At 40.3% G+C, this 144,179-nt stretch overlaps 2 protein-coding genes across 2 annotated transcripts; one reads left to right on the top strand and one right to left on the bottom strand.

Moving 5' to 3' along the window:
* Positions 1 to 56,714: 56,714 nt before the first annotated feature.
* LOC121867233 lies at positions 56,715 to 142,831 on the top strand. The gene is made up of 5 exons (XM_042367084.1): positions 56,715 to 56,880; positions 96,207 to 96,342; positions 110,784 to 110,945; positions 123,996 to 124,181; positions 142,653 to 142,831. The coding sequence occupies exons 2-5, from the start codon at positions 96,207 to 96,209 to the stop codon at positions 142,814 to 142,816; spliced, it is 648 nt and encodes a 215-aa protein (XP_042223018.1). The 5' UTR covers positions 56,715 to 56,880; the 3' UTR covers positions 142,817 to 142,831.
* On the bottom strand, positions 86,953 to 87,855 carry LOC121867080 (tigger transposable element-derived protein 1-like). The gene is made up of 3 exons (XM_042366835.1): positions 87,675 to 87,855; positions 87,274 to 87,536; positions 86,953 to 87,147 (listed from the first exon to the last, which is right to left on the bottom strand). Exons 1-3 carry the CDS (start codon positions 87,853 to 87,855, stop codon positions 86,953 to 86,955), a joined length of 639 nt encoding a protein of 212 aa, XP_042222769.1.
* Positions 142,832 to 144,179: the final 1,348 nt, after the last annotated feature.

The raw sequence follows: 144,179 nt of genomic DNA, 5'->3' as shown, positions 1-144,179 counted from the left end.
GAAAAGAATCCTGACACCGTGAAGTCCAACAAAAAATATTACCCTTCTTCAACAAATCAGTAAGGGGTAGTGCCAACTCGGCAAAATTACAAATATATCTCCGGTAATAACCCACACAACCCAAAAATCGGCGGACTTGTCGTTTGTTACATGGAACAGGCATCTGAGAAATAGTGTCACACCTTGCTGTGGGGGGAGCAAGTTTCCCCAACCCAATTACATGTTCCAGATACAAAAGTTGAGCACAAACAAATACTGACTTAGCAAAGTTTATAACAAGTCCTACATTTTCTAACTCAGTGAAGAGAGCGTCTAGCTGACATAAATGGTCTGACCAAGTGTCAGAAAAAATTACAACATCATCTAAATATACTACACAACCAGGCAAATTGGCCGTGACCTTTGACATCAGCCTTTGAAAGGTGGCAGGGGCATTGCAAAGCCCGAAAGGCATAACATTAAATTTATAGGTCTTACCTAATGTCACAAAACTGGAGATGTCTTTAACACGACGGGTCAATGGTACTTGCCAAAACCCTCGAAGGCAATCAATCTTAGAGAGGAACTTGGCGTTCCCGATTGCTTCGATGCAGTCGTCGACTCTTGGTAGAGGGAAGCTGTCCTTGCTGGTGACGGCGTTGACCTTGCGGGTGCCGTCCTTCTTCGGTACTAGAGTGACTGGTGAGCACCACTCGCTGGTCGCTGGTTCAATGATGCCCATGGACTCCATGTTGGCCAACTCCTGCTTCACTTCCTCCACCTGGCTCGGATGGATACGGTAGGGAGCCTGCTTGATAGGCTTAGCAGAACCAACATCAGTATCATGCACCACGGCAGTGGTACAGCCAGGCCTGTCTTGGAAGACAAGAGGATGTTGTTGGATGGCGGCCAGCACGCCAGCTCTCTGGTGTTCCGGTAGATGCTGTAGCTTCTCCTGCAACTCCACGGAGTTGGACTGCCAAACCCTGACTGATGACAGGGTGAGTGGACTTGCCCCTTCTTCTTCCTCTTCTTTCTCACCGTCTACCAAGAAAGTGTCAACGGCACACAAGGGAACTGGATCATCAGCAACAGATGGGGATGCTGGGCGTGTGTGGTACAGCTTGATGGTGTTGACGTGACATAAGCGCTGTAGTCGGCGCCTGTGAGGGGTAGAGATAATATAATTTGTGGGACTTGCCTTCTTCACCACTCTATATGGCCCACTGAACTTCGCATGGAGCGGCTGTCCATGTCTCGGCAAGAGAATGAGAACTTGATCTCCTATCTGGAACTCTCTGTGTCTGGCACGCTTGTCGTACCATGTCTTGGTCTTGGACTGCGACTGCTGTAAGTGGTCTGCGGCAAGGCTTCAACATCTTAGAAGCTTCTCTCTAACATCTCCTACTAAATTTAATACGCTAATGCTCTCTTCACTACTACCTAACAATCTATCTCTAACTATGTGCAAAGGGCCTCTTACTTGATGAGCGAAAACAAGCTCATAAGGGGTGAAACCTGTGGTTTCATTCGGGGCATCTCGAAGAACAAACAAAATATAAGGTAAATCTATATCCCAAGAAGACTCATACTGCAAAGCATACTTGCGCAAATTAGTTTTTAAGGTTTGGTGTAAACGTTCTCCTGCACCCTGAGATTAGGGGTGGTAAGGAGAAGATACACAATGAACTATTCCCAACTCTGTTAGGGTTTCCTTGAAAACTTTTCCTACAAAATATGAAGCACCGTCTGTTTGAACGCGGTACGGCAACCCAAAGTGGCTAAACAGGTCAAGCAAACATTTAACAAAGGCCTTTGCAGTAACTTTCCTAAGAGGTACAGCATGCAAGTACCTAGTGGAGGTATCAATGACTGTAAATAAATTCAAACCCACTAGAAGTTTTAGGCAGAGGGCCTACAATGTCACACTGTACTGTTGTAAAGGGCTCAGGTATGTGAGGTACTTTTACAAGTGGAAAACGTATAGCCTGATTGGCTTTGCCTACCTTTTGACAAAAATGACAGTACTTACAATATTTAGTGACATCTCTCTTCATACCTGGCCAATAGAACTTTCTGGCCAGCCTGTTGAACGTCTTTCGGACACCTTGATGTCCAGAAAAGCGACCGTCATGGGCCAGAGCTAGAACATGTTGTCTGTAAGTGTGTGGGAGAACTATTTGAGTGACAGACGCCCAGTCCGAGTCTTCCTCTGACATAGTTGGTGGGAGCCAGCGGCGGCACAAAACACCGTCTTGACTGAAATATCTCGTGGTAGGGCCTGAATCATTGGCAGAATCGGACACCTGGTCAAACAAGAGCTGTAATGAATCGTCTTGCTCTTGCGCAGCTATGAAAGCAACTCTCCCGGTCACAGCATTAACTGCGGAAGAAATGTCTTGGGAAGCAATTGGGTTAGCAAAAAGTCCTTCTAAGGAAAGTGAATCATCTACATCAGGAGTTACATAATGATCATTAGTCATTGACATAGAACGAGTCACAGCACACAAAGGGAAAACATCGGGCATATCATCTTCAAGTTGTTGCAGCTCTGCGGCAGACTCTGGTCTTTCCCGCAGCACAGGAGGTGGGGTTACGTTCCCCATTTGACCTCCCGCCAAATCGTTACCGAGTATGAGGTCCACTCCAGCAACAGGCAGCTCGTGCACACAGGCTACGTTAGTTATCCCTGAAAAACAAGAAGACTTCACACGTACTAAAACCAAAGAAGCTACACCTTGACCCCAAAGGGAGCCCAAAACGACGTATTTGTCAGTCTTCCTCGCCGCAACAACGCCCTCTTTGATGAGAGTTTGGAGACAACCCGAGTCTCTCAAAATAGTGACTGGTGTTTCGGCACCATCAACTTCTACCGTGCCTTGTGACAAAAAGGGACGAAAGGTACCAACGTCTGGGTCCTTCGCAAAACCCTCCTGGAAAAGATCAAAGTCTCGTGAAGTGAGAACCGAAACTGCACTCTCTCGTGGTTCACCTTTTGTGGAAACCAACGCTATTGGCATGCTGTCAGCCTTGCTCAAACCAGCCATAACTCCGACTGGTGACGTATTAGCCTCCTCAGTAACAATCATAGCTGGTTTGCCCGTATTTAGCTGCAGCCTTGTCCAACAAAACTCTGCCTTATGACCTGGCTTTCCACAGAAACTACAAGTGTATGTAGAAAATTTGGACACCCCATTAAGTGGCGAACGCGTCCAGCTCCTCCTGTCACGCACAAAATTACCATTGTTAGTATTCCCTTGTCTCGCTCTGTGGAGAGAGGGATTAAATGTCCTTTGAACCTGTGGGGGCATAACATCATTGTTAGTCCTACCATGTCTCAAAACAAATCCATCAGCATGCCTAGCAGCCTCTTCAATAGTACTAAATTCCCTATCTAACAAGTATACTGCAACCTCTTCGTTGATGGTTCTCAAAAATTCCTCTGTGAGCATTAACTCAATCAGGGAGTCAAACTCACTCACTTCCTTGGAGTGTAATCACGTTGAGAATACCTCTCTTTTACTCCTAGAAAATTCAAGGTGGGTCTGCTCTGCCTTCTTACGGAGGCTACGAAAGCGGTGTCTGTACGCTTCAGGAACAAGGGCATAAGCCTTTAAAACTTCCTCCTTAATACATAAATAAACATTAGCGTCACTGTCCGTAAGAGACGAAAAAACACACAGAGCCTTACCTGCAAATGCTTGTTGAAGCAAAATGGGCCAAAACTCTATAGGCCACTTTAAAGTGGTAGCAAGTCTCACGAAAGCAATGAAAAACTCATCAACTGTTTCCTCTGAAAACATGGGCATTAGCCTAGCAGCACGTGCTGGATCAAAATAAAATAAAAATAGATCTGGGGGTGAGGCCATCGGTGTTAGAAGGGTTACTCTGACCGAGCTGTATACGCAGTCGCAAGTTTTCTGAATCTGCTTCTTTCGCTTTAGCTTCAGCTTCTTTTGCTTTAGCTTCAGCTTCATTCGCTTTAGCTTCAGCTTCTTTCGCTTTAGCCTCAGCTTCCGCCTGACGTATCCCAACTTCTTTCAATTTTATTTGCGGCTCGAGAAGGAGTAATTCATCAATCACTGAACGTGACTCAGCTACGTTAACTTGACTAGCTTCACCGTGGTCTTCTCTTAAACCAACATCAACACTATCTCCAAACAACAGACTTCTTACCACGTTAAACAACTTTACTTTACTGGCGCTGCTAGAAATTACCACATCATAATACTCGCAAATTAATCTTAACTCATGTGCATTTAACTTTGAAACTTCCTCAATGGAGGGATTACTTGATCCAAATGCAGCCACATCATCTTGGCTAATGATAACCATGATGGCTAGTTAATAAAAAATAAATAAAACACAAAAAGAATATCACAAGTGTCAAAAGGTCGTTAGTGAATCCTGGCAAGGTCGCCAAAACTGTTACGCCATCTCTTAATTTACTTTAATATCCAGGTTCTAGGCGTAACCAAACAAAAAATAAGTGAAGTAAATCAAAAGGGAATAAAAATAAATAAAGTAAACCTTTAGGAATTTAATTAAATTAAATACTAACACAATAAAAAGCCTCGTAGGCTGTCACAACAAATTGATTCATTATCGAAACTTTTAAGACACAAATGATACTAAAACATCGAAACATCAAAAATTACCTTAACACTGCATAAACATATAAAATATCTAACACTGAAATTAACTATAGTGAAGCAACACTGAATTACTTAAATATAACTAAGCAAGCACTGATGGACACATAAGAGACATGAATAGGTACTCACATAGATATACCACATTGGTGGGGACAGGAACAACACAGAAATAAAATAAAGTATAAGTAACAGGTGACGGGTGTCACTCAAAAGAACGTGAACTGAATGACAAGAGGACTGGACTGAACTCCGTCTGCTGGTGGGGTACTATATATAGGGTCGGCTCCCGCCAGTGAGACACGCAGGTGAAACATGGGTCGTTTAACGATGCAGATGGTCTTTAGAGAAACAAAGAATGCTTGTTACAATACTAAATGAAGAAATAAGATGGGCTTGAACGAATAATAACAGTTAAAACCCTAACAGTACAGGGTAAGGTGACTAGAATATATAATAGTAAATATAACACATCAGTACATGAATAATATGGAACAACATGGAACAACATTAAAAAAAAGTAGGCTAAGAAAAAACGTGGGGGAGGAGAAGGGAGCTTTAAGATAACTGCAATCGTGGGCTGACAGCGATACAGCGAATGAGGGTGCGCCAAGTCCGTAGACTTGCATCGTTTTCCAGCGTAAATAAAATGGTTATGTAATGGCTTCCTAAAGAAACCATCGATATAGGACCAGGTTTGTTCCACTACGATTTTTTTGCGATTTTTCCACCAAGTTAAATGAAAAACGATTGTGCCGTTTCGGCTGCCCAGAACAGACACACACACAAACAAACAGAAAGACAGATAGACAGACACACACCTAGTTTTATAGTATATTAGATTCTTCAATACTTATATACTTATTTTCTTCTTTCTTAAATTCTCATTTACTTACTCATGTCTATCTTTTATATTAATTTTTTCTGGTGTGCATAGTTTAATAATTTCATATTCTATGTCTTTCTCTCAAGAAGTATATATCTTGTTCTGGTTATATTCTAAACCATGGATTAGTCTGGGAAACCATGTTATTCTTATTACAACACTTATTATACTTACCACGGTAGCCTGCCACCACCCAGACTTTTATTAGAACATAACATATCTCATGGAACAGTTAGGTAGCGTGTTAGCGAGTTTCTAGGCATGTGAGTTACATGTGTTGTTTTCTGAGAACCAATGTATAGAGGGAATAGAGTGGTGATACTCGTAGTTTACTAATTTAATATTTATTAACACAAGGAGTGAATAAGATGTTAATTAAGTTCACTCAGACAAGACTGGACCACTTAAGTCTGACTTTACATTAACAGCAAAATAAACCATTTCTTGATTACAACATTACACTCTCAGGATATTACTTCATTGTCAATACAGATGAACACAACACATTTGACAAAATCCAAAATTAAAATAATATCAAACACATCCTGTTATTTCGGAAGGAACAACATGGCCCGATAACAACAGTACCACTGGTAACACCAACATTCATGGGTTCAATACTTAACCTGGGATAACTATATTTCTGCTAGTTAATCCCCAAACATAGATACCAATACTGCTCAATACATATAGCCAAGATCTATGGACCGGACAACATTCACAAGACTGAGTCTTCCACTGTTCGCAGGAGTTGTTTACACCAACAGCCAGCTCACTTGCAAGGAGCGCACGGTGTTCCCTGGGTAATCTTGTCCTCAGATTCTTATCTCGTTATATTAAAGACATCCTTCTAGAACCATCTTGCCCATAGGCGGCTACCGCACCTCGGTAGTGGTGACAACACAAACAGTGCTTAGAGATGCGTTGAGGAAGAATCACGAATGTGTGACTTTTCCTTGTGCTGTAAGAGCGCGCAACACAAGCTGCCACCCTTTAAGGGCTTGGCACTCATCCAACAACTTACGTTAATACTCTGTCCTGGTAGCGTGACGCGAGAGGAAGGCCCGTGGGTACATGTAATTATAGTATCGAGCATTAGGGAAAGAACGACGGTGAATACTATAGGTGAATCCTAGACCCAACATACAAATACAATGTTTATTAAAACATAAAAATGTTTACAGAAAAGACGTTGTATGCACCCACAATAGGAACTCCTGGTACCATGCCCTCAGGCTCAATTTATTTGCACCATTACTGGGTGTACACACACCAAAACACGCATAAACTCTCACAGCACCTTATCACCATTAAAACCAGTGGCACTTGCCAGTACAACACTGAATACCCCAGGGGCAATACTCAAGCAGCCGCCATGGGAGTCTCATCACCAAGTGACGCCTTCCAACAAACTCCGATAATTCCTATTATCCGGTGGAATAACACCACCACACAAATAGCCCTACTGAGTTATGTACTGTACTCATCCACCAATGATGGGGGCTGGCAGTTGTTTGTGGGGCTTGACGATCTGGGTTTACCACGTGGGCATAGCGTTAGGGGAATACTGGCCAGCTATGGGGCCCATAGGTGGTAGTGGAGCTTCTGACGGTCGGGGTTCACGGGGATAGCCGATTCTACTGGACCTCAGACATTTCCCCAGACTAGTGGATGCGTCATCCACGCTACAGACACGGCCTAGGCTGCGATAAGGACCTGTGGGTGGGAAGCGTGGCGGTTTACTGACTGTTGATAACGAACCTCAATGCTTCAAAGGGACATTAAGGACATAAAATATTTCACTCAGAGCACATTAATTACGTTACTGTAACACTTGCACAATCAAACTATTAATTAGGTCAAATCACTTAAAAATGGAGAATTACAACACAGAGAAGGTGGAATGACCTACCTGTGGGTGGGAAGCATGGCAGCTTACTGATTTGAAAACAAACCGCCGCCCTCCACCCACGCCAAAGTCACGGATTCCACTTACTTAACCATTTCACTGAATTATGTTACTGTACACCCTGACGTTTGAAACTGAGACTACGAACTCAGTTTCATTCCCTACTATTATCTTCACAAACAATGCTCTGACTGAGCTATCAAAAGCAAGAATTTAATTGATCACAATAGGTTAGATAGCAATCCCGGCAAACAGATCCCAACACGCAGCGCCTTACTACAAACACGGGGAGCAGATTTAAAAGTTCCCTTCAGGAACTTTAACTAATTCCTTAGTTAACCTCCCTACCACAATTTCACTATGATTATCAGGGTCTCTGATATTCATAGGTGAAAAAAGGGTTTATAGGTCTCGGTTGATGCAAAAGGGTTTACAAATTCGGTCAACATGAATACAACATCTCGATGATGTCATCAAGGAAACGGAGATAACGGAGGACATTTCCACTGGGAGACTCAGAAGGTTTTTTGGACGTGTAAGAGTAATATGAATCATTAGGTTTTAACAGGCTAGCCGTCATTACGGTCATGACAGTGCATCCATATATATGTGAGCCTGGGCGCAGTTCCGGCCCACGCATACTGTAAGGGCGCATGTTTTCCAACACCTACAACACCCTTATCTTACTTACGTCTCTTGTTCTTTTCTTATTCAGTTCCTTCATATGTTCTTTTTACTTACTTCACTGGTTACTGCATAACCTTAATTCTTTTGGTAGCATGGACATTCTTTTGGTAGCATGGACAAGGGTCTAGGCACATGGGCATGGTAATTCTGGTATCAAGTCACTTGGACGGAAATAAAGGTAACTACTGTGTGATAAATGAATACTCCTAAAATACTCTAAGAACAAATTTATTAATATGAAATCAAAGGGAAAAAGAGATATTATTAACATATAACTACCAGGCTCAACTCCTGGGCTTATTTCAGACTCAGTACTTTCTTCTTTACTTATTTTTTTATTTTTACTCAACAGCAATTATTCAGATCTTACACTCTCACTGCACACAACCTTACTGGTGTTACATTACATTACCTAGCAGGATCGATTCCTTGGCCCTACTCACAATACATAGTACATGGCACTCCTTGTAGATTACTTTACTTCTCACACCTACTGGTGGTACATGGCATTACAGTACAGTTACAAGACCTTACTCATAGTCCCAAGTGGACAACTTTACACCACTTACTGACTGTTGGTAGTGCATATGAAATGAAATCACAACATACACGTTAATACTGAAACCAGCAGATACATGGGTCCACTACCCAACATGGGATAATTATTTCCAACTAATTATCCCCAACATACATATTACAATACACTCTGTGGACTTATAACTTCCAGGGAGTGTCCCAAGGTGGAACACTGGGCTCACGACCGTTACTGTGGGCGGTGGTAGCCAGACACATGGCGAGTCTGGGGTTTGGCAGCATCGGTGCCATCGTCTCATATATTGATCCCTGCTGAGTATCTACTACATCCGGGGCAGTTGTTGAGTGATCCAAGAGTCACAATTGGATCTGGAGGCAAATGGGAGAGACGTCAGGGGACTGGGAAGCATGAACACAAACAACAAATCTCTTGTCTAGGAATGACAGACATATTTACGTTATATTACTCTTACACTGGGTGAATGACAATTCAACTGTTGAAGCATGAACACTGACATTCACTACAATTGACTGAATCAAACTGAATGGCCAGGGAACACAGAAACATACCTGGAGGCAAATGGGAGAGAGGGCGTCAGGGGACGCCAGCAATACATACATACATAAAATGCTAGTGACGGGGGGAAGGAAGTTCAGGGGAAGGATAAAGGGAGGATTGAAGTGAATTTTAGGTGGAGAGAAGAGGTGCAGTGGCTAAACACCGCTTGCGTGAGGGAGTTTAAGTTGGAGGCAGCAGCAACTCGCCTGGACACAACTAGGAGGCGGCAGGATAGAGTCAGGTTAGCTTCAGGTCAAGCTTCAGGTGCGTGTTGGGTTGGGCCATGGTTTCTCAGTGCTTGGTCAGCTTGATTGTGTGTGTTGTTTTCTTGTTTAGAGGAAATGTCTTGGTCTTCTGTCTTGGTATTGTTACGAGTTGGGGATTTAGAATATAGTTATACGTCTACCCAGATCCCAACAGGTAACAACAATAAAAAAATCAAAGACAATCGGACTATAAAAGGGTAGACAAAGGATGCGAGTTTTCGTTGTATATAATAGAGTACCATAAATCCCTTAACAAAATATTCAGCTTATAAATTACCCTTAACCAAACTTAACCTAAACATTAACAGTATATACATATTAATAAAACATAAAACAATCTTGAAGCAAGTGGACGTGGGGTAGTTAATACAAAATACAAGTACTTAAGTGAGGAGCTGAGATGGCTGACGAGTAAGGCTGAGTATTGTAGAAGACGGTAGGTAGTCACTGCCGTAGGTTTAGAGGATAGATGATCCTGTGGTCACTTCCCAGAGCCAAGTGCTCTCTCCTCGAATTGGAGCTGACAAAGAAGACTTTGAGGAGGTGACGCAACAACCAGGATAGGGAGAAGGGAAACCTCGGAGTGGTAACTAAGACGAGTCATACTCGTGTCTCGTCCCTAGATGGCGTTGCTCGTGGTGCTGGGTAGGTAGATCAGGACAATAGATGGCGTGCTTCGTAGTGCTGGGTGGAGGGGTTCGTAACAGTATTCTTCTTAGCTTGAAGTTGATTTTCTTCTAACTCTCCTCCTCTTCTTGCTCTCTTGAAGTGTCCATTGATTCGTGTTTGGGTCTTCCTGTTCGTCTTCCTCGTGTCTTATGTCCTCATAGGTGTGGAAGAAGTCGGAGACGGTGAGGTTGACCACGTGGGCTTCAGCTCCACGGGCCTCGTGGTGTTCTTGATTCTGTGTGGCGGGTGTCTTTTCTTGAGTTTTCTTTTCTTGGGTTTTCTTTTCTTGGTTTTTCTTTTCTACTGGTTTTTTCTTGTCTTGGGAGCGTACAGCAAGGAGGGCCTCTTTGTAGCTCAGTTTCTTGTCAAGTCGAGCTTTGGCTATCCTGCATTCCTCCTTCCATTTCGGGCAGGTCCGGTCGGCGGAGAAATGTGGGCCACCACAGGCAGCGCATTTTTTTACTGTGTTGGGCAGACAGTGTAGCGGTGTCCAGGGCTGCCGCACAGGGAGCAGGTGTCCTCCTGCGCCTCACACTTGTTGACAGTGTGTCCGTAGTGCTGGCATTTGTAACAGCGTTTCGGTCTGCAGTAGGGCTTGACTGGCACAGTTACCCGCGCCAGTTGAACCTCCTTGGGTAAGGTTGTATGGTGTCCGATGAGGGCAGTGGTGTCGGACAGCTTCTTCACAACTTGGAGTTGTCCTTGAGGAGCTCACTCAGCTCTGCTTGGTCCACGTGGGCAATTTCGGCGTGGGAGATTACTCCCAGCTTCAGGTTGTCCCACTTGTAGGCAATCATTTTAAATGGAATGCCGTTGATGTCTGGGATCTCCGCGAGCTGTACGGGCATACCCTTCTCGGCGAAGGTGATCTTGATGTCACCATGGAGCTTCAGTCGTTCCACCTTGGTGACCACCATGATCTCATTAGTTTCAAAGAACTTCTTGAGAACTAGGAGGTTTAATTTCTTGGGGCAGTTCGGCGTATCCAGACGTATCCTTGCCACGTTATCAAACTCGTAACTGTTCATGGTGAGAGAGGGTTAGAGAGTGAGCTCCAGCAAGTTCAAGTTTAGAAGCTCCAAAAGTTGTTGGTAGCGAAAGTCAGAGCGGGGAAGATGACAGAGGAAGGAGCAGGAGGTTAGGAAGGGAATTGTAGTGGGAGAGATAGTGCCGTGGCTTTACACGACTGCGTTTATTTGGTTAGCGCATAGCACACGTATTTGGTTTTGTCTGTGTTGGGTGTTTGATCCTCGGGTCACCACTCCTCCGGATTGTGTCAGTTCAAGTTTAGAAGCTCCAACAACTTTCCCTGAATACGAATTCGCATTCTTTCGATTTACAACAGGTACCTACTTTACTGCTAGGTGAACAGGGACCAAGGGGGCTAGGAAGAGTGTCCAAACAACTTCCGCTTGCCCGGGAATCGAACCCGTGGCATCTTGCTTGCGAGGGAAGAGTGGTACCGCTTCTACCACAAGCGCCCCGCTCCAGCAATGCCTGATCCCTCAGTATATATACCCCTGAGTTGCCAGCGATCGCTACTCATGCAATGACAGAGATTACAAACAACTCAACTGTTACTCATTCAAGGATTACCCCTCAGTTGACAAAGGTCTGGCGAATTACTTGAGTTGATTTACACAGACTAATTGAAGATTGAGCTTCCCAAGAGAAAGTGGAATAAGCAACGCATTAACAACTGTCTTCACAAAGGCGGGCCAAACTGGGAAGGGACACAAGTGTAGCGTCTATGGGGAAAAACACGTCTTCTTCTGAGGGGTTGCTAACCCACTCATGTTTTGCGGTCGTGGAGTTTAATAAGAATCATTAGTTAAAACAGATTAGCAGTCAACGTGACCATGACAATACAATCATACCAGAAAGGTTAATCTCACCAACAACAGAAATTATATTCAACTGGGTCGCTGTACACTCAACTTATGAAAAGCAGTATCGTGGGTCAGGCTAATTTTCCACATCTATCATTATAATCTAATCAGAGATTGAGTTTGGTCAGGAAAAGTGAAATGGACGTTAAATACGCACTAACAACTCTACTTGCCAGAAATCACAAACCACAGCCAACGAATTGTTCCTCAGAAGAGTCATTTGGTTTTGGAGATTTGAGTTTGACAGAATCTTTTCAGTAGATTAATGACTTTCTAAAATAGACAACTGACACTAACTAAACTTCAAACATCCGATTCTCTGGTGTTTGGGCATCAAAATAATCTAACTTCAGAAGCACTTGGAACTCATGGCTATCCCCAAGGACGATATCACGGGCTGTCATTTGTACTGGCAGACTAAACACTCACTTACTTAACACGTTTTACTAACAATAAGGACAGTTGAAGCTTTCAACACCACTCACAATGGATCTTGAATGTTCCAACTGTAAGCAGACATATCTAAGTTGCTTCACCAATTGCAACCACAGTTGCAATTTCAAATTCTGTCATTACCAAGGAATAATGAAGTCTCGGGTGCAAACTAAGATTGAGAGAAAACGGAGGACTCGGCGTCCTGAAGCGATGAGAAAACGGACTCCTTAGACAGGGAACTCAAATACGAAAGCATAGCTACATGTTTTTTGGGGGCTATTGAGAGTAATATGAATCGTCTGATTTTACGTTAACTGACGTGTATGACCGTGGTCATTACAATAAAATCGCGAATAACGCAAAGAATCATACGCTGATTCACACTTCCACATCACTAAGGCGATCTTCATGCGCTTATGCAATCACTGTCCAATTTCCGCCGCTCAGCAACGAAGTCCCGAATGCCAACACGCTCTGTTACAGAGATGCAACACGACCCGAGGGACTTCCCTCACTGATGATGCAAGCGCTTAACTAAAATCCCTATGTGCTATTGATAAGTATTTAGTTACCATCATTCTAGGATCACTGGTGTATGATAATGTAGCATACTGTATGTGGCCAGTTGTCAATTCTCTTTGTATGGGCACACAAACGTACGTACATGTAAGATATCTCACACTCAGGATTGAGGTAGAATAGAAACTCACAATGCGCTTTCTGTATATATATATTGTTGTACAGTGCAGTGCTAAGGAGTTACTAGGAGATGAGTAGTTTGCTCAGAGGTCCTGTTGGGCGAGGAAGTTTGTGGGGGAGCTGGTTGGTGAGGCACTGTAGAGAGGTCTTGCTGGTCCAGTAGGTCAGAGTAGATTGGTCTCTCCGGCCAGCCACGCCCATATTTATACAATTCTGCCAGATCAGGAATCGAGGCGAGCGTAGCGCGGGAGCCAATCACGGAGGAGAACGTGAAAGGTGCCAGACTCCGTGATCCTGGCATGTCGTGGGAAGCTATGGCCTCTCCTGGAGTTGCTATGTGTGCGTCCGCACTGGGGAGTAGGTCTATCGGCATCACTGTCTGTACGCTGATTGGCTGGTCAGCTCACAGCAGGAGCTCAGTCGGCCAGTTGCAGGGGAGAGGATCCACTACAATACTCCCCTCCCCTCCGGGCGTGGCGGGAGACTGGATGTTGGCAGGGTTGCGTCCCACAAGTGATACATACGACTCGGCCGCTGCGGGTGACGACTCCATCTAGTGACACAGAACCTGTGGGCAGTGCCGGATTTAGACCTGTGGAGGCCCATGGGCAGCTTCTTTGTGGAGGCCCCCCTCATTATAACTACCCAAGAGGGTGGGGTGGCGAGTGAAGCGAGCCTAAGCATCTGGGAGTTCCGAGGGTGCTGTAAGTCCCCCGGGAAAATTTTGAAATTTGAACACTTCTTTGGAGAATTTTGAAGCCATATATATTTGTGGAATTCTAAATATATTATTAGCAACACAAACAATAACATTCATTAAAGATAAACGGTTCATAGGAAAACCAGGTATTCATGAATTTCAAGGAGTAGCTAGCCTAATTTGTATCACTCTTCTTGCTGAACATAGTTTTATAAGATGGAATAAATAAACATGAATTTTAAAGAATGAAAATAAAAATAATCCAAATGAATAAACAAATAAATATAATATTGTAATATGTGGAGGCCCCCAGATTGTGGAGGCCCCTGGGCAGCTGCCCACTTTGCCCACTCCTGAATCCGGCCCTGCCTGTGGGAAAATCAGGGGGAGAAGGAGGGTTTTGGATTAGAGGAGGTTGTACAGGCAATGGTTGTTGTGCTTCTGTCGCGGCAGGGGCAGCGTCCTCAGGGTCACTGGCTGGGTTGGCTGGGTCAGGGGCAGGGGCCACGTCAGGAGGAGGGTCCATGACAGCAACAGGGTCCACGAATGCAGCAGGGTTCACGTCACGAGGAGGGTCCACGACAGCAGCAGGGTCCACGACAGCAGCAGGGTGCAGGACAGGAGCAGGGGCTACCTGAGGGTGAAAAGAAGGTGCCCAGAAATATCGTGGGCAGCGTGTTGCTGCAGGTGGTAACTGCGGGTAGACTGGAGCAGGCGTAGTTTGTTGGGGGTGCTGCTGGGCTGGGGACCCAATGGGTAAGGTAGCCGGCTTGACTCGGTCTATGCTGACGGTGTCGTGTCTGCCATTCCGGATAATCGTCAGGAACTTTGCTGAACGGGTAATAACATGGAAGGGTCCATCGTAGGGGCGTTGTAGTGGGTTGCGGTGAGCATCATGCCTGACGAAAACATATTCGGCAGTGAGTAGTGCAGGAGGGATGTGTTCAGTGCGCCGAGGAGGCTGGCGTGGAGCAGTAGCTCTGAATGCAGAAACTGCTTGTCGTAGCTTTTGGAGTAAGTCGTGACGAACTGCAGGAGTGGATTGGTGGAGGTCAGGAGAGAGTGAGAAATCTCCAGGTAGGCGAAGGGGCTCGCCTAGGGTGAGATCTGCTGGGCTACAGTCCATGTCCTCATTGTGTGATGCACGGATGCCGAGGAGCACTAAGGGTAGCGCATCCGTCCAACTGTAAGGTTCGTGCTGAGCCTTGAGCGCGTCCTTCAGCTGCCGGTGAAACCGCTCTACCATGCCGTTGGATTGAGGGTGGTATATGGTAGTGCGGTGCCTAGAAGTGCCGAGGAACTGCAGGAGGCTGTTCCAGAATTGTGACTCAAACTGGGCTCCTCGGTCAGTGATGACGGTTGCAGGGGGGCCGAAACGGGAAACCCAACCGGACATGAAGGCGCGGACGGCAGACTCTGCTGTAGCATTGGGCATGGGGATGGCTTCTGTCCACCTGGTGAAACGGTCGATGCAGGTGAAGATGTAGGTGCTACCACAGGATGATGAAAGAGGTCCCACGATGTCGAGGTGCACTACTTGAAAACATCCTTTGGGTATAGGGAAGGTTTCGAAGGGGGCCCGTGTGTGACGATGTATTTTGGAGGACTGGCAGGCCAGGCACTGGGCAGCCCATTTCTTAGTATCGGTGTTGATGCCGGGCCAGACGACACGTTGTGTGAGGAGGCGCTGGGAGGCCCGCACACCCGGGTGGCTGAGACCATGGATGCGGTCGAAAACAGCGCGGCGGTGGACGTGAGGCACGAACGGTCTAGGCTGCCCACAGGATACGTCGCACAACAACTTGATGTTCGTGTCGGGAACAGGGAGTTCTTGGAGTGTGAGGCATGAGGGAGATGTCTTGTATGCTGCCAGGTCTTAGTCATTCTCTTGAGCCGCGGCGAGCTGCCCGTAATCAATGGGTGGAGATGAGGGAAGAATGTTGGATATACAACGAGAGAGGGCGTCGGCGATCTCGTTGTGGCTGCCTTTAATGTGTTGGACGTCGCTGGAGAACTCCGAGATGTAAGCCAAGTGGCGCAGGACAAGAGGTGTATGTGACTGGGAGGCTGAAGCAAAGGCATAGACGAGGGGCTTGTGATCAGTGAAGATGGTGAACTGACGGGCCTCGAGGAAGTGCTGGAAATGCTTGACAGCCAGGTATATGGCCAGGAGTTCTCGATCGAAGGTGCTGTACTTGAGGTGTGGTGGTTGAAGCCATTGTGAGAAGAATGCAACGGGCATGAGAATTCCGTTGGTCTCCTGCTGTAAGATGGCGCCCACTGCAGTAGAAGAAGTGTCTGTGAGAGTGGTCCGGGCGTTAGGTGCGGGGTGGGCCAGGAGGGTAAGGCGTGTGATGTGCTGTTTGATAGCGGTGAATGCCGTAACAGCTTCTTGAGTCCACGCGAGAGGCTTGTGAGACGTCTTTGGGAGTCCCTTGAGAATGTCATAGAGGGGGACTAGGAAGGTGGCAGCGTTAGCAATGAAAAGGTGGTAGTAGTTGACTAAACCCAGGAATTCTAAGAGTTTCTTCGCCGTTTCAGGTTTGGGGAACTCCCTAATAGCAGTTACCTTCTGTGGAAGGGGTTGGATGCCACTAGGCGAGATTCTGTGGCCGAGGAAGTCGATGGAGGAGCCTCCGAAGACGCATTTAGCAGGATGAACTTTCATGTTGTTGTTCTGCAGGCGTTGGAGAAGGAGTTGTAGGTGGTGATGGTGCTCGGCAGGCGTCGAAGATGCGACAAGGATGTCGTCTATGTAGAAGGTGACAAAATCGAGGTCGCGAAGCATATGGTCCATGTACCTCTGGAAAGTCTGTGCTGCATTGCACATGAAGAGTCCAAACGGAGTGGTGATGGCTGTCTTCTGGGTATCTGCAGGTGCTACTGGGATCTGGTGGAAGGCACACTCCAAGTCGATCTTCGAGAAGATGGTCTTGCCATGAAGTTTGTGGTGGAAGTCCTGGACATGCGGAATAGGGTACCTGTCAGGTTTGGTGACGAAGTTCAGGGCTCTGTAGTCGCCACACACCCTCCAGTCGCCAGATGATGGCTTAGGAACCATGTGAAGAGGTGATGCCCAGGGACTCTTTGAAGGTCGAATGATGACGTCTTGCAGTAGTCTGCTGAATTCCGCCTTGACTGTGTTCAGGAGCTCAGGGCGCAGGCGGCGAGGGCGTGAGAAGCCTGGAGGTCCTTTGGTTTCGATGTGGTGGAAAATTCCCGACGTAGGTGGTGGGGGTGGAGGGACTTGGGGTGAGAAAAGCCCCTTGAATTCTTCGAGCAGGGGGGAGAACTCGTTGGAAGGCGAGAGACAGGTGATAGTGTCGGTGTCTTTGGCACGAGAACCCTGGATCTTGCATGCTGTAAGCTCATGGATGGGGCATAGATGGCTTGGGTCGACGCCGAGCTTGTGGAAGGTGAGGAGGTCGAAGCCAAGGATAGGTTGAGACACGTCTGCGACCACGAATGACCAGCTCAGAGTCTTGGGAAGACCGAGGTCTAAGGCGAGGATGCGTGCGCCGTAGGAGGCGATGGGAGTACCGTTGGCAGCGAACAGGTCATAAGAGGGTTGCTTTGATGTGCCTTGTAGTGAGGGAGGGATGATGCTGACCGATGAACCTGTGTCGACGAGGAATTTCGTGCCGTAGGTGCGGTCGGTGACTTCCAGTAGTGAGACGCCTAAAGGGACAGGGGCTGAGGCGTCTACCAATCCCTGTTGTTGCCGTTTCCCGAGTAGGTGCCGTGGGGCTCACAGTGTTGAGCGTTGGAGCCGAAACGTCTGTGATACCAGCAGAGGGTAGATGTGTTGTGCTGGAGGCTGGCGGCGGTTTCCGGGGCAGGAAGGGCGCGTCCGGGATTGTAGGGCACGGTGCGTGAGTCAGGAACAGGCCCAGCAGCAGGCATGGAGAAGCAGAACTGTTCAATGGTGTCCATCCTGCGGTTCAAAGTTTGCAACAGGTCTTGTGAGGTATTGCTCGGCTGAGGGGTGTTAACCCGGCTTACAAGTTCGGAGGTAAGTACTGGTGTGGTCGTTGGGTTATCCGCAGCGGCAAGGCGCGCAGCAGCACATTCGTTGAATATTCTGTCTGCCGAGGTTGCGTAGAGTTCTGGTGTCATTGAGTAATCTACTGCAGAGAGGGTGATGCGTACTTGTGTGGGAAGCTTTTGTGCGTGAAGCTGGTGCAGGATAGAGTCGGGGAGTCTGTCTGTGTGCCGGGAGTTCAGCCTACACATCTCCTCCCAGAGAAGTCCCTGGGTTGAGTTTCCGAGGAAGATAGAGGATAGGTCTTGCAGGAGACTGGGGCGGGTCCATTGATAACGCGTCTTTAAGGCATCCCGCAGGGTAGCGAATTTGTTGTTATCTGGAGGGTTGGAAAAGGTCTGTGAGACTTGCGTGGCGACTTCAGTGGGCAAGGAACAGAGCAGGGCGCTGTACTTTTGCTCGTCAGTAGCTTGTGAGCCGACGAGGGCTGCTTCCACATGAACTAACCAGTCATCGACGTTGTGGTTGAAGTCGGTAGAGAGATCCGTCCGTCCATTCTTGCGGAAGTGCGTCACACCTGTTAGGGAAGGATGAGGGATGGGTGCTTGTTCCGACCCCCTTCCGTGTTCACAATCTCCTGGGAGGGAGGTGAACAGTTGCAGGGGGGACTTCGGGATGAATACACTTTTTAGGGTGCAGGTCCTTAGGCCAGAACTAAAAAAACAAAAGAAAAATAGGAGAGTAGGCAAAAGAGCTCAAACCACGTTTGGAATATCTCACATTAGTTGCTCTCCGGCTGTAATGTGGGTCACTCACACCGCCAGTGGGGAGAACAGACTAATGTGTTATAAACCTTACGGTCGTGAGACGATGGAGTAGCAGGTGATGTAGGTAGGACGGTTGACCCGGACTGGCAGCAGACAGGGCGATCCTCCCAGCTCCAGGAGTAAGGCAGCAGAGGGAGTGTGGTGTTCACAGCTCCGGGGGTCACCAATTGTAGCGTACTGTATGTGGCCAGTTGTCAATTCTCTTTGGTTGTCTATTATCTCTTTGTATGGGCTCACATACGTACGTACATGAAAAATATCTCACACTCAGGATTGAGGTAGAATAGAAACACACAATATATATATATATATATATATATGTAATATCCAGAAATTCCAGAGTAATTTCAAATGCCCCGCCATGAGTGATACTGAGCGTTCAAGGTCATCTGAGGGGAGGGAGCGCTGCGTGCTCGTAGCGAGAGATTGCGGAACTAGGCCTATATGATATTAAATGTGATTTACCGAATTAATAATGATGCGATTCATGAAGTTAAGGGACTATTATTGAATTTGAAATTATTATAGATCGTTTAGCAGTCTGAATAATGTTACGGGTGTCCCAAGGAGTTATTAGTTAGGCGGTAAATATATCACGTAGGCCCAAGCTAACGCCTTGAGGAGACGCGACGCTGGCTAGGCCCCAGTCCCGGAGAGCATTCACACAGACAAGACGTTCCGCGCGTCCATCACAGAAATAGTCACGTGGCCTAGTCACCTGTGCTGCGCTATTGCAGTATAACAAGTAAGTCTCATTCGATCTCAGACAGGGTTAGATAGGGCAGTGATAAAGTAAACTAGAGCTAACAGTGAGTTCATTTCAGGGTTTCCGTCAGAACCCACTTGACTGGAGTTGACCGGAGTTGACTGCGAGAGATTGACTGCCGTTGATGATTGAGGGTGGCGATTGTCGCCATTGGACCGATCAGTGTAGGCCTGTCACTGTTTAGCGGGGTAGCAAAGGATCTCTTGAGTGAACGAGTGCTCCCGACAACTAACACGACACGGGACCAGCATCAGCAGTGGGTGATCAGTTCTTACCACTCCGGTGCACAACCCCACATGTCCCGAGCAGCTAGTGAAACCCTCTTGCTAACGGGAAGCTAAAGTTTCTCTCAACTGCGCAAGGTCTGATTGGCTCACTCTCTTCCTGCCCATGGACGCACTGGGAGTACACTGAGGCTATCTGAGTATATTAATGGTCACACACTGAGACCGTGAGTCTAGGACTCTAGGAGATACCTAGAGGAACATTTTATCTTCCTTATTACGGGTGTAGTTAACACCATTCCTCAGACTGATATTATCTTGACGTGTGTAGTTTAATATTTCTTAAATAATTTCGATAGTAGTGTTTTTTTTTAATGTTTGTGCCATTAAGTGGAACCAGAGTGATACTGTGATTTGATTCTTTTAATGCCTCTAATTGTTCTTCATAATTCTGATCTCAGGTATAACCTTGTTCCCCAGAGTAGTGGTTAGGTTAGGTTAGGAAGTGTACATCTGTTGAGGTGCTATAATTTTGTTGAGTGCCCTTAAGGCCTATTCAGTGTAGAGTATTTAATTCCTTAAATTTTATTACCATTTCCTCAGTGACTGATATAATTTTGTTGAGTGCCCTTAAGGCCTATTCATTGTAGAGTATTTAATTCCTTAAATTTTATTACCATTTCCTCAGTGACTGATATTATCTTGCTGAAAGCCCTTAAGGCCTATTCATTGTGGAGTATTTAATTTCTTATTTTTTAGTACCATTTCCTAAGTGACTGATATTATTTTGGGAAAGCCTTAAGGCCTGTTCATATGTGCAATTAACATTTCTTAATACTTTAAATTTATTGTTGCCTGTGTTTCTAATAATTTCTATGTCATGTATAACTTTTATTCCCCAGAGTAGTGGTTAAAGTTTAAGTTAAGAGGTGCGCATATTGGTGTACCATCATTTGATTGTGTTTGTAGTGTTGGAGGGAATATAAGTGTCTAAATTTTACAGTGTGTCTCATTCATCCCAGTCACAGACGCTATCCTTCCACGGGTCACGGACAGTTCATTTTGTGTAGTAGATTAAGTGTTCTTGTGCTGGTTCGGGATTTTTCTCAAAGGGGCGCTTCCACTGCCTTTACCATCTATTAAATTTTAATAAACCCCAAGTCAAGTGAGAAATTAAAGTCCAGCAAATTCCGACCGGTTACTGAACGCCATCATGTGTTGGTTAGCAATGGTAGGGATTGAACTCGCACTGATGCTCATCCTTGTGCGCGGACTGAGTTGGTTAGGCTTGACAATAGAGATGTGTATGAGGAGGAAGAGAGACGGCCGCGGGACCTTGGTACAGCTGAGAGAGGAGTTCGGAGACCTAAAGAGGGATTATCAAGCACAGGTAAACAGGTTCAAGTGGGAGTCTCAGGCACACATTCAACGGTTCAGGGAGGAAACAAGGGGTGAATGTCAGGCACACGTCCAGCAGTCAAGGAAGTGTGAGGTCCAAGTGGGAAATATAGGGGTACGTAAGTAGTTCAGAGAGGTTGATCGAGCCCTCCAGCTGAGAGACAAGACGAAGCCGACCGATTGCAGTTTAGGGTGCATGGTAATGAGAAAAGGCAGGTTGTAGGGGGTGAGTTGGAGGAGTTGTGAGTAGGGCAGAGGGGATTGGAGAGATGGTTAGGTCAGAGATGTGCGTTGAGTAGTGGTTGCTGTCATGAGCGGGATTGAGTTGCTGTCATGAGCGGGATTGAGTTGCTGTCATGAGCGGGATTGAGAGTACGGTTGTAATGTCCAGGGCCTCACTAATATGGGCTGGTACATTGTCAGAGGGTTGGTCTGCCGGCATGAGGTTCGGAGACGTGGACTGAGTATTTTTTTGACACTGGTTTCTCTTAGCTCAAGGGCCAGGCAAAAGGAGAGCATGTTTGTTTTGGACTGAGTATTGTTTTGACACTGGTTCCTCTTAGCTCAAGGGCCAGGCAAAAGGAGAGCATGTTGGAGATGGACTGAGTATTTTTTTTTGACACTGGTTCCTCTTAGTTCAAGGGCCAGGCCAAAGGAGAGCATGTTTGTTTTGGGCTGGTATTAATTTTGACATTGGTTCTCTAGTTAAGGGCCAGGCAAAAGGGGAGCGTGATGTTCTGGTTGGATTGAGTTGGGCTAGGAAGAAATGGAGTTGCTAGCTGCGAGTGGAATAGTACAGAGTTGAAGGTGGGTTCTAAGTTGTTCTCTCAGCACATGAGGGCAGTGCTGTCTTTTTTTAGGGGGGTCGAGTGTTAGCGGGAAAGAAAAGGAGAGAAGAGAAGACGGGAATGCTGCATTTAGCAAAAGGGGTGAGGTGCAGTCCTTAGAAAAAAATTTTAGGGGGGTCGTATGCATGTTTTCTCAGCACATGAGGACAGTGCTGTCTTTTTTTAGGGGGGTCGATTGTAATATCCAGACATTTCAGAGTAATTTCAAATGCCCCGCCATGAGTGATACTGAGCGTTCAAGGTCATCTGAGGGGAGGGAGCGCTGCCTGCTCGTAGCGAGAGATTGCGGAACTAGGCCTATATGATATTAAATGTGATTTACCGAATTAATAATGATGCGATTCATGAAGTTAAGGGACTATTATTGAATTTGAAATTATTATAGATCGTTTAGCAGTCTGAATAATGTTACGGGTGTCCCAAGGAGTTATTAGTTAGGCGGTAAATATATCACGTAGGCCCAAGCTAACGCCTTGAGGAGACGCGACGCTGGCTAGGCCCCAGTCCCGGAGAGCATTCACACAGACAAGACGTTCCGCGCGTCCATCAGAAATAGTCACGTGGCCTAGTCACCTGTGCTGCGCTATTGCAGTATAACAAGTAAGTCTCATTCGATCTCAGACAGGGTTAGATAGGGCAGTGATAAAGTAAACTAGAGCTAACAGTGAGTTCATTTCAGGGTTTCCGTCAGAACCCACTTGATTGGAGTTGACCTGGAGTTGACCGGAGTTGACTGCGAGATTGACTGCCGTTTGAGACTGCCGTTGATGATTGAGGGTGGCGATTGTCGCCATTGGACCGATCAGTGTAGGCCTGTCACTGTTTAGCGGGGTAGCAAAGGATCTCTTGAGTGAACGAGTGCTCCCGACAACTAAAACGACACGGGACCAGCATCAGCAGTGGGTGATCAGTTCTTACCACTCCGGTGCACAACCCCACATGTCCCGAGCAGCTAGTGAAACCCTCTTGCTAACGGGAAGCTAAAGTTTCTCTCAACTGCGCAAGGTCTGATTGGCTCACTCTCTTCCTGCCCATGGACGCACTGGGAGTACACTGAGGCTATCTGAGTATATTAATGGTCACACACTGAGACCGTGAGTCTAGGACTCTAGGAGATACCTAGAGGAACATTTTATCTTCCTTATTACGGGTGTAGTTAACACCATTCCTCAGACTGATATTATCTTGACGTGTGTAGTTTAATATTTCTTAAATAATTTCGATAGTAGTGTTTTTTTTAATGTTTGTGCCATTAAGTGGAACCAGAGTGATACTGTGATTTGATTCTTTTAATGCCTCTAATTGTTCTTCATAATTCTGATCTCAGGTATAACCTTGTTCCCCAGAGTAGTGGTTAGGTTAGGTTAGGAAGTGTACATCTGTTGAGGTGCTATAATTTTGTTGAGTGCCCTTAAGGCCTATTCAGTGTAGAGTATTTAATTCCTTAAATTTTATTACCATTTCCTCAGTGACTGATATAATTTTGTTGAGTGCCCTTAAGGCCTATTCATTGTAGAGTATTTAATTCCGTAAATTTTATTACCATTTCCTCAGTGACTGATATTATCTTGCTGAAAGCCCTTAAGGCCTATTCATTGTGGAGTATTTAATTTCTTATTTTTTAGTACCATTTCCTAAGTGACTGATATTATTTTGGGAAAGCCTTAAGGCCTGTTCATATGTGCAATTAACATTTCTTAATACTTTAAATTTATTGTTGCTTGTGTTTCTAATAATTTCTATGTCATGTATAACTTTTATTCCCCAGAGTAGTGGTTAAAGTTTAAGTTAAGAGGTGCGCATATTGGTGTACCATCATTTGATTGTGTTTGTAGTGTTGGAGGGAATATAAGTGTCTAAATTTTACAGTGTGTCTCATTCATCCCAGTCACAGACGCTATCCTTCCACGGGTCACGGACAGTTCATTTTGTGTAGTAGATTTAAGTGTTCTTGTGCTGGTTCGGGATTTTTCTCAAAGGGGCGCTTCCACTGCCTTTACCATCTATTAAATTTTAATAAACCCCAAGTCAAGTGAGAAATTAAAGTCCAGCAAATTCCGACCGGTTATATATATATATATATATATATATATATATATATATATATATATATATATATATATATATATATATATATATATATATATTGTTGTACAGTGCAGTGCTAAGGAGTTACAAGGAGATGAGTAGTTTGCTCAGAGGTCGTGTTGGGAAAGGAGCTTTCTGGGGGAACTGGTTGGTGAGGCGCTGTGGAGAGGTCTTGCTGGTCCAGTACGTCAGTGGTCTCCCTGATGATCACTATCGTAGCTAGGGGGGGGCAGGGGGGGCGGTCCGCCCCGGGCGGCACTTTTGGGTCTGCTCATCACCCATATCTGCAGCTACTGGAGACGTTAATCCATCCCTTTGTATCGGCGGCAAGTTAATCCTTGTCGTGTCTGACCTAACACCTGACCCACATCATCACGGCCACGTCATGAGCTACCCCTTGCTATGCGCCCTCCCCCGCCAACACACAACCTGATAACCTGTTGAGGATTAAGGAAACATTTTCAAACAAGTACGCCAGTGAGCTCATGTGGTGTGGGTGTGTTAGGTCAGACACGACGAGGATTAACTTGCCGCCGACACAAAGGGAAGGATTAACGTCTCCAGTAGCTGCAAAACCATGCAGTTCTGCACAAGTTTCCATCGTGACAAGACGAGGGGAGGCTAGACGACTTTTAAGTTCTCTTGTGTTTTCGATCCAGTTATTTACTTCGTTGGAAGACATAATACTATAAGGTAAGAAATATTAAAGTATTGGTTAAAAAATATTAATGTGACTTTTGCTGCGGTACTGAGATTAAATATTAAGATTAAATATTAAGTTTAAGTATGTTTGGTGTGTATTTAAAGCATACTATATTTGAGTATGTGAAAGTACAGTAATATTATAATGGTACACAAACTATTTAATATATATATATATATATATATATATATATATATATATATATATATATATATATATATATATATATATATATATATATATATATATATATATATATAAGAGTGAGTCACTGTGCAATATGTATTTTTTGTGGGGGCACAGGGGGGCCGGCAAACTCAAGGGCCGCCCCGGGAGGCACACACTCTAGCTACGCCACTGCTGATGATGATGATGATAATGAAGTAAAGTGGCAAATGACTTTGCACTGGGAAAGAAGAGAAGAGAGAGAAGTAAAGCATAGAAACGGGAAGAAAAGTGGGAGGGATAGATAGCAGGTGGGCTGTCCACCTAGCGGAGACGAGTTGAAATGTTTGGGTGGTGGCCACACGCAGCACACGCCCGTCCGCTCAAGGGAGGAAGGTGGAGGGGAGGGAAGCTAAGCTAGCTAGGTATTCATTATTGTAATGGGTGTTAATTTATGCTTGTTGGATGGTGGTGTCATTTGTTCACATACAGTATATGTGTAAAGTGGGTCTTGTTCTACTATGTCAGCATGGAGACTCCTGGGCCACCAGCTGTGCGTTTTAGTAGTTCCTTCTTCTTTTAACTGGGAGAATAATGGGTCCTCCATCTCTTCAAGTTTGCTCCATATTCTCTGTGCTTGGCTGTGTGTACGTATGTTCAGTGGTTCGATATTGTATAATTCGTGAAGTTCTTGTATTTTGGTGGTGTATGGCGGGAGTTGCTTTGATGCTCTACGGATAGCTTTGTTTTGTATTGATTGAAGTTTAAGTTTGGCTGGATTTGCTGCTCGTGTTGAGTGGTATTGGTGGATACTCTAGGTGAGGGCGGACAAGTGCTTTGTATAGATGTAGTTGAATTTTGGTATCCATTTTGCTGAATCTTCGTAGTTTCGTGAGTTGTGATTGGGAAGTTGTGTTCTGACCTCAAGTTGTGTTCTGACCTCACTAGGGGAAAGGTCACGGCAGGGTTAGCTCCGGAGGGATAATTATCAGATATGGCCAGTGCTATGTGCGGTCTTGGGTATGAGAGTTTGTTGACCAAACTGGAGTGGTCCATTGAAGAATTGGCGAGGGCCACGTTGGAGAACCTGAAATTAAGGAAAGAGCTGGCAAAGTTAAAAGGAGAGGCTGGACGCAATAACGCCAGTGTCTGACGAAAAATCAAGCGAGTGGAAAATTGTGAGTAGTGGGAAGACAAAGCTGGTGGTGAAGAAGCACACGAAGGATACGACAACAACGACAACAACAGCTAAGTGTACCAACCCGTTCAGTCCCTTGATAGACGAATTGGACGTTAGTACAGTCAGGGGCAGGGATAACAAGGAAGGTATAAAAACTTTAATTGTTGGTGACTCACAGGTAAGGTACATGGACAGGGCCTTTTGTGGTAAAAACAAAAATAGGATGAGGGTGTGTTTGCCAGGAGCTGGGGTGGGGGATATAATTGACAGGATGGACAATATCTTGTCTGGTAATGGGAACAAACCCATTATCTGCCTCAGTGCAGGAGGCAATGATATTGGCCGGTGTAGGAGCGAGGAACTTCTTGATAAGTTCAAGGCAGCCATAGATCGTATTAGGACTAAGGGAGGGATCCCTATCATATGCGGTGTCCTGCCTAGAAGGGGAGTTGGCAGTGAATGGTTGTCAAGGGCAGTTGGTGTCAACGACCGTCTTGACAGATATTGCAAGTCAATATCAGTCCCATTCATTGACAACTGGGACAACTTCTATGGCAGAAGGGACCTTTATGCTAGGGATGGGGTGCACCTGTCTAGGGATGGAGTAGCAACCCTGGCTGGGGCTCTAGAGGGGGCAGTTCAAAAGATATCGAAGTCTTTAAACTGCTAAGAGAACATATGGGCACGGGGGTGGAGGAGACTGCAGTGGGAGCGGGTAAACAAGGCGAAAGATTACAGGGAAATAGTGTTAGGAATGATGACAAAACTAAATTAGACAGGGAGTTTAAAACTAAACGCGGTAAGGGGAGGACTCAGAACACGACTAACTTAAATGTATACTACGCGAACAGTAGAAGTATGAGAAACAAAATGGATGATATTAGGGCCTTGGTATGTACCGAAGAAATCGATATAATTGCATTCACTGAAACATGGATCAACCTAGACACACGTGAATTACCAGTCGAATACCAAATTACGGGTTACAAACTGTTCCATACCGATAGGCAGACCAGGAAAGGAGGCGGAGTAGCAATCTATGTTAGGGATAATCTGAAGTGTGAAATAAATAAGGAAATAAAAACTGAGAGGAATACAAAAACAATTTGGATAGAATTAAGCGACGGTCGGGAAAAATTAATCACAGGAGTAATATATAGACCCCCCAATCTTGATAGCGTCAATGAGCGACTTATCTGGGATGAAATGCGCAGGGCTTCCATACACAACAAAGTCTGTATAGTAGGCGACTTTAACCTTGGCCAAATAGATTGGACTGACCTACGGGTAACCAGAATCAGAGGATTTTTCGAGATTTATCCAGGACTGTTTCCTAAGTCAATATATAACCCAACCCGCAACGGGTAATATACTGGATTTAGTTCTGTCGAGAACAGAGAAAAACCCCTCATTAGCAAATGTCGAGGTAGGGAAATCTAACTTGCAAACAGCTATCACAAAGAAATTCGATTCCAGTTAGATTTTCAGGGCAGACGTAAGGAAAATTCCACTAAAGTACCAGATTTCAGAAGGGCAAACTTTGACAGTTTAAAGAGGCAGCTGAGTATGGGGGTGTCGCGCTTGGCCATGAACCTGACAGATGACACCGACCTGATAACGAGATCTGAGATTGCCGAGTTCCACGACAATTTAAATAGTGAGTTATTTAATGCACAAAGGCAGAACATACCATACAAAAAACTCAGATCAGACAACAATGACCCTAAATGGATAAATAATTATTTAAAGAACATCATTGGCCAAAGGAAGGCTATAGGTAGAAGGATAAATCGTGGCGAAATTCACCTCCGGGACTATTATAGGGTATTGGCGAGTAGGGTTAAAACCGAGATAAGGAAAGCAAAGAGGAATAATGAGGTAAGGATAGCAAGGGAGGCGAAGACAAACCCCAAAGGATTCTACCAAATGTATCAAACTAAAACACGAGAAAAGATTGGACCAATACGGTCAGACTCCGGCGAGCTCACTGATAACGATGGAGAAATGAGCAATAATTTGAATAAATATTTTTCAACAGTTTTCACCACCGAAAATTTAAACATGATACCCGAGGCACCGACTCTATTCAGAGATAGTGAAGAAAACAAATTAAGTGAGATAGTAGTGACTAGTAACGATGTTAGTAAGCAAATAGACAAATTAAAGCCTAATAAATCACCTGGTCCGGATGAGATATTTGCCAGAGTATTAAAGGAATGTAAGGAAGAGCTTAGTATGCCCTTAGCAAAGTTGTTTAACATGTCCTTAAAAACAGGTGTAGTACCAGAATCCTGGAGGATAGCGAATGTAATACCGATTATCAAGAAGGGGGATAGATCACTATCCTCTAACTACCGCCCAATCAGTCTAACATCAATAGTAGGCAAATTACTGGAAGCAATCATTTCAAACTCTATTCGAAATCACTTGGAGAAGCACCGATTGATCAATGATTCCCAGCATGGCTTCACAAGCAGACGTTCTTGCCTAACTAATCTATTAACATTCTTTTTATCACTTTTCGAATCGGTGGACGAGGGGCACAATTATGATGTGGTATATCTCGACTTTAGTAAAGCCTTCGACAGAGTCCCCCACGAAAGACTAATTAGAAAGGTAGAAGCTCATGGCATCAAAGGTGACATCCTTAAATGGATTAGGGCGTGGTTACAGGACAGGAAACAGCGAGTGAGCATTAACGGCACTAAGTCCCATTGGAGCAACGTCACAAGTGGAGTTCCCCAAGGCTCAGTACTTGGACCATTATTGTTTATTATATACATAAACGACATAGATATCGGCATAGACAGCAACATAAGTAAATTTGCTGATGACACTAAAATAGGACGTGTTATCAAATCTGTCGAGGACTCGGCAAAACTACAGGAAGATCTAAACAAATTTTTCGAATGGTCTGAAAAATGGCAGATGAAATTCAACGTTGACAAATGTAAAGTACTCAGTATAGGAGATGTAAACAGGGAAACCAGATACCAGATGAACAACGATGCCATAGAGAAATCCGACTGCGAGAGAGATTTAGGAGTAATGATAAGTAGGAACCTTAAGCCAAGTAAACAATGTGTTTTTGCTCGTAACAAGGCTAATAAAGTACTTGGGTTCATACAAAGGAGTGTTAGTTACAAGACTAGCGAGGTCATCCTAAAACTGTATCTTGCTCTTGTGAGACCACACCTGGATTACGCAGTTTAGTTCTGGTCACCGTATTACAGAATGGATATAGAATCCTTGGAAAGAATTCAGAGGAGAATGACAAGACTAATCCCGGGCATTAGGAACCTTGAGTATAGAGACAGGTTAAAGCATCTTAATTTGCACTCCCTTGAGAGACGTAGAGCGAGGGGCGACCTGATAGAGGTGTATAAGTGGAAGGCAGGGCTAAACAAAGGGGACATTACAAAGGTACTCAAATTATCCAACCAGGAGCGAACTCGTAACAATGGTTTTAAATTAGGCAAATTTAGATTTAGGCGTGAAATAGGTAAACACTGGTTTGGAAACAGAGTAGTGGATGAATGGAACAAGTTACCAAATATCATCAATAACTGGAATACGCTGAATTGCTTCAAACATAGGTTGGATGCTCATATGAGCAATAGGGGTTGGGTGTAAACGGGACTGCCCAGTATGGGCCAATAGGCCCGCTGCAGTTTCCTCCAATCTTATGTTCTTATGTTCTTAAGTCTGTTTGCGTTGTTTTACGTGTTTTGCTATGCCTGTTTTTGTTATTCTAAGTCCCATACATACATTAATGCTAGTGACAGGGGTGAAGGAGGTTAAGGGGAAGGATAAAGGGAGGATTGAAGTGAATTTGAGGAGGAGGGAATAGGTGCAGTGGCTAAACACCGCTTGCGTGAGGGAGTTTAAGTTGGAGGCAGCAGCAACTCGCCTGGACGCGGCGAGGAGGCGGCAGGACAGAGCCAGTCTAGCGTCAGGTCAAGCGTCAGGTGCGTGTTGGGTTGGGCCATGGATTGTCAGTGCTTGGTCGGCTTGATTGTGTGTGTTCTTTTCTTGTTTGGAGGAATGTCTTGGTCATCTATCTTGGTATTCTCTTAGCTTGAAGTTGATTTTCATCTAACTCTTCTCCTCTTCTTGCTCTCCTGAAGTGTCCATTCATTCGTGTTTGGGTCTTGTTGTTCGTTTTCCTCGTGTCTTAAGTCCAAATAGGTGTGGAAGAAGTCGGAGACGGTGAGGTTGACCACGTGGGCTTCAGCTCCACGGGCCTCGTGGTGTTCTCGATTTTGTGTGGCGGGTGTCTTTTCTTGAGTTTTCTTTTCTTGGGTTTTCTTTTCTTGATTTTTCTTTTCTACTGTTTTTTTTCTTGTCTTGGGAGCGTACAGCTAGGAGGGCGTCTTTGTAGCTCAGTTTCTTGTCGAGACGTGCCTTCGCTATCCTGCATTCCTACTTCCATTTGGGGCAGGTCCGGTCGGCGGAGGAATGTGGGCCGCCACAGGCAGCGCAATTTCTTACTGTGTTGGGGCAGACACTGTAGCGGTGTCCGGGGCTGCCGCACAGGGAGCAGGTGTCCTCCTGCGCCTCACACTTGTTTACAGTGTAACGGGCCGAGTTTTCTCTTTTCAATAATTTACCATCCAGCTACTGTTTTCTGTTAGTATTCTATTTACTCATATACTTATTTGTTCTGTGTAGCATTCCTCCAATGAGTACCCTGTTTAATATACTTATTCTCCTTCCATTCTTTACATATATATTTATTCTTATATGTTCTTACTTATATTCTTATATGTTCTTTACCTCTATATACCTTATATTCTTATATATTCTTATATAAGTAACTCTTATGCTTCTCTACTATGTTTTCCAAGTCAAGGTTCTTTCTTTTCATTTCCTTTCATATAGATTGTATTCTCAGTTTCAATGTTCTTACCTTTCTGAAGTATACTTTGTTTATGTCTTTCTTATACATGGGTTAGTCTGGGGAACCATGTTATTCTTTGTATAACACATTTTATACTTACAAGGGGTAGCTGCCACCACCCAGACTTTTCATTATATAACAGAACTCATGGAAGGGTTTTGGGTAGTGTGGTAGATGTATAGGCACGTGAGTAAGTATTATTTTCTGGGAACCAATGTTTAGAAGGAGTAGAGTGGTGATACTCAGATTACTAACTCAATATTTATTAATACAGTGAGTGGAGAAGATGCATCTTAGATTCACTCAGGCTAAGCAGAACCGAAATTAACTTATTAAGTCATCCAACACTTCAAGAACTTATTACCTCATTAAACACCTCCAAATATTCATTACTTTGTTGGACACTGTTGTAGTATTTCTGTGACAAGTAAGATTTAGAAATGCTTACACACTGTCAATAACCCTGGACCCGCAGGTCTTACTTTAACAAGGAACAAATTATCTTCTCAGTTCGTGGTTAGAACATCATACTCTCAGGTTATTCTTTCATGATTACTACAGATGAATACATAACACATTGGACTAACTCCACAATTATAGTAACATACAATACCTCCTGTTAGTTTGCAAGGACAACCTGGTACCTTGAACTCTCATTCAGTGGTTCAATACTTAACCTGGGATGACTATATTTCTGCTAGTCATCCCTAAGCATGGATATTAATACGGCTCCATACAGATAACCAAGAACAGTGGGTAGACCATGATCATATGACCGAGTCAGTGGCCAGAGTTGTTTACAGCGACCGCCAAGCTGAAGGCTCGCTCGCTAGGTGCACTCAGGGAGGTTGACTCGTTACACACTGGCAGAGTGGTGGGGGCGCTTCCCGGGGATCGTGTCCTGGGATTCTAAATGCGCCCTTAGAGACAGTCTTCAAGAACCATGGTGCCCATAGGTAGCCCTCGACCTTCAGGAGAGTGGCTAACACATCCGCGTCTGTAGACGTGGGAGAAGAGTCACGAATGCGTGATTCTCCCTCGTGTAGAGGTATATATGTGTCCCCGCTGGGCAGCTTGGGCCTCCATATTCAAGCCAGAAAGGTCAATCTTACCAACAACATACCTTCTCTACCATGTTGGATCACCGTATATTTAATTATGAACTCCGGTGTTCCGGATCAGGGTAATTTCCTATGTCTATTCATATAATCTAACCAGAGGTTGAGCTTGCCAGGAAAAGGTGGAATATACACGTTGATAACAACAATTCTGCAAGCTCAGGCCTACAGCGAACAAGGAACTATTCACAGGGAGACGTTAGATCTTGGAGATTATACCAGTTGACAGAATAGTTCAGGAAATTAATGACTTTCTTAAATAGATAACTGACACTAATTAAACTATAAACATCAGATTCTCTGATGTCAGGGCGACAAAATGATCTAACTTCAGGCGCGATCAGAAACTCATGGATATTCTTAGGAAACGAAACCGATGGGTATCGTTTGTCCTGGCAGACTCAACACTCACTTACTTGACACGTCTTACCAACAATAAGGGCAGTTGAAGCGTTCAACACCACTCACAATGGATCTTGAATGTTTCAACTGTAAACCGACATATCTAAGCTGACTCTAAACCAGGGTGTTCTCTCTCACATTCAAATTCATTTCATAGAGAGGTTGGTTTCAGTAAGTCAGAGAAAATGGGATAACGGAGGACTGAGGCGTCTTGAAGTGACGAGAAAACGGACTCCTCAGATGGAGGACTCAAAATAAAAGCAGAGGTACATGTTTTGTGGGCTATTGAGCGTAATATGAATCATGTGATTTTGGCGTTAACTGACGTGTACGACCGTGGTCGTTACAACAGTGTGTCCATGGTGCTGGCAATTGTAACAGCGTTTTGGTCTGCAGTAGGGCTTGACTGGCACAGTTACCCACGCCAGTTGAGCCTCCTTGGGTAAGGTTGCATGGTGTCCTATGAGGGCAGCGGTGTCGGAGAGCTTCTTCACAACTTGGAGTTAACATAAGAACATAAGAATGGAGGAAACTGCAGCGGGCCTATTGGCCCATACTGGGCAGTCCCGTTTACACCCAACCCCTATTGCTCATATGAGCATCCAACCTATGTTTGAAGCAATTCAGCGTATTCGAGTTAATGATGATATTTGGTAACTTGTTCCATTCATCCACTACTCTGTTTCCAAACCAGTGTTTACCTATATCACGCCTAAATCTAAATTTGTCTCATTTAAAACCATTGTTACGAGTTCGCTCCTGGTTGGATAGTTTGAGTACCTTTGTAATGTCCCCTTTGTTTAGCCCTGCCTTCCACTTATACACCTCTATCAGGTCGCCCCTCGCTCTACGTCTCTCAAGGGAGTGCAAATTAAGATGCTTTAACCTGTCTCTATACTCAAGGTTCCTAATGCCCCGGATAAGTCTTGTCATTCTCCTCTGAATTCTTTCCAAGGATTCTATATCCATTCTGTAATACGGTGACCAGAACTAAACTGCGTAATCCAGGTGTGGTCTCACAAGAGCAAGATACAGTTTTAGGATGACCTCGCTAGTCTTGTAACTAACACTCCTTTGTATGAACCCAAGTACTTTATTAGCCTTGTTACGAGCAAAAACACATTGTTTACTTGGCTTAAGGTTCCTACTTATCATTGAGGAGCTCACTCTGCTCTGCTTGGTCCACGTGGGCAATTTCGGCGTGGGAGATTACTCCCAGCTTCAGGTTGTACCACATGTAGGCTATCATTTTAAATGGAATGCCGTTGATGTCTGGGATCTCCGCGAGCTGTACGGGCATACCCTTCTCGGCGAAGGTGATCTTGATGTCATCATGGAGCTTCAGTCGTTCCACTTTGGTGACCCCCACGGTCCCCTTAGTTTCAAAGAATTTCTTGAGAACTAGGAGGTTTAATTTCTTGGGGCAGGTCGGCGTATCCGGACGTATCCAAGCCACGTTGTCAAACTCATAACCGTTCATGGTGAGAGAGTGTCAGAGAGTGTTGACTTGTGAGTCCCATACATACATAAAATGCTAGTGACAGGAGGGAAGGAGGTTCAGGGGAAGGATAAAGGGAGGATTGAAGTGAATTTTAGGAGGAGAGAAGAGGTGCAGTGGCTAAACACCGCTTGCGTGAGGGAGTTTAAGTTGGAGGCAGCAGCAACTCGCCTGGACGCGGCGAGGAGGCGGCAGGATAGAGTCAGGGTAGCATCGGGTCATGCGTCAGGTGCGTGTTGGGTTGTGCCATGGATTCTCAGTGCTTGGTCGGCTTGATTGCGTGTGTTGTTTTCTTGTGTGGAGGAAATGTCTTGGTCTTGGTATTCTTCTTAGCTTGATGTAGCTCTCTTGAAGTGTCCATTCATTTGTGTTTGGGTCTTGTTGTTCGTCTTCCTCGTGTCTTATGTCCTTATAGGTGTGGAAGAAGTTGGAGACGGTGAGGTTGACCATGTGGGCTTCAGCTCCACGGGCCTCGTGGTGTTCTTGATTCTGTGTGGCGGGTGTCCTTCCTTGAGTTTTCTTTTCTTGGTTTTTCTTTTCTACTGTTTTTTTCTTGTCTTGGGAGCGTACAGCAAGGAGGGCCTCTTTGTAGCTCAGTTTCTTGTCGAGTCGAGCCTTGGCTATCCTGCATTCCTCCTTCCATTCTGGGCAGGTCCGCTCGGCGGAGGAATGTGGGCCGCCACAGGCAGCGCATTTTTTTACGGTGTTGGGGCAGACAGTGTAGCGGTGTCCGGGGCTGCCGCACAGGGAGCAGGTGTCCTCCTGCGCCTCACACTTATTGACAGTGTGTCCATAGTGCTGGCATCTGTAACAGCGTTTCGGTCTGCAGTAGGGCTTGACTGGCACAGTTACCCACGCCAGTTGAGCCTCCTTGGTTGTATGGTGTCCGATGAGGGCAGTGGTGTCGGACAGCTTCTTCACAACTTGGCGTTGCCCCTTGAGGAGCTCTCTCAGCTCTGCTTGGTCCACGTGGGCAATTTCGGCGTGGGAGATTACTCCCAGCTTCAGGTTGTCCCACTTGTAGGTAATCATTTTAAATGGAATGCCGTTGATGTCTGGGACCTCCGCGAGCTGTACGGGCATACCCTTCTCGGCGAAGGTGATCTTGATGTCACCATGGAGCTTCAGTCGTTCCACCTTGGTGACCCCCACGATCTCATTAGTTTCAAAGAACTTCTTGAGAACTAGGAGGTTTAATTTCTTGGGGTAGGTCGGCGTATCCGGACGTATCCGCGCCACGTTATCAAACTCGTAACCGTTCATGGTGAGAGAGGGTTGAGTGAGTCCCAGAATTTTGCCCTTATTTATACAATTCTGCCAGATCAGGAATCGAGGCGAGCGTAGCGCGGAAGCCAATCACGGAGGAGAACGCGAAAGGTGCCAGACTCCATGATCCTGGCATTATCGTGGGAAGCTATGGCCTCTCCTGGAGTTGCTATGTGTGCGTCCGCACTGGGGAGTTGGTCTATTGGCATCGCTGGCTGTACGCTGATTGGCTGGTAAGCGCGCGGCAGGAGCTCAGTCGGCAGTTGTAGGGAGAGGATCCACTACAATAATACCCTTCAAGAGGTATATTTGTTTAATATTGTAATTATAACTGAAGATCTATTTTGTTACTTATACAGTAAAACCTAGTGGTCAGTTTTTGTCTGAATGTTACAGAAACATAATCAGTAATTGAATCTAATTTTTGTTTTTGTGAGTAAAGGTTCAAATTATTCGAGTATTCAGATTTGATTTAAATAAATATTAATTCAGTAGACTGCAAGTATCACCGTTCATTCCTTATAATAATTGACATCTCAGAAAATATACACTGTACGCATGTGCCTAACCAATTGTGTCTACCACGCTACCCCATGTTAATGATAGAAGTTATTTTCTAAAGAAAAGCCTGGGTGGTGGCAGCCTGCTAAGTAAGTATAATAGTTATACTAATGTGTAATGTTAGACAATGGTGTGGTTTTCCCAGGTTAAGCCACTGAAAAGAATATAATTAAGTAAAGCTGAGAATAAAAGTAAGTAGGAGGAAATACTCAAATAAATAAGAAAAATAAAGAAGGACTTAGAAAGTAAGACAAGAAGAGAAAATACCCAAGAAAGTTAAAGTGGATAAGAAAGTTATTCAAATAGAAAATAAAATTTAGTAATCTCCAACAAAATAAAAAGTAAACTTCTTACAAATGTATCAGATGGTGGGATTATTTTCTTGCACTATTACACCTCCACTTCGGCACCTCAGCTATCCAGAGAGATTAGAGCACCTGCAACTGCCAAGCTTATGCTACAGGCGGGTAAGAGGGTCACCTAATTGAGGTGTATAAACATCTCAAAGGGCATTACTCAGTCGAGTGGTCATACCTGGAGCTGGCGGACGCCCGCCCCACAAGGGATCACAGCTCAATATTGAAGAAACCGCAACTCCAGAAAACTGTGAGGGTAAACTCTTTCGGAGTGAAAATTGTGAACTCTTGGAACAATCTGACAGAGAGTGATGTGACGGCACCAAGAGTGCGCTGTTTTAAGACAAGTCTTGACCAACATGGGACCAGGTTCAGTTAGATTCAGGAGCCAATGCATGCCCAGTACTTGCCAACAGTGCGTAACAGAGACGTGACCGACCGCCAAAGCGGCTAACGAGCCCATTAGTGGCGAAGAGGATAAAAGTAAAAGTAAAAAACCACAAGTTCAGAAAATTGTGAGGGCAAACTTTTTTGAAGTGGGAATTACAAACTCTTGGAACAATCTGCCAGAGAGTGTTGTGACGGCACTGAGTGTGTACTCCTTCAAGACCAGACTTGACTAAATTCTGGAGCCAGTACTTGCCATTTGACAACAGTGTGTAACAGAGACGTTTTCCATCCCTTTTGTGAGAGCTGTCCCTTTGTGTTTTGTCAAAAGAGTTGTTAGACATAATGCCCTCAGTTTACTTGGAAAATCGAGATGACTAGTTCTGGAATCATAATCGCTGTGTTACAACTTTTCTTAGGGATGTTAATAGGGGTGTATCCAAGTGGGGGCCCTTGGGTCAGAACCCCCCTTTTTTTCTTCAGATAATGCCAGTACTTTTCTCGAATGCAGTAATGTACTCAGGAATTTTTGTATAATAAAAAGTAATTACTATTGACCTCAGAATACCTTTTAATATCAAGTGCACATGGCTTCAAAATGGTCTCAAAATTCCCATGATATTGGTCAGATTAAAACAAAAATCGGGGGGGGGGGGAAGAAGCTAACAAAGTTGTGCTCGCCATGCTCCCCCACCCACAACTTCGGGTTAATTATTATGACCCGTTGTAAACTCTACTCTGTAATCCTTTTGCGCTACCGCTCACAGGATGGGTGTGGGGTGCACAATAAAGTAGCCGCTGTAAGCGGCAAAATCAAAAAAATCATTGGACTGGACCCCCCCCCCCTTTGAAATTCCTGGATTAGCCTTTGGTTATATCTTTTAGAGGTAGGGTTTGCATGCTTGTATACAGTACAGTATGTGAGAGTTATAAAGTTAAATGAGCATTTTCCAAATGGATAATACAGCTGTATTACTGGATGGCAGCTATTTTATTATGTAACACATAACTGTGTTAGTAAGTGACAATGACACGTAGCTTCGATATTGGGAGACTCATATCGTCAAGATCGTCTTAGTGATGTGAGAGTGTAAATCGATGTAGGACTTTTAATGCTAGACGCGATTGTATTTTTGAAAACTCAATTTCCACCGAGTTGGAGGTACAGCCAAGGTCACGAGGCCTATAACCACAAAATCACTACCACATGACAAAGCTTTTATTTTATTTTTTTTATGGAGTTGTGGTCACGGCTGTGATAAAGGCCAACCAGGGAGTGTAGTACTGTGATTTTAGGTAAACCAGTTCATAGTGTCATCAGTGACCGCAGAATACATATTGGCAATCAAGCTGGTGAGGACAACTGCCAGCCTATTCGTGTCATAGGTGCCACAAAAACTTTAAATTTTATTTTGTTTGTGTGCTTTCTCAAGGACTGAAACTGTGTTTATAATACACCACTCACAGGGAGATACAGTGTACACAGTGATAGTTCATAGTGTCATCAGTGACCGCGGAAGTTGTAAATAACTTAAAGTGAGCGCTAACTAGCAAGCAAGCTGGAAAGGCACCGTGCCAGCTGAAACCAAGTCGTGTCATAGGTCCCACAGAGACTTTAAATTTTATTTTGTTTGTGTGCTTTCTCAAGGACTGAAACTGTGCCTACAATACACCATTCACAGGGAGATACAGTGTATGCAGTCGCAGAAGACAACTCAAATGGAAACAGAGAGTAGCTAAGTAATGTTCTTTTTCTCTCTTTACTTTTTTAAATAGGTGTAGATCTGTAGGGGTATGAGATATTGGTTCACACTCAGGATGGGATGGAGAAAGGAAACTCACAATGTGCTCACTGTATATATATTGTATTGGATGTACAATGCAGCTTGTTGCTGGGTAGGTAGCATGGTAATAAGCGTTGAGTAGAGAGAGCTGGGTGGTGAGGGTGCCCAGAGTGAGGGCACGCGGCTTAAGGGACGCCAAGGTCGCTGGCGGGAGCGGCAGCCGCACGGCTGGCGCGGAGGAGGAGGTGTTGCTTGCTGGTGGCACTGAGTAGAAAGAGACTGGTCACAGCGGTGTCAGACCTTATAAGGCGGGGGTAGGCGTGGGTAGATAGTTGACTCCCGTTCCGTGGGTGGCGCTGGAGGCGTAGGCTGGGGAATTCGAGAAGGTTTGGTGCTTGTAGGGGAGGAATCCACTACAGATCTATACACAGTCTGCACCCCCCCCTTCCACCCCAACACCAACCATGAGTTTGATATGTGAATACTGCAATGACACGTCGCATATGGAGGATACAGGGCTGACTAATGCAACGTTTAGGAAGTTACTAACTGCCGTAAAGCGTGATGGTTATTGCTGGTATTGCCCTGGCTGCATAGTCAAGGTGAATGAAGCGATTGCAAGCCATAAGGGAACGAGTTCTCTAGGGACGAAAATAGATGAAGCTGGAGCCCTGCTGGTTGCCAAACTGGAGCAAGTTGGGAAAGAGATCCTTGCTAAGACTGAGGAAGTAGCCGATAGAATGGAGGTGGTTGCTAAGAGGAGTTATGCTGACATATTAGCAGGGCCACGGGAGGGGTCGGGGAGTACTGCAGGATCAGAACAGGTTCTACAGCAGATTGGGACTTTGAAGAAGTGTGTCGAAGAAATGAAAATTAACGGACCTACTGTTAGGGGAGAGGAGGAACACCAGGAACGTCTCCAGCACAGGAACAATGTAATAGTTTTTGGAGTCCCAGAGAACTAGGCGGAGGGAACTGTGAGTAAGAAAACACACGATAAGGTGCTGTTTCAAAATATTTGTACAGAGGTTCTGAAGATTCCATCAACCCCTCAGGATTTGAGGAGGCTGGGACAAAAGCAGGGGGCTAAGCCTCGCCCCCTTAGGATCACACTAGTGAGTGAGGAGGAGAAATGGCAGGTTATTCGGCAGGCAAAAAACTGAGCAAGGAGCGAGGCATTTCGGGATGTATTCATTCACCCAGATTGCACGGTAATGCAGAAGGAACATCCTTGACCACCGAAGGGTCAAGACGTACCTGGCGCTCCTCTCGGAGCAGCCAGGTCAACTGTTAAGTTGGCCCATACCAACCCCCTCCCCTGAACCCTCCTCCCCACCGGAATATCAACAAGTTCTCGCCAGAAGTTAAAATTTCATCTAGGAAAGGAACGGAACCAGTGTTAAACAGAGGTGAACAGTGGTGAACAGTGCTTAAGTCAGTGAGAACAACTCAACAGTAACAGTCGTACCCAAGTTAACCTTCACACAGTGAGGTCCCAGGTACCCAGTGATAACGGCCCATGAGACCCAACAACAACCAGCGATGTGTTAATCCGTCTACGATAGGAAGGCCTAAGACCAAACCTCACTCATATAACACCATCTGTGAGGGAATTACTACACCACATGTCCCTCATAACACCATATGTGAGGGAATTACTACACCACGTCAAGTCCCTCATCACACCATCTGTGAGGGAATTACTACACCACGTGAGGTCCCTCATAACACCATCTGTGAGGGAATTACTACACCACGTCAGGCCCCTCATAACACCATCTGTGAGGGAATTACTACACCACGTGATGCCCCTCATAACACCATCTGTGAGGGAGTTACTACACCACGTGAGGCCCCTCATAACACCATCTGTGAGGTAATTACTACACCACGTGAGGTCCCTCATAACACCATCTGTGAGGTAATTACTACACCACGTGAGGTCCCTCATAACACCATCTGTGAGGGAATTACTACACCACGTGAGGCCCCTCATAACACCATCTGCGAGGGAATTACTACACCACGCCAGGTCCCTCATAACACCATCTGAGGGAACTACTACACCACGTGAGTTCCTCCTAACACCATCCGGGAGGGAGTTACTACACTACGAGTTTGCTGTTCAACACCTACATTAATCTGTATGTTCACTGTATGTTCCTTTACCTTTCTCTAATGAAGGCTTTTGTTAAACCACCAATGTATGTAATAAGTCATTTATGTCCAATGTATATTTTCAGCCTTCGGGCTGCAGAATTTTTTCAATAAACCGTTAATTATTATTATTATTATTATTATTAAGAAGCTCCTGCAGGACTTGAAGCAGAAGAGGGAGGAGTCGAGGAGGAACGGGGACAGGTGTACATGGGTTATACTCAAGGGGAGGGAAATGTAAACAAGTGTGCCGACACAGGGCCAGGGGGCAGCAGTGCACCCTCCACCCACTCAACCCCCCACCCGGGAGGCGGCACCAGCTCAGCCTACCGGACAGGAGGAGGCGAGCGCCGTGTAAACAATGACATTTCTAACCACACCCTGCAAAATACAGTGTACTTAGCAAATGCTGCAGCTTCTGAGAATGTGGGTGGATCGGGTTTATTACTAAGAGCAGAGACGTTACCGAGAACAAATTCTGGCTTGAATGTCATGTACACTAATACTGACACGTTCCTTGATAAGAGAGAGGAGTTTAAAACACTACTAAGAGTACACCAACCAGATATTGTAGGTGTTGTAGAACTGTTGTACATGAACAGGAGAATCGACCCAGAGGAATGTGAGTTCAGTATTGCTGGATATGACTCATTTACGAACCTAACTCAAGAATCCTGCAGGAGGGGTGTGGTTATCTACGCTAGGCAAGACCTTAGAGCCAGCCAGGCGAGGGTACACGGAGAGGATGTTTTTGAAGAGTCCAAGTGGTGTAAAATTAAATTAAAGGGAGGGGACTTACTTATCGTCGGGTGTATCTAAAGATCCCCAAACTGTGGCCCACTAAATCAAAGGAACTTAAGAACCTTAATAAACAACGAGGCGATGCTCAACCCTAGGCACCTCCTTAACATGGGGGACTTCATCTATGGCGACATCGACTAGAGAAACGAGTCCACCCCGAATGACTTGAATAACCCTGCTACTCTTTTTGTAGAAACTCTGAGAGATAATTTTCTGTTCCAACATGTGAGAGACCCGACACATTACAGAAGGGAGCAAACACCCAAGCCACTTGACCTAATCATAACAAACGAGGAGGGTATGGTGGCCAAACTGGAACACCTTGCCACAGTTGGCACCAGTCACCATATAGTGCTGTCATTTATATTTAACTGTTACCTAGTTCAGGATAAGGCCAGGCCAAGGTGCAAATATTACAAGGGAAATTACAATTGGATGAGGGAAGAGATGAGGGGTATCAACTTTAAATTTTATTTTGATTGTGTGCTTTCTCAAGGACTGAAACTGTGCCTACAATACACCATTCACAGGGAGATACAATGTACGCAGTCGCAGACGACAACTCTATAGGCAACAGAGAGTAGCTAAGTACTTTTTCTCTCTTTATTTTTTTTTGAAATATGTGTAGATTTATACACAGTCTGCCCCCTGACATGGTGCATCCTAGAGTGCTAAGAGAGCTGTGCAACGAGCTTGCAGAGCCCCTGAAGATTCTGTTTTGTAAATGCCTGGATGAACAAATGGTCCCCAGTGAATGGAAAGTGGCTTATGTGAGTCCTATCTTCAAGAAGGGCGATAGTCACTCCACGAACAACTATAGACCGGTGAGCCTGACCAGCATAATATGTAAAGTACTTGAGAGTATTATCAGAGATGCCGCGATGGAACATCTACTACGAAACAACCTTGTAAAAGATTGCCAACACGGTTTTATGCCGGGGCGCTCTTGCTTGACACAATTGCTCAAGGTATTGGATATTTGGACCCATATTCTAGAACGGGGTGGTAATATCGACAATATTTACCTAGATTTTGCCAAGGCTTTCGACAGTGTACCCCACGAAAGGCTGAAAATCAAACTGGAAGGGTACGGAATTCGGGGAAATGTCCTAGCGTGGATAGAAGACTTTCTACATGACCGCAAGCAATGTGTGGTGATTAATGGCACGAAATCGTCATCTGTACCTGTAACAAGTGGGGTACCGCAGGGTAGTGTATTGGGCCCGCTGTTGTTTGTTTGTTTCATAAATGATATGCCTGACGTTGTACACTCCTCCATACAAATGTTTGCCGATGATGGCAAGTTATTTCGGGAAATTAAGAACCAAGCGGACTGTGAAGAGCTGCAGAAGGACCTCTGTGGGCTCCAGGAATGGTCGAAGGAATGGCTGCTGAGATTCAATGTCACGAAGTGTAAGAGGATGCACCTGGGGCGTACCAACGGTAAGGAGGCGTACCATATGTCCCAACGGGATGAAGAAAATGTACTAGTTGAGACTGTGTGTGAGAAGGACCTAGGTGTGTATGTTGACAATGAGCTGAAGTTCTCGGGCCATTGTGAGAAGAAGGTAAATCAGGCAAATAAATTATTGGGTCTTATAAGAAGGTCGTTCAGATATCTAGACGGTCCGTCCCTCGTGACGATCTTCAGGAGTGAAGTGCTTCCCCATCTGGAGTACTGTCACCCCATCTGGTCCCCGAGATATGCTAGGGACTGTCAGTTGGTTGAAAATGTTCAAAGGAGGGCCACCAAACTGGTGCCTGCACTTCGGCACCTCAGCTACCCTGAGAGATTGGAGCGCCTGAACTTGCCTAGCTTATACTACAGACGGGCAAGGGGGGACCTAGTTGAGGTTTATAAGCATCTCAGGGGGCACTACTCAGTTGAGTGTCCTTACTTGGAGCTGGCGGACGCTCGCCCCACAAGGGGTCACAGCTCAAGATTGAAGAAGCCGCAAGTCCAGAAAACCGTGAGGGCAAACTTTTTCGGAGTGAGGGTTGTAAACTCTTGGAACAATCTACCAGAGAGTGTTGTGACGGCACCGAGTGTGAGCTCTTTCAAGAGAAGACTTGACCAACACTGGAGCGGGTTCAGGTACATTCAGGAGCCGGTGCATGCCCAGTATTTGCCAACAGTGCGTGACAGAGACGTGACCGATCGCCCGGGCGGCTAGCGAGCCGATCTTTTGGTGAAGAATATAAATGAAAAGAGACGTGACCGATCGCCCAAGCGGCTAACAAGCCGATCAGTGGCGAAGAGGATAAAAGTAACAACAACAACCATGAGTTTGATATGTGATTACTGCAGGGAGACGTCGGATATGGAGGATACAGGCCTAACTAATGCAACGTTTAGGAAGTTACTAACTGCCGTAAAGCATGATGGCTGTTGCTGGTATTGCTCTGGCTGCATAGTCAAGGTGAATGAAGCGATTGCAATCCATAAGGGAACGAGTTCTCTAGGGACGAAAATAGATGAAGCAGGAGCCCTGCTGGTTGACAAACTGGAGCAAGTTGAGAAAGAGATCCTTGCTAAGACTGAGGAAGTAGCTAATAGAATGGAGGTGGTTGCTAAGAGGAGTTATGCTGACGTATTAGGAGGGCCACGGGGGAGGGCGGAGAGTAATGCAGAATCAGTACAGGTTCTACAGCAGATTGGGACTCTGAAAAAGTGTGTCGAAGAAATGAAAATTAACGCACCTACTGTTAGGGGAGAGGAGGAACACCAGGAACGGCTCCAGCGCAGGAACAATGTAATAGTTTTTGGAGTCCCAGAGAGCCAGGCGGAGGGAACTGTGAGTAAGGAAACACACGATAAGGTGCTGTTTCAAAATATTTGCACAGAGGTTCTGAAGATTCCAGCAACCCCTCAGGATGTGAGGAGACTGGGACAAAAGCAGGGGGCTAAGCCTCGCCCCCTCAGGATCACACTAGGGAGTGAGGAGGAGAAATGGCAAGTTATTCGGCAGGCAAAAAACTTAGCAAGGAGCGAGGCATTTCGGGATGTATTTATTCACCCAGACCGCACGGTAATGCAGAGGGAACAGCACAAGAAGCTCCTGCAGGACTTGAAGCAGAAGAGGGAGGAGTCGAGGAGGAACGGGGACAGGTGCACATGGGTTATACTCAGGGGGAGGGTAGTGGAAACAAGTGTGCCGACACAGGGCCAGGGGGCAGCAGTGCACCCTCCACCCACTCAACCCCCCACCCGGGAGGCGGCACCAGCTCAGCCTACCGGACAGGAGGGAACGAGCGCCGTGTAAACAATGACATTTTTAACCACACCCTGCAAAATACAGTGTACTTAGCAAATGCTGCAGCTTCTGAGAATGTGGGTGGAGCGGGTTTATTACTAAGAGCAGAGACGTTACCGAGAACAAATTCTGGCTTGAATGTCATGTACACTAATACTGACACGTTCCTTGATAAGAGAGAGGAGTTTGAAACACTACTAAGAGTACACCAACCAGATATTGTAGGAGTTGTAGAACTGTTGTACATGAACAGGAGAATCGACCCAGAGGAATGTGAGTTCAGTATTGCTGGATATGACTCATTTACGAACCTAACTCAAAAATCCTGCAGGAGGGGTGTGGTTATCTACGCTAGGCAAGACCTTAGAGCCAGCTAGGCGAGGGTACAGGGAGAGGATGTTTTTGAAGAGTCCAAGTGGTGTAAAATTAATTTAAAGGGAGGGGACTTACTTATCGTCGGGTGTATCTACAGATCCCCAAACTGTGGCCCACTAAATCAAAGGAACTTAAGAACCTTAATAAACAATGCGGCGATGCTCAACCCCAGCCACCTCCTTATCATGGGGGACTTTAACTATTGCGACATCGACTGGAGAAACGAGTCCACCCCGAATGACTTGAATAATCCTGCTACTCTTTTTGTAGAAACTCTGAGAGAAAATTTTCTGTTCAAACATGTGAGAGACCCGACACATTACAGAGGGGAGCAAACACCCAAGCCACTTGACCTCATCATAGCAAACGAGGAGGGTATGGTGACCAAACTGGAACACCTTGCCCCAGTTGGCACCAGTCACCATACAGTGTTGTCATTCAGATTTAACTATTACCTAGTTCAAGATAAGGCCAGGCCAAGGTGCAAATATTACAAGGGAAATTACAATGGGATGAGGGAAGAGATGAGGGGTATCAACTGGCCTGACTTATTAAGGTACAAGAACGCAGACACTACGCTGAATATCATAACTAGTAAAATGACCCATTTCATCGATAAATATATACCCAAGACCAAACCCAGTGCTTCTAGGAATACGAGGGGATCCCTACACATGAACCATGCGGCGGTCGACAAAATTAAGAAGAAAACCCAGAAATTCAAGACGTGGGTGGGTCAAACGATGAGCAAGACAGGAGGATGTATGCAAGAGCCAGAAACCAAGCAAAGATAGAGTGTAGGAGGGCTGAAAAGGAGTTCCAAAGGCTGGTTGCACGCGAGGTCAAGTCAAACCCAAAGGCGTTTTACCGCTATGCAAAGTCGAAATTGAAAACGCGAGTAGGAGTATCAGACCTGAGGCTTGAAGATGGTAGTTACGCAGATTCTGACCAGGATAAAGCTGAGGCATTGAACAGCTTCTTTTCCTCAGTGTTCACAAGAGAGGATGCAACTAACCTTCCTGCGTTTGAGGACAGACGGTTCGACACAGCACTGACCCACATTGTGTTCACAGAAGAGGGTATTAGAAATAAACTGTCCAGGCTAAAGGTCCATAAGAGTCCTGGACCTGACATGGTGCATCCTAGAGTGCTAAGAGAGCTGTGCAACGAGCTTGCAGAGCCCCTGAAGATTCTGTTTTGTAAATGCCTGGATGAACAAATGGTCCCCAGTGAATGGAAAGTGGCTTATGTGAGTCCTATCTTCAAGAAGGGCGATAGTCACTCCACGAACAACTATAGACCGGTGAGCCTGACCAGCATAATATGTAAAGTACTTGAGAGTATTATCAGAGATGCCGCGATGGAACATCTACTACGAAACAACCTTGTAAAAGATTGCCAACACGGTTTTATGCCGGGGCGCTCTTGCTTGACACAATTGCTCAAGGTATTGGATATTTGGCCCCATATTCTAGAACGGGGTGGTAATATCGACAATATTTACCTAGATTTTGCCAAGGCTTTCGACAGTGTACCCCACGAAAGGCTGAAAATCAAACTGGAAGGGTACGGAATTCGGGGAAATGTCCTAGCGTGGATAGAAGACTTTCTACATGATCACAAGCAATGTGTGGTGATTAATGGCACGAAATCGTCATCTGTACCTGTAACAAGTGGGGTACCGCAGGGTAGTGTATTGGGCCCGCTGTTGTTTGTTTGTTTCATAAATGATATGCCTGACGTTGTACACTCCTCCATACAAATGTTTGCCGATGATGGCAAGTTATTTCGGGAAATTAAGAACCAAGCGGACTGTGAAGGACTGCAGAAGGACCTCTGTGGGCTCCAGGAATGGTCGAAGAAATGGCTGCTGAGATTCAATGTCACGAAGTGTAAGAGGATGCACCTGGGGCGTACCAACGGTAAGGAGGCGTATCATATGTCCCAACGGGATAAAGAAACTGCACTAGTTGGGACTGTGTGTGAGAAGGACCTAGGTGTGTATGTTGACAATGAGCTGAAGTTCTTGGGCCATTGCGAGAAGAAGGTAAATCAGGCAAATAAATTATTGGGTCTTATAAAAAGGTCGTTCAGATATCTAGACGGTCCGTCCCTCGTGACGATCTTCAGGAGTGAAGTGCTTCCCCATCTGGAGTACTTTCACCCCATCTGGTCCCCGAGATATGCTAGGGACTGTCAGTTGGTTGAAAATGTTCAAAGGAGGGCCACCAAACTGGTGCCTGCACTTCGGCACCTCAGCTACCCTGAGAGATTGGAGCGCCTGAACTTGCCTAGCTTATACTACAGACGGGCAAGGGGGGACCTAGTTGAGGTTTATAAGCATCTCAGGGGGCACTACTCAGTTGAGTGTCCTTACTTGGAGCTGGCGGACGCTCGCCCCACAAGGGGTCACAGCTCAAGATTGAAGAAGCCGCAAGTCCAGAAAACCGTGAGGGCAAACTTTTTCGGAGTGAGGGTTGTAAACTCTTGGAACAATCTACCAGAGAGTGTTGTGACGGCACCGAGTGTGAGCTCTTTCAAGAGAAGACTTGACCAACACTGGAGCGGGTTCAGGTACATTCAGGAGCCGGTGCATGCCCAGTATTTGCCAACAGTGCGTGACAGAGACGTGACCGATCGCCCGGGTGGCTAGCGAGCCGATCTTTTGGTGAAGAATATAAATGAAAAGAGACGTGACAGATCGCCCAAGCGGCTAACAAGCCGATCAGTGGCGAAGAGGATAAAAGTAAAACAGGCCTGACTTATTAAGGTACAAGAACGCAGACAATACGTTGAACATCATAACTAGTAAAATGACCCATTTGATCGATAAATATATACCCAAGATCAAACCCAGTGCTTCTAGGAATACGAGGGGATCCCTACACATGAACCATGAGGCGGTCGACAAAATTAAGAAGAAAACCCAGAAATTCAAGACGTGGGTTGGGTCAAATGATGAGCAAGACAGGAGGATATATGCAAGAGCCAGAAACCAAGCAAAGATAGGAGTTCCAGAGGCTGGTTGCAAGCGAGGTCAGGTCAAACCCAAAGGCGTTTTACCGCTATGCAAAGTCGAAATTTAAAATGCTAGTTGGAGTATCAGACCTGAGGCTAGTGGATGATAGTTATGCAGATTCTGACCAGGATAAAGCTGAGGCATTGAACAGCTTCTTTTCCTCGGTGTTCACAAGAGAGGATGCAACTAACCTTCCTGCGTTTGAGGACAGACGGTTCGACACAGCACTGACCCACATTGTGTTCACAGAAGAGGGTATTAGAAATTAACTGTCCAGGCTAAAGGTCCATAAGAGTCCCGGACCTGACATGGTGCATCCTAGAATGCTAAGAGAGTTGTGCAACGAGCTTGCAGAGCTCCTGAAGATCCTGTTGTGTAAATGCCTGGATGAACAAATGGTCCCAAGTGAATGGAAAGTGGTTTATGTGAGTCCTATCTTCAAGAAGGGCGATCATCACTCCACGAACAACTATAGACCGGTGAGCCTGACCAGCATAATATGTAAAGTACTTGAGAGTATTACCAGAGATGCCGCAATGGAACATCTAATACGAAACAACCTTGTAAAAGATTGCCAACACGGTTTTATGCCGGGGCGCTCCTGCTTAACACAATTGCTCAAGGTATTGGATATTTGGACCCATATTTTGGAACGGGGTGGTAATATCGACAATATTTACCTAGATTTTGCCAAGGCTTTCGACAGTGTACCCCACGAAAGGCTGAAAATCAAACTGGAAGGGTACGGAATTCAGGGAAATGTCCTAGCGTGGATAGAAGACTTTCTACATGACCGCAAGCAGTGTGTGGTGATTAATGGCACGAAATCGTCATCTGTACCTGTCACAAGTGGGGTACCACAGGGCAGTGTATTGGGCCCGCTGTTGTTTGTTTGTTTCATAAATAACATGCCTGACGTTGTACACTCCTCTGTGCGAATGTTTGCCAATGACGCCAAGTTATTTCGGGAAATTAAGAACCAAGCGGACTGTGAAGGACTGCAGAAGGACCTCTGTGGGCTCCAGGAATGGTCGAAGAAATGGCTGCTGAGATTCAATGTCACGAAGTGTAAGAGGATGCACCTGGGGCGTACCAACGGTAAGGAGGCGTATCATATGTCCCAACGGGATAAAGAAACTGCACTAGTTGGGACTGTGTGTGAGAAGGACCTAGGTGTGTATGTTGACAATGAGCTGAAGTTCTTGGGCCATTGCGAGAAGAAGGTAAATCAGGCAAATAAATTATTGGGTCTTATAAAAAGGTCGTTCAGATATCTAGACGGTCCGTCCCTCGTGACGATCTTCAGGAGTGAAGTGCTTCCCCATCTGGAGTACTGTCACCCCATCTGGTCCCCGAGATATGCTAGGGACTGTCAGTTGGTTGAAAATGTTCAAAGGAGGGCCACCAAACTGGTGCCTGCACTTCGGCACCTCAGCTACCCTGAGAGATTGGAGCGCCTGAACTTGCCTAGCTTATACTACAGACGGGCAAGGGGGGACCTAGTTGAGGTTTATAAGCATCTCAGGGGGCACTACTCAGTTGAGTGTCCTTACTTGGAGCTGGCGGACGCTCGCCCCACAAGGGGTCACAGCTCAAGATTGAAGAAGCCGCAAGTCCAGAAAACCGTGAGGGCAAACTTTTTCGGAGTGAGGGTTGTAAACTCTTGGAACAATCTACCAGAGAGTGTTGTGACGGCACCGAGTGTGAGCTCTTTCAAGACAAGACTTGACCAACACTGGAGGGGTTCAGGTACATTCAGGAGCCGGTGCATGCCCAGTATTTGCCAACAGTGCGTGACAGAGACGTGACCGATCGCCCGGGCGGCTAGCATGCCGATCGTTAGGTGAAGAAGATAATGAAAAGGAAAAGTAATCAGAGACGTGACCGATCGCCCAAGCAGCTAACAAGCCGATCAGTGGCGAAGAGGATAAAAGTAAAAGTAAAAGTAATTTCCTCTCTTGTTGTCCTTTTGGTCAAAATTTGATTGCTTCAGTCATGCATTTCTTTCCTTGATATCAACCACTCTTAACATAATTTTAGTCCAGATACTAATCTCCCTGTTATATCCTTTAAATCATTAATTGGCACACTCAAGAAAGATTAACAGTAAAGGTTATATAATATACTGTACATAACACAAGGATGGAGGATCTCAAGCAAGGAAAGTATATTGGAGGAAGCGCTTCTTAAAGCTACGTAATGTAGATCCCTCATAGTGCGCACGCCTGGCCACTAGATGGCACTGACTAAATGGCGGGAAAAGTTGTGTTGGTTGTTTATTTTGACTTGGCCGCTGGGCATGGTGACTGACGAGTGTAGGACAACCATCCTCCCAGGACAACCTCCCCCCCCCTGGTACAAAACCCACTTGGCAAAACCACCTCAAGTAAAGTGCAAGGTAGGACAAAAAACCCTGCACATAGCGTTACAGACAAACCCCCCTAGGACAAATAATTATAATTCATTTTTAAATCTTGTTTTTTTATTTATAGTTTATGAACACTTCTCTGACATGTAAAATATTACATTTATTATATCATGAGACTAACCTAACCTAACCTAACCTTCTCTAAATAAGGTTTTTATTGTCCTACTTTGCACTTTACTTGAGGGGTTTTGTCCAAAGGGGTTTTGTCCCAGGGGGGTTTTCTCCTGCGGGGGTTTTGTCCTGCTGGGATTTTGTCCGGACCCCGATGACTGACATGACATGATGACAGTGACACAAATACGGTGAGAGGGAAAGGGTTTCACTGGCATGTGTGTGGCACAAATAAACATAAGGACCTGAGGTTTCATTACTTCTCAAAGGATAAGAAAAGGTTAGTAGATAAATTTAGGAAGTGTGACGCAAGTTTAAAGCATAATTTGAAAAGCCATCAGAGAAGATGTGAGTAAAGGTGACCGGTAATAAAGTCACAGGAAAAAAAGTCACAGTTTTGGCTAGGAAAAAAAGTCAGGAAAAAAAGTCACATTTAAGGTAATAAAACTAAAAATATTTTAAAACAGTTATTAACTGACAATACATGACTTTTACATATTGACAACACAATTTATATATGATGCACGTAGGTTAGGTTAGGTTAGGTTAGGTTGGGTTGGGTTAGGTGACTTTTTTCTGTGACTTTTTTTCTGACTTTTTTTCTGTGACTTTTTTCTGTGACTTTTTTTCCTGTGACTTTTTTTCTGTGGCTTTTTTTCCTGTGACATTTTTACCTGGATTCGTGATTAAAACTCATCAACTAAGGCTCATTTACAAAAGTACACAATAGGGTAATGTTATAGGAGACAGTTACCACCAGTAGGACTTTATGGAATTCTACCAAATTTTCAAGTGAACTTGTTTGGAAGATATAAAGTAAGAAAATGTTATGACAGTGCATAGTTCTTATTAGAGCCTGACCTAACCTACCTAACCTGTGAAAAAAGTAAACAAACCCAGCATATACTTCGAATGCAATTAAATTCGCAGTAACATTTTCCTATTTGTTTCTGACAATTTTATTTTTGTACTGTATTAGGAAATGAGAAATAAAACTGGGTTAGGTTAGGTTGGTTAGGTAAATTTAGATTAGTTTTTGTTAGGTTAGTTAACTTTTACTTTTTAATTTTATCCTCTTCACCACTGATCGGCTCGTTGGCCGCTTGGGCGATCGGTCACGTCTCTGATTACTTTTCCTTTTCTTTTATCCTCTTCACCAAAAGATCGGCTCGTTAGCCGCTTGGGCGATCGGTCACGTCTCTGTTACGCACTGTTAGCAAGTACTGGGCATGCACCGGCTCCTGAATGTTCCTGAACCCGCTCCAGTGTTGGTTAATGGGACACATTTCTCTGATCATATACATTATTCAGTATCAGCATTGAAACAATTGTGCAAAAATGAACAAAATTAATAAGGCCCTTCAGGTGTAAGCTATATATTACATCTTTACCCATACTTTCATCTGGAGCTTATATTAAAGGTAAAAAGGTAATGTTATAACCTTCTATAATATATCTTGTGAACATCCTAGCACAACTTATTGACAAAGGTATCAGTAATCATTCTCATGTCCAACTTAATTTCTGGAGGTAATTGATGCTAGAAAGTCCATCATTCCAGATGGATAGCTTGGCTGAGAAACCCCAATACTGTATTCATTTCATGTTGTTTGTAGCAACCACTTCAGCTGCTTGTTGCCTTGTTTCAACTGCACTTCCAATAACAAGTTAGATGATGTATTATTTTTCTCTTAACTTTATTGCTATTGTTGGGGTATGTGCCGGTTTGGCAACAGTGTATCGGTCCGCTAGTTTCGGCTGAGACGCCTCGCTGTGAGGACGTGTCTGACCCCCAAGTCACCTTCGCCAATAAATGGACTATGGACGCGGCCTTTAATTATACATGTTGTGTTTGGGGACTAGTCTTTTACCTTTGGGTATAAGCATGGGACCCAAACACAGTTAATCTTAGCCAACCTTGTGCATAATGGGCAATCACTGCTCAGGTATCAGTGTTCCTTAACAGAAGCAATACTAATTATTATTTGATACAGAACCTGAACTATGATGAGTAATCTTTAAAAAAAATTAACAGATGGTCCATCAGATACTTCAAATCCTGTGGGAGGTGTTGATGGTGGTGATGGACATGCTGGTAATGGTAAATGTACTTACAGGTACTCACTTTTTTTTATTCATTTAGCAGGTAATTTGAAGGGATGTGTGCTTGACTATTTGCTTATACAGGTATTAGAATGTACAATGAAGGGCTTAAAACTCCCAGTAAAAATTGTCGCCTTGAATAGATTTTTTCCTGGAATACTTCAGCTATCAAAATTATGAACATGAATTAACCCAATAATTTAGCAATAAATTAACAAATACGTGTTACTTTTACTTACTTTTATCCTCTTCACCACTGATCGGCTCGTTAGCCGCTTGGGCGATCGGTCACGTCTCTGATTACTTTTCCTTTTCTTTTATCCTCTTCACCAATTTATACTGCCCGATCCTGGGGTCACTAATTCCAAGAGGATAACTTAACTCTATTCTTAATTATAAGGTCGCTGCCACTAGACTCCCCTGGACAGTATGTAGCTCGTTAGGTAGCGGGCAGAGTAAGCTCGGCATTTTTCATTGACCAAATCGAGAGTGAAAACTTTAATTTATATAATGCTAAATATTTAAATTTCACTTCATTACACATACCACTCAATATGTACACCGGAGAGAAATCAGCACCAGGTAATGATAAATGTTTCACCGTATAATGTAGAAATTTATGATTTGGACATCCAACAATACTGACCTAATCTCATGCAGCATACAGGGTACTGTTGTATATGATTGTCTTAAGCAATTTTGTTTTGCATGGCTGTTTTTCGCTTTTGCTTATACTATGTACAGTAGTACAGTAGTTGTTTTCGTCAGCATGTTATGCATGAATGCCTCTTTTTATTTGGGGTATTTAAGAATGTGCATTAGTAATTGTTGTGCACTTGTTCATGTTATGCTTTAATTGTTGCTGTTTCTGGTTGTCATGAGTATGCTTATATTTTGCCTGTACGTACTGTACCTTATGCCTTTTTAATTTGATGGTTCTTAATTTAATTTGTAAATGGTTCTTACATTTGCTGTCTTGAACTGACAAAAAATATGTAACAAGTAAATATAATTGTTAGACAGTAAAGATAGCATAGCTATTCAATTTAATATAATTAGTTACTGTAGATTATGTAGCATATTTAAATAAAATAAAGTGTTTTGTAGTCTTAAGACTATTTATAAATATTGAATAAAATACTTATAAGGAACATAAAAGTTCCTCTCCAATTAATCCTTACATGAATAGAATTCCTATGATATATAATGTATATAAAAATCAAATCCACTGGCATGGGTATATTGTGATTGAAGAGGAGAATGACTTTAGACTCTTAGAAATGTGCCCTTGAACATAATCATAACCAAAAAACATATTGTACTTTTATCCTGTAACTGTTTCTGATCACCAATAGGTTGACCTTAACAGAAGATTATGAAGTGTACAGTAGGATGATTATATAGGAAATCCCTCAACTTGATTATAGGGGGAGGCATCCCTCAGGATCTTTTTTTTTTTTTACGGGGAATAGCCTACCCGGGCACAGGTTATCGACCCACACTGGGGCCTAGGGAGCGAAAAGGTAAGAATAAAAAGAAATTCAAAATAGAAAAGGAAAAGGTTACATTAATCTACACCTCGAAGATGCCGGAAAACCAGCTTATTAAAGTGAGACATTGTATGAGTGTGGAAACACAGAAGAAGGCAGATCATTCCACAGTTTGGCTGTGTGAGGAAAGAACGATGTACTATAACAGGTTATTCTAGTGTGACCGACATCCACAGAGAAATGGTGGGCACAGCGGGCAAGACGTGTTACGAGCCCACGGCCTTGCCGGCGGTACACAGGATGCCAAATCCACCGAACATTGCCCGTTAAAGTACCTGAAAAAGAGAAAGAGTGAAGCAACATTGCGGCGAAGAGAAAGGGAAGAAAGATTGTCAACTAAAGGAGGAGAGTTAATAAGACGAAATGCCTTTGATTCCACCCTATCTAACAGCTGGACAGAAGAAGAGCCACCCCAGATATGAGAGCAGTACTCCTTTTACTTTTACTTTTATCCTCTTCACCACTGATCGGCTCGTTAGCCGCTTGGGCGATCGGTCACGTCTCTGTTACGCACTGTTGGCAAGTTCTGGGCATGCACCGGCTCCTGAAAGTACCTGAACCCGCTCCAGTGCTGGTCAAGTTTTGTCTTGAAAGAGCTCACATTCGGTGCCGTCACAACACTTTCTGGCAGATTGTTCCAAGAGTTCACAACCCTCACTCCGAAAAAGTTTGCCCTCACAGTTTTCTGGATTTGCGGCTTCTTCAATCTTGAGCTGTGACCCCTTGTGGGGCGAGCGTCCGCCATCTCCAAGTAAAGACACTCGACTGAGTAGTGCCTTATATACTTGAAGCAACTGCTCAGGAGTGAAGTAGCTACGGCTTCTGTACAGCATTTCCAGTTTCGGGAGGCAGTTTTAGCAACAGTGCGTGACAGAGACGTGACCGATCGCCCGGGCGGCTAGCGAGCCGACCTTTTGGTGAAGAATATAAAGGAAAAGAGACGTGACCGATCGCCCAAGCGGCTAACAAGCCGATCAGTGGCGAAGAGGATAAAAGTAAAATGTTGAGGGTATGTGGCTTCCATGACACATTAGAGGAAATGGTTAGGCCGAGCATATATATTTTAGAATTTGGCAGAATCATTGCGTCCTGAAATGTGATTGGTGGGAGATCATCTAATTTGGAAAGTATAATTGGTAAATACTGTGTTTTATTACGATTGAATTTAACCAAGTTTCTACTACCCTTTGAGGAGATGCTTCACAGATCCGCATTGATAGATGTACAGTAATGATATCAGCTGTAGAAACAGATCTAGTTTGAGAGTTAGGGGGAAGGGGAAGATGTGAAGAAGAGTGAAGCGAAGAATCATCAGCGTAAGAATGAAAAAAATTACTTGTAGTGTGAAGTAAATCATTGATAAAAAGAAGGAAGAGAGTAGGTTCAAGAACAGAGCCCTGTAGGACACCACTGTTGGAAGAGAAAGAGTGAGAGGTCGATCCCTCGACAACAATTTCCATGGATCGGTTCTCAAGGAAGCTAGAGATTGGAGAATAAAGTGGGGGAGAGAAACCATAAGAGGGAAATTTAGAAAGCAAAGACTTGTACCATACCCTGTCGAATGCTTTTGAGATGTCGAAGGCCACGACGAAAGTTTCCTCATAATCCCTAAGAGAGGATGACCAAAGATGGGTGCAGTAGGAGAGCAGATCACCAGTAGATCTCGCCTGGAGAAAGCGATACTGGTGATCCGACAAAAGAAAATGGCGTGCAAGGTGACGGAGAAAACGGGAGTTCAAGATAGTTTCGAAAATCTTAGATAGGGATGAAGTTAGGGCAATGGGGCGATAGTTAGAAGGATTAGAATGGTTACCCTTCTTTGGGATGGGCTGAACCAAGGCATACTTCCAAGAAGAAGGAAAAGTTTGGGTTTTGAGGCAGAGGCGAATGAGGCGAGCAAGCACAGGGGCCAGAGCTTCAGCACACTCCCTCAGAACACGTAGGGGTATTCCGTCCGGTCCATGCGCCTTACATCCAACCTGGATAACACACCAGCAACCCTACGAGTGGAGATTATAGGAAAGTGCATAGGTTCAGTAGGAGGATCAGGGGTAGGAGGGATAGAGTTAGAATCGTCTAAGGTGGAGTTAGAGGAGAATAAGGTGCCAAAGAGATTGGCTTTGTCAGGGGGAGAGTTGGCTATAGAGTTATCAGGTCGGAAGAGAGGAGGAAAAGGGAATGCAGAAGTTATGTTCTTGTATACAATAATAATTAATGTACATGAAATTAATCGAAAGGAAAATTGTGAGTAATAGATATATCGCGGTTTTCGCTAAATATTAATTTTCTATCATAGTTTACTCGTAAAAGATAAAAAAAATCGTTCTCCTTAGTGGCGCCTAGCCACTAGATGGCGGGCCAATCGGAGGCCTCAAAATAAAGTATGAGAGACATGCTTCCTCCTACATACTTTCCTTGATCTCTAGTTAACTGAAAGTAGCACACATACTGTAGAAAACTCATAATACGGCTTTGGAAATGTATTTTTAAAATTTGATAATACTATAGTCTGAGTATGAATATTGTCATCAATCCTAGAGAATACAACACAAAATAACAAAAGCGTATAAACAGTATGAGGAAGGCAGACGCGTGTGGCGGCTCACTTGTCGTTGCTCAGTGGGAGATGCGCACCACTGTAGTTATGGCTGCTCAGACAATGTTTTGATAAACACTTAATGGTTTATACCTTTCTCGTTGTAGGAAAGCCATGATTGACTTTTGATGGAGTCATAAAAGATTTCTTTTAAACCAAGGACAAGAAGGTAAGTGACAGGACATGGCTTGAATAGTTTTTAAGTGGAAAATACGTAATATTGATTGAGGTAAAGGACGCGTGTATATTGTTATTGTACACGGAACCTATTTTGCCCTTTATAACTACTGTAGTTGATGCCCTGGTTATCAGCACTTAACATCACCTCACCTTATACCAGTAATTTCTTCTCACATGTCAGTGAAATGGCTTCAAAATATGGAGCAAGATCGGTGACGCTAAATACTTAACAAGTTATATTATACTGTACCTTACCTTGTTTGAGGACATTACTGTCCCATGGCTCTAGATGGTGGTGGTTACTGGCCCATGGCTCTAGATGGTGGTGGTTACTGGCCCATGGCTCTAGATGGTGGTGGTTACTGGCCCATGGCTCAAGATACCGATAGGTTACTGGCCAATGGCCTTAGATGTTGGTGGTTACTGGCCCATGACCCTTGATGGTAGTGGTTACTGGCCCTAGAAGGTGGTGGTTACTGGCCCATGGCTTCACAGCCACATATTTCATACCAAACGAATTTAAAAACGCCTCAATTTCACTGTTTTATAGTGGACACTTGTAGTTATGGACAATTTGTTAAAATTGGTTATTTCTAAATTAAACTTATACCTAACCATAAGAAAAACAAGTGGCAGAAGCGTTGTTAGAAGACCTCACCAACTGGATACAAGTGAAGTCAGCCCTTGGTGAACTCGGCCCAGTTACAGTTTTGATCTCGGCCTGTTTCGGTAATCTCGGCCTCACATAGGATGGGCTGTTGTCAACAATGGTATTAACTGTCAGGCTTTTTGGGGCTTTTTTATTATAACTTTATTTTAAGCACATGGATTTAAAATCATATACATATACAGTTTACTCTTAATGGGCCATACAGTCTGAATATTGCAGAGAGAAGTTGCAGGGCGCTTCGCCTACCATTTTCATAATCTTCCCATACGGAGAAAACCCTTGTTTGTAGGTTCGGCGTTGGTACCGCTACAGTTTTCCCTCAGACACGAGACGAATCTGAGTACTGTAGTTACTAAAGTTGCTTCTTCATGTAAGAGCCGAATCATCATGTAAAAGGATATCTGTGCCTTTCCTTTCGTCTTCAGACAGTTATGCCACCCCTCACGCCGTTGTTAGTTCTCACACTTAGCTTATATATGCTCCAGTACTTAGGTGGCCAGATAGAACTGTTAATCCATGTTTTCTTGGTGTACCCCGCAAATTCGAGAAGCGGTCCTGAGGTCACAGATGCCATTAATCCCTCGAACATCCCCAGAATATATTGTTCCGGAATAAAACAAAGTGTCATGACCCTCCGAAGCAGCTTGTGAGTTCCCTCATCTGATGAGTAGGGAGTTTGCAATACAGGTTCTTGTATTTTCCGGAAGAGTGCTTGAGTAAAATGGAATGCACACCCTTTTATTTCAACAGTCAGAAGCATAGAACTTGTAGCACACCAGAGAGCTTTCTCAAAGTCCATCACACATGGGCCACTGGGAAGCATATCAATGATGACTTTAATCACAGAAACCTAGTCTTTTTTCCGGTAACGAGATATAATACTATGCATGACTGGGAGCTGTTTTGTTGCTTCTTTATAGCGTACAAACACTTGAATAGTGAATAACTGATAGAAAGGTTTTCTAACTGCGTAAAATGTGGCATCATCTTACCATGTCTTTTCACTGGAGAGCAGTTGAAGTTGGTCATCTGTTGCGAAAAATTAGTGCCGTGCGTCATCAACCCGAATGTCACCCCGTAAGAAATTCTCGGCAATGTGTTGCGACTCCACTTCAAAGCCAGATTCTTTGGATGTTATGGATGGTGCTTATGGCGGTAATAGTTTGGATTGTGAGCAACATATTCAACTGACTTAATTGCACTACCGGGTCATGAGGGAAGACATTCTAGAAAAATTCCAGTGGCAATGTCTGCAGCTGAAGTGAATGGCTGTTGATTTACAGTTAGTTTTGCTTACAAAGCAATGGAGGCAGCAAAATCCAATCCCAAGTTTGTCTGATGAGTGTGGTCTTGGGGTCCAGGAATGAGTTGGTCACCAATCTGACGAACAGTTGCTGCACAGTTATCAGTCTGGATCATTGAGAACATCTCAATGTCGTGGACTTGGCACATTTCCTCTTAACTGTATATGAATAATCGCTGGAATCGAAAAGTTTATCTCCACCACCACTGCAGTCGTTGCATTGGGTTCCGGATCAACCAGCGAAGATTCGTTGAGGGGGTCTGGTTCATCTAGGGTTGCAGTGTACTGAGCTGTGTTGTGCACCTCAGCTTGTCCTTTAACCATTTTTTGATAGAAGTCTCTTGATATCCCTGTATTGCATTTTCCGTGCTGCCATGCATTACAGAAGTCGCACTGTAGTGCTTCTTGTTGGTGTCACACTTCCAATTCACAAGCAATGCAGGTATTGCTTGAAGCCATTGCTAGTGACTTCCGCTTGTGAGCACAGTGGTGGTAGAAATGAGGTGTCAGCCCGATATTAAAAGAAGTAAACTTTGAATTTTGTGAATCGGAAGTTCAAAATCGACAAGAAGCGCTACATAAAGTGTGATTTCTAGAATGAATAACGGCACAGAAAATGCAAAAATGGTATATTAGGGACTTCTATAAAATAGAAATTGATTATCTTTCCTTATAACTGGAAAAAAACCAGCCTCATATTTAAATCCTGACTGTTAAGATCATTGTTGATCTCGGCCCACATCCTATGTGGACCGAGATCACCGCTGTGACTAGGCTGAAGTCACCAAGGGCCAACTTCATATTCAAAAAGGGAGACAGAGCATCAGCGTCAAATTACCGGCCGATCAGTTTGATGTCAGTAGTGGGGAAATTTCTTGTATCAATTATAGCAGATAGCATCCGATCGCATCTAGAGAAAAGCAAATTAATCTACGACTCGCAACATGGGTTTACAAAAGGAAGATCTTGTCTAACAAATCTGCTGACGTTTTTTAGGAAAGTCTTCGAGGTAGTAGATAATGACGAAAATTACGATGTTATTTACTTAGACTTTAGCAAAGCATTTGACAGAGTACCGCATCAGAGGCTTCTGAGAAAAATTAAGGCTCATGGTATCGAGGGGAAAGTTTTAAATTGGATAAAATCATGGTTCACCGATAGAACGCAGAGGGTCAGCGTAGATGGTGTTAAATTTGAGTGGGGCCGTGTAACCAGTGGGGTTCCCCAGGGGTCAGTACTAGGCCCACGCTTGTTCATAATCTACATCAACTATCTACATACTGGGATCAGCAGTGACATAAGCAAGTTTGCGGATGACACCAAAATAGGGCGGCAGATTAATTCAGGGCAGGATGCAAATGCATTACAGGAGGATCTAAATAAACTGCAGGGGTGGTCTGAAAAATGGCAAATGAAATTCAACACCAGCAAGTGCAGCGTACTTAATATTGGAAGAACAAATACTGACAATGTATACAGCCTTAACAACATCAACCTAGAGAAGTCGACTTGTGAAAGAGACCTAGGGGTACTTGTAAGCCCGGACCTACGTCCTAGCAAACAGTGCATTAATGTTCGAAATAAGGCAAACAGAGTATTGGGTTTTATATCTAGAAGTGTAAGTAATAAGAGTGCAGAGGTCTTATTGCAACTATATCTTGCGCTAGTCAGGCCGCACCTCGATTATGCGGTTCAGTTCTGGTGCCCTTATTATAGAATGGATATCAATTCACTAGAATCGGTGCAGCGAAGAATGACGAAAATGATTCCGGGACTTAGAGACCTTCCATGTCAGGATAGGTTAAAGAAACTTAACTTGCATTCCCTAGAAAGACGAAGAGTGCGGGGAGATATGATAGAAGTATTTAAGTGGGTGAAAGGAATCAATAAAGGGGATGTAGATAAAGTTCTTATAATATCCGAACAGGATAGGACTCGGAGGAACGGATCTAAGTTGGATAAGTTTAGGTTTAGGAGGGAGATAGGAAGAAACTGGTTCACAAATAGGTTGGTGGACGAGTGGAACAAGCTTAGCAACTTTGTAGTAATTGCTGGAACTCTGGAAAGTTTCAAAAAGGAGGCTAGATAGATTCATGGATCATAGAGAGTGGTAGTAACTCTCGACTGGAGCTGCCATGCACAGGCCAACCGGCCTATTGCAGACTCCTTATGTTCTTATGTTCACTGGCACCCCACCTTACTAACCAAAGAACCCTGTCTAACCTTATCTAACGTCTTAGCCGTGAGGTTCACCCCCACCCGGATTACTTTGTCTTTTTGGTGGTACTGCGGTGGCAACGTCTCATCCTAGTATGTAAACAGTCAATCATATTGACACATTTCAAAAGACTTCCCTGCTCTGCACTCCGATCGAGGACTGCGCTCAGTGTACTTTATGAGTTGCACGGATCGAGCAGCTCTCGTGTCCACAAAAAATGTAAAATTACACCATATCATAGTGAGCTCTTTTTCTTTAATATGCGGGGGGGTCCGGGGAAGAGCCCCACAGCTAGGAAGTTAGGTAAGGTTAGGCTGGTGAGGTCTTCTATCATGGCTTCTGCTACACCGACTTATACCAGTGCATGCCCAGTCCTTGCCAACATTGCGTAACAGAGACGCGACCGATCGTCTAAGCAGCTAATGAGCCAATCAGTGGCGAAGAGGATAAAAGTAAGAAGTAAAAATATTGAGTTTTTTATAGGAAGAAAGAGAAGAAAAAAATATTCTATAGCTTTTCCGTCAGAAATTTATATTTTTCGAGCATTTGAATTGATAAAATTACCAACACTATTACTTGTTCAATTATGGGTAGGGTTTTTAAGTAGAGGGAAAATGTGGTTAAACTTAAAAAGCAGTAAATTTACAGTTTCAGCAATTTTTTTTTTATATATTCGGGCACAGCTCAACGACTAAAACGGGACCTAGGGGGCGAAAAAATAAGAGTAAAATGAAATTAATAATAGAAGAGAAAAGGACTATTAATCTACACCAAAAAGATGCCAAAAAACCATTTCTTTGAAGTGAGACAGATTGGAAGAGGATGGAAACACAGAAGAAGACAGAGAATTACAGAGTTTGGCTGTGTGAGGAAAGAAGGATGTACTATAATGGGTTATTCTAGTGTGACCGACAGCCACACAGAAACGGTGGGCACCGCGGGCAAGACGAGTGTTACGATCCCATGGCCTTGCCGGTGGTACACAGGATGTCAAATCCACCGAACATTGCCCGTTAAAGTACCTATAAAAGAAAGAGAGTGAAGCAACATTGCGGCAAAGAAAAAGGGAAGAGAAATTGTAGTCTAAAGGAGGAGAGTTAATACGACGAAATGCCTTTGATTCCACCCTATCTAACAGTTGGACAGAAGAAGAGCCACCCCAAATATGAGAGCAGTATTCGAAGTTAGGACGAATAAATCCCTTACAGTGGTCCCTCGGTTAACGAACGGTTCGATTAACAAAATTTCGGTTCACGAATTACCTACCATAAGGATCTTTGATTCGGTTAACAAACAAAACTTCGATTAACGAAATTCTTACTACAGAGCATCAGCTGATGGGCTAGTCTGCCAATTCAGTATTCTGTTCTATGTTCACATTCGTTTCCAGTGGAGTAAATATCAAGAAAGTTGTGCGCTTTAATATTTGTGCATTTTTTTTATTAAATTTATTTGTCATTTTAAAATTTAGTTAACATAATGATAATATATGCAGTACAGAGAACTAGTTTTTTGTGCGCCCATCAGCCGCTTGACTTGCCAACCAGGCGTCAGTTTGGCGTTGTTTACAGTGGAGTGAACATCGATTTTGTTGGTGTCTTGAATATTTTTGCATTTTTACATTAAAATTATTGGTCATTCAGAAATTTAGTTAACATACTGATAATATATAGTGCAGTGCAGTGTTGGATTAAATAAAATAATCTTGAATTACACCTTGTGAACTTCAAATTTTATTGGTGAAATTACTGCAACAAGCATGGGTCCCCTGAAAGGTGATTTTTCCTCCACCCCCACTTCCTTCTCTTCTCCCTTCTCCTCCACCCCCACTTCTAATTCCCATCATCATCAACCAGGAACCTTCTACATATACACCTCAAAGTAAGTATACTTTACTGCTTTTTTTTACTTTGTATGTACTTTTCTGTGAGCTGGAACCAATTACCCAATATCCCATTGAAACAATGGATTCGGTTAACAAATGACTCTGGAACGAATTTTGTTCGTTAACCGAGGGACCACTGTATAGGCGTTCAACCACAAATTTTTGTTTTCACATGGTGTTTAGTATGATTCATTCGAATTTGACCTAACCAACCGAAGAAACCTTCCTAACCTTACCTAACTTCCTAGCCATCCCCACTATATTAAACGGAAAGTTCTTATTTTGATATCTTCTTTTTTCTTTTTACGGGGATTAGCTCACCCGGGCACAGGTCACTGACCCACATCAGGGCCTGGGGGGGCGGGGGGGGAATGTAATAATAATAATAATGTAATAATACTTCAGATAAGTAAAAAAAATTAATAAAAATACAAAAATATAAATAATAAAATAATAATTGAAACAATAATAATAATAGCAACACTGCAATACTAATAATAATAATAACAACAAGGAACCACAAAGAAATACAAAAAAAGAAAAAAAAAGATAATAGTGAGAAGCAATATATGTACAGTATGTTGTGTTGTCAAGGGTAAGAGAAACAATTGAAACCCTGCAATTGTGTGTAAATGAGGCAGAAAGTCAGATCAGCAACCTGGGACTTGGTCACAATTTTTGTGATGCCATATCGCAGCAGGGTTTACCATTAGACAATACATTATGCTTCCACTATCTTCCCAGGCAGTAGTACCTCCCTGTTTGGTAGCTGCCTACTACCTATCTGGTACCAATTAAAGCAACTGTGTTGAAGCATCATGATGTAATTTTACGTTTTTTGTTGATGTGAGCGTATGCTCAGACTGAACGGGTCGGCTGTAACACAGATGACATGCTATGACTGCAGAAAATTTTTAATTTCTTACGTGAATTTTCTTTCTCGGTTAATATCCATTTGTGGCGGAAGTGGTATTAGAAGTTGTTCCTATTAACAAGATATAACTAATGGTAAACACAAAATGGCTTTAACAAAGTTGTGGCTGAAACTGTAATACAGTACAGTCATTTCTGCTACAACGCGATAGCTGCGTTCTTGTGAAACCTAGCATTGTAGAAATTTGTGTAATAAAAATAACAGGGCTTATGGAGAAAATGGGGCTAGGTGCCTATTACTTTGGCCGTGATCACAGATTTGTTAGCACTCAAGCTTGTTCCAGCAATAGTGTTATAGCCTTTCTTTTACATTCACCAGCAGCAATTCGATCACCAGAATGCTTCTTGGAAACATTCTTCTAACCTTGTCTTTCCATATTCATGGTTAACACAACAAAATTGGAGAAAACAGCGAAAATCACAGACACTTCAATGAGCAATCGATAGAAACAACGCGATTCAACTGATCACGATGTAAACAGAGAGCGTTGGTATAAACCATTACTGGTATTAGTCCGCACTGCAAGACATTCTTTTTACTTATTCTTTACATATAGTATTTATGGGTAACAGCTAAATTTGCCCAAAAAGAAAGAAATTTTCAGAGTACCTTTCAAAAAACACTTCAGAAACAAAAGCCACGAATCAATTGAACATGTGATGTCGAACGTGAACTGTAAACGTTGCATAACCCCGCTCCACGCTTAAAACGTTGAGGATGGAATTATGTTATAGCCAACATTCATATGCAAAAGTTCGCGTTTTACAAACGGCGTTTCCCTATTCATCAATCGCGTTACAACCAATTTGCATTGACAAAACACGTGTTGCAGCAGATGTGACTGTACCCCAAATACCAAAAAAAAAAAACTAAACAAATTTTTGGAAGCCTAACCTAATGGTTCCTAACCTTTAAAAATCCTAAAATTATAAAGTTTACCTTATTCATGTTTTCGGTGTCTGGTCTGTGATGGTGTAGTTTTCAGTGCTTAGATGAGGAGGGATCCATAAACTCGAAAGTGATTCTTAACATTTTTACAGGTAAATATTTAGTAGTTGCCAACACCTAATTTACTTTTGAAAATGTTTTTTATTGTGTAAATCATTGTGTTAAATACAAATATGACCTTTGTTGCTGTTGAAAATGAGCCATTGTTGAGATATTGAAAAGAAGTGGAAGGTCAAAAAATTCAAAACCAGAAAAAGCCTAACCTGCCTAACCTAACCCCGAAGTAATAGATGCAGGAGGATACAGTAATCCATACCAACCTGATCTCTTCATTGGTGTCTGTCTCTTACCACAGTACCATGTACAGTATGGTGATCAACATGGTACTGACACTAAATTACATCCTGGACACTTAACAGATGAAACAAGAAGACTGTGAGCCCTATAAATGACAATGGCTGCTGCTTCATTGTCCAAAATGCACTAAATATAGTGCCAGTCAGCCAAAGTACATCCCTCTCACACAGACACCATCTTCCAACTGCCTGTGAATCGAGATGTGCTGATTGGCGCACTAGTATTACGTCACATCAACACTCACGCTGATTGGCCGAATATTATAAAATAAAAGTTAAAATAGCTCAAAACTATTAATTTCCGATGGAAAATTTATAGAATTCATTATTTGTAATTTATATTCTTTTTCTCCCTATATACGACTCATTATTCAGTTAGTGTTGGCAACTGCTAAATATTAACTTTTACTAGTTATGAAAAGTTGTGTAAGGTTTTCAAAGGTTTGTTTGGTGTTCTTTTTAAGTATTTTACCCCATATTTTTCCTCTACTTCAAAGCCCTGCCCACTTTGAACAACTAATATTGTGACTAATTTTGTTAAAATACTTGAAAAATATACATTTCTGTCAGAAACTTTATACAATAAGTTATTTTTATTGTTGTTGTCTCTTTCTCTCTATATGATTCAATATACAGTATAGTCGCGATTTACGCGGATTTCGTTTAAACGTTTGGTCGTTTACGCGGCACCTTGCCAGACCGACAATTTTTATTTACGCGGTATTTTCCATCATTTACGCGGGAAGCGGCGCAGGCAGGGTGCGCACAAGGTCTCCCAGTCAACAAAACATTACCGAGTTCTTCACCCGCCACCCACCACAGCCAGCCCAAGTCAGTGATAGTGAGGATATGGGCTTTGAGGGGTTTGACAAAGAGGCCCTGCAAGCCTCTGTGGTGGATAGTGATACAAGTGATACAGGTGAGGGCCAATAATCTGCCCTCTGCCTCAGAACCAACCCCCCATCCCCGTGTACCCAGCCATCTCTTCTACTAACGTAAGTGTTAAAAAACCTAATATTATTGATATTTCTCTTAATTATTAATTATGTGTGCATACCACCATAAAATTAAGATGTAATTTTTACTACAACGTAGGTATTGTGTCGGAAAAAGTGTAGTTTGGCAGTCGGCCCAGTCTCTATTTCAATTAATCCCATATGTTCTGTTATTTCGTTTACGCGTTCCTCGTTTTACACGGACCTCCACGGGTTTAATTGACCATGTAAATCGAGACTATACTGTATAAGTAGTTGTTGGCAACTTCTAAATATTAACCCTCTTTTTTCTTAGCAACTAAGGTTAGGGTAAAATTATAAATGACCACTTTTTAACATACTTGGACAAACTACAAAGTTTCCATTATAAAACACAATGAAATTGCGGTATTTTTATAATCATTCTCTATGAAAAATCGCCGGCAGGTCAGTCATCAATAATTATTGTATTTTATGGCATATTAGACACTTTTTTGTATGAAAAATTGCTCCAAAATCAGCCTGCGTCCTGAATCCCCAGTTGCTGTCTCCAGTAGGCTAAATTCTACGTAACCCAAACCCAGAATTAAAAATATGTTATTGCTTACTTAAACACATTATTATTTTTAATTAATTAAAGAAATATTTATTATAAAAATAAAAGTTCGATTTACCTGTACAACTGCTGTACTTATAACCCATTACAATCTATTAATGCCATACCTACAACATTTATTTTTAAATCTACAAATACCTGATACAAATGAAGATTTACAGATAACTTTCTTTTCACATTTCCATCTGTTAAAATTGCTGGGAAAAGTCTATACAGTCTCTCCTCGACTTACGACGGGGTTCCGTCTCAATGGCCAGAACGTAAGTCGAAAAGGCAAAAATAATACATGGAAATTCTAAAATAGGTGTCTCTTTTTCTTCTCAGCACCACGAGAACTCTCACTTCTACACTTGCCAGCCATTTTAAAGGGAATTACAAGCAAAAATTTTGTCAGTACACAGCGAGATCACTAACATCGGGACTCGAAAATACGTAATATTTTATACGACTATGGCCGGGCTGTCGTAAGTCGAGGAGAGACTTATAACTAACCCCAGTGGTCAGGATATTATGGCATCAAATGTTGCAGAGTATTTCAAACAAATTCTTTGTTTAATTCTGTACATAGAGAGACTGGTGGTAGAGGAGGGATGGAGACCCTTGGGGAGAGAAACTAATGTCTCACCCCCCAAAAGGTTTGTTTCCCACTCTCCACCTCCACCCTGCCTCTGTCATTCTTACTGTAACTCGACAAAATATATAGTTAATTTGGTCCTGGTATTTATTAATTAATAAAGATAAGTTACTGTAATAATTTGATCTTATTAATACCAGTACCCTTCATATACAGTAAAATACTTATTTCTACCTGATTATTTGGCTTGTCACTTAATTTTTATACAAATTACTGACCACAGGTATATACAGGTGTTGTTTTTAATAGTAGTATTTAATATTTTATATTATCAATGATAAACCATACACCATAAGAGGCTGATCATACGAGAATATATACAGTAATAATAAATGTTGGAGCGTTTGTGCTGGTGGTGTTGGATGGAAGGTGTGTGTTGGTGGTGTTGGAGGGTGTTTAGTGGTGCTGGTGGTCTGTGTGTGTGATGTTGAGGTGTGTTCCTGACATGCACACAGAGGAATTAAGACAACATGCAGTCAGTGAGGGTCTTATTGTGTGATTGCCTGGTGGCGAAATAAACAGCAGCTGTTGAGGAGCGTTTAGCAACACTGGTGCATATTACCACTCCTCTAATTACCCACACCTTTCTGCTTTCTCACTCCATATTTTAAAATGTTGTCACATAATGTTGAAGGGATACAACTTTGCTCATTTATACTTATACGGTAAGTCCTCTCTTAAGGTCAGGGTTACGTTCCTAAAAATGCGAAGTTATACGAAACAACGTTAAGCGGAACAATTTTCCCTGTAAGAAATAAATAAAATATGGGAGTTACGTTCCTGAGCTTCCCTTTGCCCCATGAAATACATTACATATACAGAAAATCATTGCCATTTCTAGTGCATACATATACAACTAAGTTTGTATAGGTACAGTAGAACGTCGATATAAAGCGATTCAATTTAAGATTATTGATTTAAAGCGACACCCTTAATTAAGTACTGTTTTAATTTAAAGCGAATCTTTCCTATTTTGCGTGAGCCAATTTGGCGCCGAATCTTTCCCACCAGATGCATTTCTGGGCACGCTACACAGCTGCCCCACACCCTCAGGCATCCTCAGTCCTCGCACTGACGCTCTAGTGAACGGACATACAGGCATCCCCCACGTTACGGAAGGGTTCCGTTCCCGGAAAATTGACCGTATCGCGAAATTCCGCAACGCGAAACCTATTTTTCCATTGACTTCCATTATAAAACTGGAGATGCGTTCCTAAGGAATTTTTTCGGCTCCAAAAAGGTAATTCAAGCACTTTTGCTAATGAAAATAAACATTTATAAACACATACAATACAGTACATTAAATAATTTATGATATACCTTCTTAAAACACCAATTTAGGGGTTAATATTGCATAATATTGCATTATACAGCTATGTGTATGTTTATTTGAGTGCCCTGTCATAGGGGTCCGTTTTCTCTCACTTCAAGGCCGCCTGAGTCGTCCGTTTTATCTTAATCTTAAGAGTGCACCAGGGACTACTGTATTATTTTTTAGTGGTGACAGAATTTGATATTGCAACTGGGGTTGCAATTGTTGACGCAACTTAGGTATGTCTGATTACAGTTGGAATATTCAAGATCCATTGTGAGTGATGTTTAAAGCTTCAACTGTCTTTATGGTTGGTAAAACTTGTCAAGTCTGTCAGTCTGAATGGCATGTGTGAGGCCTTGTGTTTGTACAACCGCTAAATATATAAATATATAATGTTATGGTAATTATCAGAAACACACATAGGCATGACGAGGTTTATTACAATGTGATGAAAAGGATACTGTATAGTGGGTAGTCCACAAAACATGTGCTAGCCATGTCTCTTTATTTGAGTGCCCCGTCATAGGAGTCCGTTTTCTCTCACTTCAAGGCCGCCTGAGTCGTCTGTTTTCTCTTAATCTTAAGAGTGCACCAGAGACTACTGTTTTATTTTTTAGCGGTGACACAGAATTTGATATTGCAACTGGGGTTGCAATTGTTGACGCAACTTAGGTATGTCTGATTACAGTTGGAATATTCAAGATCCATTGTGAGTGATGTTTAAAGCTTCAACTGTCTTTATGGTTGGTAAAACTTGTCAAGTCTGTCAGTCTGAATGGAATGTGTGAGGCCTTGTGTTTATTAAAATTTACCCCAATTTCCGTAAGGGCGGATTACGGGCCGTAACGCGAAATTATTGGTCATAATTTACAAATTCTGTAACCCGGGCTTCCGTAACACGGGGATGCCTGCATTGTGACAATATATCCTTCTACCACGTGCATCAACCATCGCCACTATGTCCAAGAGGCCAACCACTACATCATTAACTACTTCCAAAGACCAAGAAATCAAGGCAAGCAATTACACTGGAGCAGAAAAACAAGGTGCTGGAAGCACTGCAGCGTGGAAATGGTGTTTCCCGTGTGTCAGATACATCCACAGCCACAGCACTAGACAGTGATGTGGATGATGAGCTGGTCTAGTTGGGCTCTGCATCTTCAGAGGATGAATTGCCTAACTAAAGTTGAGTGAAAATCTATTTTAGATAGCATAAAGTAATTAAAAAATAAGTTGAGAGGAAAGCGAATGCTGGGTGAGTCAGGCGGGTGGTGAGTGGCACCAATGCGACCACCCTCTTACATCAGCTGATTGTTAGTAAACAGACCATTTCGCATCCCTTAATTTTAGCTGTGTCATGGAAATTTCTGGACCATGGAAATTCACCCTGTTCCTGGATAGATGGTGACTTGTCCTTGCGCTTGGAAGCACTAGCACCACTTTCACTGCTTCGTGGTCTCTTTGAAGACATATTGAAGGGTTAAATATTGTACAGTAGGTTCTCAAATTTCACGAGTTTTTAATTCAACATTTATTATTTGGACACAAAAAAACACTACACAATTTAAAATTTCGACGGCAGAAACTAAAATTTCGATGGGTTTGAGCGGCCCACCAACTTTCAGACGTGCACAATCGTGTAAACAGCATCATTTCTCTTATGTACAAAAGATTCATTATTGTTTATTACTGAATGTCTTTTTGATTGAATTAATGTTTGTGTGCAAAATGAACAATACAATTCATTAACCCTTAGGCCCCGGGTGACGTTCCAGAATGTCCGCCTATTTTCCCGCCATTTTTATTATTATTTTTATATTTATTTATTTATTTTTTATTATTTTTGGAAATGTTGATTTTTTCTCGATTTAACCTCGCATGGGGGTACTGCCAGCAGCACCCTAGCCCGGGGCTTAAGGGTTAATAATACGCAGAATAATAAAACACGAGATGAGACGGCATTGTTTTCGTTAATGTTTACAAAACCAGTGACTAATTGGTTCTATGTACATATAAAACTGAAGAAAATAAGACCCTGGTTGTAGCTGTACTAAAATTAACCTAAAAAATTAATATGGTTGTTTTAAGTAATGTTATTTAATGTTAATAAATGGAACAATGTAAGTAGCTAACCATTAATGGTAAAGAAAAAAGTGAGATCGCGTATGTAAGTGCATACATGTGAAAACATATCGTCATTACTCTACATAAGAATATGAAAGCAACACTTACTGTTCATATATATTTTAATTAATGTTTCTGAATTTAAACAAAAATTCTACCCACCAGTGGTGGTAAAGTTGAAAACATAAGCACAGACTTGGCAAACCTGCGCAGTTGCGCCACGTGACCCTCACATCAGCTGATCCCTAGTACACAGACCATTTCACGTCCCCAAATCTTAGCTGTGTTGATTTATGAGTGTTTTTTTAGCATAATACTTCAAAAAACAATGTTTTGTTTGTTCTAGGAGATGGGCTGAGGTGCATCTAGGTAGACTCTCAGTCTTATTAGTATTTTGTGTTTCTCTCAAGTACCAAACTAAATTATTCCATTGAAACAACACTTCGATTTAGTGCGAATTCGGTTTAAAGCGACCTTTCTTTGAACGTATTTCGTGTTATATCGACGTTCTACTGTACTCACCGATGGGCGCAGGTGGTGGAGCGAGTTGTGGTGGGTAGTGAAGCAGAGGAGGCAGATGGCGGGAGGGGAGGAGGGTGGTGAGTCACTGAGAGACTGCGCCATACCGAGAGAGTGTAGCGCGGCCAGATGAGAGAGGGTGATGGCGCAAAACAGCGTAGTATCGGATTACCGGGACGTTAAATGAATTTTAGGTCTCTAAAGTTTAGCGACATTGTACTGAAGCAACGTTAAGAGGGACGACGTTGAGCACTGACTTACTGTACTGATTGACAAGTTGGTTTCAGCAGAGAATATTTAGGAAAAATAATGAAAGCATAAAAAAGCAAAAAAACTAAGTATTCACAATACAGTCGACCCTCGTTAATTCGGACTAATAGGGGGGAAGGGTGTCCGTTTTAGCCCATTGTCCGAATTAACCGATTTAGGGGTTAATATTGCATTATATTTCAAAGTCATTGTTTTCGTCACGATTTTATCCCACTTTCCACTGTAATACGTACGAAATTTCAGCAAAAATATTACATTTCCGTGAATGTATTATATCAAGCACAGCATGAATAGAATATCATTGTGTAATATACAGTATTATCCCGCTTTACACGGTTTCACTTTCCGCGATTTCTCATTTACGCGGTACCTTGTCAGAACCAGACTTTCTCTTTCCGCGGTGCATCTACTCATATGCGCAGTGAAGTATAATTTTTTTTTTTTATTTAGCTCATAAAATTCATACAAATTACTCGGCCAGAATATAATTTACATTGCAGGAATTCTTACAATATGATGATCATTTTGAATATAAACATCATGGATTTTGCATTAGACATACAAATTTTAGATCTAATGTAAGAATTTGGTTTACACAAAGCAAATATTTTATCCTTTGTGCAGAATATATGAAGTTTACATTCAAAATATTCCCTGACCTGCAAGGAATCCAGAAATGTCAATTATATTATCCTAACTTTAGTCTGAGTTATTATTTATTACTAAAGATGTAAATATACTATTTTCTCCCAATGCTTCTCTGGTAGGGAGGGAGGGACCGACCGACCCAGCTAGGGCGGAGTATTTTGATTGACAGATAGTGTCCTTGAAGAATATTTCTTTGTTTATTTACTGAAGATATATGTTTTAGCTCATAAAATTCATACAAATTACCCGGCCAGAATATAATTTACATTGCTGGAATTCTTACAATATGATGATCATTTTGAATATAAACATCATGGATTTTGCATTAGACATACAAATTTTAGATCTAAAGTAATAATTTGGTTTACACTAAGCAAATATTTTATCTTTTGTGCAAAATATATGAAGTTTACATTCAAAATATTCCCTGACCTGCAAGGAATCAGAAATGTCAATTATATTATCCTAACTTTAGTCTGAGGTATTATTTATTACTAAACGTTAAAATCTAGAGTTTTCACCCAAACATTAATCAGAGAGGTAGGAGCTAGTGAGCTGGGAAGAGTGGGGGGAGGGGGGGATTTGAGTCCATTATTTGAATGGACATTAACCTGGCGACTGTATTTCTCTTAAATATTAATTGTGTGAACATACCATCATAAAATTTAGATGTTATTTTTACTACAACATAGGTGTTGTGTCGGAAAAAGTGGAGTTTGGGGGTCGGGCCAGTCTCTATTGGAATTAATCCCATATGTTCTGTTGTTCACTTTACGCGGTTTTCACTTTCCGCCGTACCCTGTGGGTTCAATTGACCGCGTAAATCGGGGTACTACTGTAACAGTATTTTAACCGAAAACTATTAAAAAACGAATAACATTTCAAGAACATCGGAAGCTTAGGTAAAGTCTTTTGTTTTCATCATGTATTTTTTCCTATTTTACATTAAAATACATCACGTTTTAGCAAAACTACTATTTATTTCCGAGAATATATTCATTCAGGTGCAGTTTAGGTAAAATATACGTGTGATGTAACAGTTTTTTAACTGAAAACGATTCAAAAAACACGTACCCTCTAACCCTGTTCAAGAAGAGGACTGGGAGAAGCTGTTTGGTGCTGCAAACGATGACAAGGAAAATGATTTGGATGGATTTTAATGAAAATATTCAGAAATATGGTATTGTAGTATTTATTCAAGTCAATTAGGATAGAATATTATTGTAATACAACAGTTTTTTAACTGAAAACCAATCGAAAAGCGATTACGGTAACATCTTTTGAACGAAAGAAAGCGAAAGTCATTGTTTTCGTCACGATTGTATCCCACTTTCCACTGTAATACGTACGTCATTTCAGCAAAAATATTACATTTCCGTGAATGCATTATATCAAGCACAGTATGAATAGAATACCATTTTAATATAACAGTGTTTTAACCAAAAACTATTAAAAAAACGAGTAACTTCTCTTGAACATCGGAAGGTTAGGTAAAATCCTTTGTTTTCGTCATATATTTTATCCTATTTTACATTAAAATACATCACGTTTTAGCAAAACTACTATTTATTTCCGAGAATATATTCATTCAGGCACAGTTAAGGTAAAATATACATGTGATGTAACAGTTTTTTAACTGAAAAAGATTCGAAAAACACGTGTACCGTCTAGCTGATACTCAACTGCTGGTGGTGCATCATGCGTCGTTGTAAACAATAGGAGGTTGAAGTAGATTACCGGGTATTATATTAAGTGTGAAATATCAAAAAGGTTTTTATTACCGGTATTTTTTGTAGATCAATGAGAACTGTGATACCGTGTATGATATGATAAGTTAGCCTGTGCTAAGAACTTCAACATAGACTACTGAAAACACGTTGTATGGTAATTTAGCTTATTGTAAGTTGGTGAGCTTTATTTGCTGAAGGAACTGCACAACTTTTCATTTCTAATTGGTACATATTTTACGTTTCCATTGTTTACTGGCAGTAAATGGTAAATATTTTTCATGTCTGAAGCTAAAAGTTGCATCCTCCCCCCACACTAGTGGTGGCGATGTTACATTTAACCAAAAAGATGCTGGTGTTTTATCCCAGCAGTGGGTGGACCAGCATTTTAGCTTAAGGTCCGCATAGGTAATATTCCTATAAATCTAAAAAAAAAAATTCAGGTTTTGTCCGAATTATCCGAAATCCGGATTAAAGGGGTCCGAATAAACGAGGGTCGACTGTAATGCAGATACTGTACTGCAGCTCAGCTGGGATATGCTGCTCCTACACTCATTGCATTTTTTTTCTTAGCTAAGCGCGTAAAATTGAATGTGCGTAAGTTAAATGTGCATGGTATGCGACAAGACTGTACAGTACAAATGACAATACAGTGGGGTATGCTATAACGAATCTAATTGGTTCTAGAACCTTGTTCGTTGTAGCTTCGTTCGTTATAGGATTAATCCGTTCCAGGCCCCCAAATACAACCACTTAACACTGAAAAATATAATATTAAATTGTAAAAATTGTAAAAAAGTGCATAAATATGCATTTAAACCCTCTTCATATAAAGAATATCATTAATACTTGTAATACAGAAACAATAAATTAGTAAAAAAAAATTTTATAATGTTCGTTGTAGGAGTTTCGTTCGTTATAGCATTATCAATTTTATAGGTAAAACCGTTCGTTATAGGAATATTCGTTAGTAGGATCCATTCGTTATAGCATACCCCACTGTACTCTAATGTATCTTAGCATATAAATCTATAAAATAAGAAAAATGTGTGGTAGGTGAACGTATGTGTGGAGGCAGTGAGAACTGAGCTGTAGCATGGACCTGGGTGAACCGTACACGTACCACAAAATGACAAACGTTGTCATAACTTTTTAATCTGCAAACCAAAATTGTTCATACTTATATGGTATCATGGCCTACATACAGAGCTGTAATATTTTTGGTTTGCTACATACAACATTCTGGGGCCAATATGGACCATCATATTTATTTGTTAGTTATTAGGGTGTGTCAATTTAGGGGGTGAACTGGCTAAATTGAAAATCGAGTAATTTGGTAGCAATTTATTGTAGTCTTTAAGCATGCAAAACAATATTCTGGCATAAATTTTTTTTTATAATAAGTCCTACCTACATCAAATGGATTTTTAAATGTACATATTTGTGAATTTATAACATAACCAGCGTTTGCACACATGTTACTGTTTCAAGTTTCAAATTATTATATTTTATTATCCGTAGTCTATTTGAAAGTAACCAATGCCTTCATACTCTCTTTGCTTTGGTTTCTTGTCATCAGTAGTCTGCTTGCTATTTGTGCTTTGATGTAACCTTCTCGCCTCTCGTGGCTGTAAACATGGCCCGCTGCTTCTGTGACCATTTTCACACATCTCTCCACACTTTGAGTGTGGGAAGGCCACTTCGGCACCTGCATTGGAGTCTCTTTAAGGTTTCTCAATTCTTGGCTAGTTAGACTTGTTGTCAATGGTGGCTCTAAGACTTCCAAACTCAAGTCAACCAATTCTGACAATTTGGTGGCATTGACGTTTATTGGGGGAACTTTTCTTGAATGAAACGAACAGTCTCCCAACTGGTCGTCATCTATTAGCGTTCCTCTAATCTTTAGAATGACTTCTACAGCCTCGGTTCGGAGATTGGTACATTGACTGCAAAGCATTGCTTGCAAAACTGCTTCTGATCGAGCATACCAAGCGGACCTTCTTGCCACAGGTAACACGATGTCCCTCACTACCTTCCTCTGTGTTCTTACTAGCTGCAATTGAAACAAAAGGTGATTGGGCCCATCCACCCACATAGGATTAAGTTTCACACTAAACCACTGGGGAAGATAAACTCCAATAATAAATTCAACAATTAACCTCAAATTCTTCAGCACTTTGCCCTTCAATTCGTGTTTGGAAATCCAAATCCTGCAGAAACGAAGAGCTGTAGTTAACCAACGGCTGTGACTGACAGGTCCAATCTCCAAGAGAGCCAATGACTGAGGCACTTCTCCTGATCTTATTGCTTGGGCAATACGATAAGCATAGGATTGATCTGTGCTGAGATCTTTGATGACTCCTTCAGACAACGCCGGAAGGGGAGGGCCAACTTCGACCTTTGGAAAGGTTGTATTTATTTCTAGTTGTGTTGCTTCATCCAGCATGATGCCAAGGGGACCTGACCACTTGTTGTTGCTCTTTGTAGGACCATCAAGTTCCTGGATGAGATGACGAAGAGGTAGCTCGCCTGTATGTAAATCACATACAATCCAAACAAGTCTTCTTCCTAGTTTTTTCTCTAAATGCGTCATTACACCCCCCTGCCATCCGGTGTTCACTGCAGTTGAATCTCCACCAACAGCCTGCAGTGAACTGCCAAGTCCTCTCTCCTGAACCCAACATAAAATATGATCAGCAATGACCTCTGCATGTTTCTTCCCTTCTACTTCAGTTTCGGGAGCAAAGTGAAACAAAAACCGACCACCAGGCTCAGAACAGACAGAGTAGTGTTCTTCTTTGATGAGACCTGGAAACTTTCTGTTCACTCCCTCTACTTCTAGCAAAACTTTTGTGTCATCTATTCTTCCATCAAACAAAAGACAGGAGAGCCCTCCCTCGCTTAAATCTTTTTCATGCTGATCAGATATTTCCTTCATTATTTTTTCTTGTGCTCTTCTAATTTTATTATGATCTATCACCAAAGATACATCCTCTCGGCTGATGAGGCCTGCATCTATCCAAGCGGCAGTTGCAATTTCTGCAGCCTCACGAAGTCCAGCATGGTGGCGAATACTAGCTAAAGCAATGTTTGAAATATTTCTTGTGTTGTATTTCATTTTCTTTGGTAAAGGTTCAGATGGCTCTTTGGAACTATCATCTGATGTTGCTTCCTGTTCATCAGAAGAACTATCAAAGAAGTGATAAACATCTTGACACAGCTCTTCCTCTCTTTGGATGGCTTCTTCACTCTTCATTTTCTTCTTTTGTTCCCTCTCTCGGATTTGTTCTCTCTTCTTGGCATTAGCAATCTGCTTCTTTGTTTCTGAATAATCTATTGAACCCATTTGCATACTTCCTTGGCCTTCTGCCTTTGTCCTCTGTGCCTTTATAAATTCAAGCTCTAAAACAGGGATCTTCTTTTCACGAGGACAACCACAATCAATGTGGGAATTATTTTCTCTCTTACCTGAGTGAGAACAGTTGGATTCAGAACATAATTGTATGGAGCACTTGCAGGTCAAAATGTCAAACAGAGTATCAAGTGTGTGCAGAAATTCATTTTTCCTGGCCAAGTTTCCTTTACCAAGTGATGTTTCAACTGCTTTGTGCCATAATTTCGTTAGTTTTAGCTCAATAGTTCGACACTGATTAATCACAGGTGGTTTGAATAGTGCATTAGCTTTTGTCCATTGATGCAGAAGAGGGACTATCATGTCATTTATGAGTTCTTTATCTGTATAGTTCCTTCTGTCCTTTGCATTTTTTTCTCGAAGGAGTAACCCTAATCTTAGCATGTCTCTCACTGTTGGAAGTTCTGATACAGGAAGCTCCTTCCCTTTACCAACTAGCAGGCTCAAGTGGGTTGACAACTGACTTCTTGTCTTCAATTTTGACATCTTCACACTATCTGACAAATAGAAAAATATTTCAATGTTTCATAATTCAATTGTTGTTTCAAAAAATATCAATTTGTTTATCAAAAATGCTGTAACAGAAATAACATAATAATTTCTTAGAACATAATGTTTTATACAATGATATAAGTAACTGCGACAATCAATATGCCCTACTTACAATAATTAAAATGTAGAATTCGTCTGGTAGAGTAGGTGCAAGTGCAATGAGAGCAAACCACCGTCGATGATATCTAGAAGGAGAGTGAGCCGGGCGCCTTATCCTCACGCTTGGTACAAGTCAAAACAAGAATTAAACTGTCCCACACGGAGAGCCTGTTCATGTTCTGACATGCATATTGTACACAAGCTATAGAACCATAAAATACTCCATAATCCATATGCTTACATGAGATTAGTTAATATCAAGTGAATAATTCTAATCAAGTCTCATTAATTTGTTGAAATACTGATATTTGAAACTTTAAGGTATAATTGATGTAGGTGAGGGTTATTTCAATTCATTTTTGTTTGCTAATCTCAAGTTTAGACATAGAGGCACAATATTTTGACTACCAAATTTGATTTTTAACATGTTGACAAAATTGACACACCCTATTAGTTATGCTATTTACCGTACAGGTTGACAATCCCTTATCCGAAATCCTTGGGACCAGATGCATTTCGGTTTTTGGAATTTTTCAGATTTCAGAATGGTTATTTTTTTTTTTTTTTTTATACAGGGATCAGCCCACCCGGGCACAGGTCACTGACCCACATTGGGGCCTGGGGGCTAAAATATAATAATAATAATATTTATAATAATAATAATAATAATTCATAGGTCTAGGTCATGTTTCTCACTTTTGATCTTTTTTCATTCTTGTATTTCTTTATTATTATTATTATTTCATTATTACAGTATTATTGTTGTTATTATTATTATTACTTTATTATCATTATTATTATTTCCTGTATTATTATAATTATTATTACTATTACATTTTCACCCCCCAGGTCCCGATGTGGGTCAGTGACCTGTACCCGGGTGGGCTAAAAAAAAAAAGAAAAAAAAATTGCTCCACAAAAAAAATCGGTTTTCAGAGCTTTTCGGAATTTCGGATAAAGGGTTGTCAACCTGTATATTAAGATTATATAAGTTCATTTTAATTTTATTATGCACATCATATAAGTTTACTGAGGCACTTATATTTTTCTTAACATTAATAACTAATTAGCTAGATAAGAAATAGCTAATGACTGAGCATAGTAGCTCTTTAAACTCCACCACCCTGATTGTGCATAGCTTTCATTGTTTTAATGAATAATTAAAAGTTATTTAAAGAATTTTTGTACCCAATGGAAAGGGAATAGTTCACATTATAGTTATTGGCCCGTGGAATATGTATAGGTTGGACCTCACTAATCCGGGAAGCTTGGGACCAGACTGGTTCTGGGGTAGCGAAGCCAAGGTTAAAGAAGGCAAAATAATGCATAAAATGTACCATTACTGTTTAATTTCTTCAGTATAGACATCTTTTCTAAAATACCCTGTAGTTAATGGTACTTAAGTTTTGCCACATTACAACCACTTCCACTGCTTGCTGGTCTCTTAAGAGGCATATTTATGGGTAAATTATAAGTATTTAATGATAAAATAGTAGCAACAGCCTCTAGAAGTGAGCTGCGACACCGTCCCGAACCATCGAAGCTGCCAGACTATCGGGTGCCGGATTACCGGTGTCCAACGTGTACTGGTAACTATTGGACACTCAATATCCGCCTGTGAGATAATTTCTTCTCTTAGGGGTTCATCTTAATGGAAAAAAAAGATCACAAACTTTCCCACAAATCCTGGCATGTCTACTGAGCATTCTTGCCAAGTATCTTAGTAATTCAATTAGTTTTGGCTGATTTATGGGTATTCCCTACCCTCCCCAATTCTCCGGCGGGAGTGAGTGGATTGAGTCTATGGTTTCATATGTGCTGGTACAGTATGTACTTTAGCTGATTTATTATTTTTTTTTTTTTTTTCGAAACTCTAGAATGATATTAACCTACCTAGTTTGGGGAGTGGTGGCATGGTGCGAATTTTTGCTCTAATGCCATGAGAGGGCTCTGCAAACTGCCTCAGACTCGGTCTCGCCTCACTGCACGTCATTCTCTTACCCTGCTTCACTGCATGTTTTTCACTTACCCCACCTCGCTGCACGTGTTTTTCACTTCGCTTCACTGCATGTGTTTTTCACTTTCCTCGCTTCATGTGATTTTTTTATTTGATTTATTTTTTTTTACGGGATTAGCCCACATCAGGGCCTGGGGGATGAAAATGTAATAATAATAATGATAATTCATAATAAAAATAAATAAATACAAATAATGAAATAATAATAATGATAATAATAATAATAATAATAAAAAAGGCACACACAAAACGAGATCAATTGTGAGAAACAATACGTATATGAATGTTGTGTTGTCAAAGTAAGAGAAACAATTGAGACCCTGCAATTGTGTGTAATTGAGGCAGAAGGTCGGATCAGCAACATGGGACTTGGTCACAATTTTTGTGGTGCCATATGGCAGCAGGGTCTACCATTAGACAACACATTATGCTTCCAGTATCCTCCCATGCAGTAGTACCTTCCTGTTTGGTATCTGCCTACTACAACTAGCCTGCTACAGCTTCCCTTACTGCATGTGTTTTTCGCTTACCTCGTTGTCTCCAGTGATCCTTCCTCTTCTGTTTAACCCATAAACGATGGCTATCATTTTAAGTAGAGTAACTATATATTGTCTTTAATGGGGATAGTGTCCAGTAATATAGTCAGATTTAATATAGGCTTAACAAGAGCTAATAAGTATGAGAGATGTTCTTGTGTAAAAATGCTGGAGGTCTGGGGGGTGGAACTGGCTATTGGCACGTTTACCAGTTTGTTTTTATTTACAGTATTCATCATTATATTCTCATATTTTCAGTCTCTTATGGTGTATGTTTCCTCATAAATATAACATACAATATTAAATAATAGAACAAAATACGATACAGCACAGGTATACTCCATAAACTGATGTCCCATTTACTGATGCTTTGCATAGCTAATGATTACATATTGGGGAAATACCCCGCAACTTTCTTTGACTACCCCATTCACCTTACGATCAGGGGAGGAATAGCAAAGGTCTTTTGAGACTACAGTGTATATGTTGTTCATTTTCATTCTTCTTTCTCTTTTCTTCTTTCTCATCTCTTTTCTCTTCTTTCACTTCTCTGTTTTCTTATTGCTCTTCTCTTCTCCCCAACTTTGTGTGTTATGCAATCATGCCTAAACGTCCCAGTGATACTTCCTCTTCTGTTTAACCCCCAAATAATGGCTAGAGTATTAAGTATAGAACTGTATACAAGACACTATACAGTACAGTGAGTTCTGCTATAACGCGTGTTTTGACAACGCGAATTTGCTCGAACGCGATTTATGAATTGAGGAACGATATTTGTAAAACGCGAACTCGTTTGCTCTAACGCGATTCCACTCGAACGGTTGTTGTGGCTTCAGTTCACGTTCGACATCACATGTTCAATTGAGTTATGTGTTTTGTTTGTGAACAATTGCAGAAATAATGTATGTAATATTTATGTATACAGTATACCTATATATTATAAGTAAATTGTAAAATTTTACATAAAAGAGAAAATCAAATTACATAGCGTTTTACACCCGCGCTCTCTCTACATCACACACAGTGTTTACAGTTCACGTTCGACATCACATATTCAATTGATTTATGTGTTTTGTTTGTGAAGAATTGCAGAAATAATTTATGTAATATTTATGTATACAGTAAACCACTCACAAGGTCCTACAGTACCACTAATTATTTTATACTGAAACTTACGTTTGGTAAGCTGGATTAAAATGAAGATTACCGGTATATTAAAATAATAAAAATGTATTATAAACCAGTCTAACATACCGTAATAAACACAGCTGCTATTATCATCCCCCCACCCCCATTTGCCAGTGACAAGAAAGGGAAAGTGACCTTGACTGTGACCGCCTGTGGCTATTTTTAGCCATCCTTGTGTTCGGAGGTGGTCAGTAATGCATATCTGTATATTTACTGATCATAATACTTATCTCTTATAAATAATTCATTTAAAATTTATTTTTTTGCAAAGAATATTCAGTAAATGACTGCATTAATTCTTGAAACTGCCGACAGTGGTAAATTTAGGATATAAATAATGAACAGAAGTCACGTCATGGATTCGGAGTTTGGTCCTTAACGATCACCATAAATGTAGCCTCCCTTTTTCGCGAAACACGTATATAAATTAAAGAAAATACTTGCAGTATATTTAATATATTACAGTATATTATATATAAATAAATAAACAAATAAATTCAAATTCCCTTATCATCCTGTGTCATATACAGAAATACTTGAGTCCCTGAGCGAGTACACAAAAAGAAAACGGACATCCTGGAGTGGATAGAGAACGGACATCTCTACTGGGGGACTCAAACGTTTCTCATGTTTTGTGGGCGCTCTAGCATAATATGAATAATATGTAAATTACAATTTATATATATATATATATATATATATATATATATATATATATATATATATATATATATATATATATATATATATATATATATATATATATATATATATATATATATATATATATATATATATATATATATATATATATATTATCAGTTTTGAACTGACCATCATAAATTTATTTGTCAGTGGCCCAAGGTTAAAAATGCTTTGAAAACCTTTGATCTTGATGTATGATAGTTATTTTGTGGGTCCCTTTTTTCTGACCTGACCTGTCTAGTCACGTCACCACCCTTCTCTTAAGCTCCTCTACGTGTGTGTTGGTGTGCGGATTAGTGGATGTCATCATTATGACCTGACCTTATATTTTTAGGTCACCCTGTATATTTAAGCCTCTCTCTGTCCATGTAACCCAGTTGCCTCTGAAGATGTCTTGAATAAAGACGAAAGCTAAGGTACTCCGTTGTTTCCATTTTCCCGTGTGATTTTATCAAGATTTATCTTATCCACGTTTTCATTGTGGATTTACATGATATATATATATATATATATATATATATATATATATATATATATATATATATATATATATATGTAAATTGTAAAAATTTAAAGAAAAGAGAAAAACTAAATACGTAGCGTTTAAAGTGTACTGTACAGTGTTGTGGCTTGGCTCAATGTTTACAGTTCACGTTCGACATCACTTGTTCAATTGATTTATGTGTTTTGTTTGTGAAGAAATACCTGTACAGTATATGTAAATTGTAAAATTTTAAATAAGAGAAAAAAACAAAATAAGTAGCGTTTAAAGTGTACTGTACATTGTGGCTTGGTGCGGGGTTATGCAGTGTTTACAGTTCACGTTCGACATCACATGTTCAATTGATTTATGTGTTTTGTTTGTGAAGAATTGCAGAAATAATTTATGTAATATTTGTGTATACAGTATACCTGTACAGTATATGTAAAATGTAAACTTTTAAATAAGAGAAAAACAAAATACATAGCGTTTTAGACCCGAGCGCTCTGTTTACTCCACACTTTGTTTGAAACACGTGTGAAGTTTTTAAGTGTCCTCAGTGAATTCTGATTACTGTTTCTCCAATTTTGTGACTATGGAAAAGAAGAATATCTCTGGGAAGCACTCTGGTGATCGCATTTCCGGTGGTGATCGTAAAAGAAAGGCTATAACACTTGAAGAAAAGCTTGATGTTTCATGACTCCTCAGCCTCAACATCACCCTTATCCCCCATCAAGTTATATTCATATTTTTTCAAGGTAAAGTGTAACATTTACTGTATGATTTCATTATTAGATATGAATGTAACATTTATTTAGACTGTGCTATCCTTTGTGTTAGGCTAACTACGAAATTTTTTTTCGATTTGGAGTAATCTGCACCTAACCCTATTTTCTCCATAAGCCCTGTTATTTCTATTACACGAATTTCTATAACACGATGTTTTACAAGAACACTACTATCGCGTTATAGCAGAACTACCTGTACAGGTACTCTTCGACTTACGACATACTCGACTTACGACAACCCGGACATACGACTGCCGTGGTCGTATAAAATATTTTTCAAATTACATATTTTCGAGTCCTGGCGTTAGTGATTTCGCTGTGTACTAAAAAAATGTTTGTTTGTAATTACCTTTAAAATGGCTGGCAAATGTAGAAGTGAGAGTTCTCATGGTGCTAAGAAGAAAAAGAGACACCCATTTTAGAATTTCTATGTATTATTTTCGACTTACGACCTGGTCGTCGGGACAGAACCCCGTCGTAAGTCGAGGAGAGACTGTACTGTCTTTAATGGGGATAATGTAATCTCAGATTTGACATGGGCCTAAAAAGAGCTAATACAGTGGTCCCTCGGTTAACGAACACAATTCGTTCCAGAAGGTCGTTCGTTAACCAAAAATTTTGTTAACCGAAACCATTGTTTCAATGGGATTTTGGGTAATTGGTTCCAGCTCACCGAAAATTGCATACAAACTAAAAATAAATGCATTAAAGTACACTTACTTTGAGGTGTGCATATAGAAGGCTCCTGGTTGATGATGATGGGAATTAGAATGGGGGTGGAGGAGAAGGGAGAATTGAAGGCATTGGGGTGGAAGAAAAGTCACCCCATGCTTCATGCCTCCATTTCACCAATAAAATTTTAAGTTCACTAGGTGTAATTCAAGATTATTTTCTTTAAATAAACACTGCACTGCACTATATATTGTCAATATGTAAAATAAATTTCAGAATGACCAATAATTGTACTGTAAAAACATAAAAATAGTTTATGTTCAAGAGTGTCTTAAGCAAGATGCTACCTCCACTGAGCAGAGACAAACTGACGCCATTCTGGGTGAGTCAAGTGGCTGTTTGGCACGCTAAAAACTAGTTCCCTGTACTTCAATTATGTTAAATAATTGTTAAAATGATTAAAAAATTTAATATAAGACTTGGAAAATTATTGAATAGTACAACCTTCTTGATATTTACTCAAATGGTAACGAATTTAAGCCTTAGAACCGATTACTGTATTGGCGGACTAATACTACAGCTGGTAAGGAGGCGAAAACATTTTGGGAAAAATTCGTAAGGAATTCGTTAATCGAATTGAATATTCTTATGGAAGGTAATTCGTTGACCGAAATTTTGTTAACCGAGGCGTTCGTTAACCGAGGGATCACTGTACCTGTAGTTACGAGATGATACGATGTGTGCGACTGGCTGTTGCTAAAGTCAAAAGTTTGTTTTTATTTTAATTATTATACAGTATTCTCATGTGATCAGCCTATTATGATATGTTTCATCAAATAATATAACATACAGTATTAAATAGAACAAAATATAAAATAGTATATACAGGGGGTCTTTGTTATAAGTCTCTCCATTTTAAATGGTTTTGCACTAAGTGGTCAAATAATTGTGGACCTCTACGTAAAAAGTTCCCACAGTTAAGAGGATTTTAAGGCTGAAATTTGTCAATTTTTGGGAGCACAAATGTTTGAGCAATTGAAATTCCCACCACCTCTCATTCTCTTAAGGTCATCTTTCTCATCTGCGGTATGCATGCTCAGTACCTTTCGCCTGTGTCCACAGGCATTGTTTGAAGTGTTCCAAACCAAAGCAAGGTGGTGTAGTGGCTAAAAGGAAGTGTAGTAGCTAGGGGTTGGATGTGAAATTAGAAGTTACATGTCATAAGAAAAGTGGTGAGCATGTCTCAATGAACCACTTTCACTGAAATGAGTGTGGTTAGGTAAATTACGCCGCATCAATGCACTGACCCCTTACGACTTAAAGTACAGTACCTTAAATAAGTTGTAAAGTTAAATAATTTCATAAAAATATGTGCAATCAAATGTTTAACAAATGTTTCTAAGGTATATATATAACTGTTAAAAGGAAGTGGGGGTTCATTAGACACACAATACCTGTTCCTGTATAGGTCTGCTTTCCATACAGGCTAGTTGAGCACTGAAACTTGAATTCACTTGCAAGCTCTTCAAACTAGCTGTTAATTGTTGCCAAATGAGTCCTTTCTTAGTGTTATTTGCTCATCATACTATTATGATGGCAACAGAAAACGGGTTACCCAAAACCAACTATGTTCGTACTTGGCAGTAATGTAGCTAAAGGTTTCTAGAGAGGGAAATTTTTCAAAAAACCCAATTTAAAAAATTTTTGGTGTCATTTCAATCTTTTTTTTTTTTTGCACATATCCCAGACTATTTGCAAGAAGGGAGAGAGTTCATAAAAGATAATTATCTGATTGAATGAATACCCTTACACTGGCAGTCCCCATGTTATAGACGTACTGTAAAACTTTAAATTTACAGTACAGGTAGTTCTGCTATAACGCGATAATTTTGTTCTTGTAAAATATCGTGTTATAGAAAATCGCGTAATAGAAATAACAGGGCTTATGGAGAAAATAGGGTTAGGTGCAGATTACTCCAAATCGAAAAAAAAATTCGTAGTTAGCCTAACACAAAGGATAGCACAGTCTAAATAAATGTTACATTCATATCTAATAATGAAATCATATAGTAAATGTTACACTTTACCTTGAAAAAATATGAATTTAACTTGATGGGGGAGAAGGTTAATGTTGAGGTTGAGGAGTCATGCAGACAGGATTTGACAATTGTCATCGTCATCATCATCATCAGTATCATCATCAGTATCATCATCATCAGGTGCAGTTTTGGTTGCATGGGAGGGAAGAAAAAAACGTCTAATTCCAGAAGTGGATGGCTGTGGTTCAGTGTCTTCAGTCTGCTTCTTGGGGGTTGACTTAAAAAAGACGTCTAATGTTTGCTGTTTTGCCGTCTTTCTTCTTTCACAAAGAAGCTGTTCATAAGGTGCCAAAAAAGATTTAACACCACGAACTGCAATCCTGCTCCTTTCTGCATTGTAGTCATTGTCTTCCAAGCGCTGCAACTGCGTATCAACTTCCCTCAGGATAGAAGACAAAACAGAAGTGGGAAGCTCGTGGTTTTGCATCCTGGACTTCTTCATCTTCGGCATCTTCTATTTTCCCAGAATCAACAAGTTGTTGTAGATCTTCTGTAGAGAGGTCTTCACAGTGGGACTCGAGCAGTTCTTCAACATCAGCGCTTTCCACTTCAGCAAAGCCAACTTGCTTTGCAAGAGAAACACAATTTTCTTTAATTTTTGGGAGCTCCTCTGATGCATCAAAGCCTGTAAAATCATGAATTAAATCTGGGAGAAGCTTCCGCCAAACTCCACTCAAGCAGTCCTGACTTACTTCACCCCAGGCCTCCACAATGATGTCAATTGCATGCTTGATGTTGAATTTTTTCCAAAACTGAAGAACACTGGCCTTATCATTTCCTTCCTCAGTAGCTTCAATAAGTTTCTTAAATGTACTCCTCAAATAATAGGCTTTGAAGGCTGCTATTACTCCTTGGTCCATTGGTTGAAGGAGAGATGTTGTATTTGGAGGTAGAAAGAGCACTTTGATATTGTCAGAAAGCTCAGCAACAGTGGGAGGGTGGCTTGGTGCATTATCTAAAATGAGGAGAATCTTAAAATCTATATTCTTCTTCTTGCAATATTTTTTAAACACATTTTCAAAAACATCCACAAGAAGGTCAGAAAAAATTTGTCCTGTCATCCAACCTTTTTTGCTTGACCTAAAGTGAATACCTAGAGTAGACTTTATGTAACCCTTTAAAGCTCGCGGGTTGACAGAGTGATACACCAACACAGGCTTAAGCTTTAAGTCTCCACTAGCATTTGCACCCAACAACACTGTCACACGGTCCTTCGCAGCCTTAAAGCCTGGAGCATGTGCTTCATTCTTGGAAATGTAAGTTCTTGTTGGCATGCGCTTCCAGTATAAACCTGTTTCATCCAAATTAAAAATTTGGTCTAAGGTGTAGCCTTCTTCCTGAATCAATTTCTTTACAGTGGGAGGAAATGCCCGGGCACTTGCGGCTTCACCACATAACTTTACATTATGAAAAGCATAGCGGTTCTTAAAACCAGAAAACCATCCACTACTAGCACTAAAGGCAACCACATCATCAGGATTTTCAGCTTTTTTCTTTAGGTCCTCATATATTGACAAGGCTTTCTCTTTAATGGTGAGGAAGCTGGTCCCAGATCGCTTTTTCGTTTGATCTTCTATCCAAACACTTAGAAGCCATTCCATCTCCTCAAGTTCCTTTGGCCGTGATCTTACACTTTTGCTAGCTCTCTTGGTTTTTCCAGCAACACAGCTTGCTTTAATCTTTGCTGCATTGGCTCTAATGGTGCGCAAAGTAGACTCCTTTATTCCCGTTGCACGCACAATATCACATGTTCTTTCCTTATTTTCAAAACGCTTGACAACATCAAGCTTGCCTTCAAGTGTTAGAGCCTTTCTTTTACGATCACCACCAGAAATGCGATCACCAGAATGCTTCCCGGAGATATTCTTCTTTTCCATAGTCACAAAATTGGAGAAACAGTAAATCAGAAAGCACTGAGGACGCTTAAAAATTTCTCACGTCTTCCAAAGTGAACGTGTGGAGTAAAGAGAGCGCAGGTCTAAAACGCTACGTATTTTGTTTTTCTCTCTTAGTTAAAATTTTAAATTTTACATATACTGTACAGGTATACTGTATACATAAATATTACATAAATTATTTCTGCAATTGTTCACAAACAAAACACATACAGTAAATCAATTGAACATGTGATGTCAAACGTGAACTGTAAACACTGCATAACCCCGCGCCAAGCCACAGCACTGTACATACTGTACAGTACACTTTAAACGCTACGTATTTAGTTTTTCTTTTATTTAAATTTTTAAAATTTACATATATATATATATACCTGTATAAGTAAATTGTAATTTACATATTATTCATATTATGCTAGAGTGCCCACAAAACATGAGAAACGTTTGAGTCCCCCAGTAGAGATGTCCGTTCTCTATCCACTCCAGGATGTCCGTTTTCTTTTTGTGTACTCGCTCAGGGACTCAAGTATTTCTGTATATGACACAGGATGATAAGGGAATTTGAATTTATTTGTTTATTTATTTATATATATAATATACTGTAATATATTAAATATACTGCAAGTATTTTCTTTAATTTATATACGTGTTTCGCGACAAAGGGAGGCTACATTTATGGTGATCGTTAAGGACCAAACTCCGAATCCATGACGTGACTTCTGTTCATTATTTATATCCTAAATTTACCACTGTAGGTAGTTTCAAGAATTAATGCAGTCATTTACTGAATATTCTTTGCAAAAAAATAAATTTTAAATGAATTATTTATAGGAGATAAATATATTGATCAGTAAATATACAGATATGCATTACTGACCACCTCCGAACACAAGGACGGCTAAAAATAGCCACAGGCGGTCACAGTCAAGGTCACTTTCCCTTTCTTGTCACTGGCAAATGGGGGTGGGGGGGTGGATGATAAAAGCAGCTGTGTTTATTACGGTATGTTAGACTGGTTTATAATACATTTTTATTATTTTAATATCCCGGTAATCTTCATTTTAATCCAGCTTCCCAAACGTAAGTTTCAGTATAAAATAATTAGTGGTACTGTAGGACCTTGTGAGTGGTTTACTGTATACATAAATATTACATAAATTATTTCTGCAATTCTTCACAAACAAAACACATAAATCAATTGAATATGTGATGTCGAACATAAACTGTAAACACTGTGTATGATGTAAAGAGAGCGCGGGTGTAAAACGCTATGTAATTTGATTTTCTCTTTTATGTAAAATTTTACAATTTACTTATAATATATAGGTATACTGTATACATAAATATTACATACATTATTTCTGCAATTGTTCACAAACAAAACACATAACTCAATTGAACATGTGATGTCGAACGTGAACTGAAGTCACAACAACCGTTCGAGTGGAATCGCGTTAGAGCAAACGAGTTCGCGTTATACAAATATTGTTCCGAATTCATAAATCGCGTTCGATCAAATTCGCGTTGTCAAAACACGCGTTATAGCAGAACTCACTGTACCAGTATTTAACCCCTACGCCCCGGGCTAGGGTGCCGCCGGTCATACCCACCACGCGGGGTAAATTGAGAAAAATCAACTTTTCCTAAAATAATTTTTACCCTTTTAAATGATAAAAAACAATCAAGAAGAAGTAAAGAAAAATAAAATATTTACCCTCTAGAAAATTCCCTGGGGCCGCAGAGGCAACGCAGAGCGAGGGAGACAAGGGGGCAGCTTGTTCTAAATAATCATAATAATAATAAACGGTTTATTAATAGAGTTGCAGCTGGTGGCTGAAAATATACAAACTTACATGTGATTTAGACATTCAATACATTTACTGGGCTGTACAGTACATAAATCAGGAGCTGTTTATTATTTTAACAATAGATGGGATGGTGCTGTTCTTATATCTATCAGTGCGGGCTCGTATGGGCTGAATTTTGTTGTAGTGGCAGACTGCACAAGGTGGGCCGTGTACTGCTGGCGGCAGTAGGTGGCGATGACAAGGATGGTGCAGTAGTCCACTGCCAAATCCTGCTAGTGCGTGGTGGTGGAGGTCACTGAGGGATGGCATTTCCAGGGTGGAGAGAGCGTTGTTGTAGCCCTAGCAATCTGCGCCGAGCATGATTCTGCTAGTGCAAGCCACCTTCTCTAGCTGACGTTGTTGGGTTGAGTTGAGAGAAGACGACCAGGCTGGTGACGCATACGTTAATTTGGGGAGACTAAATGCGTTGTAGATAGTCCTCAGCTCTGGCATGGGTGCCTCAACTGACCTGAGCCATCGTAGCATGTAGAGTCGATACGAGGCTGCCTTGATTGTGTTGTTTACACTGGCCTTCCAGTCCAGTTTATGGTCTATAGTTACCCCCTGGAGTTTGCAGACTGCACTAACTGGAGAGGATGGGCACCCACTGTAACTGCTGGAGCTTGCACTGAAGTGGTGGCGGTGTTGAAGTACAGTGGTCCCTCGGTTAACGAACACAATTCGTTCCAGAAGGTCGTTCGTTAACCGAAACCATTGTTTCAATGGGATTTTGGGTAATTGGTTTCAGCTCACCAAAAATTACATAAACTAAAAATAAATGCAGTAAACTACACTTACTTTGAGGTGTGCATGTAGAAGGCTCCTGGTTGATGATGATGGGAATTAGAAGTGGGGGTGGAGGAGAAGGCATTGGGGTGGAAGAGAAGACACCCCATGCTACATGTTGCCATTTCACCCATAAAATTTTAGTTCACTTGGTGTAATTCAAGATTATTTTCTTCAAATCAACACTGCACTATATATTGTCAATTTCTAAAATAAACTTCAGAATGACCAATAATTGTACTGTAAAAATAGTTTATGTTCACGAGAGTCTCAAGCAAGATGCTTCCTCCACTGAGCAGGGACACACACTGACGCCATTTTGGGTGAGTCAAGTGGCTGTTTGGCGCACTAAAAACTAGTTCCCTGTGCTTCAATTATGTTAAATAATTGTCGAAGTGACTAAAAAATTTTAATATAAGACTTGGAATATTATTGAATAGTACAACCTTCTTGATATTTACTCAAATGGTAACAAATTTAAGCCCTAGAACCGATTACTGTATTGGCGGACTAATACTACAGCTGGTGAGCAGCCGAAAGCAGGCGAAAACATGTTGGGAAAAATTCGTAAGGAATTCGTTAACCGAAATTTTTTCGTTAACCAAAGTGAAGATTCTTATGGAAGGTAATTTGTTAACCGAGGGACCACTGTATTGAAGTGCGTGATAACGAAAAACGCGATAACGAAAGTACAGAACCTATGGGATTTATTCTAATTGGTTCCAGGCACCCAAGACCCAACCCCAATTTTCCCATTTTACGACCATTTAGACCCACTAAAGATATAGATAATGTTATGATAAGTATCAGAAACACACGTAGGCATGGCTAGGTTTATTACAAAGTGATGAAAAGGGTACCCTTAATACTGTAGTCCACAAAACATGTTGCTATGCTTTCTTTATTTGAGTCCTCCGTTTTCTCATCGCTTCAGGACGCCTGAGTCCTCCGTTTTCTCTCAATCTTAGAGTGCACCCGAGACTTCGTTATTCCTTAGTAATGACACAGAATTGGAAATTGCAACTGGGGTTGCAATTGTTGAGACAAGTTAGATATGTCTGATTACAGCAAATGTGTTACAAGGGTATTGTCAATTTGTAGGTGAAAGATTTTATCCTCAATAGATGTAGGTGAAGCAAATGGGTAAAAGCACCTGGAGGCAACTGCATGATAACGAAATTCTCGGCTTGAAAAATGCGCTATAACAGCAGGTGTGCAGATTTTGATGGAGGCGTGATAACCAAGTGCGCTATAACTAAGGAATGACTGTACTGAACTGTACCTTACTTATATTGATTTATATTTATTTGTACTTTATTAATGAAAGTGATGTCTCCGTTAGCTGGAACAATTGGTTCAGATCACTTCCGGGAATGAGAGATATCCGGTTAACGAGATGACTCTCAAAGCCGGAAAAAATCCCTCATCCCCAGAATTTTCTGGGTAACAGGAAAATGTTCTTGGAAGTTCCAGAAATTGCTCATTACATCATCTCTCAAACCTGGAAAAATACTTCCCATCCCCAAGAATTGTTCGGGTACAGTAAATCCTCAAATAATGATGGTAATATGTCCTCCACTATTGCAGTGTAAGGTAAAGCAGTAATAATGAAATGTGTTCCAAATTCTGACCTTTTCATATCTTTGTTTGTGGCTTTTATACTCGCTTTTCCCCCCAAACAATAAAATTAATGAAAAATGCAAACTACTGTATATTCTTTAAGTAATGTTTACGAATGCACCTTATACAATATAAATCAATAATAATACAGTAGGCTCTCACCAATAACGTCTAATAGGTGCCTGAAAAACACTGTTATTAGAGAAAACGTTATTTGTGTGACATTAAAATACATGTAAAAAGGGTTTATTGGTGCTGCCGCCCCAAGAATTTCACCCATTTTTTCCCCTTTGAAGCCCTCCTAACACTTTTTGTTAGCTGAAATAAAAATAATTGTTATTCAATCATCAAAATAAAGAATTTGAGTAATATAGCACTTAGCTTGGGGAAGTTTTTGAGGTGCTTGGTGTGATGATTGTTCCGTATCTGAGGGCCGCTAACACTTGCACTGTCTTTCATTCTACAAGCTAACCATTTCACAAGAAAATGCTCTGTTATCACTAACAACCTGTTTCTATCGCCTTTATCATTTTTAGCTCGCCTTGTATTTCCATCACTACCGAAATATTTTTAGCCAGCGCAATACTCTTCTTGGTCTCCCCTAAGTTCCTCTTAATATTTCGCACTGTAGACTCAGGACAGTTAAATTTCCTCACAATATCAATGTTCCGTGCACCATTTTCATTGAGCTCAACAAACTGTTCTTTATCCTTGACTGAGTAGGCACGCTTCTTGTGGCTTTGTCTCTTAGCTTTGGGGTCTTTTTTCTCATTTGCTTGAAGAGTTCCCTGGCATTCAGGCGGCAAATCACTCCCTCCACCACCTCCCCTAGTCCCCACTGGTTATAGAGGCGAAAATCTCACACATGGGCGCAGCGCATGTGAGAGTGAGGTGGAGCGGACAACATGGCGGCAAACAAACACTATCATTGATGCGCTCGGACGCTTCCTGCAAAATCTCCGTTATTCAAGAGAATCCAGACGTTATTATTGAAAATGGGTATCTATTGTAACTTACCGTTATTGTCGAAAACTTTATTGTGGAAGTCTTTATTGGTGAGAGCCTACTTTAATATGGTCACACAAGAGGAGATGGGATGCCATTGTTGCTGTCAGTGTTTACACCCATAAAGTCAGTTATCCATTTGAAACTGAAGAAAATAAGACCATGGTTGTTTCTGTATTTAAATTAATGTAAAAAAAAAATATGTATGTTTTTATTAATGTTATTTAATGTACAGTAGAAGTAACCACTGATAGAGGGACACCAACGTATATGTGCGCACTCAAGGAAAGTGTCATTTATCTTATTAAGAATATGTACAAACGCTTCATTATTGTTTATTACTGAATATTTATTTGATTGAATTAATGTTTATACAGTAAATGCGAAATGATCATACAATTCATTAATAATACGTAGAGTATTAAAACACGCAAGAGGAGACAAGACGGCATTGTTTTCGTTTGTGTTTACACCTATGACGATGGTGCTACATAAGAGACTGAAGAAAATAAGACCTTGGTTGTAGCTATAGTAAAATTAGTGTAAAAAAGTGAATATGTATGCTTTAAGTGTCATCTAATGTAAGTAGATGGAACAATGAAAGTAGCTAACCACTACTGGTAAAGAAAAAGTGAGACGGATTGGGAACGTCAACGTATGTAAGTGCATACATGTGAAAACATAACGTAATTTCTCTACATAAGAATATTAAAGCAACATTCAGTATATGTTTTAAATAATACTTACTCATGTAAAACAAAAATTCTACTGACAAATGGTGGTAAAGTCTAAAACATAAGGACAGCTAATGAATGTTGTGTAAGTTTTTACTCAGATGATGACTGGTTCAACGCTGGTGAAGCTGTAGGTTCAACTCTGGCTGAAGCTGTAGCTTTCCATAAAGATGTCATAATTGTTGCTGAAACTGTTACTGAAACTGTAGTTGTTGCTGAATTTGATGGTGTAGCTGAAGTTGATGGTTTAGGCCTTTGAATCATAAAGCTGTTGAAAGAACCTTTCACAGCCGCTTTCATTTTCTCATTATACGTCTTAATGTAGGGGTTATATGCATTTTTCATGTCCCTGTTAATTTAAATGCTTCTTTCTGTTAATGGATTCACTTCAGAAAATATGTTCATTGGTTGCTCCGTATTTTATATATGCAGTATATTTTTTTTAAGGGGATTAGCCCACCCGGGCACAGGTCACTGACCCACATCGGGGCCTGGGGGGCGAAAATGTAATAGTAATAATAATATTTCATAGTAAATAAAATTTATAATAAAAAATACATTTAGTTTCTCGGCTAAGCTTATACACTTTCTTTTAGCTTTTGAACCAGCACTACCATCACTTGCTCTCTTGCTCATGTTGAATCGGGATGCAAAATGCTCCAGAAACCTGAGAAAGTTTTTCTACTTTTCCTCTTCAGATGTATGAAAGCAAAAGGGCCCGCCAGCTGCGATTGTTTATAATAGTGACGCTGGCGTCACCACTAACAAGTCCGGCAGCCTTCGTGCGCAAGGCATATTTTTTTTATTATTTTTTTTTATATATACTGTACTGTAATACCTATCAGGATTTAGTTATTATTTACATGAAAATGTAATTTAATATTATTTTTTATTCTATTTTTGTCATAAATATGAAGAAAATAATGATGTAAATTGAATTGGGTCCTTAATTAACCAGGGTCTTAAATATGAATCATCGTTAGTACAGTAGAACAGTCATTATTGGAGGCTTTCCTGTACCGGAAAATTTTTCTCTGAATTTCCGGAAATTGTGCTGATTTTCATCTCTCAAACCCGGAAAAAAACTCCCCATTCACGGAATTTTCTGGGTGTCGGAAAAACTTTCTCGGAATTTTCTGGAATTCCGTTTTTGGGAAAAAAATTTGAGAAAATTTCAATTCCGGGTTTGAGGAATTCCAGCTAATGAAGATATTACAGGTACTTACTAATATTGTATCCACATAGCTCTTGAAATTAATATTGTTTAAATTAAGTCAAAGATTTAAGGTAACTTATGCCAGATGCTGCTTGTTGTTAAAGGATCCTACACTGCTGTACCTAATGGCTCAGTGCTGGTGATGGTGTTGACACAGGATTTTTAAGGCTCGATAGTTCCTTGTTAGAAAAGTTAATACAGTACAGTACTATACCCTTCTCTACTGCCATCTTGAAAATGTGATAGACAATGTTTTGTGAAGTTTATAGCAAAACAAAGTGTAAAGGCTTATAGACAATAAATAATAATGTACCTGTACCTGTGCTGTTTTCTGTCTACTACACAAAACAGGCTGCTGACCTAGGACCAAACAAACCAGAATTTTTTTAAAACTGGTACAGTCTTGGTCTGAAATTTGAGGGTGTGTACCTGTAGAAACACATTTTGAGTAAACTTACAAATATTTTGTTGACCTATTACACACATGAACTTATTGTAAATTTAATTATTGTATATTTGCAGATGTCAAGTTCATTTGTGAAGGACTGTTCTGATGTATCGGCCCCTGGAAACACATCTGGTAAAACGGTGATTATTATAGTGAACAATGAAACTGGAAATGTGTCATTAGATGGTGATGAATTGCAAAATTTACTTGGTAAGTTGTCCATATTTATGAATTAGTAGAAATTTTAAAGTTGCTTCATTAACCATTTTATTTTTATTTTTTTAGTAAGAACATGCTGATGCATGTACAGGTGGCCCCTCCAAGTTCGCAGATTTTTACTTCGCAGTTCTTGGTTATTCGCGGATGACACCCTGGATGTACCCAAGAATGTCTCTGGGTAGTTTTAAAGTTGCTGGTATTTTCGTGGCTGGGACAGGGAGCCATTTGTTCTAGGATATTTATTTCTTTTGCCTGTAGTATTGTATACTGTATGTGTGTGTGTGTGTGTGTATATAGACACACACACACACACAGAAAACACATACAAATAAATGATAATGGGAAAATCCTCTCACAAATAATCAGAAAAAATTTGATTAAAAATGTGAGTCTACCCACATGTCCGTGCTCTATTAATAAAGTACAGCAATAGAGCATGGACTTGGGGGTAGACTGTTAGATTTTTAATAAATTTGTTTCTGATTATTTGTGAGTATTTTCCCATTATTATTTATTTGTATGTGTTTTGTGTGTATGTGTGAGTCTATACAAACACACATATACAGTATACAATACTACAGGTAAAAAAAATAATTGTCCTAAGGGCAAACACATAAAGGGAATACTGTACTGTATACATTTCTTTGTACACAACTAAAATGACCCCCCCCACCCGTCCGCAAATGTTTTTCACGGATTTGGCGATTCGCGGTCATTTTGATAACCTAACCCCCGTGAATTTGGGGGGGCCCTGTATATTGATATACACTACCCTCATTAATTTGTGTAAACTGCATTTTTAAACAATTTGACAAGAAATATTACAAGAAACTGCCCTTGTAATGTTTGTTTGTAAGAAACCATACAGTGGTCCCTCGGTTAACGAGCACAATCCGTTCCAGCAGGTTGCTCGTTAACCGCAACCATTGTTTCAATGGGTAATTGGTTCCAGCTCACCGAAAATTGCTTAAATTCAACAAAAAAGGTAGAAAAGTACACTTACTTTGAGGTGTGTATGTAGAAGGCTCCTGGATGATGATGATTTTAGTTCTCTTGGTGTAGTTCAAGATTATTTTTTTTAAATCAACACCACTGCATTATATATTGTCAATATGTAAAATAAATTTCAAAATGACCAATAATTTGCTTGGAAGCACAGAAAAAGAGCATTTAGTTGAAGAGAGTCTCAAGCAATATGTTACCTCCACTGAAAAGAGAGAGAGAGAGAGACTAACGCCTGTTTGTGTGTTAACAGGCTGGATGGCGCGCCAGAAACTAGTTTCTTTACCTTCAATTATGTTCAATAATTTTTAAAATGACAAAAAAAATTAATATTAAACTTTTAAAATTATTGAATAGAATAAACTTCTTGATATTTACTAAAATAGTTAGGAATTTAAGGCCTAAAACCGATTACTGTATTGGCAGACTAATACTACAGCTGGTGGACCGCCAAATGCAAGTGAAAACATGTTGAGGTCGGCTTGTAAGAAACTCGTTAATCGAGGGATTGCTCGTTATCCGAAGTTAAGAATCTTATGGAAGGTAAATCGTTATCCGAAATCTCGTTAACCGAGGTGCTCGTTAACCGAGGGATCACTGTAGTTAACACCGACAGATATTTTGTTTTGAAAAGCATTGGTATGACACAGTTACTCTTCTAGAAAAAATGCTACAGTTGGGTAAAACTTGTTTTTGAGGGCTGGAAATTAAGTGACTGAGACTTACCAGTAAGGACAAGTGAAAATCTGATACTAGTGGTGCAGCATACTTAGAGGTTGACATTATGTACCTGTTGTGTAAGACGACCCCTAGTTTTGAACAAAGAAAATAGAGCTTCAAAAGTTGATTTATTGGCTACAATACTATAAAAGAGTTAGGGGTCTGAAATGGGGGGTCCGTGTGGCCACTTTCTACTGGGTCGCTTCCCTTCCTACCTCCTTCCACTACCTCCTATACTCTATCATCTTCTAATTGTGATAGAGAGATGTATTTGATATAATAATCCTGAATAAGTTCTCTACCAGGCTTTTCCAATAAAAGATCCCTAAACAAAATTTTGACAGGATATAATAACTCAATTGTTTTATGAACAAAATTTAAGAAATGTTGATATCAGTCTTTAAAATCAGTTCTAATTATGTTAGAAACACCATTTTTTCACTATTATAATCCTGGATAATTTATCTAAAAGTTTGGTTAAAAAATATTAAATATACAGTATTAAAAAAAAGAAATGTTTATGATACGGGCGTGCGAGGCACCTCTTGATTGTCACAGGAATTCTTCACTATTTTCTCAAGTCTAAGCAACCATCTCACATGGACTGACACAAGAGCTGTTTTTGTTTATGCAAACACCACTGTACACGTACAATACGTATATTATAAATAAACAAAATAATGTATATTACTACAGTCATCATGAGCCTACAGTAGGAGTATACTGCCCAATCTCCTGAATGTAATGCATAACTGTAATAAATTTTTATGCCTTTCAATGTTTGTGAGGAGATGTGGTAGGGGATTAGTGGGTTTCATATTACTGGCCTGACCTAATGCATTGTCAGATCACCCATTGCCGTGATGGGGGGTCAGAGCGAAAGCACTTCACAGTCACTAAAACAGAGTACAGTGTGAACTTAAGTGATGTCCTCTCACTGTAAGGTAAAAAAACAACACTGATAGTGACTGATTAACCTTTAGCTCCATTTCTTACACACATGTAACCAAAAAGAAACAATGGCTGGACTGTAGTTCACCAGATGGTCACAAGGTGGCGTTCGGGTAGATGATACCTCAGCTGATAAATGAAATAAGTGATGCGTTCCATATGCCAACTTGGTCTGACTTGGTGAGTTGGCGGGATGACGAATATCAATAATGTGAGTTTGTTTACATCGCAAATAGGGGGGTGGTCATAATATACCATAAACCCTTGATAACTCGGCACATATGGGGCTCTGGCTCAGCTGAGTTATCCAAAATTCCGACTTATTTAGGCAACCCCCCCCCCTTTATAAAGTTACAACACTAAAAAATTAATAACCCATATATGTGTACAAGTAATTACTAAATATTAAAAAGTAGCACTTACCTGTACTGCAGGTGAAGAATGAAGCATTATAGTCGGCAAGAGGCATGGTAGGTGACACAGGCTTGATAGGTGACACAGAGGCTTGGGAGGTGAGAGAGAGGCTTGGTATGTGACACGGTAATGGTAAACGATGCAGGGGAGTGGTAGGTGATGGAGGGGAAATGCCACATAAACAGTACAGCACTTATGTATACTACTGTAATTTAGTCACTTTTACAAAATAAAGAATAAATGTAAAAAAAAAAAATTACGTATAATTCAAGTCTGAGTAAATACTAAAATACTCTGTGGCTTAAAAATAAAGAAAATATAATATAAAACTATAGAAAAAGAAAAATGAAGAGCATAGGTGTGTGTTGGGGTGGGGAGCTGAACGTATGTGAAGGCCACTCGGTGAGCTTTACTGCGTGGCTGACTCACCCACCTCCCTCCCTCCCATGTGACATAACGGCATGCACACTTACGTCTCAGTCAGCTGGATGACTCCACGGTCACTTGACTGCCTGGCTGAACTGTGACATCACTTAGATGATGATTTGAGTGTGGAAGGAGCTATTTTTTGTACATAAAATATGTGCCGTTGTAGTTTATGATATGCTGTTTATCACAGGAAATATTGTATAAAAAGCAACCGCAACAGGTGTCAGACACTCGAATAAATGACTTCAGTTGCTTTCGGATTGTTGGACTAAATTTGAATTTTTTACCAAAGGGGAAAAAGTTGGGATACCTGTAAGATTCAGAGGTTGAACACCTCTAGTCCGGCATTCTGTGGTCTCGAAACTCCCGTGGTCCGGAACGATTTTAGTTTGCCCATGGAGGAAATTAATTTGAGTCTGGTACTTTTGATGTTTGGCTAAATTTGGCCTTATTTATCCTACTTTTTTGGCGAATTACTACCTGTAATAAAGCAACATCCTAATAAACCAACAAAAATAACACAGATAAAGTTAAATAAAAACTAAAAACAACACAGAAAAGTTCTTGTGTTCTTCAGCTTTAGCTAGAGTTGAACCTGATTGTTTGGCAACTTTGTCATCCGAGTAAAAACACACACAACAACATTGGCTGTCTTTATATTTTCAACTTTACCACCACTGGTGGGTAGAATTTTTGTTTTAAATTCAGAAACATTAATTAAAATATATATGGACAGTAAATAAGTGTTGCTTTCATATTCTTATGTAGAGTAATGATGATATGTTTTCACATGTGCGCACTTACATACGTGATCTCACTTTTTTTTTTACCATTAATGGTTAGCTACTTCCATTGTTCCATTAAATAACATTACTTAAAACAACCATATTAATTTTACTACAGCTACAACCAGGGTTTTATATTCTTCAGTTTTATATGTAGAACCAATCAGTCACTGGTTTTGTAAACAACGAAAACAACTCTGTCTCGTCTCCTCGTGTGTTTTAATATTCTACGTATTATTAATGAATTGTATTGTTCATTTTGCACACATAAACATTAATTCAATCAAAAAGACATTCAGTAATAAACAATAATGAATGTTTTGTATATAGAGAAATGACGCTGTTTACACAATTGTGCACGTCTGAATGTTGGCGAGCCGCTGAAACCTGTCAAAATTTGAGTTTCCGGCGTCAAAATTTTAAATTGTGCTGTTTTTTTTTGTGTCCAAATAAAAAACGTTGAATTAAAAACTCGCGAAATTTGAGAACCTACTGTATAACATTTAACCCTTCAATATGTCTTCAAAGAGACCACGAAGCAGTGAAAGTGGTGCTAGTGCTTCCAAGTGTATGCACAAGTCACTATCTATCCAGGAAAAGGGTGAATTTCCATGGTGCGACACCGGTCAGGTCCCGAGGTTGCTGGACTAGAGAGGTACAACCTGTAGTTGTAATTCAGGTTAAATGAATTGCACTGTAAATTAAATAAAATCTATGATGTTGAATTTACCGTAATAGTGGAGATGTTCTGCATACAGTGGCTGGCCTGACATGAATGGGGGAGGTTGTTGGGTGTTAATGGGTTAGCACTGCAGGAATCAAATTTTACCAGGGAGTGCTGGATATTAATTCTATTACCCTAGATACTCTATGGTGTTATGTATTGTCCTTTATACCCAAAATATTGGGGTGCTACAGCACCCTCCCTTCCCACGGGCATGTACTGGGTGGAGTGAGCCAGCACACACTTGAACACAACAATAACAAACACCAGACTGACCAAGCATGGAGTGCAGCGCGGCAAATGTTAACCACACGGCCAGGTATGCCGAGATTTTCCCAGATAATTTTGTATAACTTGGCATTTCCTAAGTTACATTATGATACATAACGAGATCATATCCGTGCCTAGTTATACGAGGGTTTACTTTATCAGCATCATTTATGTGAATTATCATAAATTGGGAGATTGCAAATAGAAGATTACATGTAAGAGGAAGTGTGTGCGTTATGCATGGAGATTTCACTCAGAATGGTACTGAACAAAGCCCTCCCCTATGCACTAGAGAGGAGTTGTTGATATGCCATTTTGAAGGCCCATGATTGAGTACAAAGGCACCAGAACTCCATCCAATGTCACATGGTTCCAGGTCTGTTATGTAGTTTGGATGCTGGGAGCAATGGAGCAGTGAAACCTGGTGTGACAGGGAAGCCAAGACCCACCCAACAACCCTGCCGCCTCCCGCTGCTACTGCGTGGTCGACTACCATAACCCAGCCTCAACCCTCGTCACCCCCTCTTTCTCTGTGATGGATGAGGGGTAGATGATGATACTGGCAACAGTGGTGATGATGATAGAGTCTTAAGATGTTGGTGATTGTGGCTGTGGTGAAATGAGCAGTGGAAGTATAAACTGTTAAGGAAATTGTGATTGTGTTTGTGGGGGTGATGAATCAGGTGGAGATGGTTAATGTTCTTGTGGTATGAAGTCAGATGGTGAGAGGTTATTTTATATTTTTATTTGGTGATAGGTTTAGGGGTGAACTTGAAGTTATAAATGGTGTCGGTTATGGTGGTGGAAGCAACAGACTGCTTGCTATTCTTTCTCTATTTTGCTATACACCTAGACCCCGACTTACGACTACGTGGACTTACGACCGTCGGGACTTACGACCGCCGCAGAATTTTTTTTTTTTTTTTTTTCAAAATGACACACGCATTTTCTATACCGAAACGTTTCCAGTTAATGTAGTCTCCATGCATAATTAGAAAATTATGGGGGCCCCATGTGCATTCAGCTGACTACATTAAAGGTTAAGTGCTCAGTCACACTGTATCCATTCCTTATTATTTATTACTTTCACTGTACTGTATCCATTCATCATTATTCATCACTTTTACTGTACTGTATTTCATTGTGGATTTTTTATTAAAATATATATATATATATATATATATATATATATATATATATATATATATATATATATATATATATATATATATATATATATATATATATATATATATATATATATATATATATACCCACTTAACGCGGTCAATTGAACCCAGAGGGTCCCGCGTTAAGTGAAATCCGCGTTAAGTGAACAACAGAACATATGGGATTAATTCCAATAGAAACCGGCCCGACCCCCAAACTCCACTTTTTGAAGGCACATACCTATGTTGTAGTTAAAATAACATCTTAATTTTATGATGGTACATGCACACAATTAATACTTAAGAGAAATAGAGAAATACAGTCGCCAAGTTAATGTCCATTCAAATAATGGACTCAACTCCCTCCCCCTCTCACACTACACTGCCGGCTCTTCCCTCTCAGAGAAATTTTTGGGGGAAAACCACTAAATTTTAATAAATAATACCTCAAACTAAAGTTAGGATAATACAATTGACATTGCTGGATTCCTTGTAAGACCAGGAATATTTTGAATATAAATGTCATATTTTGCACAAAAGATAACATAGTTACCAGAGAAAAATTTTTATCTAAAATTTGTATGTTTAATGCAAAATATATGATGTTTATATTCAAAATGATCACCAAATTATAAGAATTCCAGCAATGTAAATTATATTCTGACCGGGTAATTTGTATGAATTTTATGAGCTAAAACAAATATCTTCAGTTAATAAAAAAAAAAATAATCTTCACGACACTATCTGTATCTGTCAATCAAAGTACCCCACCTTGCCTCCCCCCCTCTTCCAACCGCGCGGTCAGTCCCAACCCTCCCCCCCACCCCCCACCAATCCTCCCTTCCAGGTTTTTAACATTTAGTATTAAATAATACCTCAGATTAAAGTTAGGATAATATAATTGACATTGCTGGATTCCTTGTAAGACCAGGAATATTTTGAATATAAATGTCATATATTTTGCACAAAAGATAACATAGTTAATTTGAGAAAATTTTTTATCTAAAATTTGTATGTCTAATGCAAAATATATGATGTTTATATTCAAAATGATCATCAAATTATAAGAATTCCAGCAATGTAAATTATATTCAGACCGGGTAATTTGTATGAATTTTATGAGCCAAAACAAATATCTTCAGTTAATAAAAAAAAATAATAATTCTTCACAGGGTAACAGATGGTCGGTCGGTCCCCCCCACCAACCGTCCCAAGGAGATGTGTGGGATAACCACTAAATTTTAATAAATAATACCTCAAACTAAAGTTAGGATAATATAATTGACATTGCTGGATTCCTTGTAACACCAGGAATATTTTGAATATAAATCTCATGTATTTTGCACAAAAGATAACATAGTTACTCTGAGAAAATTTTTTATCTAAAATTTGTATGTCTAATGCAATATATATGACGTTTATATTCAAAATGATCACCAAATTATAAGAATTCCAGCAATGTAAATTATATTCTGGCCGGGTAATTTGTATGAATTTTATGAGCTAAAACAGGCAGTCAGGCAGGGTGGCGGGTGGGGCAAATCTAAAAATAGCGTCTCCAGCCGGACACTCACCGCGTATATGTGGAAAAAATCCGTGTTAAGTGAAAGTTCAGCTCTGGCGAGGCACCGCGTATATGAAAAATCGCGTTAAGTGAAACCGCGTTAGGCGGGGTAATAATATATATATATATATATATATATATATATATATATATATATATATATATATATATATATATATATATATATATATATATATATATATATATATATATATATATAATTTTTTTTTTTTTTTTTTTTTCATTATCATCTATGTCGGACTTAGGACCATGTCGGACTTATGACCTGGATTTGGGTCCCTAACCCCGTCGTAAGTCGGGGTCTAGGTGTATTTGTTTCCTTACCACCATCATTTTCACAACTACTGCTTGATAATCTTCCGAGGTAGGGTGCAGTTTTCTTGTCTCCCAGGAATTTCCCTTGATAATAAACCTGTGTGGCATGTTCTGTTATTGCTTGAATGAATTTGAAAATTTAAAATATTTTCTCTGAGAATACAACAAAAACACATTACAGTACAGGCACTTGAAATCACTTAAAAAGCTATTTCATTGTAAAATATCACTGTACAGTATTCCAAGCATGTGAGAGGAGGTGTAGTGGGGGTGGGGGAGAGGAGTTAAACAGAGATACAGATGGAACCTACCAGCTTGGCTGACAGGCGGACAGATGACCCACGCTTATCTTCAACCATACGTTAATACTTTCTGGAAGCTTGCCTTGTGAGATCATGCAGTCATTTAAGACACAATTATCTTTAAAATTTTCCCCCTTTCTTGGCAAATTTTTTAATGTTTAAAGATGCAACTCATTTCACCGATGCAAATAGTGCTACCGAATGATTTGACGCAATTCATGTCACAAAGAACGAGAGGGTTAGTAATTCATATTAAAAATATTTAATGCTTCTCTAAGAAAGGAAACACAAACCTTATCATTCATGTTCATGAAGGTTAATACAGACAAATAAAGAAACAACAGAGAATGAGCAGTCACTATGATATGTGTGACCTGGAGGACAGACTGAGGCAGTAAACCATCAGAGGTAGGCTGGCATGATGGTACCTAGCTAGATATGTTTTGGCTCTTGCTAAACCAAGAAAAACATTGTGCATAACAAATAGTCTCCCTAATTGGTTCTTAGTACTCATATGTTATGGTGATTTGTTACTGCACTTCCAATGATCACAAAGCAAATTGTAATAAAGGTAATAGCATTAAATTAAATATTTATCAATTTAGTATGGTAGAGGGTATGTAAAACAAACAGTTACAGTTTTCTTCTTATACTTAAAATACTTATTTACATACAAATAATCACACAGACCTAAATACAGGTCAGAACCTAACTTAAGAATGCTTAATGGATTCACACAAGTATAATATTAAATATTAAGTAAACGCTTATAAGAATGATAGAAGGTGGTTCTCTGCATATATGGGGCTCTGATTTACTTCAGTTATAGTAAGATTCACTTGTTTTGGTGACAGTCATAGAAATATACAATTAAATGACAGTATATAAGGTAATGTTTTCTCATCACTGGTTAATCAGCATTTCACAGTAAAGTAGGAGTTCATAGAAATCACTTAATACACATGGCATAACCAAGGCTTGTACAAGATCCCAAAGACGAAAGAAAAAGTGAGGACTTGGCGTGTACGATGAGCCAATATGTAGGTTGGGCACACGGAGGACCTGTAGGTAGACCCAGCAGAGGTATAATAGCACTGGAAAGATGTCCAGTTAGCCGAATACTGTATGGGTTTTTATAGTAAGCTAGGGAGGTGAGGGGGTGAATGCAGCTCCTGGGTCTGTGGGTTTTTTATCACCTCATATAGGTGTGGCTTGGGGATGACATCACTTCAGTCCTCACAAATGATTGATTGTATTTTCCCATCACGACGATCAAGTGATGTGCAGACAGCCCAGTGGTGACATCCCATGCTGGTTTCATCTGCTATTAGAATTTTTGCCAACGATATGAATGAGGCTATCTTAATACATGTATCCTCAATAATCATGGGGGTTAGGTTCCAGAAAACTACCATGATAAATCAAACCCGTACATATTGAAACATAACATATGGGAAAAATTTGTTTCGTCCTATGACCCCAAGGATGCATCAACTAACTGACCAAAATATACCCCGAAAAATGTGTAGGTACACCAAAAGATATAATACTGTACTAGTAACATATCTTTACGAATTAAAAAATAACAAATAAACGATGTACAGTTCTGTACAATATTGTATCATGAATGAGTCACAGTAGAATGAGTGAGAGAGGCAGAGTGTTGGTGAGATGCAGTGGTTGTGAGAGAGGGAGGTGTGAAGTGGGTGGGAGGCAGTTTATATTGTCCTAATCTGCTCAAGCTAAAACAAATTCATCTGCACCACTGAAATTATGGTTTAGGTGGTGATAAAAGAGGTAGTTGTGGCGATCATGGAGCTGGTGGTTGAGGGGGAGATTGTGGCAAGTGTTGAGATGCTGCATCTATCGGTTTGTTTGGTAACACTGCCAGACACAGTTGAACAGCTGATGTCTACCCACAAAATTGAGTGTAAGTATAAATGAACATCATCATATTCTTTCCGCATTACGTTACATAAATTTTAAATTATGGAGTGAAAAAGTAGAAAGATGGGGGTGATTAGAGAGATGGAGTGGAAGGAGGTGGTAACACACAATGGGTGTGCTGCCAGGTGCATGCTTATCATTGTTGGGAACATCGGAACATTCAACCAGAGAATACAAACGTCTTCATCGCTTGGCTGGATCAGGAACCTTAGCACTTTTCTTGTTCACTGGTGCCTTGGTGGATGGTAGGTAAAAGTTACAGAAATTGCCCCAAAAACAAGCACAGAGCAGGAAACTGTCTTCAAACACCAACCAAAACAGAGCGGGGAAACAAATGCTGTCGCTAGAAGTTGGCGCCACGAGTCGTGCTGCCATCTATTGGCAGTCGCTGCTACTGTACCACTGTTACTCTCGCAGACCCACCGCTGTCCCATAATTCCGCGATAACCCAGATCAATCGGTGATAAGCGTACAATTGGTTGCAATTGATGATACTGTGAAAAGCCAGATCAGCGATTATCGAGGATACATTATGTAACACGTGTTGCGTGAGCTCTTGTTAAGTGGGTACTACCTGTATGTATCTACAGTACAGTATATATTGTAATATTATGTGTTATCAATATTTCCCCTATTGACTCGCATATTTTTATAAAATGTCTGTACAGAAATTGATTCAAATGATACTTAATTGTTTCGAAATTTGAACTGTTCTAAATGAAATGAAAAATAGTGGGACTAAAGTGCAAAAAGGGGTATGTATCATCAGGTAGGTAGGTTTTGTTCTTGTTTGTGAACCGATTTCATGTTTTGGGGTATGCTATTGAAGTACAGTATTTTTGTCATTGGGGAACCGAACCTTATTTTTCCCATAAGTTTTGGGGAACCTAACCCATTCATATCTCGAGGAATACCTGTACACGGTAGCATTATCGAAAACAGAATGCCGTACTGCTAGAAGACTGTTAGAGAGCTTTATGGGTTCGATTACCGTAAGACACCCATATTCATAGTTCTGTGACTACATACATATTTTGGTGATCTGTCCGTGTAATATTTACAAATCTGTGGAAGTAATCTGATGGATTGTCGATTTATAATGAGATGGTGTTAAAGGTTATGACACAGTGATATACTGTAATGGAAAATATTGTCTATACATACTGTGTACAGTATTATGAATTTCCGTGGAAGTAAAGTGCAAAAAGGGGTAGTACACAATTACTTTAATTTACTATGACCGATAAAATACTGTTTAACTTTGGTGCATTACCTTATGGGAGGGCAGTCTGTGCTCTCTCCCTAAGATGGCCGCGCCAGCTGACTTCCGGCTCGCGTCTGAGAAAAAAGTGGACTTTAACAATTATCCCACTATATAAACGATATGGTTTAGAAATAAAGAAAAGAAAATATGAAATTATAAAAAAAGAAAATTTAAAGAGCATGGGTGTGTGTATGAGAGAAGTACAGGTTGACAACCCTTTATCTGAAATTCTGAAAACTGAAAAGCTCTGAAAACCGAAAAAAATATTGAGGCATAGATCACTGACCCACATCGGGGCCTGGGGGGCAAAATTGTAATACAGTGGTCCCTTGGTTAACGAGCACAATCCGTTCCAGCAGGTTGCTCGTTAACCGAAACCATTGTTTCAATGGGTTTTTGGGTAATTGGTTCCAGCTCACTGAAAATTGCCTAAATTCAACAAAAAAGGTAGAAAAGTACACTTACTTTGAGGTGTGTATGTAGAAGGCTCCTGGATGATGATGATGAGAATTGGAATTGGGGTGGAGGAGAAGGAAGAAGAGAAGGCATTGGGGTGGAAGAGAAGTCACCCCTTGGCACCATTTCACCCATAAAATTTTAGTTCTCTTGGTGTATTTCAAGATTATTTTCTTTAAATCAACACTGCACTGCATTATATATTGTCAATATGTAAAATATATTTCAAAATGACCAATAATTTGCTTGGAAACACAGAAAAAAAGCGTTTAGTTGAAGAGAGTCTCAAGCAAGATGTTACCTCCACTGAAAACAGAGAGAGACTAATGCCTGTCTGGTGTGTTAACAGGCTGGATAGCATGCCAGAAACTAGTTTCTTTACCTTCAATTATGTTCAATAATTGTTAAAATGACTAAGAAAGTTAATATTAAACTTTTAAAATTATTGAATAGTATAAACTTCTTGATATTTACTAAAATAGTAAGGAATTTAAGCCCTAAAACCGATTACTGTATTAACGGACTAATACTACAGCTGGTGGACCGCCAAATGCAAGCGAAAACATTCTGAAGTCGGCTCGTAAAAAACTCGTTAATCGAGGGATTGCTCCTTAGCCGAAGTTAAGAATCTTATGGAAGGTAAATCGTTAACCGAAATCTCGTTAACCGAGGCGCTCGTTAACTGAGGGACCACTGTAGTAGTAATAATTATAATGATAATAATTGTAATAATAATTATTCATAGTAAATAAAAATTTTAATAAAAAATACACCAAAATAAAATAATAATAATAATAATAATAATAATAATAATATAATAAAATATAATAAAAAAATTAATAATAATCATAATACTGTAATAATAAAATAATAATAATTAAGAAATACAAGATTGAAAAAAAGATCAAAAGTGAGAAACATGACCTGGACCTATGAATTATTATTATTATTATTATTATTGTATTATAATTATAATTTTTTTTTATTTTCGCCCCCCAGGCCCCAATGTGGGTCAGTGACTTGTGACCGGGTGGGCAAAAAAAAAAAAAACCCCATTCTGAAAACCGAAAAATTCCGAAATGCCTCTGACCCCAAGAATTTTGGATAAGGGATTGTCAACCTGTACTGTAAACATGTGTGGAGGCAGTTATTGCCAAGTCCTTGGCTATAACTGCCTCCACACACATTCACTTCCTACATACTGTATTCTGTACATACCCATGCTTTTCAATGTCTATTTGATAGTTTTACATTATATTTTATTTATTTCTAAGCCACAGTAGAGTACAGCCTTCCCTGAAAATTGACAGACCTCGATTTTTGGCGGATGACACTCTAGATGTACCTAAGAATGTTTAAGGGTAGTTTTAAATTTTCTGGTATTTTCATGGCCTGGACAGGGAGCCGTTCATTCTAGAGACAGTAATTTTCTTTACCTGTAATGTAAATATGTGTGTGTGTGTAGAGACACAAATAAATAATAATGGGAAAATCCTCTCACAAATAATCAGAAACAAATTTATTGAAAATGTGACAGTCTACCCTCAAGTCCGTGCTTTATTACTTTATTAATAAAGCACGGACTTAAGGTTACTCACATTTTTAATAAAAAAATTGATTATTTGAGTATTTTCCCATTATTATTTATTTGTATGTACTGTATGTGTTTTGTGTGTGTGTCTACACACACACACACACACACACACACACACACACACACATATATACAATACAGGTAAAAGAAATTTGTTCTAAGGGCAAACACATAAAAGGAATATACATTGCTTTGTACACAAGTAAAAATATACCCCCCCACCCCTCCAACTGGTCAGCAAAGGTTGTTCGTGGATTTGACAATTCGCCGCCATTTTGAGAACCTAACCCCCGCAAATTTGGGGGGCCCCCCTGTATTATATAGTGTAATAAAAAATGTTCTAGACTAGAAATATTTTTTATGTAAATATGATGAGATTGAGAATGCTTTCATTCAAAACTTTTTTATTTTGCTAGCAATAATAATGAACCACACGAGAAAGATTTATACTTAATTTTCTATATAACCTAATTTCTCATTATTCATTGACTCCCATACTTTGCAGCAAGTCATGGAGCAGATGGTTCTCAGGTCAGTGTAGTGCGAATGGGAAGTGGTGGAGTAGAGAATCTCAGCGAAGCAAATATTACTTCTTCAGTTACAACGACTGATGGTACTCAACATGTTAATTTGACTGTGGAGGGGTACCCAGCTATCCCGGTTGAAGGTTAGAAAATGTTTATTAAGATGAAACATTTGTTCGTATAGAACTAAAAATCATCACCATTTTAGTGTCATTTTCCATGTTTGCATGTGCTGTCTGTTGTTATCTGATGGCAGCTCATTAGGTTCTTATCTTAGAGGTCATTTCTTACAACCTCTCAATGTCATTCCACTCCTCATTCAAAGTCATGCATCTCTTGGTCTAATTTGTCTCCTTCATTCCCTCAGTATGCTTCGACCTCCTTAACCAACCCCTGTGCAAAACCTCACCAATAATTTCAATACCCAACTGCCCTCTTAGGTGTGAAAAGGTTTCCTATCTTTCCATGTCACATTACATAGTGTCAAAATATTTTGTTTAAGGATCTTTCTATCACAAATAGAGCAGAAGTTGTTTGGGGTTTGGGGGAAGACACACATGGTGAAGTGAGTCAGGTGTGCTGTGCTGACCTCAGGGACATTGTAACCATGCTTAGTGCTAGCTGTGAACAGCTCTGTGCCTCCCTAAAGGCTGAGCATTAGAAGGTCAAAGGCAAAAATTTGTGGTTGAAGGAAGTGATTGTGAGGATGGAGGAAGATGTGAGACGGGGGGAGTGTGGATGAGGACAACACATACCAGTGGAAGGTAGTGAAGAGAGGAGTGACAAGGTTGGTGGTGGAGAAGGTCAATAAAGCTACAGAAAAAGCTAAGTGTACTAACTCTCTTAGTCCTTTGGTGGATGAAATGAACAGTAAGACAATTAAAGACAAGGCTGACAAGGAAGATAGGAAAACCTTAATTGTTGGTGACTCTCAGGTAAGGTAAAGTAGAACATCGATTTAAAGCGATTCAATTAAGATTATTGATTTAAAGCAACACCCATAATTAAGGACAATGTTATAATTTAAAGCGAATCTTTCCAATTTTGCGCAAGTCAATCCGGTGCATCATATTTTAAAATTTGCGCCTAATGTTTCTCAGGGCACGCTACACTGTCCTAAGGGTAAAGCTGTACTGTACATGTACTCAAAATAATGTACTAAATGATTACTAAAATTTTGTCTTGTGCAAACTTTAGCATGATTATATTCAAATTAATCACTCTTATAAGAATTCCAGCAATGAAAATTATGTTCTCGTCGGTCACTTCTGTGACATTTCATAAACAAAAAACAAAAACTCAATCTAAAGGACATAAACAAAAATATACTTCACTAGACCTTCGGCACCAACTGGTCAAACGTGTCACTGTCCCCTCCCTCCCAGCCAGGGTTTGGTGGTTATACAGTAGGCTTAAGTTTTTATCTTATATTATATCACAGACTAATTTGCATTGCTAGAATCCTTGCAAGACAGTGAATAATTTGAATATAAATGGCATATATTTTGCAAAAAAAAAATTATTAATTTGTAATTAAACTAAAATTAGTATGTCTAATGCAAACTATAACATGTTTATATTCAAACTAATCACTATCTTATAAGAATTCCAGCAATGTTAATTATAATCTCCCAGGTTAGTTAAGTGACATTTTATAAGAGAAAAACTTGGTCACTCTTAAGGACAGATAAATAAATAAGCACTAGGCCTTGGCATCAACTGTCAAACATATCACATCACCTCACCTCCCTCCCTCCCTCCCCCCTATCTTCCCAGCCAGTAAACAGACCATTTCGCATCCTTTAATTTTAGCTGTGTTGATTGATGAGTGTTTCTTTTAACATAATACTACAAAAAACGATGTTTTGTTTATTCTAGGAGATGGGCTGAGGTGCATCTGGGTAGACTCAGTCTTTTTAGTATTTTGTGTTTCTCTCAAATACCAAACTAAATTATTCCATTGAAACAACACTTCGATTTAGTGTGAATTCGGTTTAAAGCAACGGCCTCTCTGGAATGTATCGCGCGTTATACAGTATCGACTTTCTACTGTACCTAGATCAAACATTCTGTAATAAAGACAGAGGAGGATGAGAGCGTGTTTGGCAGGAGCTGGGGTGGGTGATATAGAGGACAGGATGGAAAGTATCATGTCGGGTAATGGGAACAAACCCATTATCTGCCTTAGTGCAAGAGGCAATGATATTGGCCGATGTAGGAGTGAGGAGCTCCTTGATAAGTTCAAGGCAGCTGTTGGCCAGATCAGGATGAAGAGAGGGATTCCTATTATATGGGGTTTCCTGCCTAGAAGGAGTTAGAAATGAATGGTTGTTAAGGACAGTTGGTGTCAACAGCTGTCTAGACAAATATTGCAAGACATCTGGGACAACTTCTATGGCAAAAGGAACCTTATGCTTGGGGTGGGGTGTATTTATCTAGGGATGCGGTGGCAACCCTGGCTGGCTTTCGAGAGAGCAGTACAAAAGATGTCAAAGTCTTTAAACTTTCTAGGGGAACATGTCAGCAGGGGGTCAAGGAGACTGCAGTGGGCATGGGTAAACTAAATGAAAGGTTACAGAGAAATTTTGCTAGGGATGGTGATAAAGCTAAATTAGGCAGATAAATACCCTACTGTACTGATTTCCTAAGTGTTGAAGACAGACGTTGGGACATGCATGAGTGGTGAAGGATCTAACAGCTGTTTGGTCTTTGTAAGCAAACAACTCATAGTGTTGAGTGTGGGTTTCTTTTTTTCAGGAAAGTTGATTCTTATGGGGTAAAATTTTATCAACCTGGCACCAAATGAACCTAAAAGATATGAGAATTAGGGTGAAATTGCATCAAGTCGTATTAAAATGATTTTAGGGGAGAGAGGGGGAGTGGGCCTCTCACGTTACCCCCCCCCCCTCCCCTCCCCTTGACCTGTTGCACCCAGATGTACACTCGTCTTCCACATATAATATACCCCTACGCTTATTTGTTCTTATTTTTGGCTTTATAGTACTGTACAGTATACAGTTTTCTCTTTATTCATAAGACAGATTCTGTGGTTATTTATATATAACACTTTACAGTAAATAACAATCTTGTTGGTGAAAACAGTTGTAGACAGTCAGACTTATGCCTGATTTTCAACCCAGGGTGTTATGTTTTCTAATTGTTTTCTTATTGTTGATGTAAAAGTCTTTTAATAACCTAGTTCTACAAAGACCCTAGTTGTTGAAGTGCAGTAATAATATAGCAACAATTGATTTTCTTTAAACTGTTCAAATTAGCTGTTATCTCCTCCACCCCCCCCCCCTCCCCTTCCTTGTTTAGAGTTTTATGCTTTTCAGACTGGCGCCTGCCACAATTAGTACGATTTATCGAGGTTGTACTGTACTGTATCAGATGAACAACATTGATACAGAGAAATCTGACTGAGAAAGATTTAGGAGTAATTATAAGTAAGAATCTTAAACCAGGACAGCAATGTGAATTTGCTCGAAATAAGGCTAGCAAAGTACTCTTCAAAACTTGGGTTCATGCAAAGGAGTGTTAGTTACTGTACAAGACTAGCGAGGTAGTTTATTCTAAAACACTATCTTGCGCTTGTTAGACTTAACATGGATTATGCGGGTCACTTTTGGTCACCGTACTTCAGAATGGATATCGAATCCCTAGAAACCATACAGAAGAGGATGACAAGACTAATCCCAGGCATTAGGAATCTTGAGTATAGAGACAGATTAAAGCATCCGAATTTACCCTTCCTTGAGAAATGTAGAATGAGAGGCGATATGATCGAGGTGTGTATATTAAAGTAAGGGTGAAGCAAAAGTGATATAACAAAGGTACTTAAACTATCCAACCAGGAGTGAACTTGTAGCAAAGGTTTTAAATTTGACAAATTTAAATTTAGGTGCCAGGTAAACACTGGTTTGGAAATAGAGTAGAGTAGTAGATGAGTGGATCAAGTTACCTAACATCATCATTAACTCGAGCATGCTGGGTAGCTTCAAATATAGGTTGGATGGATATACAGGTGCTCCCCGACTTACGACGGGGTTAGGGACCCAAATCCAGGTCGTAAGTCCGACATAGATAAAAAATAAAATAAATAAATAAAATAAAAAAAAAATTCAAATTTAAAAAAATAAAAATAAAATAAATATCTACAATGAAATACAGTACACTAAACGTAATAAATAATGAGGAATGGATACAGTACAGTAAAAGTAATAAATAATGAGGAATGGATAAAGTGACTGAGCACTTACCTTAAATATAGTCAGCTGAATGCACACAGGGCCCCCATAATTTTCTATTTACAGGATACATGGAGACTATATTAATTGGAAGAAGCAGAAGAGGAGACAGGGCTGGGTGGGTCATCAATGTCGCTTTCTTCAGACAGGTTTATGTGCTATGGAAACTTGCTGGTTGAAGGTATTGGATCATCTTGAGGGAGTGAAGAGGCAGTACTGGTGGGGCGTGAGGAGACAGCACTGGGGGATTTCTTAAAATAGATGTCCAATTTAGACTGCACAGTTTTTTTTCTTTTCATTATAAATTTCTCTGTAGCAAGAAAGTGAATCTTGGATCATTCTGTCAACTTTGGCATACCGCTCATAATTTTGATCCATGGCATCAAACATTTGCATTGCTTTATTAATTATAGCAAATGCCTCTGCCATATGTTTCACTGAAAACTTTTTGGGGGGTGCAGATTCTTCTTCTACCTTTTGTCTCTCTTCTTCCTCTGCAATTTTCTGTGCATCTAGTTCAATAAGATCCTCGTTACTGAGCTATTCTGCTACACTTTCAACCAACTGTCCGACATCTTCATTATCAATTTCTAACTCCAGCTGTTTACCTAACTCCACTATCTTGTTACTAATATCCAAAATAACTTCATTTTCATTAAATCCTTTGAAACTGTTCACATATCTTTTCAGGATTTTCTTCCATATTCCATTCATGCAATGTTTTGTAACCTGATCCCATGCTGCATTAATGTTCTTTATACATGACAAAATGTTGTACTCCTTCCAAAACTCTCTTGAGCGTTTTCTCACCTTCAGTAGCAGCAACAGCCTGAGCGAAGGTCGTGCGTAAATAATACGCTTTAAAGGCAGCCATAGCACCTTGATCCATTGGTTGGATGATAGAGGTAGTGTTAGGTGGAATGTACACTACCTTAACATCAGGGTGCATGTCGTCCAGGTGTTGTGGGTGTCCCGGAGCATTATCCAAAATCAGTAAAATCTTGAATGGAATCTGTTGTTGCAGACAATACTCCTTGGCTCGTGGAATGAAACAAGTCATGAACCAATCCTCAAACAGTACTAGGATCATCCAGGCTCTCTTATTACTGCGATAAAATACTGGCAGTGTGTGCTTGCTGACATGTTTAAAAGCCCTGGGGTTCTCTAAATGATAGATCATGAAGGGCTTTAGCTTGAAACCAGCAACATTCCCCCCCAACAGAAATGTAATTCTATCCTTGAATGCCTTGAATCCGGGCATTGTTTTCGCCTCTTTGTGGATGTATGTCCGCTCAGGCATGCGGTTCCACAATAATCCAGTCTCATCCACATTGAATATTTGCTCAGGCAAATAATTCCCTTCCACAATCACATCATCTAACTCCTCCTTAAAAGCTTCGGCAGCACCAACATCGGCACTAGCTGCCTCTCCACTCACCTTAACATTGTGTAGACTGTAGCGTTTTTTAAATCTATCAAACCACCCATGACTTCCTGTAAAGGTTTGATCACATTCATCTCCTGCCTGCTCCTTCAGGCTTTGGAACAGGCTTCTTGCTTTAGCCTGTATGCTTAGAAGGCTTAAGGGTACACGCTTCTGTATCTGGTCTTCTATCCATATCGCCAATAATTTTTCCATATCGTGAATAGGACCTTGTCTTCTCTTTGATATTATAGTCCCCTTTATTGGTGTTGTTCCTTTCACTACTTCACGAATGCGCTCCTTGTCCTTCAGAATAGTGGATATAGTCGAGTGTGAGAAACCTAGGTCACGTGAGATTGTTGCTACTGTTTTTCCATTCTCATGCTGTTATTATTTTCATTTTCATCTCAAAAGTAATTGCCTGTCTACTTTTCCTTGGAACACCACCAGCACTCTCACTTTTACGCTTTCCAGTCATTATAAAGTCACTTAAATACGATAATAACGAAAGTTCACAGTGCGATCAGTATAAAATACGATAGCCAAACACCAACTAAGCGCTCCACTGAGTGAGTGTACTCACCAGGCGACCCGAGACGCGCCTCCCTCTCGCCCGGGACGGAAACGTTTCGGTATAGAAAATGTGCGCGTCATTTGAAAATATTTTTGGTCACGACGGTCGCAGTCGTATGTCCCGACGGACATACGGTCAGAGCAGGTCGTAAGTACCAATGGACGTAAGTCCATGTGGTCGTAAGTCGGGGAGCACCTGTATAAGCGATAGGGGTTGGGTGTAAATGGGGCTGCCCAGTATGGGCAGTTTCCTCCATTCTTATGTTAATAGGATTTAAATGCAAGGATGAGATTCCTACATCACAAAAGATGAGAAACTTCTGAGAAGAGAATGGGAGGCTCTCATGTGTGAGTGAGTGAAAGATAATTACCTACTTGGCAACATAATCTAACTAGGCCCGCCTTTTTTATTCAAATAGGCTCGTGAAATATCAAAACTTCATATGAAGTGACCTAAAGTTATACGGATGTATGTCATACGAAGTGATTCAAAGCCTAGGGATTAAGAGTCCCCTTAGCCTCGAAAGGGATGTGATGAAAGCTAGTTACATTCTTAATTATGTGGTTAGTGTGGTTTAATTGTTTTGTACTGATAGTAATATTGTAGGAAGTTTTTCAGTGACGCATATGGGTGTCCGACTAGCCAGGAATCTATCCCATTGAACCCTATGTTATAATGATCCTGATTTATGATATTTTTACCTGCGATGGGGTTTTCAGGAACCTAACTCCATTCTAAATAGGGGGATACTTGTATTCATAATTACCATCAGCATTTTAATTGTTATTTAATGTATATTGAGTGTAAAAACAGATGATGATATGAATCATTTCTAAAACAACTACATTGTCATTGAACAGTTTTCTTTCAGCAGCCTTATTCTTTTGACATTGGCAGTATCAAAGCAAATACAGTGATCCCTCGGTTAACGAGCGCCTCGGTTAACGAGATTTCGGTTAACGATTTACCTTCCATAAGATTCTTAACTTCGGTTAACGAGCAATCCCTCGATTAACGAGTTTCTTACAAGCCGACCTCAACATGTTTTCGCTTGCATTTGGCGGTCCACCAGCTGTAGTATTAGTCCGCCAATACAGTAATCGGTTTTAGGGCTTAAATTCCTTACTATTTTAGTAAATATCAAGAAGTTTATTCTATTCAATAATTTTAAGTTTAATATTAAAATTTTTTAGTAATTTTAACAATTATTGAACATAATTGAAGGTAAAGAAACTAGTTTCTTGCGCGCCAACCAGCCTGTTAACACACAAACAGGCGTTAGTCTCTCTCTATTTTCAGTGGAGGTAACATATTGCTTGAGACTCTCTTCAACTAAACGCTTTTTTCTGTGCTTCCAAGCAAATTATTGGTCATTTTGAAATTTATTTTACATATTGACAATATATAGTGCAGTGCGGTGTTGATTTAAAGAAAATAATCTTGAACTACACCAAGAGAACTAAAATTTTATGGGTGAAATGGCACCATGGGGTGACTTCTCTTCCACCCCAATGCCTTCTCTTCTCCCTTCTCCTCCACCCCCATTCTAATTCCCATCATCATCATCATCATCCAGGAGCCTTCTACATACACACCTCAAAGTAAGTGTACTTTTCTACTTTTTTTGTTGAATTTAAGCAATTTTTGGTGAGCTGGAACCAATTACCCAAAAACCCATTGAAACAATGGTTTCGGTTAACGAGTTTTTCGGTTAACGAGCAACCTGCTGGAACGGATTGTGCTCGTTAACCGAGGGACCACTGTACCCAGATCTTCAATATGCTTTCACAAAAAAATTGCAAACACAAAAAAATGGATTTAATTTCTTAACCCACTCGCGCATGATGACGTGATTCTCGTTATACAGTATTCATGATAAGAACCAACTTCACGGGGATGCAAATCGAGTCCCCCAAATTTTTAAAAATTTGCCAAAATTAAGTTTTCAACAGAATTGCATAAAACTTTGATGCAACATAGTTGCAAGTAATTTCTATAAAATAAACTGTTTGGCAACTCTCAAGCCCCATAAGAAGGGAAGACCAGAACGATAAATGCGCAGTATTATCTCGGCAGTCAGACCGTGAGTGTGAGCCATGTCCATTTAAATTTCCATAACTCCCTGTGGGCTGCCTCAACTCGGGGAAGTAGGGTAAGCAATGTAATCCAGAAGTTTTTATTTTTTTATTTTTTTTTTAGTTTTCTTTAGTTTTTTTTTTTTTTTTTTTTTTTTACAGGGTTTAGCCCACCCGGGCATAGGCTACTGACCAACATCGGGGCCTAGGGGGCAAAAATGTTATGCACAGTATTAATAATTCACAGTAAATAAAATTTAAAATAAAAAATTTAAAATAAAATATTAATGATAATAATAATATCTCTGTAATAATAATAATAATAATAATAATTATAATGATAATAATAATAATAATAAAGAACCATAAAGAAATAAAAAAATAAAAAAAAATAAATAAAAAGTGAGAAACATTATATGTATGTTGTGTTGTCAATAGTAAGAGAAGCAACCTGGGACTTGGTCACAATTTTTGTGATGCCATATGGCAGCAGGGTCTACCATTAGACAATACATTATGCTTCCAATATCTTCCCAGGCGGTAGTACCTCCCTGTTTGGTAGCTGCCTACTACCAGGTGAAGTGATGGTTGTGTAATGTAATTTTTTTTTTTCTTATTTACAGAGAAAGTGTTTAGTTTTCAAAAGCTTACTGTATCAGGCTATACAACCTCTTTATAGTGACAATGTCTCAAAAAAGTCTGAAAGACAATGACTTTCAAGACTTGCATGAATTTTATCAGTACCATTATCTTCATTATAGTGTTAGCTTCAAGATGCAATATAATTTATATCTATATGAAACATTGCCACAAAAATAATCGAAAAAAAAAAAAAATTTGCCATTTGAGAATTTTTTTTTTCTCAAAAACTGTTAGTCATATCAGAAATTTGATTATTGTGCTGGAAAGCTCATAAAATTCTGCTTCTGGCAGTGTATATTACTTAAAAAGTTTGCCAAGACAATTTTGAGCGTGGAGGTTATGAATGTGTTGGTGTGCATTTTTCTCCTATGTTTATTAGAAGTGACGAAAACTAGCTATGTACGTGTACAATTTTTTTTTTTTTTTTTGCAAAGCAATCAGTTATGGAGCCAAAGACATGGTTTATTCCATTAAAAATAATTTTTTTGGGGGAAATTGATAAAGCAAAAATAAATATTCACCGTGCGCTGTCTCGCCTGCCCTGGAAGCCTCAGGGATGTGATCTTGGAACTGGAAAACTTAAAACTTATCTCGTGCATGAGAGGGTTAATGATAGCAGAAAAATAACCTTCACTATCATTGAAAGTAGTCCTTGGCATATGCTGCCTTACCAAAATGGCATTGGCAATTGGGGGAATATTAAGAAATTATTATGAGGTTTTATTCCATTGGAAATTGCTTTCCTTTGCACAGACATAATATATAAAAAACTAAAAAAGAGTTATGTCTTAACAATATTTAAAAGATTTACTAAACCATAAACTTCTCTCTTGCCTATGTTTTTTCATGCAAAAATTGATGACCACTTCCTGAAAAAATGAAAATCCAAATTGTGCAAATAAAAGAAAAATAAACTAATTCTGCTCAAAAGTGAATTTCAGTGAGAATTCTGCTTTTGTTTGGCTTGAATAAAAAGTTGGAATTGTGGAGTGGTCTTGGACAAGGCAACACTCATATCATCTTTGACATCTAATCAATTTCAATTTTTCATTTGATGGCAACAAGTGCTGTAAATCCTGACTCACAAAGGTAAGAAGTACTGAACGTAATCAGGGTTCCTATAGCTTGCTTCGCTAGATGAAGGTAGGCTTGTGTCAAGAACACCAGAATTCTCCAGGACACTGATTTAAATTCATGTTGCATCATTTCCTTTGTCCTCAAGTCATTGAGGTCATCATTGGCAAGTTCTATATCATTGATGCTGTCCAGGTCAGCAAGGAAAGGATTACAAATCCACATTTTGATTTTAAGGTGGACTGAGCTGAAATAACTGTCAAAAGAGTTCTGCAGTGTTTCCAGGTGTCTTCAGATTTCTTTCTACCTGCAGATAAACTGACAAGGCTTTATCACTTTCAACTCCAGCCTGCAGAAGCACTTCCTCCACCACTGGAAAGTTCACATCATTGTCTGCCTCCAATCTCCTCTTGGTCAAAAAAGCTTGTAGTTTCCAGCATCATCCATGATGCTGACTGCAGGACCTTGACTCAAAAGAATTACTTCATTCATATGGCTAAAAATATCAGCCAAGTAAGCCAACCCATGAATGAACCGTCAAATTGTTCTGAGAGTGGACATCCCCCCTGCCAAAAAAAATTAAAAATAAAATAAAATGAAAACTTTTGCCTGAAGTTCAATGAAGCACTTGAAGACTTGTTCTCTGGAAAGCCAGTGAACTATTTTGTAGTAGAGAAGCACTTCATATTCTGCTCCCATTTCCTGGCCAAATTTCTTGAAAAGGTGGTGATGAAGTTGACAAATTTTATGGCAGTAGACAATTGAATAATTGTACAAAGACAGTTTTCAAAGTAACAGGAAGCAACTCAGGGACAAGATACATTTTTTGCCCCTAGTTCATGGACCCTCTGAAGCCCTTTGGATCCCCTGGGGGTCCATGGACTGCAGGCTAATCCCTGCACTAGATGATTTGTCTGTCATAATGAAAGTTTGAATTATCCTGATGGGTGAGAACTGAAGGAAAATCATAACAAATTAGAGCAGATGAATGTTTACAAACAGCAGGTAAAGAAAATATATATTGCTTGTAAAAAACTGCCAAGCACAAGGTCACAGTATGAAACACACAAACTTAGACAAGACTGTATTTTACAGTCCCATAGTTACAATAGTCAACCCGAGACAGCGTAAATGAATGTAATAGTGTCACAAGACACTATCCAAAAACATACAGATTTTGAATATGAAAGTTGCAACTTTTACCAATGAATCTATATGCTCCTTAAAATTCAGTTTTGAGCCATTGTACACTTCAAGATTATAAACAGAATCGACAGGACCAAGTTGTATTTCCCCAACTTTAAAGAGGTAAATCCTCTGTGCCGTCTCCCCTCCTGTTTCCTTGGATGACGCTAATCTCAGTTTTGCCATCATTCAGCTTAAGTTTTCTCCTAGCCATCCAAATCTTAATAGCAGACATCAAGGGTTTCATTACCTCAATATCCCCAACAATTAACATTTGTACATAAAGCTGTGTATCATCGGCATAGAGGTGGTAGGCAACGTGATGAGCATCCAGCAGAGATGCAAGACTACTTGTATAAACTGTAAACAGAAGTGGTCCCAAAACTGATACCTGTTCGACTCCAAACTGCAAAGGGACCAGGTGGGAAATGGTTCCACCAACCATCACACATTGAGATTGCTCTGACAAATAGACTCGAGCAGTGAGATTGCATTCTCACGGACACCAAACGACCATAGATCTTGAAGTAACAGATGATGGTCCACCTTGTTAAAAGCTGCAGAAAAATCCACCGAGACCAAAAGGAGGATTTTCTTGTGCAAGTGATTTTTACATCGGGCAGTTTCAGTTGAATGATGCTTCTTATAGGTTGACTGGACTAGCAGGATCACACTATTTCTATCTAACAGAGTAAGTAACTGATACAGCATAGCACACTGATCTTTGATAAGAATGAGAGATTGGAAACAGGACGATAATTTAACGTGATTTCAGTATCAAGATCAGATTTCTTAAAAAGTGGGTGCATTAAACCCTGTTTCTCAAATCACAAAATCGCCATGGGCAAAACATTTATTTATGATTCTACAAATAAAGTCTGTAGCATATTCATAAGAGTAGTATCTTAGATTTATTTACTGGATCAAGATGACAAAAAGTCTTTTTCGAGTCCTCTACATAATGCAGAATGTTGTTCACCCCTACAGGACAAAACAATGAGGAGTTAAGTCTATGGTATAATTTGAAATTCAACTGAGAAAGCTTCAATCAACAAAACACCATCAAAGTCATTTCTTATATGTGATATCTGAGGCAAACTGAGCATCTGGAGTGGAAGAAGGCATAGTAGTTCCAGACCTATTGCCCAACAGCCCCTTCATAACTGCATACAATTTCTTCTGATCACTGCCAAAAGAGGCTATTTGACTTCTGTGTTACTCAACTTTGCATCCCCTCACTGAACAAACAACAGAGAACTTTTAGACGAGTCATTCCATGGAGAGTCCTCGTCCTATAATTATCTTCATGACCTCTGGACAATAACAGTCTGAAATGAACTGGAAGACATAATGATGTCGGCTAAAGAACTGTAACAGCAGCACATTTGTAAATTTACAGTGTTGTAACTGCTGTTTTCCAGGTATTTTTTTTATTCAGTCATGTCATGATTGTGGCAAGCTTCCACACTTATTAAATTTAAGAAAAAATCCAATGTCTGCTGCTGTTTATCACATTATAATTATTTTCCAAAAAATTTCATGTTGCAGTACAATGTAATATAAATCTCTCATTCAGGATTATTGGGGAATACCAAATACAGTTGTAAGCCAGGGGTAAAGATCACTGGAAGATGGAGTATAACTAATCTATTGATTCAAGTATTTTTATGTAATTTAACATGTGTAGATGAAGTGAGGTGTGTACATCACAGATTGCTATCACAGCTGAAGGGAAAAGGTCAAATTTGTCACTGGATGTTTCATGTACAGTATAATGGTGCAGCACTTCTTATTAGGTTTTCTGTGTTCCTTGATCCAGTTCTTTTTGACTTGGTTGTTTTATTTATAAATACTTGTACTGTACAGGGTATCATTAAATAAAATTTAAAAATTATTTCTGAACTTTGCATAAATTAGTGGTGTAATATTTATTATTGTACTTTAAGAAGTTCTGATTCCACTGTTTTCATCAGGGCAAATTGGAAATACAGGAAACTATGCAGAACTGCCTTTAGATGCTGATGCTTTTCGGCGGCTTGAGAGCGTTTTGGAAAGTGAGGAGGCACGAGAAATACTAGGAGAGCCTCTTCTTGATATGGTCACCAATCCAGAGCAACTTGGCACTCTTGATGAGCTGATGGACTCTTCATTATTTGAAGGTAACTAAGTTAATGTAAAATTTATGGTAAATACTTTTGACATACAGTATGCTTGTACAGTTGTGATAATATATATATTAGAATAAATATTGTTAACTTTAACATAAATTATTTAAGGCAGATCCCATGAAAACAGTTGCAAATGAGGAATGGTGCACTTATTTGTAAATAACTTTTTTTTATGACATGAAAGTCATCGTGATGCAAGACCACTTACCAGAGAACCCCCTGACAAAGCCTGTTTTAGTGCTATCAGTAATTGTGAGGCAGGTGCACATTCCATTCGTATCAGTACAATGTTGTATAATTAGTTGTTTGCCTGGAGCAACTCCAAACTATCTCTCAACTCAAATACCCCCAGCCATAACTTTTGGAATTGGACAACAACCTCGACACCCCCAGCACTTCTTACCTACACTATTGTACTATATTTGAGGAACTTAACAACAATTATTGACAATTCAGACTTTTACCGCAATCTCTTACTTACATGTTCTGAATTATTATTTTATTTTGGTGAATGCTTAGTGGTGTATCTGTTGGCCTTTACTATCCCTCCCATTACACCCATTGCCCTCAGGTGAGGCACACTGGAAGCAAAAGTTCCCATTTGAAGGTAGGAGGTCAAATTAGAACTGAGTAACCTGATCATTGATTTGTGTCACTACTGTGGGGTGCCATCTTTGATTTCAACAACATTTGTCATCATGCCTAAATCCCCAACTGACACTTGCTGAGGCCATGGGAGTTTTTGAGTTCGTTTGAATATGTTGGGGCTAGTTAGGAAATGCCTTTTTACAGGGGGTGAATTACCTTATTCTGTACTATATCTGAGGTACAGGGGGTCCTGACTATGCATTATATTTGTATGCATCATTTCACACACACACACACATTTTATATATATATATATATATATATATATATATATATATATATATATATATATATATATATATATATATATATATATATATATATATATATATATATATTTATTTATTTATATTAGGGGGCAGTGAAATTTTGCTCAAAGCTGCACTCTTCAGGCATTGTTCCTTATACATATCTAAGACTCCATGCCAAATTTGAAGCTGATATGTCGAGGTTTAGTCTGCCGCATTTTCTACTGAAATTTTTTAATTTACCTACAGTACTAGCCAAACAGCCGCTGTGGCGGTGCAATGTTCTGTTCAGTGTTTATCAACTTTTTTTTCATATCTCTTATTTCATTTAAGTTGTCTTGTTGCAGATGAGTATGGTGCTATGTCTATATTGATTATCAGCCTTTTCTCATTTCATTTCTCAATGTTGTGTTACTGTACTGTAATGTAGGGGAGACCTGGGTAAGTTGGCGCACTTGAAATTATTCAAATAGTTACCGTTAAGCAGTTCACACCGCAGGATCACCACGTGCTTCCTCAGTCACCCATAAGCAGTCATTCTGAGATGCCGCACATCTTGATTAGAGTGGGGGAAAATTGATTTTGATGCTGGACCACATAAGCTGCGGGATGCGAGACAAAAATACCGATTTAAGAGGCAAGAAATTGAGATGGCTAGTTTAGATAATTTGACGTCACTCTATTTTGATGGTAAGAAGACCGCCACTCGTGTGATGATAAAGAATGAGAAGACCGAGAAATGGAGTTCGAGGATGATGGTGAAAGATCATTATGTCATCATGGTTGAGCCTGGCAATGAATATCTCACACATGTGACTCCCAAGACTGGACACGGAAAGCAGATTGCCAAAACTATTCACGAGTTTCTGGTGGAGAAAAATCTAACCCAGCAGCCCATTGTGTGTGTTGGTTGTGATGGAACCAATGTAAATGTAGGATCAGAAAATGGAGTCATTCATCATCTTGAAATGTTACTTGGTCACCCGCTCCATTATTTCATATGTCAGCTTCACGGAAATGAGCTGCCTTTCCGCGCAGTTTTTTATCACTATGATGGTAAACCAAGTGGTCCTGAGCATTGGCGTGGTCCCATTGGAAAGCAGATCAAGGAGTCTTTGTCTGAGCTTCCAGTTGTCGCCTTCCAGCCAGTCAGTTTCCCTGATTTCCCTGTGTTTAATGATGAAGTGAAGAAAGATCTGTCCTGGGATCAGAAATACCTGTATAGGATTTGTAAAGGAGTTATCACAGGTGTTGTTGAAGATGACTTGGCTGCTATTGAGCCAGGTCCTCCCTGTGTGTCAAGGTGGAACACCTTATGGAGTAGAATCCTCAGGCTGTATGTAGCAACATCAAGACCCAGCCATGAGTTGAAAAGAATTGTCATTACAATAATAAAGTTCAGTGCTCCAATGTGGTTTTACATCAAGATACACCCTTACGTAACACACGGCTCAAGGAACGTATTCCAGTCCCTGCTATATATGAAACACCTGAATAGTGAGGAGGAGACGATAGTGAAGAAGGCTGTCCAGAGAAATGCATACTTTGCCCACACAGATCAACTTCTTCTTGGTATGTGTGCAGATGAGGACATGACTGTTAGAGAAAAAGCTGTCTCAATGATAAGAAAAATTAGAGAGGAGAATCAGCAAAAGGAAGAATGCACTGGCAGATCTGAAGAGGAGGAGGAAGATTCTGATGCTGCTGTTGACGAGAATTTGTTAAACTATACTGATGAGGAGGGTAAAGATGGAGATGGGAATGAGGATGTGCCTCCTGTAGTCAACATGAGAAAGGTGGTGACTCCGAAACTAAAGTGGCAAGCAAAAAACTATCATTCCATGATTAACTGGAGGAATGAACTCAAGACTGAGCCTCCTTACATTGCTTCTCTGTCAAATCTACAGGTTAATGACATTCTTGAGACACCATTAGTGGTGCCCAAGTGGCCAAACAGCACTCAGGCGATCGAGAGAGGCATAAAAGTGATGACTGAAGCTTGCACTAAAGTGACGGGATACGAATCGAGAGATGGATATATTAGGCAAAGATTATTGTCTAGGAAAATGATGCCAAGGTTCCGCACAAAAAAGAATTTCAAAATGAACTTGTAATGATTTTCTATACGGTGTACCTGTAAAATAACATGTGAATTAAATCAATGTCACCCATGTAAAATTTATCATTATCCTGGAAAACATTAAATGACACCTAATTTTTGGTATACACTAAAAGTTGACAAAAAGTCGTTCGCGATGCGGCAGGGTAAGTATGCATGAAATGGCATGAAATTTTGCACAGGTGTTTGTTACAGCCATACAAACGATGCCTGAAAAGTGCAGCCTGCAACTCAAATAAAAGTGTTTTTTCCCTGCCTAAAAAAAAAAAAAAAAAAAAAAAAATATATATATATATATATATATATATATATATATATATATATATATATATATATATATATATATATATATATATATATATATACATATATATATATATATATATATATATATATATATATATATATATATATATATATATATATATATATATATATATATATATATATATATATATATATATTTATATATATCTATCGCTAACAAATATAGGAAGATAATTTTCATTATCTGTCAGTTATTTCACATATACATTGCCTGCATTATCCACTGTTTTATAATAAGTCTGTGAGTAGCCAAATATGATGCATCTAATATAATGTAAAAAAACAAACAAACAATATAATCGGTCATAAAAGTGCCCTATAAGTGTTAAGTTTCTACTATGCCAAAATATGTCAGTCACCTCTCTGAAGACTGAGTGCTTATCATTGTTATGTGTTAAATCACCACAGAATTTATGGAAAAGTAATTTCAGTGTGCTAGTGTGACTTACGAATAAAGAAGAAAACCCCTCTCAATTCGGACTAATGGGGGATCCAGTCAATATTAAGCAAATTTCCGGTTAGATGAATTTCCAGAGGTCGTTTATTTAATCCGGAAAAAGTCTGGATTAACCGAGAAAAGGCCAGATTGCCATCTGGTGCACATGAAAGCCAGCTCCAGTCGCTTTGTTTACAATCCGTCCCATTGACTCTTTGACACCTTCTGGTGGAGTGCCCCAGACTCAGAGATCTTTGTCGTAAGCAACTCTCCTGGTGCCGGGGGAGAGATGGTACTTACCGTCTCTCTCTCTGGTGCTTTGAGAGGACGTCCTCTCCTTTGTGGAGGAAGCTGTCCCTTTACACAAGCTTTGAGTTTTATCTATAAATGTTTAAATGTTTTTTATGAAAGTTTTATGTTATTTATAACATATGTTTTTTACCTTGCATTATTTGATTTTAGTCTTCAAAGCTTTTATTTTTATTTGGTGACATATGACCTAAGCTGTTGCTTTGCCAGGGATTTAATTTCCACAATCAATCAATCAATCGATCAATCACGCTGCTACAGCCCTCTTGTGTGCATCTCTTTAACTCCTGCAGACTATTTGTGACTTTATGGTTTAATTATTATGGCTTATAAAGGTAAGACTACTTCAAAAGGAAGTCAGAAGAGGGCCAGAAAGGAGTTTAACTTAATAGACAAGCTAGCAGTTATGGAAGATCATGAGAAAGGTCTGCAAGATTTTTGATGGAGAAATACGGCCTGAAAAAAACAGCCATCTATGATCTGATTAAAAACAAAGATGAAGTTAGTTATTTAAAGGTGTTTATTTATTTTTGCCACCAAGTGGGTAGAACTGGATTATTTCATGTTAATCTGGACTCAATCCAAATTAACAGAAATTAATCCAGAGTGGTTTGCCAGTCTGGATAAAGCAGAAATCCGGAAAAAGTTTGGTTTAAGAGGATTTTACTGTACTGTATAGTAATAATAAGATAACATACATGTGCTTGTTAGCTATGAGAAAGCTGTGCATGTGCCATTGTTACATAAGAAACCATGAAAGTTGTAGAAATATTTCAATGCTCTTATGTGACTTAGAAATATAGAAAATAAACTATAAAAAATGAAAAATTAAGAATGGGAAGTTAATTGTGAGGGGGTAGGATGGGTTGGATACAGGACAACTCCACCCTCACTCTTGTTAATAGAACAGTATGCAATTTCACCTTAATTCTCATTTAATTTACTTCATTTGTTACCAGGGCAACAAAATATTATTGTAGAATAATCAGTTTTCCTGGGAAAAAAGTCCCACCATCAACCCCAGGTGAGTTGTTGCATTGTATTAAATTCCTGGTACTTGTAATTGTTTACAAAGCCGACCAGCTGACCATCATCGCCCTTTCTCGTAGCAGTGTTGCCAATGCTTTACTTCTCTCATGCACCTCTGTTATCACTGCTCAAGATAGTTGGTGCTTACCACAACAACTGTCTTCAACACTAATAAATATGTTGTCTATGTGTAACAAGTAGCCACATCAAATAATGTTGTAAGGAATGTATCTCCACATCAAATACTGTATTTTACAGCATATAAGACACATGGGCATAAGATGTATCTCGTATTTCAGCAGGGCATATTTGGGAAAAAACTTGTGTGCATTTTCCTCCTGTAACCATAGTTCTTTAAAAAAAATAATACCAATAAATAAGTTAAAACAAAAAATACTGTGCCCATTTGACTGATGGAAATTTTTTTTTTCAATAGTTTCATTACACATGGGAGGCAGATCAGAACAGCCGAGATCCTCACTCCTCCCTCCTCTTAACATACACAGAAAGTTTATTTATTTACCGTATATACTCGTGTATAGTTCGAGTTTTTAAGACCAAATTTTTAGGCAAAAAATTGGAGGTCGTCCTATACATGCGTAATAGTTTTGTTAGGTTGAACCCGTGCATGATGGGAAGGGCGAGGAGCAACTTTTAGCTTCAGACATGAAAAATATTTACCATTTACTGCCAGTACTGTAAACAATGGAAACATAAAATATGTACCAATTAGTAATGAAAAGTTGTGCAGTTCCTTCAGTAAATGAAGCTCACCAACTTACAATAGGCTAAATTACCTTACAACATGTTTTCAGTAGTCTATGTTGAAGTTCTTAGCACAGGCTAACTTATCATATCATATACGGTATCACAGTTCTCATTGATCTACAAGAAATACCGGTATTAAAAACCTTTTCGATATTTCACACTTAATATAATACCCAGTAATTTACTTCAACCTCCTATTGTTTACAACGACGCATGACGCATCACTCACCACCAGCTGTATCAGCTAGACGGTACACGTGTTTTTCGAATAGTTTTCAGTTAAAAAACTGTTACATCACATGTATATTTTACCTTAACTGTGCCTGAATGAATATATTCTCGGAAATAAATAGTAGTTTTGCTGAAACGTGATGTATTTTAATGTAAAATAGGATAAAATGCATGACGAAAACAAAAGATTTTACCTACCTTCCGATGTTCAAGAGAAGTTACTCGTTTTTTTAATAGTTTTTGGTTAAAATATTGTTATATTACAATGGTATTCTATTCATACTGTGCTTGATATAATGCATTCACGGAAATGTAATACTTTTGCTGAAATGACGTATGTATTACAGTGGAAAGTGGGATACAATCGTGACGAAAACAATGACTTTCACTTTCTTTCATTCAAAAGATGTTACCGTAATCGCTTTTCGATTGGTTTTCAGTTAAAAACTGTTGTATTACGATAATATTCTATCCTAATTGACTTGAATAAATACTACGATACCATATTTCTGAATATTTTCATTAAAATCCATCAAAATCATTTTCCTTGTCATCGTCTGCAGCACCAAACAGCTTCTCCCAGTCCTCTCCTTGAACAGGGCTAGAGGGTACGTGTTTTTCTAATCGTTTTCAGTTAAAAAACTATTACATCACACGTATATTTTACCTAAACTGCGCCTGAACGAATGTATTCGGAAATAAATAGTAGTTTTGCTGAAACGTGATGTATTTCAATGTAAAATAGGATAAAATACATGACGAAAACAAAAGACTTTGCCTAAGCTTCTGTTCTTGAGATGTTATCTTTTTTTTAAGTGTTTTCGGTTAAAATTCTGTGATATTACAATGATATTCTATTCATACTGTGCTTGATATAGTACATTCACGGTAATGTAATTTTTTTGCTGAAATTACGTACGTATTACAGTGGAAAGTGGGATAAAATCGTGACGAAAGCAATGACTTTCGCTTTCTTTCGTTCAAAAGATGTTACCGTAATCGCTTTTCGAATGGTTTAGTTAAAAAACTGTTGTATTACAATAATATTCCCTCCTAATTGACTTGAATAAATACTTGAATGGAAATATACTATATTTTTGTTGAAACTACCCGCGTTTCAGTGTAAAGTGTTGTAATAATAAATGGTAAACAATTTGCCTTCGGCACTCATGTTTCATGCACGGCGAGCCTCAGTTTATAGGACGTAGAGCGTTTTTAGTGAAGGTTTTGTTGTTCCATTACCCTAAAAAACGTGGGTCGAACTATAAACGAGGAATATCGTAAATTAACGATTCCTTGGTCAAAAAACCAAGGTTGACCTATAAACGAGGGGGTGTTATAGACGAGTATATACGGTATACAGTAGTACCCCGCTTAACGCGGTCAATTGAACCCACAGGGTACCGCGTTAAGTGAAAACCGCGTTAAGTGAACAACAGAACATATGGGATTAATTCCAATAGAGACTGGCCCGACCCCCAAACTCCACTTTTTGACGACACACAACTATGTTGTAGTAAAAATTTTATCTTAACTTTATGATGGTATGCACACACAATTAATAATTAAGAGAAATATCAATAATATTAGGTTTTTTAACACTTGCATTAGTAGAAAAGATGGCTGGGCACACGGGGATGGGGGGTTGGTTCCGAGGCAGAGGGCAGATTATTGGCCCTCACCTGTATCACTTGTATCAATTGTATCACTATCCACCACAGAGGCTTGCAGGGCCTCTTTGTCAAACCCCTCAAAGGCCATATAAGTCCATATCCTCACTATAATTATCACTATCACTGACTTGGGCCGGCTGTGGTGGGTGGCGGGTGAAGAACTCGGTAATGTTTTGATGACTGGGCGACCTTGTGCGCAACGTGCCCGCGCCGCTTCCCGCGTATATGATGAAAAATTCCGCGTTAAGTGAAAGTTCAGCTCTGGCGAGGCACCGCGTATATGATAAAACGCGTTAAGTGAAACCGCGTTAGGCGGGGTAATACTGTATATTTTTGGGTACAGTTCTGGACAAAAGTCCTGTGCCAGTCAGTTTTCCCTAACCTAGTTACGTGGCAACGTCGGAGACTACTACTGTACTACTACTGTACCTTGCTGTCACTCGGAATCAAGTATGATGTTCATCCAGCTATAATACAATGATATGAGTTATTAAAAATGTCACCTTCATTGGTGAGTTTTGAGGTGACTAAAGAGGCCGATACGGGACCCACAGGGTCGATCACAGAAGTTGCACAGGCTATATCTACTGCAGGAGGGGCGGTGTCAACGACTTTCCGGCGTTGGCACTTGTCTGCCTCGTTATGCTGTCGGGCGGACTCGAAAGTATTGACTCCTTATTGTATGGTGCTCCTCCAAGTGTTACGGTGTGGAGTAATTGTCTCCCATGTAAGAGTATCTTTGTGGCACTTTTTCAAGTTTGTCTAAAGACTATCCTTATACCTCTTCAGTTGCCCGCCATCATTACGTTTACTATTAGTTATGTGACTGTAAAGTAGCTACTTTGGCAGTCTACTGTCATCCATGTGGGTAAAGTGGCCAGTCCAACATAGTTTTTCGTGGATAATGGTAGCCTCGATCCTACTACAGTTGGTGTCAGCAAGAATATTGGCATTTGTTCTCTTGTTTTCCCAGCAAACTCGGAGGATGGAATGTAGACTATGTTGGTGAAAGTTTTCAATTGACTTGTGGTGCCTCTTGTATACCCATGTCTTGCTGACATATAGCAGGGTGGGGAAGACCACTGTTTAATGTATGTGCAACTTTGTAGATAATTTCAGCTCCCTACAGCTGAAGACACCGGTACAGAGTCTGCCAAAGGCTCGAGAAGCACATCTGATCAGATATTGAATCTCTTCTTCGATGTCCGCGGTGGTGGACAAGTGGGAGGTGAAATACTGAAAGTGGGTAACATTAGAGAGGGTAGTAATGTGAAGCTAGATGGATGGTGGAGGTGTGGTTGAACCAGGGGCAGGCTGAAAGAGAATCTGAGTGTTACATACAATCACCCCGAGGCCAAAGTGTGCATACGCATTTGCGTAGGTGTTCAGGATCTCCTGTAGGTCGCATTCGATGTGAATGAAGATGGAGAAGTCATCTGCTGCCAACACTTTTGTTCTTGCCTTGAGTCGTATTATGTTTAAAAGACCCTTCATCTGGTACTGGATGTCCACCCCGCCGGCTAAATCGGCACTGGCAGCCTAGAAAATGGAAGAGTTTGTGCCAGTACACATCCTTGTTTTACCCCCGTTTGGATGGGGAAGAACTCAAAGTGGGTGCCATTGTGCAGGACACTGCCGTTCATCTCATGGAGTTGCCTCACAATGGGGATGAATTTTGGTGGGCAGCCAAAACGGCTGAGGGTCCACCAGGGGGCTTCCCTGTTGACTGAGTCGAAGGTCTTGGTTAGGTCGATGAAGGCCATGTACAGGTCACGACACTGTTCTCTGCACTTTTCCTGCATTTGGTGGGCAGCAAAGACCATGTAAATGATGCCACGTGATGGTGTAAAGCCACATTGAGATTCCGGAAGGAAGTTTTCCGCTTCAGGAAGAAGTCTGTTTAGGAGGACTCGGGCGATAATTTTGCCAACTACAAACAGCAGCGAGATCCCATGGTAATAGCCACAGTCTGACCGGTCTCCCTTGTTCTTATAAATATTGACGATGGAGGCATCTCTAAGAGCCTGAGGGATATCCTCCTTTTCCCATATATTCTCCAGGAGAGAGTGGAGATGGCTGGTAAGCAGAGGTCTTCCTCCTGCTTTATATACCTCAGCTGGGATTTCATGAGGCCCTGAGACTTTGTTATTCTTCATCTGTTTGATGGCAGTAGCTACCTCATTCAGGGCTGCAGGATAGCTGAGGTGGGTCAGCTTTGGATGCTGAGGGACCTGCTGGGTAGTCAAGACATCCACATCGGTGTTTCGATTATGCAGAGAATGGGAGTGCTCTTTTCAGCGTTGAAGGATGCTTTCTTCATCTTTAATTAGGGAGTTACCATCGGATGACTGGAGGGGGGCTGCGCCATGAGCGATTGGCCCATAAAATGTGTTAGTGGAATTGAAAAATTTGCTCAACTTGTGTTGATGTGCAAGTTTTTGTGTTTTACATGCTTTATTTTTAGACCAGTTGTTCTTTAGATCGCGAAGTTCACGCTGCGCCTCCGCTTTCTTCTTGCGGGAGGTATCAGTTTTGGTTCGAGACTGAGGGTTGTTCTGCCAGTCAGTAAAAACAGCATGTTTATCATCGATGAGTACATTTATATCCGGGTCACTTTCATCAAACCAGTCTTGGTGTACTGTATTCTATTGATCTGGCCGAGGGTCTCTGCAGGTTTTGTCTTGACAGTGTCGAGAATATCCCATTCGGCAATGGGATTTGGGTTGTTTTACAGCCCTTGTTCGAGCTGCTTTCTGAAAGCATGAGCTTGTTGCCTTTCCCGTTTTGGGGTGACTTGTAATGAGAGCTTGGCTCTGACGAGCTGATGATCAGTGTCGCAGTGGTCTGAGCTATGCATGGCTCGGGTGATGAAGACATCTCGGTGATCTCTTTCTCTGGCCGTAATGTAGTCAATGAGATGCCAGTGTTTGGAGTGTGGGTGTTACCATGGACACTTGAACTTGTCGGCCTGCCAAAACAAGGCATTGGTGATAGTGAGGTTGTGTGCAGCACACTTGCTGAGGAAGAGTAGGCCGTTGGGATTATACTTGCCTAGTCCATTTCTTCCTATGGTTCCCTGCCAAATGTCAGCATCTTTGCAAACTCTGGCATTGGAGTAACCAAGGAGCACAACCTTATCTTTTCTGGGGATATGTGTTCGCACTCTGTCAAGTTCGGCATAAAAGGCCTCCTTGATGGCATCCTCTGCATCCAGTGTTGGGGCGTATGCACTGAAGAAGAAGGCATGCCGTGAGTTATTCATTGGGATTCGTTAGTGTTCGTTGATCCCTACAGGCATTTCAGTTACTGTGTTTTACAGCATATAAGACGCACTTTTTTGTCAGAAAAATGGCAAAAAAGAATCGGTTTGCTTCCTATAAGTGAAGTTGCCTTTCCGCTATGTCCACCGCATTGGTGAAAGGATGGTCACTATTGTCTGCCACAATCCTAGTGTCATCTGCTACTCTGGTCAGTCTAGGCCATCCTGATCTGGGAAAATTTGTTAAATTACCAAATTCTTCAAACTGTTGTAACAAACACACACTTTCAATCTCGAGACTCCCATCTGCCCTGTGATCTCACTTACTTAACCTGCTGGGAGATATCTTGGTGTTAGTGTCCTATGGTTGTAGTGATTGGAATGACCGATCGATTGCTGTATGGCCACGTCATAACCTCGGATAAGTTAAAGGTTGTCATGAATGGCATGAACTGTCCCTAGAATAGTAATTACCATATCACAATAAACTATCATGTGCAATATTATGAGACTGGCATCATTAATAGCATCAATAAAAGCAATAGGAGACGAATAATATACCCACCACCACTTCCTTTCAGTGACCAGTCTCCATTATGAACCTCTACTACTAATATAGTGCTTTATATGCTATCTGTCCTGGCACTCGCATAAGAGAAATCTTATCATCGACAAGTGGTGACGTTGAACGTGGAGGAGCACAGACATGCTGTAGAATAGTGTTCACATAATTCAGGTGACTAGCAGACACAATATGTTTTCCTGCGATTCCTCTATTTTTTTATATATTAAAAGTGTGTTTTGCAACATAAAAGTAATTTCTTTCTCCCAAGACTTGATATTTTATATTCCTATCATCTTACTTATGTAATATAAGATGAAACAGTAAGGCCCTAATTCAGAACAGTAGTTTGAGCCTTGGATTTTAGTTCGGCTCAGGTGTGGGAATCAGGATTCCTCGAGTCGAGATTTCCTGCAGTGGTTTACCTATATTTAGAACATCGGTTTGAACATCGGATCGGGTAATCTGTTGCATTTCCTACAGTTACCAGCAAGGATTCGAACACTGAAATTCCAACCAATCGTGTTTCATCTCTGCCATTACGACAGCCAATCACCATCGAGAGTAATGTTTACAAGATTATGGCGGCAACCATGACTCGGTGATTTTTTACGGAGGAGGAGAAGTCTCTCCTTGCACATCAAAATTTACTTTTATTACTATAATTACAATAAAATTATGATAAAAGTATAATGATTTATGGTACTGTGATACAACATGGCTGTGTTGTTTTATGATAATAAAGAAATTCATATAGGAAGAACAATTACAGTACATGCAAATTGTAGAATAATCCAGGACAGGTGTCTATTCATAACCACCGTAAAGGCCTGGCCTTTGGGATATTAATCCCTTGCCAGCCTAATCAGGATCTTATAAAAAGGAAAGTCAAGAACCATAGGTTTCCAAAGGGTAATAAACAACCACTTGAGATTGACATCTCTTTACTACAATAATAATCACAATTTAACTCTGACACCACTCACACAAATATTAAATAAACAGCACTGGAGTCAAACAATTACTTGAAACAAAACAATCAATACAACAAAATACAGGTATTTCCTATGGCTGCCAATGAATCTTTCTCCTAACCAGCATGGTGGAATGTTATGGTAACGAGTTGATCCGCTCTCAGGGAGAAGGTCCAGGGCAGCATCCTCACTTGGCGTTGGTGGGCGATGTCTTGCCACACAGGAGAGACGCCAGAGCACAAACGGTGGATAGGGAGTGGAGTAAGTGACTTTCACGTGGCAGCTGCGGCAGTAGCTGGAGTAGGTGACCTTAGTTGACAGCCGAATATTACCTCAATATTACCCTGTAATTCAGTTGTTAGTAGGAACATGACAGTGGTCCCTCGGTTAGCGAACACAATTCGTTCCAGAAAGTCGTTCGTTAACCAAAACCATTGTTTCAATGGGATATTGGGTAATTGGTTCCAGCTCACAGAAAAGTATATACAAAGTAAAGCCAGAATTTAATTTACATTGCTGGAATTTTTATAAGATAGTGATTCATTTTAATATAAACAAGCTAAAATTTGCATGAGACATACAAATTTTAGATCTCATTTAAGAATTTTATTAGGGAGAGCAAAAATTTTATCTTGTGCAAAATATATGAAGTTTATACAGGTTGACAACCCTTTATCCGAAATTCCAAAAACCGAAAAGCTCTGAAAACCGAAAGTTTCTTTTTGTGAAGCAATTTTTTTTTTTTTTTTTTTAACCCACCCGGGCACAGGTCACTGACCCACATCGGGGCCTGGGGGATGAAAATGTAATAGTAATAATAATTATAATAATAATGATAATACAGTAATATTAATAATTATTCATAGTAAATAAAATTTTTAATAAAAAATGCACAAAAATAGAATAAGAATGATAACAATAATAATAATAACAATAATACTGTAATAATAAAATAATAATAATAATAATAATAATAATAATAATAATAAAGAAATACAAGAATGAAAAAAAAATCAAAAGTGAGAAACACGACCTAGACCTATGAATTATTATTATTACAGTGACCCCTCGGTTAACGAACTCAATCCATTCCAAAAGGTTGTTCGTTAACCGAAAAGTTCGTTAACCGAAACCATTGTTTCAATGGGTTTTGGGTAATTGGTTCCAGCTCACCAAAAATTGCCTAAATTCAACAAAAATGGTAGAAAAGTTCACTTACTTTGAGGTGTGTATGTAGAAGGCTCCTGGATGATGATGATGATGGGAATTAGAATGGGGGTGGAGGAGAAGGAAGAAGAGAAGGCATTGGGGTGGAAGAGAAGTCACCCCATGGCACCATTTCACCCATAAAATTTTAGTTCTCTTGGTGTATTTCAAGATTATTTTCTTTAAATCAACACTGCACTGCATTATATATTGTCAATATGTAAAATATATTTCAAAATGACCAATAATTTGCTTGGAAACACAGAAAAAAGCGTTTAGTTGAAGAGAGTCTCAAGCAAGATGTTACCTCCACTGAAAACAGAGAGAGACTAACGCCTGTTTGCTGTGTTAAGAGGCTGGATGCCGCGCATTAAACTAGTCACTTTACCTTCAATTATGTTCAATAATTGTTAAAATGACTAAAAAATTGAATATTAAACTTTTAAAATTATTGAATAGTATAAACTTCTTGATATTTACTAAAATAGTAGGGAATTTAAGCCCTAGAACCGATTAATGTATTGGCGGACTGATACTAAAGCTGGTTACCCGGTCAGTGCAAACGAAAACATGTTGAGGTCGGTTCGTAAGAAATTCGTTAACCGAATTTTTGTTCGTTAACCGAATTGAAGATCCTTATGGAAGGCAGTTCGTTAACCGAGGCGTTCGTTAAACGAGGGGTCACTGTATTATTATTATTATTATTATTATTATTATTATTATTATTATTATTATTATTATTATTATTATTATTATTATTATTATTATTATATTTTAGTCCCCAGGCCCCAATGTGGGTCAGTGACCTGTGCCCGGGTGGGCTGATCCCTGTAAAAAAAAAAAAAAAAAACCCTAACCATTCTGAAAACCGAAAAATTCCAAAAACCGAAATGCCTCTGGCCCCAAGGATTTCGGATAAGGGATTGTCAACCTGTATTCAAAATATTCCCTGTCTTGCAAGGATTTCAGCAATGCAAATTATATTATCCTAACTTTAGTTTGAGATATTGTATAAAATAAACACTTTAAAGCATAAAGAAATCACCAATCTTTTGTCTGGGAACAGCAAGGAGGGAGGGAGTCAGTGAGCGTGGGAAGAGGGGGGGAGCGGGAGGCGAGGTGACAGAGTGTTTGGTGTTTGTTTATTTATTTGAGATTTTTGTTTTTAGCTCATAACATTCATAGAAATTACCCGGCCATGATATAATTTACATTGCTGGAATTCTTATAAGATAGTGATTCATTTGAATATAAACAAGCTAAAATTTGCATTAGACATACAAATTTTAAAATTTGTGACTTTTATTGGGGAGAGCAAAAATTTTATCTTGTGCAAAATATATGAAGTTTATATTCAAAATATTCCCTGTCTTGCAAGGATTTCAGCAATGCAAATTCTATTATCCTAACTTTAGTCTGAGGTATTATTTATTTTTAAACCTGTAAACCTAGTCTTTTTTCCCAAACGTTTCTCAGGAAGGTGGGAGGTGGGGGGGTAGGGAGGGAGGGGTGACAGTGACATGTTTGACAGTTGGCACCTGTAGTGTGAAGTATTTAATTGTTATTTTATTTTTTATTTTAGATTGAGTTTTTGTTTTTTGCTTATAAAATTTAATAGAAGTGACCGGGGTGAATTTAATTTGCATTGCTGGAATTCTTATAAGATAGTGATTAGTTTGAATGTAAACATAGAAGAGATCACTGAATTGGCTGAGTACCTCCTCAGCTTATCAGGTGATGTTCAAAACAAAATGTGATTTTTGTAAGGATTTCGTTAACCGAATTGAAGATTCTTATGGAAGGTAATTCGTTAACCGAGGGACCACTGTATAGATTCCAGTCTCATTAAACATACCGAATCTGTCAACATGAATTTGAGTAATGGTATGTACAAACTGGACAATTTTGTGATTAAGAAGATTTGTAACAAGGTGAGAGGGTTGGATCATCTTACCCTATGACCTGACTATGGATAGCTGCTGTGCTTAGAGATGGCATGATCAATTTTTTTGATTAAAAAGATTAGTAAGGGTTGGGTCATTGCCTTATGACCGGAACATTGTGGGCACCTGTTGTCCCCTAGGGACTTGATCTCGCTCTCCTCTACTGTATTACAACTTAGTCTGTAATTAACCCTGAAGATGTGAATTACACGAAAGCGCTTGGGAACTTCGTGTTTTCTTGTTTCCTTATGGTCCCTCGATTAACGAACACAATTCGTTCCAGAAGGTCGTTCGTTAACCGAATCCATTGTTTCAATGGGATATTGGGTAATTGGTTCCAGCTCACCGAAAAGTACATACAAAGTAAAAAAAAAAAAAATGCAACAAAGTACACTTACTTTGAGGTGTGTATGTAGAAGGTTCCTGGTTGATGATGATGATGGGAATTAGAAGTGGGGGTGGAGGAGAAGGGAGAAGAGAAGGAAGTAGGGATGGAGGAGAAATCACCTTTCAGTGGAACCATGCTTGATGCTGTCATTTCACCAATAAAATTTTAAGTTCACTAGGTGTAATTCAAGATTTTTTTATTTAAATCAACACTGCACTGCACTATATATTATCAATATGTTAACTAAATTTCAGAATGACCAATAATTTCAATGAAAAATGCAAAAATATCAAGACACCAACAAAATAGATGTTCACTCCACTGTTTTCAAAGCCTAACTGACGCCTTGTAGCTGAGTCAAGCTGCTGATGGATGCACAAAAAACTAGTTTCCTGTACTGCATATATTATCAATATGTTAAATGTTAAAATGACTAATAATTTTAATATAAAAAATCCAAAAATATTAAAGAGCACAACTTTATTAATACTTACTCCACTAGAAATGAATATAATCATAGAAAAGATTACTGAATTGGCAGACTAGCCCATCAGCTGATGCTCACAACAAAACGTGTTTGTCGGAAGGATTTCGTTAAACAAAATTTTGTTCGTTAACCGAGGGACCTTTGTGTGTGTGTGTGTGTGTGTGCGCGTGCGTGCGTGCGTGCTTTCAGCAGAACAGCTTACAACAAGGGTCACTATAACACACTGAATAGTATTTGAAATGAAGATACCTTCCTAAAAATGTTATTTACTAGTTTTGAGTGATAATTGATGGCTTAATTTGGCTACTTGTACACTTAGACAACTCATTAATGAATAAACCAGGGTATATGGAGATGCATAATATTGTACACTTCAATATTATTAAGTGATGATAAATACACAAGTGTACTGTACTAATTTACTAAGTGTTGAAGACAGACATTGGGGTAAGCTTATCAGCTGTTTGCCCTTTGTAAACAAACGATTCATGGTGTTCAGTGTGGGATTCTTTTTTCAGGAATGGTGATTATTTTAGGATAATATTTTATCAACCTGACACCAAATGAACCTAAATTATATAGAATTATAGTGAAATTGCATAAAGAAGTGTTCAAGGAATTTGGGGGAAGAGGGGGAGGGAGCAACCCTTCCCTTCCCTTCTGCCAGCTGTTCCCAGAAATACAGTCAACCCTCACTTTACGCGGTTAATTCAACCCACAGGGTACCGCGGAAAGTGAGAAATGCGTAAAGTGAACAACATAACATATGGGATTAATTGAAATAGAGACTGGGCCGACCCCCAAACTCCACTTTTTCAGACACAATACCTACGTTGTAGTAGAAATAATTCTTAATTTTATGATGGTATGCACACACAATTAATAATTAAGAGAAAATCAATAATATTAGGTTTTTTAACACTTACATTAGTAGAAAAGATGGCTGGGCACACGGGGATGGGGGGTTGGTTCCGAGGCAGAGGGCAGATTATTGGCCCTCACCTGTATCACTTGTATCAATTGTATCACTATCCACCACAGAGGCTTGCAGGGCCTCTTTGTCAAACCCCTCAAAGTCCATATCCTTACTATAATTATCACTATCACTGACTTGGGCCGGCTGTGGTGGGTGGCGGGTGAAGAACTCTGTAATGTTTTGATGACTGGGCGACCTTGTGCGCACCCTGCTCGTGCCGCTTACACAACATGGCGGATGGCGGGAGGTTTGGATCCAAAAATGGCGCGGCTCGCCAGCCGCTCTCCGCATAAAGGGGTACACGCACCGCGGAATGTGAGCATTCCTGTTTCTGCAGGGTACCGCGTAAACGTGGAAACGCGGAATGTGGGACCGCGTAAAGCAAGGGTTGACTGTACACTCATCTTCCACGTACAATATACTCTTATATGTATTTGTTCTTATTTTTTATTCTTTATAGTACTGTACAGTATACAGTTTTCTCCTTATTCATGACAAATTCTGTGGTTACTTTTATATAACACTTAACAGTATGTAACAATTTTCTCGGTATACGTATAGTACATTTTCTGATGTATCTAGACAGTGCAGGTATATAAATCTTGGTATACAGTAATACAGTAAGGCAATTTGACCAAGTATTGCCAACAAAGCCATCAGTGAAGTCCTTAATCTATATTGACAACAGAACAATCTGACCTTCCTGAATAATTTGAATACATTTTTCACATTTTAATTTTTTCCATATATTGGCGACTGCCCAGTTTGCCGGTGCCATGAGCTTGCCTTGTATGAAATTCAGTGTGAATAGGCTCTGCTGGGAAAATTACTTACAAGTAGTATTTAATTTTTTCTGATTTTTGGTGATATTAATTACAGGAGATACAGAAGATGCACCTGTGTCTGGAGATGTATCTACAGAGAATGATGGGTCCCCAACAAGAGTCCCTCGCTCCCCCCCCAAACGTAGGTCTCAAAGGCAGATGGACAAAGCAGAGAGAGAAGAGGTGAGTATTTATGGCTTCATTGCAAATGCAGTGTGAATACTGATTTACACATTTCCTCCCATTCCTGCACTGAATGTTCTTCCTTCTCACACCCAAGTTTGTTTCACAAGATTGCTTCAAAATCATTCTGTGTAAAACAATGAAATTCATATGTGTCTTTGATACATGTGCATCTTTATATTAAATTATGTATTTTGACAAAATTATTTTTGCAGCATTGATGGTAAATATATGCTTCCAAAACACAGTTCTATTATTTGATGTCCCTTGTGTATGTAGAGCATGTTTGGGCAAGTTTCTTTATGCCATTTGCCTCTGTCTACCCAGCGGTAATTGGGGACCTGGATGTTAATCGATTTGCGGATCATGTTCCGGGGTAATGGTTAGTCATTGCAGTTTGCGAGTTGTCCGGTCTTCTTGGACTATTCCTTGACACCGGGTCATGCAACTCGTTAACTCAGGGTGTGGTTGTTGTGTTGGCGATAGCTTCTACACCTTAAACAAATTCATGCCTAGGTGGCCTTAGGACTGGCCATCCTCATTACATGAGGGGCAACCATTATTATTATTAATTCTGCGGAATTCTTCACAAAGTAGTAGAACTTTAAAGTTCAGGTATATATTACATATATATTTGTAATAGAATACAATAAAAGAAATGATTAGCATTATACTGTACAGTGAACCCTCACTTTATGCGGTCAATTGAACCCACCACGGAGGCGAGAAACGCTTAAAGTGAACAACATAACATATGGGATTAATTGAAATAGAGACCGGGCCCCCCAAACTCCACCGACACAATACCTATGTTCTAGTAAAAATAACATCTTAATTTTATGATGGTACAGCACACAATTAATTAATGAACTCAACTTCCCCCCCTCTTCTCACACTTGCTGGCTCTTCCCTCTCTGAGAAATGATTGGGGGAAAACACTAGATTTTAAGGTATAGTAATAAATAATACCTCAAACTAAAGTTAGGATAATATAATTGACATTGCTGGATTCCTTGTAAGACCAGGAATATTTTGAATATAAATGTCATATATTTTGCACAAAAGATAACATATTTGCTCAGAGTAAACAAAATACTTACAGTAGATCTAAAATTTGTATGTCTAATGCAAAATCTATGATGTTTATATTCAAAATGATCATCAAATTGTAAGAATTCCAGCAATGTAAATTATATTCTGGCCCGGTAATTTGTATGAATTTTATGAGCTAAAACAAATATCTTCAATAAATAAACAAAATATACTTACCGAAATACTATCTGTCAATCAAAATACCCCACCTCCCCCCCTCTTCCCACCTGCTCCCTGGGTCCCTCCCTCCCTCCCTACCCCTCACCCCCACCTTCCCTCCCTACCAGAGAAATGATTGGGTTATAAC

This window comes from Homarus americanus, unplaced genomic scaffold (assembly GCF_018991925.1).
Source record: "Homarus americanus isolate GMGI-L3 unplaced genomic scaffold, GMGI_Hamer_2.0 scaffold6317, whole genome shotgun sequence".
Taxonomy (NCBI): domain Eukaryota; kingdom Metazoa; phylum Arthropoda; class Malacostraca; order Decapoda; family Nephropidae; genus Homarus; species Homarus americanus.
The sequence above is the reverse complement of the archived record's forward strand: the minus strand, read 5'-3'. Positions and strand labels throughout refer to the sequence as shown.

Coding starts and splice junctions, on each gene's coding strand:
- LOC121867080 (XM_042366835.1), bottom strand. CDS start 87,855: ATGCCAACAAGAACTTACATTTCCAAGAATGAAGCACATGCTCCAGGC. Junction 87,537..87,674: donor TTACATAAAGTCTACTCTAG/GTATTCACTTTA, acceptor TCCTCATTTTAG/ATAATGCACCAAGCCACCCT. Junction 87,148..87,273: donor TTGTGGAGGCCTGGGGTGAA/GTAAGTCAGGAC, acceptor TCTCTTGCAAAG/CAAGTTGGCTTTGCTGAAGT.
- LOC121867233 (XM_042367084.1), top strand. CDS start 96,207: ATGTCAAGTTCATTTGTGAAGGACTGTTCTGATGTATCGGCCCCTGGA. Junction 96,343..110,783: donor TGAATTGCAAAATTTACTTG/GTAAGTTGTCCA, acceptor CATACTTTGCAG/CAAGTCATGGAGCAGATGGT. Junction 110,946..123,995: donor CCCAGCTATCCCGGTTGAAG/GTTAGAAAATGT, acceptor TGTTTTCATCAG/GGCAAATTGGAAATACAGGA.